This window comes from Staurois parvus, unplaced genomic scaffold (assembly GCF_062004578.1).
Source record: "Staurois parvus isolate SC_StPar_1 unplaced genomic scaffold, SC_StPar_1.0 ptg000299l, whole genome shotgun sequence".
Taxonomy (NCBI): domain Eukaryota; kingdom Metazoa; phylum Chordata; class Amphibia; order Anura; family Ranidae; genus Staurois; species Staurois parvus.
Genome location: NW_028318095.1, coordinates 11,575,548 through 11,719,726, shown reverse-complemented (window position 1 = coordinate 11,719,726; position 144,179 = coordinate 11,575,548). Strand labels below are relative to the sequence as shown.

The 144,179-nt window shown below is 42.5% G+C and overlaps 1 protein-coding gene across 4 annotated transcripts; it reads right to left on the bottom strand.

Annotated features, from left to right (window-relative positions):
* Positions 1-71,958: 71,958 nt before the first annotated feature.
* Positions 71,959-131,744, bottom strand: NSUN3 (NOP2/Sun RNA methyltransferase 3). 4 transcript variants are annotated; one of them, XM_089682935.1, is made up of 7 exons: positions 131,610-131,736; positions 121,673-121,872; positions 119,340-119,607; positions 113,177-113,520; positions 103,127-103,281; positions 100,415-100,536; positions 71,959-72,222 (listed from the first exon to the last, which is right to left on the bottom strand). In XM_089682935.1, the coding sequence occupies exons 3-7, from the start codon at positions 119,432-119,434 to the stop codon at positions 71,964-71,966; spliced, it is 975 nt and encodes a 324-aa protein (XP_089539061.1). In that variant the 5' UTR covers positions 119,435-119,607; positions 121,673-121,872; positions 131,610-131,736; the 3' UTR covers positions 71,959-71,963. The 4 variants fall into 4 exon arrangements, with proteins under 4 accessions (XP_089539061.1, XP_089539062.1, XP_089539060.1 ...); XM_089682936.1 differs by having other exon boundaries at positions 121,682-121,872; XM_089682934.1 differs by lacking the exon at positions 121,673-121,872 and having other exon boundaries at positions 131,610-131,744.
* Between the last annotated feature and the right edge of the window lie 12,435 nt (positions 131,745-144,179).

Genomic DNA, 144,179 nt, shown 5'->3' with positions numbered 1-144,179 from the left:
TGTCAGACAGGAAATCACTCCACCCTACAATGTCTCAAAAGGACTTTGAATTTAGCTAGACTCTGGGGAACCCAAAAGGGATGTTGACACATTCTCCGTGTCACTATACATGATGAAAATGCAATACCAGATTTCACCGCAATTTGAAATCACAACTCCCAGTTAACACAACTTCAGAAGCATAGAAAGAGAATATTTCTGTCTAAACCAGACTTATCATTAAAATTCAAATAAACAAATGCATGTATTTACTGTTAGCCACAATCTTAATATGTACACGGCATCTATACAGCATATTTCTATAAGAAAAACATCTTTACTATATCAAACCATTTAACACAGTTCATCAGGGTCCCTTTACAATATGTTATTGCTTTGTTGTTATGAATAAATGATCTCAGATAGGGTTCTGTTATAGATTTTTAAGGGGAAACCCACACAAACAAAATAAATAAATAAAATGGTGTGGCAAAATCCATGCCAAACCCTTAACAAAACATGCAGAGAGGGGCAATGAGCATGCCCCCCCAACCATACCTGGTGCTCTTAACATTAGGAAGGTGCTCTGCTGGGCACACTATTGCAAAGATATTTTAATTAAATAAGTCTCAAAATGTAACACCAGTTATGTAGTCCAGCGTCATTTGTCAATCTGTCGTTACATACAGAAATGTAATTTAGTGACAACAAGAAAGGCACCTTTACAAACCTTTAGTAATGGCAACGTATAGAGAATTGCAGGCTTCTTATTCTTTCCATACCATATTTTTCTTTTCCTCCCCATTCTTCATAGGGTGACCATTTTCACTAAGGGCAGATAATTCCATCCTGGAACCCTGCCTAGAACTCTGAGTCTGCTTCTTGAGGGGGAAGGTGCTGGTGGTGTAGCCTTCCCAGGATAGATCTGTGAGGCATTGGTTATATCACCAGTACCACAACCCTGCTGAACTGGCCAAGATTCGACCCATAAAGACTGATTGTAGACAAGTTGAATCAACAATCAATTGGGTACAACCAACCTGTCAGATTTTTCTTACATTCGATTACTGCTGGTGGCTATATCTGCTAGCAGTAATCATTATGTTCTGCCAGCCAGGAAGGCTACCTGCAAAACGTCTCCCCCCCTACCCTGCCTGCAGAACACAATAGGACTGAGGGCGGTATTTCCCCATCAACACTGGCTGTGTTGATGGGACAATTGAGTGATTTTTTTTTTCTTCCACCCATTGTGGAAGGAAAGAAAATTAAGTCATCCATGGGTTGCCTTCAGTGTTTAGCCAGTATAACTTAATACTGACATTTTCTTATATCAGTATGATGCATGGAGATGGGTGTTCTACATCAACAGCCAGCATTTTTCAGAAACACCAGATTAGTGACAAAAGTGAAATTAGTGGACTGGTGTACTATATCAATATCTGGATGACAAACTGAAGTAGAGACAAGTTATGCTCCCTGTGTGCATATCAAGGATTCAGTTTCAGTTTGAAGCTGAAGTGTACTTTTAAAGTGAATGTCCAGCCAAAACCTTTTACTTTTGGATAGATTGGGGAAACTCTCTGTCAGGTTTTATTCTAATTTCTTGTCTTCCTTGGACAGAGGGGTGGCGGTGGACGTGGTATAGTTGGATTTTGCAAAACATTTGACAGAGTTCCCCACATATGGCTAATGTTTAAGGTAAAGTCTATAGCTTGGAAAAATCAGTTTGTATATGGATAGAAAACTGGCTAAAAGACCAAATTCAGAGAGTAGTGGTTAATGATTCATACTCTGAATGGTTTAGGGTTGTTACTGGTGTACCCCAAGGTTCAGTGTTGGGACCCTTACTATTTAATATATTTATAAACGATATAGGGTCTGGGATTAAAAGTACCATTTCAGTCTTTGCAGATGTCACCAATCTATGCAGTGGAATATCATCCTTACAGGATCTGATTCTGCTCTGATTTACAAGCCGACCTCAAAGCACCGTTTAATTGGGCAACTATGTGGTAAACTAGTATTAATTTTGGTAAATATAAAGTTATGCACTTGAGGGCTAAAAACATGCATGCATCATATATACCGTACTAGGGAGAGTACAACCGGGAGAGTCAATGGTGGAGAAGGATCTGGTGTTCTGGTAGATCATACACTTAATAATAGCTTGCATTGCCAAGCTGTGGTTTCCAAACCATGCAAAATACTTGTTTGTATTAAGAGAGGTACAGTGGATATAAAAAGTCTACACAACCCTGTTAAAATGTCAGGTTTCTGTGATGTAAAAAAATGAGACAAATATAAATCATTTCAGAACTTTTTACACCTTTAATGTAATCTATAAACTGTACAACTCAGTTGAACAACAAACTGAAATCTTTTAAATGAATACTTTGTTGAAGAACATTTTGATTTTATTCCAGCACTCAGTCTTTTTGGGTATGAGTCTATCAGCATGGCACATCTCGACTTGACAATATTTGCCCACTCTTCCTTGCAAAAACACTCAAAATCTGTCAGATTGCAAGAGCATCTCCTGTGCACCACCCTCTTCAGATCCCCCAACAGATTTTCGATTGGATACAGGTCTGGGCGCTGGCTGGGCCATTCCAAAACTTTAATTTTCTTCTGCTGAAGCCATTCCTTAGTTGATTTGGATGTGTGCTTTAGGTCATTGCCATGCTGAAAGATGAAGTTCCTCTGCATGTTCATCTTTCTAGCAGAAGCCTGAAGGTTTTGTGCCAATATTAACTGGTATTTGGAACTGTTCATAATTCCCTCTACCTTGACTAAGGCCCCAGTTCCAGCTGAAGAAAAATAGCCCCAAAACATGATGCTGCCACCACCATGCTTCACTGTGGGTATGGTGTTCTTTTGGTGATGTGCAGTGTTGTTTTTGCTCCAAACATATCTTTTGGAACTATGGTCAAAAAGTTCAACCTTGGTTTCATCAGAACATAACACATTTTCCCACATGCTTTTGGGAGACTTCAGATGTGTTTTTGCTGGGCTTGGATGTTTTTTTTCTTCTCAGTAAAAAGCTTCCATCTTGCCACTCTACTCCATAGCCCAGACATATGAAGAATATGGGAGATTGTTGTCACATGTACCACACAGCCAGTGCTTGCCAGATATTCCTGCAGCTCCTTTAATGTAAAGCTCTTGGCAGCCTCCCAGACCAGTTTTGTTCTCGTTTTTTCATCAATTTTGGATGGACGTCCAGTTCTTGGTAATGTCACTGTTACACCATATTTTCTCCACTTGATGATGATGGTCTGGAAATTTTTTTGTGCCCTTCTCCTGGCTGATACCTTTTAACAATGAGATCCCTCTGATGCTTTGGAAGCTCTCTGCGGACCATGGATTTTGCTGTAGGATGTGACTAAGAAAATGTCAGGAAAGACTTGCTAGAACAGCTGAACTTTATTTGGGGTTAATCAGAGGCACTGGGCAGGTGTGTACTGACTCCTATTAACATGATTTTGAATGTGATTGCTTAATTCTGAACACAGCTACATCCCCAGTTATAAGACTTATTCAACAACATTATTTTAGTTTTTTTATGTTTACTCCCCCCCTAAAAGATTTCAGTTTGTATTGGAAAAAAGTTCTGAAATGATTTATCTTTGTCTCATTTTTTTACATCACAGAAACCTGACATTTTAACATTTGTACACTTTTTATATCCACTGTATAGACTCCAGAGAGAGATATCATTTTACCTCTGTACAAATCATTAGGAAGTCCTCATCTGGAATATTCAGTTTTGGGCACCAACTCACAAAAAGGATATCGGGGAACTGGAGAGAGTGCAGATTCAGAAAAGGGCAACCAAACTGAGGAATGGAGCAGCTCAGCTATGGAGGAATTTGACCTGAATGTATTTTCTCTTTAGAAGAGGAGATTAAGGGGGATATGATCAATACATATAAATACATAAGCAGTGAACTCGGTGTAGAGTTATTCACGTTAAGGTCATCACAGAGGACAAAGGGGCACCCTTTACATCTGGAGGAAAAGAGATTTAATCTCCAAATACGGAAAGGCTTCTTCACAGTAAGAGCTGTGAAAATGTGGAATAGACTCCCTCAAAAGCTGGTTTGGGCCAGCTCAGTAGATTGTTTTAAAAAAGGCCTGGATTCTTTCTTAGATACACAGAATATAAATGGATATTAATATTTATAGGTAAAGTTGATCCAGGGAATATCCAACTGCTTCTTGGGGAAACAGGAAGGAATTTTTCCCCCTGCTGGAGCAAATTGGATCATGCTTTATTGGGTTTTTTTACCTTCCTCTGGATCAACTGTGGGCACAGGATAGTGTATATGGAGGTTTTCTATTTGTGTGTGAGCATCTCTCTAATGCAGCCATTCTCAACCAGAGGTCCATGCAACCCTAAGGTTCCTGCAAAGGTTGCTAGGGGCTCCTTAGGCTGTGGTTGATTGACTTACCTTTTGATGGTGGCTACATAAACCAAGAGTCAATGCCACTTGGCAGAGTCAGCTGCATATCACCTATGTTTTTTTAGCTGTATGTAAAGGTGAAATTCTGACACTACCATAAGGGGGGAGGGGACATTTTTCTCACTGACCGATAATAAAAGGGTTTTATTATTTTTGAAAATTATTTCAAAGGTTCCTCTGGGGTTAAAAGATTGAGCTGCTCTAATGCAAGCTTTGTTCTGCTATCCTCAAACTTCAGGTAAAGTACATCAGTGGAGAATAGGTAGCATGAAGAGGAAATTAAAATGCCTGAAACAACAGTAATAGAAAAAAGAAAAAAAAACAGACACGGTATGCTTAATTGATATAAAACAATTGAGTTTAGTGTCACTTTAAAGTGGACCTTCATTCATGAAACCAACTTCCTCTCATCTGCTCGACACTTCATCCTTTCAAAAATTAGAAAGTTCATCTAATCTAACCAGCTTTACAAGACTGGAATTCTTTAACACAAGCTGGCCATATACTGATTGAAATGTGTCCAGGTCAGCAGGGACTGGCTGAATTTTGGTCAATGTGTGGCCAACCTAGCTGGACAGAAGTCATTCATTTGATCCACTTCTGTTGAAGGGACGTGCTGGAAATTTTTTCTGCCAATCAGCGTGTTCAGACAGTGGTGGGTCCCACTGTCAGAATACAGTGTCCCAGCGGGGGGGTCCTATATCCACCTAGTTTGTGTGGATGGAGGAATTTGTAATTAAGCTAACAGTGTATGGCTAGCTTTAAGCTGAACCTCAGAAACTTTTTTCTTTCAAAACGATAAAATATTTACAGGAGTCTTCTCTTTTGAGCTGATTCTGTGACCAGCATACACTCAATAGAAAAGTCTGTTATAAATTTCTTAGTCTACAGAAAATAAAATCAAATTTCTGGACAAGGTCATCTGTAAGAGTAGATTTGTATCATGCCTTCTATTTTGTGCTGAAGACTGAAATCATGAATAATATTAGGCTCACTTACATGTTATATTACTCTCATTGCACATTGTTTGCCTAATGTAATGAGATCTTGATGGCTCCAATAAAAATACACATTTTTGGGCAGCACACTGTGATCTGCCAAAGTACGTTTGAAAAAAGCAGATATGAAACACTTTAATTTAACTTGCACCATCTGTCAATACTGGCGCATGCCTGAGTTAATCTTCGCGGTTATAGTGATGAAACTAATAATGGCCTGAGTGCATTAATGGAAATGCCAACTGCACCCATTCATTTGGTACTCAGCTCCTTCATTACCTGCTCCTATTCAAGTCCAATCCTCCAACTGCAAGGTAATTTGATTAGCGGGAAATAGGATGTGGCAGGGCTTATTAACTCCCCATTTCGGCTCACCGGCACTGTAGTTTCTTCATCTCTTTTAGCAATTAGCTTTATCAGTGGGGTCAGGCTGCATGTCACTGCCTGGACTGGTCTGTAATTACGGAATTAAAATTAATACAATCAGCCACAAGTTTACACCTGATCTTGTCTGGCGGGTATCCCGCTAGTATAAAAATAATGAGCAAACCTAATCCCACACATCGGGATCTGACTTCCATTGATTACATTTGGTCACACCAGATCCATGTGAATGACATGGTGAGCCAATTGACAAGTAATCCATAACCAAACACTAGGAATTGCAGGAGTAATTTCACATATTAGTGGTTCAAACAATATATAATAGACTAGAAAGTACTGAATGCCAGAGAATTGGTCTAAGTACAAGATTCCCAGACAGTGGATAGCCACAAATATCACTGGCACTGCTAAACCTGATACACCATACTTTTTCTTTTTTTTCTTTTTTCTATTTATTTAACCACTTACCATCTCACTACAGTACATTTACTGTGGTGGGGTGGCATGTGTAGGCTCAGTCATGTATATATACATGATTGTGCCTGCTCAGGTTTAGGAGCGTGGAGAGTGCCCCTCCTGTGACACTGTACTACTGCGGGGGGGTGATCAGGGACTATGTTATTATGTGACTATGTTACCGGTAACTGGTTATCATGTGATCACTATGATGGGTCATAGCGATCACATAACAATGTAAGCAATCTGTCATGAATGGCTTTCCATTCATGAACAGCTTGTTTACTGCTGTGATCTGTAATTGGCACACAGAAATCATATGGTACCTGGCTACCTGTACCATGTGATTAGCTGTAGCTGATTATAGATCACAACCATAACCAACCTGTCATGAATGGGAAACCCATTCATAACAGCTAAAGTTATTGCTTATACTGTACAGTGATCATTACTGTATAACCGATAGCAGTGTAAAACAAAAATCCCTGATTATGCCCCAGAGAAGTACAGTGTCACTATGGTGATACTGAGCTACACTGATGACAGGATGTAAAAAAAAAAAATTTGCAAAAGAAAAAAGATATGCAAAGACAAAAATGTTTTTAAAAATTGAATACAAAATTATTTATTGGGGTTTTTTTTTTACCAAAAACATTTAGCAGAATAGATTTTGGGCTAAATTTATGAATACATTTTTGGATTATTATTGGATATATTTATAACAGGAAGTAAAAAATATTTTTTCATAAAAATTTTCAGTCTTTTTTCATTTATACAATAAAAAATAAAAAACCCAGTGGTGATAAAATACCACCAAAAGAAAGCTCTGTTTGTGTGAAAAAACTTATATAAATGTTGCATGACTGTGCAGTTGTCCGTTTAGGTAGCGCAGTGCCAAACAGCAAAAAATGGCTTGGTCATGAAGGAAGTAAAACCTTCCAGAGCTCAAGTGGTTAAAGTCTAAAAAAAGGTCATAGGTCAGCAGCGCTGGAGAGATGAAATTATCTATTGTAAATACGTATTTTTCCTAATGTAGCATTACCCTAGCGAGGGCTGCTGTGTTTCTAGGTACCCCTAAGCTCTGCACAGCCAGGCAACATGCATTTTCCACACTTGCATCCACAGTTAGTGAACAGTTCATGAGCTTGTTTTTTTTATTTTATTAGAGATGCCCAACTTGACTGAATCAATGAAGGGGGGACAACTTCCTTCCTATTTACAGAAACAGATGCTGGATTGTTCTTTTCCTTGAAAGCCTTCAGTCTTTCTGGATCAGTAGTAACAGCCCCTTACAGGTAAGGGACTCACAGCCCCCTCTGTGAAACTCAGCTTGACTTGTAAACTACATGCAGAGATGTCTCCTTTCCCCTTTTGAACTGCTCCCAGCTTCACAGCCTACAGACACTACCAGCCCTCCTGGCTGCTCTGACCCTAACCTAACCAGTCCCTAACCAGTTTAAGACCAACCTAGAAATAGGTGGTCCACGGCTAATGGTGAGTGCACATCCATGTGGGGCACTGATTGAGCACAGAGGAGCACCTGTCATTTTTTGCACGAAGTTCACTAATTAGTTTTCAACACTTTATTTTTCCGTATTGGGACTGAATGTTACAATTATTTACTTTGCATATGTGAAGCAATATTACTCATCTATTGTCAAATTGTATCCACTTAATTTATGCGCGGTTCACATGGTATTTTGTTTGTTTTTGTGTTATTGATTCACAAATTAGGACTGCAGCATATACTTATCAAAGTTGCATGAATATCTATTCCTAAATGCAACAGCACTAGATCTTATTTATTGTCCTCTAATACAATGGTAACATAGATATTATTGTTGTTTTTTGGGCAACTATCAGTTGGAATTAGAATTAGATGCCTTTTGACACATCTGACTTATGGCATATATACAATAGTGCCATCTAGAGGTTGAATTTGGGAAATGTTTCACCCATAGAAAACTAATGTAAATGAAGTAGTGAAAAAAGCATACACCCATGTGGGTTGCCTACCAAAACTTTCTAAGAAAAAAAAGGTCAGCAGCATAAGCTGGCAGGAGAACTCCATAATGAAATAAGAACAAGGAAGGTCTATGCCAAAAGAAACTTCCCCTGAGGATGACGTTATTACCCAATTTCTCGCAAACGCTCCTAGAGAGAGTCCTGGTTACCTGTGGAGATCGCAAAGCTGCGTTAACCTGAGCTAAGTGACTTTCAGCATATTCCTATTGTATAGATAGGTAGTGTGTGTGCATGTGTGTTGTATGTCTTGAATTGTTTTTTTCTACAATGGTATGTGCAGCATTTCTGCTTAGTTTGTACACAGACCATTATTCATGGTCATTCACCAGAAAGGATAGGTAGTGTGTGTGCATGTGTGTTGTATGAATTGAGTTATTTTTCCTAAAATCGTATGTGCAGCATATCTGTTTAATAAAGCATAATATTACACTTTACACTACAACGTTTATTACGCTATCTTGCTTTTACCACAATGAATCCTAACAGATGCAAAACAAGGAGGAGACTGGCTGTTAGGCACAAAATGCATGAAAACATGTACACATTTTTCAGTCTATATGGCTATAAATATACAATCCTGCCCCCCAAAGAAATGCATCTACTTTTTTGGTGGAATAAGCAACAGCACACTACTCAAATGTGAACAAGCCATGTTATTGTTGAGTGTTGTTGCCCTGTTACTGCAGGAATAATCCATTTATTTCGCAGGAAATGTTGACAGACTTTGACTTTAGGCCCCATGTACACGGGACACTTCTGAACAATGAAAACTGACTGCTGGAAAACGTAGGTTACAAACTGCCTGTTTAGCCGCGTTTGCATAACACATTTATGCGCATTTGTGCGTTTGCGTTTAGAAGCGTTTTTTAAAGATAATCACAGGAGAACCTCCCAAATGCCTAGAATGCACTGAAAAGTGGTAAATTATTAACTATTTCAGACTGTTTCAGAGAAATACAGACAGTAGAAGCAGAGACAGCAGTATGTGTTGGAATTAGCTTAGGTGTGAGTTGCTCATTAACATTTCTTTTGTTTCCAAGGGAGGGAAAGGTGTCTGGTGGAGTTAGTCATTAAGGCCTCCTGGCAGGGGGTCTTCATGAGGAATTTGAGGTGTGAATGGTCATTAACATATCTTTTGTTTCCAAGGGTGGGAGAGGTCTGAGGTGTGAATTGGTCATTACAATGTGTGACAAGCTTGGTAGGAACATCCTGTTTTCAGTGTTTTGTCCATCTGAGTACCTTGAAAACGCTTTGCATGCATGTTTCATGATGAAAAAAGGCTCTGGACAGCATCCGGAACTGGAAGATTTAAAAAAAAATTTCAGACACAAACACTTATAAACTCGATTTGCCGTGTTTACAAGCATTTTGCGTTTGAAACGCTGATAAAATCAACTGCTGAACGCAAGTTTTCTGCATTCGAAAAAATGACTGTAAACTCAAATGCCTGTAAATGACTGTAAATGAAGATGTGTACATGGATACATAGAAAAACATTAGGGGGAGTTCAGGGGCTGCTGAAAAAAACGCTGAACAGCTCCTAAATGTCAGTTTATCAGCTGTAGTGTACATGAGCCCTTGAAATGCCATACTTCCTTTACGTGCCTTTTCTGAGTTCTGAAGTGAACTTTTCTGATTACACACAGCTCAAATTAAAATGAATCAAGAGTTATACCAGTTAACTAGATATGTAGCCCACTCTAGCTAAAACTTATTGATATCTTTGTACCTCTTGGGGAATATCTCTCCCCAATTTCTGTTCCTCTATCACCCAACCAAAAAAGGACAAATCTCCTCCATGGAAACATCAACAACTATAAAAACATTTTTATTTAGAGGAATGGAAAAGGGTTACAAACTCCATCAAGTTTTTACCACTGTAAGTATATATGCTGGGGATCATGTTCCTTATTTTCAGTTTGGAACCTGGGAACATTTAGAGGTCAGTGCACCTCAGATTGGGGTTGGGGCCAAAGGGAAGAGCTAATCGGTGTGTGCAGTATCCAACAGTAAATGGTGCATTAATGTGTGTAGTAAAAAGATTGATAATGACAAATGTAGTGTTCAGTAGATAAACATGGATAAAATAATTCTTGTGATTTGATAGCAACAGGGTTCAGGGGATTTAAAGCAGGACTCCCCCCCCCCCGACATATTTGTGACATTCTTTTCTTTTTTGGAGGGGAGCGGGGAACCTGGTTTTGACAGGTACCTGCTCCCATTTCCTCTCAGATCGCCTAGGAGATCCAATCAGTATCCCCCCCCCCTTCCTGCCTGCAGTCCTCTGTGACACGTCACAGGTCCCAGAAGACTGTGCTACCATTCAAGAGGTGCAGCGCGGATTGCGCATACACAGTGGACAGCAAGCTGTGAAGCCATAAACAGGTGCTGCCGGCTGCTCAAAGTTAGGATGCCGTTGCTGAGGATCTGAAGACCAATGAAGAAACTGGCTAGGTGAGGACAGCACTGGATCCTTGGAAAGGTGAGCAAGTGTTTATTAAACGTCAGCAGCTACAGTTTTTGTAGCTGTTGACCTAAAATATAAAAAAAAAAAAGACTGAAGAACTGCTTTGAATTTAGTAATACAGTAAAACAATTATGTAGGTTAAGAAATGGCGATTCTGACAATACATGGGCAACAATCAACAAAGTGAATTGTTTCAATATGTGGGCTACAAACAGGCAATCGTTGCAGAATGTGAGCAACAAATGGGCAACTAGGATGATGCAATAACACAATAGTCCTTAGTGTCCAGAGAGGAACTGTAGGAGGAGTGAGTGCAGTCGACACCCCTTCCCAGATCCCTTTTCATCTACAGTGCCAGCTTAGCCGTTCTTGGCTGCTGGCTGGCACTACATCCGTCGTACAAGCAGCATAGCCATGGGGAACTCCCAGCAGCCTGGAGACCAGGTGGTCAGACTGATTAGCCATGGTCTCCAGGTGAAAGCCAGTAAATTCCTAGTTATTGTAATGCCTTGTGTGACAGGGTGTAATTAGGGCAAGAAGAAACCCAGTGACACCCTGTCACATAGGTAATTATTAGTTATAGTCTTTGGGTGAAAACTAGAGAGTTCCTAGCTATTATAATGTCTTGTGTCAAAGGGTGTCACTAGGGCAAGAAGAGGGGGGAAAACTCCAAAACTGGGACAAAAACAATTATAAAAAAAGTTTGAGCTGGAATTGGACTTTACCTCTTCTTGTCTTTACTGATCCTGTTAAAAATGGCATAAAATGCATTATGGCTGCTGTTTCCCTATCATATAATAACTACATAAATCCTGACAGCCACTCAAAAAAGTGAGCCTTTCTAACTCGACACAAACATCCCAGCCTGTTAACAGGTTTCCCAGCATTGTTTAATGAGAAGTGCAATCCTCAGTGTGATCAAGGCAGACAGGAAGATGGAATGTATCTCTCGATTTTACATTCGTTTATGATTCTCTTCACATTCACAGCAAGATGAATGGTGCTTTTAGCTGAGTTTAAACTCCTTATTATGCAAAGAGGAAAAAAAAGCCAGAAATGGATACAAATAAGCGTATGCCTGCCTTAGAATGTTGACTCGAAGTATTTAGGTAACATTTTTTCTTTTGTTGACATCTTTCATGGCTGCTAATTTGAATCTGCAAAAGAATCCCTATAGTTTTCTATAAATTTTCAGCACACTGTGACATCTGCTAGCACTGAGAGAATAGACCCATTTCCAGGCTCCTGACATCTACTGCAAGTCCTGACTTATTATTCAGTGTTATAGAGCCATGCATGTGTATAAGTAAAATCTTTTCTAAATGTATCATGGGAAATGCTAAACTTAGAACGGGATATGCTGGAACTTAATGGGAAATTAAGTTTTTAAAGTTCTCCTATATGTATAGGTAAATTCAACTAACTATGTGTGGCATACATGGACATACTGTACTTTGCCCAAAGAATGGTGATCCTTGTGTAAATCTCTACAATGTTGGATAGTGCCGCACTGGAAAGCATAGGGTTAGCTCCTGGGAAAATCCGAATACCATCTTTACGCTAATGATAGCCAAATCTCTCTACTCCTCCTCACCTCAGTCCTTCAGTCTATTCTTGCCTTACTAATTTACTAACTGACATATCAACATGGATGTTGCACCACTTCCTTAAACTAAATCTCTCTAAGACCGAGTTTATAATAATGCTAGTCCAGGGTACCAGGTGTCATCCTAGATTCTGACTTGTCCTTTCAGCCCCAAATCCAACTGCAGTCAAAAGCTTGTATACTTCACCTCTGTAACATCTCTAAAATGTGCCCTTTTTTACTAATTAAAGCACAAACCTTCTCATTCCATTCTCATAGGCCTACCTCTCAATAGGATATCCCCTCTTCAGTCAATCATGAATGCTGCCACACGTATCTGCCTTACCAACCACTCACTGTCTGCCATCCTTCTCTGACAATCCCTCTACTGGCTTCCAATTGATTAGTGAATTAAAATCAAAATACTAACAACAACATACAAAGCCATCCACAACTCATCCCCAAGCTATATCACCAATCACCAAATATCACCCAAACTGTCCTCTCCGCTCCTCCTAAGACCCCCTGCTCTCTAGATCCCTTGTCTCCTCCTCTCATACTTGTCTCCAGGACTACTCCAGAGCCTCTCCTATCCTCTGGAACTCTCTACCTCAACCTTTCCAGCTATCTCCTACTCTGGGCACCTTTAGGCAATCTCTGAAAACTCTTCTCTTTAGGGAAGCCTATCATGCCTCCAACTTATTAAAATTGTATCTGTTCCATCAGCTCATCCCCTGCAGTTATAATCTTTTGTTCTACTTCCCACACCCTATTAGATTGCAAGCTCTTATGAGCAGGGCTCTCTTAATCCTCTTGCATTTGATTGTATTGTAATGGTACTGTCTCCCTTTAGATTATAAAGTGCTGAGCAAACTGTTGACATTACATAAATCCTGTATAATAATAATAAAAGTATGTTGGAAAAACAAGTTTCTACAAGCTCCAAGCTGCATCTTACCCCTCTGAGAGCTTCAAGCAATGCTTAGAGCAGGGGTGGGCAAACTTTTTGACTTGAGGGCCGCAATGGGTTCATATATTGGACCCGGGGGCCGGACCAAGAGTAGATGAATGATGTGTATGTGTCATCCATAGTAAGTATAGTAATATTCCCCCATAGTAAGCATAGTAATTAATCCCCCATATAGTAATTCATCCCCCATAGTAATTCATCCCCCATAGTAATTCATCCCCCATAGTAATTCATCCCCCATATAGTAATTCATCCCCCATAGTAATTCATCCCCCATATAGTAATTCATCCCCCCTATAGTAATTCATCCCCCCTATAGTAATTCATCCCCCATATAGTAATTCATCCCCCCTATAGTAATTCATCCCCCCTATAGTAATTCATCCCCCATATTAATTCATCCTTCATATAGTATTTCATCCCCCACAGTACTATTCCCCCCCAAGTAGTAAGCCAAGTCCCCCCTGTGTCAATTCACTTACCTTTGCTCCGCGCGTTCCTCTCGCCGTGTTCCCGCGCCGTTCCGGTCTTCAGGGCGGACTGTGAGAGGAGCCTAGCTCCCCTCCCCTCACGTTCGTCACGCTGCCCCGCCTACACACATCCTGACAGCCACATCCGCGGGCCGGATTAAAAGGTCCGCCGGGCCGTATACGGCCCGCGGGCCGTAGTTTGCCCATTGCTGGCTTAGAGCATATTTAAAACCAAAAACACAATATACTGGAGCTTACCAGTCCTAAATGTGGTAGCTGCTAGCTTTCTTTTTGTCAAGCTATTATCCACTTTAATTTCATCTGGTGATTCTGCAAAATAAAACTTTTTATCCCTTTATGTCTACACTCATTTCTCCATTGTATCTATGGAGAGAACCATGGTTGTTATACAATCTAGACTAATTACATGGTGGAATAATAGAACTAGTACTTTACCCAGCAAAGAGAAGGATGCTTGTGCTTTCTTTGCAGCTCACAGAAAGTGACAAACACCACATTTCTGGCAAGATCAGCAGGTATTTTCTGTACTTGCAAACCTCCTTAGTCTAAAAAAATAAAACTAATGTAGCCAACACTTTTAAAGACTACAATACAGTATATCAATGCTTTGTTTTTAGGTTTAAATTAAAAACCAACATAATTTGTAATTATTAAGTCAACATGGGCTAGGTCACAATATGTTTTTCACATTAAAGCCCACCCTAGCCAAAAAATTTTTTTTTTGTTTAACATTTGCAAAGTAGATCTTAGACCAAGCCAAACTTTGTCACATTGCCAATGGTCCTAGATTTTGGAAGGGTCCTCAATAGCAGCAGAAGCACTTAGAAGTATCTTAGATTGATAGTTCACACCAATGTTAATTGTAATTCCCCCTCTCTTCCCAGTGGCCTCATATTTCGACAACCACGCACACATGTAATATTCTTGCTATAGTCACTAAGATTTAACGTCTGCCATTCTAATTACTGTATGTTGTGGTTTATTGTTTTGCTGTATTAGTCACTTAATGATGCAGAAATTTCTATTCATCCTTTATTGTGTTTAGAGAAAGACAGTAATTACTCTCTGTTTTCTAAAGGCACGCATATAAAAATTATAGGTCACACATCAATGTAGAGGTAACAGTTGTCTTCAGCCGAACTCTGCTGTACCTTTAGTTGCACTCTGAGCACAGACTGGCTTAATTTGCACTGATTTGAAGATTTTGGTAATACATGGTACAATTATTGGTAATAGCCGAAGACTGCGTGTGTGTAAACGATAATCCATACTATTTCTAAAGCTTAAGATTTTGTTCTTCTGCCTTCACACTCCAATTTGTCTGAATATTGTTGCTGTAGCAGTTTAACCCCTTCTGGAGTATTGCTGACTCTTCCTGACTACACCAGTGTCTCTTTTTTCTTTTTCCTAAAGCTTTTAATACATGCCTGCCAACCACTCCTGATTTCCAGACACAGTCGCAGCTCCTGAAGACTGTAACTAATAATACATACTACCTGGAAATTATTTTTAAGCATTGGCAACTATGTTGATATTTTATACAATATGAACATCACCATAAGGCCCCTTTCACACAAAGGGTCCAATCACTTTTCAGGCGGACCAGATTGGACCCTCCATTCACAGCTATGGACCGGCTGGTGTAAACCAACTTTTGTCTGTTTACACCCAACTATTTCCAATCCAATCTGGTCCACAAGAAAAAAACGGAAGGGGATCTGTCTCCCTCTGTCTAGATGTATCAGAGGATAGTCAGGTGTGAACGGACAGTGGAGTCCATTTACTCCGGCTGCCCATAGAGCAGAGCGGGCTGTGTCCATGTCAGAAACTGAGTGAACGGTCCTGTCATCTGCCCCCTCTGCTCTGATCAGCAGGGGATTAGCTGACAGATGCCCTGCTGACCAAATTGGAGTCCACCCAGTGTGAAAGGGACCTTAAAGTGTTACTAAAGGCAATTTTTTTTTGTTTACATTTTGGATAGAGTGGAGAGGGATTGGAACCCCTGTCAGGTTTTATTGCTGTCAATGCCCCTGTTATGCTGATTCGCAATCTCTATTTGTCCTGTTGAAATTAAAGTGAAATTAAAAAAAAAAAATCACAAAGTTTCGGTTGACATCAGAACAGTAATGGAGGGGAAATCTTTCCCCTTACTTCCGGTTTTGGCTATGGGGCAGGAAGTGAAGGAAAATCTACCCAAAGGCACACTGATGGCAAAACAAAACTGACAGGGGTTGTAACCCTCTCTTAGGTCTACAATACATGTATAAAAATTGGCAGATGCATCAGGGACTGGTCAGATGTCATCCATGTAAGGGCAGGCTGGCCGTACAGAAGTCGATCTACCAATTGACTTCTGTTCAACCAGCCTGTTGGAAAATTTCTAGACAATCAGCACTGCTGGGTATAGCCAGCAATGCTGATCAGTGTATTCTGCCAGTGGGGAAGTCTCCCTGTGGTCAGATTTCCCCTTCCACCTTGAATGTGTGGCAGGTAATTTGGTGGTCATACCAAATGGTTAGGGATTCACCTTGGGTATTGCACCTTCCTTTCAGTGCAGTCAGCTTGCATAGACCTGGTATTTGAGGTGGTGTGTTGCAGCTGGGGATCTTTGTTCTGGTTTTCTGGTGCCTTCAAGGACCTTCCTCCTCAATGCGATTTTATTGTTGAACTGTTCTGTAAGATGTGTTAGATGCTTTTATAAAAAGCTGCTTTAGCCATGCAATCCCACTCAAGTGTAGTCTGTTTTTTGTGGACAGTAAGGGAATACGCTAGAAGAGGTACAGATGACCAGACCATGGGGTAAACTGGCTCCATCTTAATTTCCCTATGTCATGTCTTTAGATGTTGAGGATGTTGAGGGTAACAATAACCACCTGTGATGAGTGGAATCATTATTGCAGCATTACCTAATTTGTAACATGGCTTACAGTATCCATGCTTGATCTTCTGTAATATATTATTATTTTGTTGAACCATACATTTTTTTATTCCATAATGTTAGAAATTTGTAGATCAGTCACTAGACAAAGTCTGTGCAGCCACTGCCTCTCTTCTTTACATTACTGAACTAAGGTATCAGCCACATACAGAGTACATTGGTTTCAAAGAGCTGGGCAATTTATAGTCTTGCATTGTGAGGCGGAACAGTAAAGAAGAATCAATGGGGTTTATTTCTAAAGGCAAACAGACTGTGCACTTTGCAAGTGCAGTTGCAGTCATTTGGTAAAGGTCCTCATTATAAAGAATAGCCAATCAGGTGCAAGGAAAATTAGAAAACAGCATTTTAGCTTGCACATGATTAGATGGTGGAAATCAGCAGAGCTTCACCACGTTCACTAAGCTCTGGGGAAAATTAGTGCAACTCAAAGTTACAGAGTGCTCAGTCTATTTGCATTGAATAAATCAACACTAGTGAGTAGCATTTCAAATCAGAAATCATAGCTGGAATATGCTGTCTAATGAGCAAATAATGCTGCCTCTTGTACATGATTACAAACTATGAATAGAAACAAGTTTTTTTTAAGTAACTCATATTGATAATATTATTTACATCAAGCTTTTTTTTTTACATAAAGTGCAAAAAGATAAGACAATGCAGTTATTTTAGCCAATAAAAATATACCACAAATGGAAGTACCTTCCTACGCCCTATCTCCCCACTTCTTACCTCTCCATCCACTTCCCCTTACCCACCCACATCTGCCTGTCCCCACACCCTGGTTTTTTTTCTCTCTTTCTTTCTCCTTTCTTTTCTCCCCCCTCTCCTTGCATCCACCTCTTCCTTCATTTGTTTTTCTATTCTTATTCTCCACCTTGATTTTGCCATAAGCTTACAGACATATACCTCTCTTGTATGGCCCCTTCAAATTGTTTGTAACAGGCCTTCTTTCTCAAACAAAGATATGGTTCTTGCCTTTTTACATCTTCAGCCACCTTTTTAAACCCCTGGGAATGAGGGTCCTGACACTCAGGCTGATTGAGATGTCTTTCTAAAGCTTTGGTACTCTTTTTTCTAATGTTGAATAGACCTCTACTTACACCATCTTTAATGCCCAATTCACAGAAGTAGATGAGACCAACCAGGAGACTTTTGCAGAGCTAGGTAGAGGACTTTTGCAGCAACAGCTGAATTGTTCCTAGCAGGTTGCATAATGATCTCAAATGAGTCGGGAAGATAAGTATTACACTCTGGTGGTTACTGCCATCTACAGTAAAAAGCGAATTGCTTTTTACTGTAGGTGGAAGTCTTATATTATTATTATTATTATTATTATTATTATTATTATTATTAGACTGTAGGTGGCAGTCTTATTATTATTATTATATAGGACTTATATAGTCCAACAGTTTGTGCAGCGCTTTACAATATAAAATGAGACAGTACAACTATAATACAATCAAAACAAGAGGCTCAAGAGAGCCCTACTCATAAGAGCTTACAATCTAATAGGGAGGGCAAGTGGTACAAAAGGCTGTAACTGTGGGGATAAGCTGATGGAAGTGATACATTTCTATTTGAAGACATGCTAGGCTTCCCTGAAGAGATGAGTTTTCAGGGATCACCTAAAATCAGCCAACATAGGTGATAACTGGACAGATTAAGGTAGAGAGCTCCAGAGGATGGGAGTGGCTCTGGCAAAGTCCTGGAGATGAGCATGGGAGGAGGAGACAAGGGAGCTTGAAAGCAGGAGATCATGAGAGGAGTGAAGAGGGTGGTTTGGGTGATACTTGGAGACAATATTGGTGATGTAGCTTGGGGCAGAGTTGTGGATGGATTTGTATGTTGTTGTTAGTATTTGAAATTTAATTTGCTGGGTACTCAGAAGCCAGTGGAGGGATTGGCAGAGAGGGGTGACAGACACTGAGAGGTTGGTAAGGTAGATGATACTGGCAGCAGCATTTATGATAGACTGAAGAGGGGATACCCTACAGAGGGGTAGGCCTATCAGATGGGAGTTGCAATAGTCAAGGCAAGAGATAACAAGGGGGTGAACGAGTAGCTTGGCAGTTTCATTGGTTAAAAAGGGGCGAATTTTAGAGATGTTACATAGGTTAAGTTTACAAGCTTTTGACAGCAATTGGATTTGGGGCCAAAAAGATAGGTCAGAGTCTAGGATTACACCTAGTACCCTGGCTTGAGGGAAGGGACTGATAGTTGTATTATTAATCTTGATGGAAAAGTCATGTAGGAGTGCACACAGGGGAGATATTATCAGCTCGGTTTTAGAGAGATTTAGATTAAGGAAGTACTGCGATATCTTGGCTGATATATCAGTTAGTAAGGAGCTAAGACGGTTGTAAACTAAGCATTCTAGAAGTTTAGAGGTGAATAGAGGGAGCAAGGAGATGGGTCTTAATTTGTTCAGGTTTGTGGGGTCCAGTGAGGTTTTTTTTTTAAGTATGGGAGTGATCTGTGCATGCTTTTGGGGGGAGGAGAAGGTGCTAGTAGAGAGGAAGAGATTGAAGATGTGAGTGAGAGAGCATAGGACAGAAGAAGCAGGTGACCGTAGTAGTTGTGAGGGAACATGATCCAGGGGACAATTGGTTAGGTAATCATCTGAGAAGAGTTTGCTAACCTTTTCAGTAGTAGCAAGGTCAAAAGAGGAAAGTGTTGACTGTGCTGTTGGACAAGGTATATTAAGTGGGAAAGATATCTGTATAGTGGATGTGTCTTCGCGTATTGCATCAATCTTGTCTTTGAAGATTGGTAATCTCTTGGGCAGTGAGCGAGTTAGTGGGTAAAGGAGGTGGGCAGTGAATGAGTTAGTGGGTAAAGGAGGTGGTGGACAAAGCAGAGAGTTAAAGGTAGCGAAGAGCCGACAAGAACTGGATGACAAGCTATTAATAAGACAGACAAAGCAAGTTTGTTTCGCAGCAAGGAGGGAGGAATGGTATTTCAGGAGGGCAGATTTATATAGGGTGAAGTCCTAGGATTTGGTTCTACGACGGTCGTTCAAAAGCATGACAAGGTCTCTTGAGATCTCTGGTGTTGTCAGTTTGCAAGTTTGTAACAGCTGGGGCCTGATTCTTTGTGTAGATAGAGAAGAAAATGTGTCCAGTGCGGGTGAGAGTGAACTGTTGTAGACAGAGGTGGCCAGATTAGGAGGAGATTTTGTCATAGAGGTGGTCTGTAGCAGAATAGAGAAGTGAAGGGTTAAAGTGGTGAAGGTTTCTACAAGTAATCATTTGCTGCTTGGAGAGATAGATGGTTGAAGACAAGGATACTGTGGAAGTGATGAGGTTGTTATTAGAGAGAGGAAAGGGGGTGTTGGTAAGGTTGCCAGGAGTGCAGAGATGGGAGAATACAAGGTCAAGGGTATTACCACTGGAGTGAGTGGACGTATGTGTCCATTGCATTAAGTCAAAAGATGAGGTTAAGTTGAAAAGTTGAGCAGTAGCCAGGCTGTTAACATTAACAGGGATGTTCAAGTCACCAAGAATAATAGTGGGTATTTCAGAGGAGACAAAGTAGAGTTGCCAGGCAGAGAAGTTGTCAAAAAAGCATGATACTGGTCTAGGAAGCCAATAAATCACTGCAATCCTCAGAGAAATTGGTGAAAACAGATGAATACAGTCCATCTCAAAAGAAAGGAGGGATAGAGAGGGAAGGGTAGGAAGTTGTTGGAAGGTGCTCTGTGGGGATAGAAGGAATACAACTTCACCTCCTTTCCATCCACTCAGTCTGGGTGAGCGAGTTCAGTGGAGGTCACCATGGGAGAGGGCAGTAGGAGAAGTCAGAATCCAGAAGTTAAGTTTCAGGTATAGCAAGTATGTTAAAGCAATGGGAGATAAAAAGGTCATGCACAGATGTGAGCTTGTGACAGACTGACCTGGCATTCCAGAGGGCAAATGAGATTGGGAGGCTGTTTTTTGGGAGCAGGGGGATAGAAATTAAATTGCGTAGATTGCGGCCAGAGGAGGAAGGGGGCTGGCAAACATTTGGCAATTGATGAAATTAGGATCTGATTACAGACACTTGAATAATATGATATTCTAATATTATTATAAAATTTACAGTGTTATATCATTATTTTAAAATTTACTTGGCAAAGTACATGGAAACGATAAAATGTATCCATTCTGTGTACTATGGCCAAGTAAAAGTTATCACAATAATATAAGACCAGACCAGAAGATCTATGGTAAAAACACTTAAAGGAGAAGTACAGACAAAGCTCATTTGGTTGTACTTCTCCTGTGGACCAGTGGACCTCCTGTTTCAGTTTGTTTTGCACTCTTGTGAACCATTTTCAGCCGACAGTGTGCTAAAGTCCACTGTTGGCTACCGTCACTCAGCCAGTCCAGACTGGTCAAAGATCCACCCAGATGTCTGGACCAGCACCTGGCTCAGCCTCTGAGTGATCTGCTGAGAGCCTGAGCCAGGCACTTCTGCCCCCTCCCCAGCCCAGTGAGCACTGGGGGGGCAGAGTAGACAGCAGTGACTGATAGTGACTGCTGTCTGCTCAGAGCAGCAGGAAGAACTGAGCTATCAGCAATGTCTGATTGCTCAGTTCTCACCCTTGGAGCAGATGGGGGACAGATGCAGCATAAGACAGCTTCTGCATTCACTTAGGTAAGTATGAATAAAAAACATCCCGCTTTAAGTCTTTTCCCCTGCTCCCCATTAGGATTGGCACCTTCGGGGAGCGGGGGGGGGAGGGGGTACCCGAATTTGACAGGTACCGGCTCCCACTTCTGCTGCGATCGCCTAGGCGATCGGAAGCGGAAGTTGTCCTCTCCCCCCTCTGTCCCCGTAGTCTTGTGGACATGTGACAGGTCCCAGAAAACTATGGGGCCATTCATAAAGCCCCAAGCTGTCACAGCCGGGTGCCCACACTGAAGATGCCGGCGCCAGGGAGAGAAGACGGACAGTGAAACCAGCGGTGATGAGGACACGAGGGACAGGTAAGTGTCTGTATTTTAAAAGTCAGCAGCTACAGCTTTTGTAGCTGCTGACTTTTTTTTTTTTTCAGGTGGAATGCCGCTTTAATCCCATCTCCAGCAAAACCATTTTATCTCATTTTGGAAAGAGTGGGGAAGGGTTGGATAATCTCGTTATTTATCTTGTCTGTCCTATTGGGAAGATTCCTTGTTACACCTTGTCAGAGCAGGGAGTGATGGGAAATCTCCCCAAAAGGTACAGAGACAAACAACAAGAACACTGTTTTATTAGCTTGAGGAAGCGTTGAAAGACTGTAGGGACAGAGGATACTCTGACAGAAAATTTAACTCTTTACTAGTCTACACAGTGGTGAAGAAAAGACTTTGGTAGTAGATTAGGGAGTGCAGTGTATGTCGGGCCATCGAGGGAGTGACATGTTGGAACAGAGTGGAATGGTTTTAAGAGGCACAAGAAGGAGACTTAACAGGGAAAACAGAGAAAGGAGATAGTGAGCACAGATACAAAAGGAGGATGGAAGAAGAGAGAACAGAAATAGGAGAGCCCAGTGACAGAAAGAGAGCAGCAAGACAAAAAAGGCAATTAAAAGGAATATCTTGGAAGGGCAACAAAATGAAGGTTAAATGAGACAGAGCCAGAGGCACAATGGTCTTCCAGCTTTTTTTGCATATGTTGTCCTAGCAATACATATGAAAATACTACGTGACAAAGTCATAACTATCATGGCAGCCTATCAACAAATGCATGGGCTGCTTTCCACATACTCTAGTTTGTGTTACCTTTGTGCGGCCATATAGAAAGAGGCTGCAGTCAGTATGGAACCAACACAATAAACATGGGCACAAGGTCAGGGACTGGTTTAAAGGAAAATTAAGACAAGGAAGAGGTTTGTTTTATTTTTAAAATGAAAAAGCCGTTTCTTTCAAAAATGCAAAGTGATACTCCATAATTCGAGCCTTTTTTTGGGGGGTTAAAAGTTGAGCAAGAGTTGTTTGCTCCTCACATTAATGTGGGATTGCCACCAGAATCTGGTCCTTCTGCGAAGCTACCATTAAAATTCCAATAAAAAGCTGAATTGAAACTGAACCTCATTCCCAGTGTACTGACCCATTCTGGTTTTATCTCTCTGTGCATTGGACAGTGTATCTATTTGCACCTGGTTAAGCAGAAGGATCTTGATGATCTTAGACGATGAGCAGACTGCATTTCTTTCTTTGCTGCATTATATTAAAACTGCCTCTTGTCAGCTGCATCCAATGAATTTCAAGGGAAGCTCAGGAGCAAGCACTGTGTGCAAAATCAACACAATTTTATTTCATTAGCATATTCCTCTACTGTAAAAAAGCATTTATAACATTTTCACTTTTATAGATTTGTTTAGGATCTAGCTGTAGACAATTTGGCAGGAATAAGAGAGATACAAAACCTTCATAGCTGGAGGTGCCATTCTGTCTCAGTTGGACATTAACAATCATTTTCTGGGACTCACGCCAATGTGTAGCTTTCAGAAATGATGTCTCTGCCCAGAACACAAAAAGGGAATCCCAGCAAGCAGTCAGAAGATTAGGATTTTGTGTGCAGAAAATCACAGCAAGGCTTTGAGATTGTGTATTTTAGCGGAGTGTCACGGGCCCGAAAGTCTGCACAACGGACATTATAGAGCAAAGAGATTTTTGCAAACCACTGAGATTCCTGAAATTACTGTGTCTAAAAATAAAGATGGACTTTTTTAACCTTTTTACTTCAGTGGCAGCAGAAATTTACTATATAAGTACTTTTACAGATATAGTATATGGCAAAAGGTTTGTATTTTAAAGATTTGTATTAACTTCGACCTATATAAATCATTTTCTTGGAGTCCATTGAGGGACATGGTAAGTCTTTCACCTTCAGGTTGTACCGTTGCCTACAGGATTGTATACTGGCTAACAAAGTATCTGTAAGGCCCATGGGAAGGTGTAGCATGGTGCATTGATTGTAATTACACAAAGTTACAAAGTTTTGTAATTAACATGAAAGTTCAATTTACAAACAACCCTGCAGGAAGGCACTCAAATGGGAAGACTCTCAGTATGTTTCGGCAACGTAGAGTAGAGCGGGTCTTGAATGTGCCAACAGCATCTGTCTCGGAGGGTGGAATGCAAGAGGGAGGATTCCAGAAAGGATGGAGTCTCTATCCTGTCCCTACTCATCTGACACCTTTCCCTACTGCTATTCTCTAACAAATAATTGACCTGTCACTACGCTGCCCACTAGCAGAATTTCAGGGTCTTAAATAGACTCTGCCTGACCCAAGATGGCTAGAGGCACATGGTGCGGCAAAATCTAACTGGATCGCTACCCCAGTGACCCAGGAAACCATAGAGGAGTAAGCCCCTCTTGACATCCTCTCCCTCTGTTGTGCTGCTGCAATTGATCGGCATCTGCAGTAGAGAAAATAGACTGCACCTGCCTACAGGCCAGTCTAGGATAACATTTCCCACAACCAGGATGCCTCAGTTTTATAGCAAAGCAGCACCGATAGCATGATCAAAAACACATTGGGGCAGGAACTGTGTTCCTGAATGGACTCCATGGAAAAGATTTTACAGTAAGTTCAAGAATCCTTTGTTTTTTTTTTTTTGCTCATTGAGGGACACAGGAAGCCTCTCAACTTTGGTTAGGCTAACAGCAGTCTACCTGACGGGTGGGCAACACAGCAAACAATTGCTAGCAGGCCCAATGTGAATAATAGGAAAAAAGTAAAAGTAAAAACTAGTGCTAGAAGAAATAGGTTAGTCTTTACAGAGCAGAGCTGAAAAAGCTGAAAACATTCATCGTCCGAAGCAAAAAACTGAAGCATGCTGATATTAGGAGTGGTTATATCCTGGGCTGGTCTACAGTTTTTTGCTTGTCAGCATCTATTCCTCCTTTAGGCAGCAGTATAACCCAAGGGTGGAAGATTTCCTGTGTTCCTTAATAGATGAGAAAAAATTTATTTTTAATCTTTAATAGAACGGAGGCCTTGTTGTTGTTTACTGTAAGTCCACATAGGTGGGGACATTTCTCCCACTTTCTTCCTAGTGATACAATAAGAAGTATTTTTCCAAGCGGAACACAGACAAGCGGAGAGCAATAAAAGTCTTGCAGACACTCTAAAGCTTTTTTGGGTTTGGGTTTCTGTAGATTTTCTCCTCTCTTCTTGTCCTAGACACAGAAGAAGAGGTAAGAGAAACTCTTCCTAGGAAGACTTACTGTATGTCATAGTACCCACGAGATCATTCACCTGCTTATAGAGTGTTGCTTCCTTTCTGGCTGAAATGCTTAAGATCTTGCTTGCCAACAGGAGGGTTGTGACAGTGTGACACTTGGTTTGAGCAGGAAGAAACCAACAATATGGGAGAAGTTAGCTATTTTCATTAGTCTCTTAGCATTCCTATTACAGGCAAGTTGCCATCAGCAACAGGATCACTAAGGTGATGCTGGCCTAACAAGGATACAAACAGCAATGAAAGTATGATAAAGTTATTAACCTTTCTGCAGTATATATAATACTAAAAATGCTTTGGCTGCAGTTCTGCAGGCTTATAAAACATGTCAAACTATGATTAAAATCTAATTATTCAACACTGTTGCTGCTACTGCATAAATTAGCTTTGGGCTAATTTTACAGGAAATAGGAGAAAACACAGGAGCAGAGACATTAGAAAAGAAGAAAAACACCGCATATTAGAGAAAAATCTTTATTTTCAAAATTTGTTTTACGTTTTGACTAGAGAAGGGGTGCACAATTCATTTTCCCAAGGAGCCATTTGAGAAACTGGGACTGAAGCAAAGTTTAGTGTGTAACAAAAAAAATGTGATTAAACCAGCAGCTTTAGGTAAACATCACTTGGACTGGGAAGGTCCATAAGTACGTAAATACACTGCTCAAAAAAACAAAAGGAATACTATTTAATCAGAGTATAGCATCAAGTCAATCAAACTCCTGGGATATTGATCTGGTCAGTTAAGTTGCAGGGGGGGGGGGATTGTTGATCAGTTTCAGCTGCTTTGGTGTTATGAAATTAACAACAGGTGCACTAGGTGGGCAACAATGAGACCACCCCCAAAACAGGTTTTACAGGTGGAGGCCACTGAAATATTTTTCCCTACTCATCTTTTTCTGACTGTTTTTCACTAGTTTTGCATTTGGCTAGGATCAGTGTCAATACTGGTAGCATGAGGTGAGAAGGTGAGAAGGTTTGCTGTGTCTCCTAGCACAGTCTCAAGAGCATGGAGGAGATTCCAGGAGACAGGCTGTTACTCTAAGAGAGCTGGACAGGGCCATAGAAGGTCCTTAACCCATCATCAGGACCGGTATCTGCTCCTTTGTGCAAGGAGGAACAGGATGTGCATTGCCAGAGCCCTACAAAATGACATCAAGCAGGCCACTGATGTGAATGTCTCTGACCAAACATTCAGAAACAGACTTTTTGAGGGTGGCCTGAGGGCCTGACATCCTCTATGAGCCCTGTGCCCACTGCCCAGCACCATAGAGCTCAACTGGCATTCGCCATTGAACACCAGAATTGGCATGTCTGCCACTGGCACCCTGTGCTTTTCAAAGATGATAGCATGTTCACTCTTAGCAGATGTGACAGATGTGAAAGGGTCTGAAGAAGCCATGGAGAATGTTATGCTGCCTTTAACATCGTTCAGCATGACCGTTTTGGTGGTGGGTCGATGATGGTCTGGGGAGGTATATCCATGGAGGGATGCGCAGACCTCTACAGGCTAGACAATTGCACCCTGACTGCCATTAGGTATCGGGATGAAATCCTTGGACCCGTTGTCAGACCCTACGCTGATGCAGTGGGTCCTCGGTTCCTCCTGGTACATGACAATGTCCAGCCTCATGTGGCGGGAGTATTCAGGCAGTTCCTGGAAGATAAAGGAATACTACTACTGGATACTACTGGATGGTCCACACGCTCACCTGACCTAAATCCAATAGAACACCTCTGGGATTTCATGTCCATCCGACAGGTTGCAACTCAGACTGTCCAGGAGCTTAGTGATGCCTTGTTTCAGATCTAGGAGGCAATACACCAGGACACCATCTGTTGTCTCGTCAGGAGCATGCCCCGATGTTGTCAGGCATAGATACAAGCACGTGGGGGCCAGACATACTGCTGAGTACCATTTTGAGTTGCTGCAATGAAATTTCAGCAAAATGGAATAGCCTGCTGCATCATTTTTTAACTTTGATTTTTGGGGTGTCTTTGAATTCAGTCCTCTGTAGGCTGATAATTTTCATTTCCATCAAACGATGGGGCATTCTTACGTTCCTAACACATTACCCAGTCCATCAGTATAGATATCCAGCATGATATTTTTCCCCATTGAAATCTGATGTGTTTTCAAAGTGTTCCTTTAAATTTTTTAAACAGTGTACTGTATATAGAAACCACCTCTCATAACCACTCATGATTATTAGAAGCAGTTGTAAAGTAGTAAAGTAAATGTCCTCTGCTGATCTGCTGGTCACAATGTTAGTGTAGGGCAGACTGATAAAAGCAGTGATGGAACTGCCAAGCACAGGGGTCGACTAACTGATCTGCCTTTTTGAATGTTAATGTGTAACTGAAAGGCTCAGAGAGATAACTGACAGAGTTGCAAGCACTGTAACTGTAAGGAGAGAGCCTGAAATTGGTACAATGAGGATTTCTGCAGATCCTGACCTGGAGTGAAGCTCAGGTGAATGGCTCCCTGGGTTTGTGGTGTGCAATTGCTAACACAAGAAGAACTTGGCTGCAAAGCAGAGTTACGGGAACGTATAGGAACATCTCCTCAGCAACACTCTTCAGCCAAAACCGAGCCTCCGAGCTGTACCAATCATTACCTCAGGCTCTCCCCTTCTAGTTCTTGCAGGTTCCCACGCAGACATTTGTCAGCATGCCTCTGTTGAGAGGCATATTAATAGTGCAAGCATCGAGGGCTGGACAGGAACAGCCAAAGGGCTGAATGTGGCCCTGGGGCTGCAGTTTACCTAGGTCTGCTCTAGTGATGAGGGGCTAGAATTCATGTCAGGTTTGTTTTCCTGTCTCTGTTCCCATTGGGAAGAATTTCCCTCACATAAGTAAACAAGAAAAAAGGGGATCGGGCGGTCACAGGGACAAGTCACCTTTCCATATTCTTCAAAGAAAAAAGGGGCTTTTGTTTCTATAGCAATGATTTCCTATTACTTCTACCTTGAACCCTCTGACACCAGGACAATAAAGCTAGCTATACACAGGTAGAAAATTTGCTCAAATGTTCTTCTGAAAAATCATTTGTCAGAGCAAGCAATATTATCATCAGTGACTCTGCAAATTTCGTTAGAAAGACCTGCAAATTGCCTTGCTTTTGCAATGCTAATGGTTTGAATTTTAACATTCAATTTCGGTAGGCATGTAATTGAAGGATTTAATGTTTACACCCGTGACCCTACCACATACCATATATAAAAAGAGCGAATGTTCATGACTAGTGATGAGTCAAACATACCTAGGATCTGCAAACAAACCCCACTAAAGTAATTGTAAGCCAAATGTTAGAAAAAACTAGCGGTGCACCGAAATTTCAGCAGCCAAAAAGTTTTGGGCAAAAATACCCCTATTGGCCTTTTGGCCAATATGAAAATAGGCACTGATACAGGTGCCGAAAATAGCCCCACCCTTACCTGAGAACCCATCCAATGATCCCAGAGCTGGGCATAGAGATCAGTGAAGAAAAGATGGCCTCCACTCATCTCTATGCCCCTGGAGGACCAGAGCAATGTCATTACATCATTTCCAGGTCTGGCGCCATGTAAACAAGGTCATTTTTATTTTAAGGCTTTAGATCAATGCTTTACATTGTAGAGGAGAAGTGTGGGGCCTTATTGACCCCAGATCTCTCTATAAAAAGGACCTGTCACTGCTTATTATCTATCTTAAGGGATGTTTGCATTCCTTGTGATAGGAATAAAAGTGATAAAAACATTTTTTTAGAGGGACAGTGTAAAATAATTTCATAAAAAAAATGTTTAAAGTGCCCCTGTCCCCTTGTGCTCACGCTTAGTGGTGAACGGCCATGCCCACATATGAAAATGGTGTTCAAACCAAACGTGAGGTATTTCCGCAAACGTCAGAGCAAGAGGAATAATTCTAGCCTAGATCTCCTCTGTAACTTTAAAATGGTAATCTGTAGAAATTTTTAAATCGTCGCCCATGGAGATTTTTAAGTACCGTAGTTTGGCGCCATTCCACGAGCATGCACAAATTTAAAGCATAACATACTGGGTATCTATTTATTCAGAGTAACATCATATTTCATATTTTACAAACGAATCGGGGTATATATTGTATTTTGTGTTTTTTTATTCTTTAAAGTGTATTTTTTTTCCAAAAAAATTGCATCTGAAAAATATATACATTTTTAAAACTGTCCATTTTGGTTTGCATCCTAAATTTTTGGTTTCAGTTTCAGCACCAACATTTTCACTTCAGTGCACCACTGAAAAAAACAGTAGTCGCTATTTTCTAAACTAAAAGGGATTGCCAAACAACGGTATGGGAGTAGGGGAAGTAGAGGTAGCTGGGCAGTGCCCTGGGAAACATGCCAAAGCAAAAACAAATGTTTTATTAAATCCGTTTGGTGGGGAGCAACAATTTTAGAAATGCAAACTTCCAATAAACATCATGTCTGGGGGATGCCCTTAACCTGCCTGTGAAATGGCACATTTGTGGGTTGTACGCAACCTACTACAGCAAAACTGACAATTACAAAGAAACAAAGAGGACATTTGATTTACCAAAGAATTCCATATCTTGGAGTACAGTAAAGGACACAGGCTGGATATTCAAAGACCCTGGGCTACAGGCTGGTATGCTCAGGTGATTGAGAACTATCAAGCTTTGTTGGACATACCTCTCTATAAAAAAAAACAAAAATAAAAAAAACACACACAAGAAACCAGGTGCACAGTCAACTCCCAAATGGATGTAACGTATTGATGAACAATTCAGTGTAAGCTTCTTCTGAAACTCATATGCCCATTATGAGAAATTAAAATAGATTCGACCTGATGGAGGAGTATGCCCTTGAAACATGTAGTTCTTGGTTTCAGCGAAGCAGCTGGTCTTATCCACATTCCTTCCATTCTTTGGTTCCTAGCAGCTTTTGCAGCAGTTTCACCATATCCAGTTGATGCCCATATCAGTGGAATCCTTCAAAGCGCTTCTGCCAGTCTCCCGAAATCACCTCCGGTTTCCCAGCAGCCACCAGATACCCTTGATTCTCTCTTTTTTCCCAGGAGGTTCCTGGCTTACACACCCATCACTTACAGCATCTGGGTTTTATGTCATCCATCTTTGTCCAGGACCATCCGCTACTTGTTCCATCTGTTTGGCTTTGTGATTCATATGCATCTGTACCATCTGCCACTACACTCTGTTGACCTGGAGTTTTTTTTATACAAGCTGTTGCCTTTATGCATATTTGTAATAAAACTGCGACTGGTTTTACGTTTCCTCTATCTTTGGGCTCTGGTACCTATTTATTACTCAGGATAAGCGCTCCTACTTTGCTCTTTTTAACCAAACCCCACTCTGTGAGAGGGGAGAGTGTCCTGTGTCCTGTACTGTACTCTACAATATGGGATTTACAGGTAAGTCAAAATTCCTCCTTTCTCAATAGAATAGTACAGGGCATATTCATAGACCCTGGGCTGCCCTTAAACAATGAATAAGAAGGTTGGACAACAAAAACACATAAACAGAACTGTGCCAGCAGAACCGACAATAACATGACCCAACTCAGAGCATTTTTGCAAGAACCTTGAGGCCAAAAGCTGCATCCACAGAAACTTGGATATCCACCTAGTAGATCTTGGAGAACTGAAGACCAGGTGATGACCTTGCAAATCTAGGCAACAGAGGATTAATGTTGGAATGCCCAGGAAACACCCACCGATCTAGTGAAGTGAGCACATATGAGTGCTAGAGGTGTGGTATTCTTCAGAGTTTAGGTTTTTGAGATAAGTTGTCTTATCGACCTGATGATAATAAGACATAGTGTTTTGGACTACGTCACCTACAGACCATTTATCGTGATCTACCAGTGAGCCAAATTAATATAGAATTACGTGCACGTGGAAGCAAGACACTGACACTGTTGCAGTTTGCCAACTTCCTAAAATTCTGTTTTATTGAGGAACTAACAGTATCATTTATAGGGCTTATGATGCAGGCAAAGCATATACATTGATTGGGTGAAAAGTCCACTGGGTTTCTGCGTATTCTTCCATCCGTGTTGATATCTTCCAATCATTGTCCCCAAAAAGACTCATTCCCTTTTATGGGGGTTGTTTACATTAAAAGATACTTTTCTCCTAATGAGTCACCTAGGGTGAGACTCCGGATGAAGGCGCCATCTTAATTATCATCATTGTTTTGTCAACCTATATGATTGTTTACTTAAGAGAGTAAGGAATTTAAAAAGCAAGAACCAGAAAGTAGCAAGACTATAAAACTGTCATTTTACTGATCATCTAATAGAACGTGGACTGTCTATCACAATCCACTACAATAGAGAGATTCTGTCTTTTTTTTATAGAAGCTGTGGCTTTTAGATAGACTCTGATAGCTCTGACAATGTCCACACAATTAAGAGTTATCTCTTTGGAGTTTTTAGGAGCTGAACACAATGAAGGAAGGACTACAGTTTGTTAATGTAAATGTTAGAGACCACCTAAGACAGGCCATAGACAATGCGATTTTTTTTCCTGCTCCCCCACGCAGAGCTATTGTGTTCTCCTGGCAAAGGTGTGGGGGGGGGGGGGTCATCCCTGCCAGGAGAACATAATGATTATTGCTAGCAGCTACAGCCAAATGGCAATAATCACATGCTGAAACACTTCGGATCAACTTGGGTATAATCAGCCTACCCATAGATGCTGAAGCGGCTGAGATTTGAATCACTCTATGGCCAGCTTTAGGCAGAAAGGCAGGCCTTAGCTACTAAACTACTTTGTCTTTGTGAAGAATCAAGAGTGGATCCTTACAACAGAGAGACCATAGTTCAGCAACATATCTGACAGACATAATAGCCACTAAAAAGACCAAGGAAGTACAGGGGGCCAGAAGGGGGTCTAATCTGAGAAATACCATGAATAAAGGTTTTTACTAGAGAAACTGAAGCCATGAGTTTTGGAAAAAAATTGGATAAGGCTGAAACCTGTCCCTTAAGAGTACTCAAAGTGTTACTAAACCCACAACAGTAAAATCAGTCTGTATATGCAGCAGAGCATGCTTGTAATACTCACTGTGGAACCTAACTCATTAATCCTCTGCATTGAGTAAAAACGCTCTTTGATCCTGACTTCTCTGATCCTCCCCTTCTTCCAGTGTCCCCCTCTTAACTCCTGAATAAGACATATCGTGTGGAGTCACTCTGCACATGCTCATTTTGGAAGTGGCTTTTTTGGCTTTGAGCAATATGGGAATGATAGAATCAGAGACCCTCCTCTGTCCCTCATAACCTGGGTTTCCACAGTCATACCATTAAAGCCAGTGACTGAGAAGCAGAATGGAACAGGGGGTGCTGAGACAGAAGGTCTGGCATGTTTAGAAGAGGCAAAGAATCATCTCCTAGAAGTTTGAGTATGTCTGTGTACCAGGCTATCCTGGGCCAATTTGGTGCAATGAGAATCCCCAGTTTTTCATTTTGCAGTTGATTCATAATTCACACTGGAAGATAGGCACATACAGGGCCCAGGGAATTATCAGAGCATCAAATGCCAGTGCTAGTCCTGGCTACAAACAGGGGTAACTGTTTTAAGAGCGGAGTAGGGTCTCGAATGAGGCTACCATCAGGCCCAAAAACTTCATACAAAATTTCACAGAGGGATGTCACTTTGATCTTAAGATCCAAGCTTGAGATCTTAGAGAGAGCTTTTTGTGTTCTGGAAGAAAGACTTTGGCCTGGTCTGTGCCCAGAATGAAATATTCTGGGCACCAGGGAGGTTGAAGAACAGATTTTTGAAAATTGATTACCCAACTGAAGGCCTGAAGCATCTGAATAATCCTTTGGACATTTGCAGATAGCTGAATGGTAGATGAGTCCTTCAGTAGAAAGGCGTCTAGGTATCTTGTTACCTGAATGCCCTAAGGTCTTAGGATGGCAAGGAGAGTTGCAAGTACCTTTGTGAACGCAGAGAGTGGATCCAGAGAATATGCTAACTGGCACTGAGACAACTTGGAAGTGCTTGTCTCCAGCTGTGAAGGGAGGAAAGCTCCTGTAAAGGTGGGTAAATGGGAATCTGTAGATAAACATCTTGGATGTCTAGTATGCTAAATATTCCTCGTCTCAGAGAAGCAATAATCAACCTTGCGGATTCCATGCAAAACTTGTAGAAATGTGAAGGTACTTGTTTAACCACTTGCCTACTGGGCACTTATATGCCCTTCGTGCCCAGGCCAATTTTCAGCTTTCAGCGCTGTCGCACTTTAAATGACAATTGCGTGGTCATGGAACACTGTACCCATATGAAATTGTTATCATTTTTTTTCAGACAAATAGAGCTTTTTCTTTGGTAGCATTTAATCGCCACTGGGTGTTTTATTTTTTGCGCTATTAAAAAAAAAAAGTTTTTCGTTGTTTCTATTATAAAATTTTGCAAACATAATTTTTCTCCTTCACTGATGTGCATTTATGAGGCTGCACTGATAGGCAGCATCGATAGGCAGCACTGATGAGCTGGCACTGAAGATGCTGCACTGACATGCAACAATGATGGGCCTCATTCTAGACCATACTCTGCTCTCAAAACAGTTACCCGTTTGTGCCCTGATGATCAGCGCCGAACTGTATTCTGACAGATGCCGGTTATCGGCAGTACTTTCCTGTCATTGGACACAGCTGATCACGTGGTAAAAAGGCCGCTGTGATTGGCATTTTACCACATCACGTAATCAGCTGTGTACATAGGACACAGCGATCATGGAGATCGCCGGGTGCATGCCGCTGGGAAGGCGCGTTCTAGGAGGATGTCATATGACGCCCTTCCAGTACTGAACAACCACGCTGTAGCCATCATTCGGCTATAGCGCGGTTGACAAGTGATTATATATTTTAGTTCCAGGATAAGACAAATACCTCCACTGAGTTTTTGTACTGTGAACAGGTTAGAATAAAATCCTTTGAATCTGTCCTCCAGAGAAACTGAAATGACCACTCCATGGCACAAGGTAGAGTTCAGAGTGGTCTGCAGATAGGACTTTCCCTGAGAAGATTTAGGGGTAGGGTTTTGAACTAGTTTTATAATAAAGCTTAAAAACACTAACAACGGGAACCACCTCTAATAAAAGGGAAAGTCCGACCGACTCACTTGATGGTGGTGGTGTCCTCGGGGTCTGGTAAGGGTATAATACAATGTGATTATGTGGGAAGGGTCCCACAAGGAAGCCAACTGCGGTTACAGAGAAGGTTAACACAATTTTATTAAATATACAAAAATAATGTAAAAATATGTATGGTATCACTCAATACAAAATGACACCTTCACCCTACACAGTAACATATTGACAAACAATAAAATCAAAGCCCGGGCTCAAAGTCATGCAAATCCTTCACTCCAGGAATATAAGCACAACAGCAGGATGGAATGAAATGCAATAAGCAGAATAAAATAATATGGAAAAGAACAGACAAGGGCGCACTCTCATCATACATTACCGTGGTAGAACACGTATTTATTGAATAAAAAGAGGATATATGCTCCCAAACCAACATGATTAAAAGCAGTATAAGTGGTCCACAAAGACAGTCACAATACATCTGTGTCTAATGATGTGAATAAGTTGACGCGTTTCGGGAGCTGAACCCCCTTCCTCAGAGCTCTGAGGGAGTTCAGCTCTCGAAATGCGTCAGAATATTCGCATCATTAGCCACAGTTGTACATCTTGGTACATGATTATTTTTCCTTGATTTGTATTACTCCACGTGGAGGATATTTTTCATGTTTGATACATGATTTGAAATAAATACTACACTATATAAAGCACTTTTTGGCCCATGTGGCTGAGCTGATTCCCCCCCAGGATCACAGGAGACCTGTCCCAATGAATGGATGGATGGAGCTACAGCATTAGATCCGGAGCTATCAATAGACCACTGCACCCCCAGATGTGTGATATAAACAAATGTGCAATAACATTTTCTGTCTGGTGAGTGTACATCCGTCCCAAGTGGTGGATTCCTTTCATGAATTTCTACACGTCTGCACGTCATGAATAACTGCACGTTTGCACTTTGGCACTTGTTATAATTACCCTTCCATAAAGGACATTATTAGGTTTTATTGCCTGCTGAATTAGTGTTACAGTCGTCACGGACGCATACTGATGCACATAGTTTCCCTTTTGATGCACTTCTCTGCACTTTGTTATATGGTATTTATGTTACATGCGTTTATATCGCTGCACTTATACCTTTGAAGTTGATTTTGGGAACGTTGTCGATATCCAAATTGCTAACAGCTATTCTCAGAGCATTAATTTGACAATTGTAATTTATATACTTCATAATTTATTTAGCGTTCACTTATACAATATTTCGATATATGTGATACACTGAGTACTTGATGTTTTAAACAGATTGCTATTAGAGATGAGCGAATCGAAGTAGGCGAAGTGGAATTCGTTTTGAATATTAGGAAAATTTCGATTCGCGTCGAATCCGAAAATAAGCAGACTTCGGATGCGCGAATCGAAATTTTTCCTAAAATGGCGGCGACATGTGCGGCGACGGAGCGGGGATGTCTGGGAAGGCGCGCAGACAAGGCGCGCTGACCCATAATGCATTCATTCATGACATGTGATCGCATTAGCCAATCAGCAGCCAGCCAGCCAGCACAGTGTAATGGTCGAGCTATAAATGGTGGCCATTTTAGAATTCTCCATTTGCCTCCAGTCATTCAACAGAGGCAGACCTGGCTGTATTCAGGGAGAGAGTTAGGGACAGAGAAACGTTAGTTAGGGCCACAGAATCGTTACTTAGGGCCACAGAAACGTTACTTAGGGCCACAGAAACGTTACTTAGGGCCACAGAAACTTTACTTAGGGCCACAGAATTGTTACTTAGGGACAGACACAGAACTGTTACTGAGGGACACAGAATTGTTACTGAGGGACACAGAACCGTTATTTAGGGCCACAGAAACGTTACTTAGGGACACAGAATTGTTACTCAGGGACAGACACAGAATTGTTACTGAGGGATACAGAATTGTTACTGAGGGACAGAGAACCGTTACTTAGGGCCACAGAAACGTTACTTAGGGCCACAGAAATGTTACTTAGGGCTACAGAAACGTTACTTAGGGCCACAGAACCGTTACTTAGGGCTACAGAAATGTTACTTAGGGCCACAGAATCGTTACTTAGGGCCACAGAATCGTTACTTAGGGCCACAGAATCGTTACTTAGGGACACAGAATTGTTACTCAGGGACAGACACAGAATTGTTACTGAGGGACACAGAATTGTTACTGAGGGACACAGAATTGTTACTCAGGGACAGACACAGAATTGTTACTCAGGGACAGACACAGAATTGTTACTCAGGGACAGACACAGAATTGTTACTGAGGGACACAGAACTGTTACTGAGGGCCACAGAACTGTTACTTAGGGCCACAGAAACGTTACTCAGGGACACAGAAACGTTACTTAGGGCTACAGAAACGTTACTTAGGGCCATAGAAATGTTACTTAGGGCCACAGAATCGTTACTTAGGGCCACAGAATCGTTACTTAGGGACACAGAAATGTTACTTAGGGCCACAGAAACTTTACTTAGGGCCACAGAATTGTTACTTAGGGACAGACACAGAATTGTTACTGAGGGACACAGAATTGTTACTGAGGGCCACAGAACCGTTATTTAGGGCCACAGAAACGTTACTTAGGGACACAGAATTGTTACTCAGGGACAGACACAGAATTGTTACTGAGGGATACAGAATTGTTACTGAGGGACACAGAACCGTTACTTAGGGCCACAGAAACGTTACTTAGGGCCACAGAAACGTTACTTAGGGCCACAGAAATGTTACTTAGGGCTACAGAAACGTTACTTAGGGCCACAGAAACGTTACTTAGGGCCACAGAATCGTTACTTAGGGACACAGAAACGTTACTTAGGGACACAGAATTGTTACTCAGGGACAGACACAGAATTGTTACTGAGGGACACAGAATTGTTACTGAGGGACACAGAATTGTTACTGAGGGCCACAGAAACGTTACTCAGGGACACAGAATTGTTACTCAGGGACAGACACAGAATTGTTACTCAGGGACAGACACAGAATTGTTACTGAGGGACACAGAATTGTTACTGAGGGACACAGAATTGTTACTCAGGGACACAGAATTGTTACTCAGGGACAGACACAGAATTGTTACTGAGGGACACAGAATTGTTACTGAGGGCCACAGAACTGTTACTTAGGGCCACAGAAACGTTACTCAGGGACACAGAATTGTTACTCAGGGACAGACACAGAATTGTTACTCAGGGACAGACACAGAATTGTTACTGAGGGACACAGAATTGTTACTGAGGGACACAGAATTGTTACTGAGGGACACAGAATTGTTACTGAGGGCCACAGAACTGTTACTTAGGGCCACAGAAACGTTACTCAGGGACACAGAATTGTTACTCAGGGACAGACACAGAATTGTTACTCAGGGACACAGAATCGTTTATTTAAAGAGTATGTCAGACAACATGCAGAGGAGTGGCAGAGGAGGCAATGTTTTAGGAGCGAGCAGACGTGGCAGCAGAGGAAGGGGTCGAGGCAGCACTATTCGCAGCCAGAGGCCAGTGCTCCCGGTGTCATCCAGTACAGTGAGGAAGAGCTAACAGGGGGCGGTCAGGAACGGGGGGAGACATCCGCCTCTTCAGCAGCCAGGCGAAGAAGTAGTGGCGAGGAGAGTGGCTCGGTAGCCGGTCTAGAGACAGGTCTGTCTCCTGACCCACACGCAGCCGAGGGGGCTAGTAGTGAGGCGGAGACCCTAATTGATGATGATGAGGCTGATCGCACTTGGCAGCCTCGTCGTCATCAGGCTATTGCTTCCGCATCATCAGGAGAAGAGGGTGGCAGCTTGGCAGCGAGCAAAACAGTCGGTGGGTTGTCTCCATCGCCACACTCTGCCATGTGCCACTTTCAGGTCTCCTCACACACTGCTGGTGTGTTCCATTTTTTGTCATAGGGTGCTGGCAGATTACGGGCCTCCCATAGCTGCTGTCAGGCCCCTAATCTGCCATGGGCCCCTGTACTGCCTCCTCATGCTGCTGCCAGGTCCACAGTGTCTCATGCCATGTGCCACTTTCAGGTCTCCTCACACTGCTGGTGTGTTCAATTTTTTGTCATAGGGTGCTGGCAGATTACGGGCCTCCCATAGCTGCTGCCAGGCCCCTAATCTGCCATGGGCCCCTGTACCGCCTCCTCATGCTGCTGCCAGGTCCAGAGTGTGTCATGGGTCCCTGTACGGCCTCCCATTGCTGCTGTCTCCATCGCCACACTCTGCCATGTGCCACTTTCAGGTCTCCTCACACTGCTGGTGTGTTCCATTTTTTGTCATAGGGTGCTGGCAGATTACGGGCCTCCCATAGCTGCTGCCAGGCCCCTAATCTGCCATGGGCCCCTGTACCGCCTCCTCATGCTGCTGCCAGGTCCACAGTGTCTCATGCCATGTGCCACTTTCAGGTCTCCTCACACTGCTGGTGTGTTCCATTTTTTGTCATAGGGTGCTGGCAGAATACGGGCCTCCCATAGCTGCTGCCAGGCCCCTAATCTGCCATGGGCCCCTGTACCGCCTCCTCATGCTGCTGCCAGGTCCACAGTGTCTCATGGGTCCCTGTACGGCCTCCCATTGCTGCTGTCTCCATCGCCACACTCTGCCATGTGCCACTTTCAGGTCTCCTCACACACTGCTGGTGTGTTCAATTTTTTGTCATAGGTGCTGGCAGATTACGGGCCTCCCATAGCTGCTGCCAGGCCCCTAATCTGCCATGGGCCCCTATACCGCCTCCTCATGCTGCTGCCAGGTCCAGAGTGTCTCATGGGTCCCTGTACGGCCTCCCATTGCTGCTGTCTCCATCGCCACACTCTGCCATGTGCCACTTTCAGGTCTCCTCACACACTGCTGGTGTGTTCCATTTTGTGTCATAGGGTGCTGGCAGATTACGGGCCTCCCATAGCTGCTGCCAGGCCCGTAATCTGCCATGGGCCCCTGTACCGACTCCTCATGCTGCTGCCAGGCCCGTAATCTGTCATGGGCCCCTGTTGTCGCTTGTTGGCATATTCCGCTCGTTCAGATGCTCCTTCTCCTGCTACTCCTCTTCACGGATTCCGTCAGCAGTCTTTCTTGGAATCCGTTTCCAAGAGACAACAGTTTGCGAGTACGCACCCGACGGTGCAGAAGCTGAACGTCCTCCTGTCCAAGTTGCTGCTGCCAGGCTCGTAATCTGCCATGCGCCCCTGTACCGCCTCCTCATGCTGCTGCCAGGTCCAGAGTGTGTCATAGGCCCCCGTACCGACTCCTCATGCTGCTGCCAGGCCCGTAATCTGTCATGGGCCCCTGTACCGCCTCCTCATGCTGCTGCCAGGTCCAGAGTGTGTCATGGGTCCCTGTACGGCCTCCCATTGCTGCTGCCAGGCCCGTAATCTGCCATGGGCCCCCGTACCAACTCCTCATGCTGCTGCCAGGCCCGTAATCTGTCATGGGCCCCTGTACCGCCTCCTCATGCTGCTGCCAGGTCCAGAGTGTGTCATGGGTCCCTGTACGGCCTCCCATTGCTGCTGTCTCCATCGCCACACTCTGCCATGTGCCACTTTCAGGTCTCCTCACACTGCTGGTGGTTTCCATTTTTGTCATAGGGTGCTGTATGGCCTCCCATTGCTGCTGCCTCCACCGCCACACTGTGGCTCCACACTCTGGTTTTGGCCCCGTGACTGCCCAAATGAGTGAAGTGTGCGGTGATTCTAAGATCGACGGCACTCATCTGCATGTCATACTGACTGTCAGTATTATTTCTCTTCCCCAGCAGACTCCAAGGGCATTTAAATTAAAGGTACAGTGTTCTGCACTAATATAAAGGCTCTCTGAAGCCTAGAAACACCCTTTTATAAGTTAAATTCGCAGCGAATATATTCGACTTGAATCGAAATTTTTCCACGAATTCGCCGAATCAGCCGAATCGAATTTTTGAATACTTTGCTCATCTCTAATTGCTATATATATATATATATATATATATATATATATATATATATCGCAGTGTTACATTTATAGAAATTTAAAATATGACAATTACAATATCATCATATGAGCTGCTAGTGACATAGCCGGTTTTATCTCTTAAAATCGATCTATTAGTTCTATGGGCTGTCCACGGCATACATAAGATTCTTCTTCAGCATCAAAGCTCAAATGAGTCAATCTTCTTTCTGTCCTACTTCTGTAGTGTCTAGCTTTCACAGCAGTGATTGATAACTGATAAGATGGGTGCATGGACGATCTGATCTTTGTTTTCAGTGTAATTTCTTTGCATTTGAAAACTTTTATTCTGCTGAATATTTCCTCACTGCTAGTTGATTCCCTGTTTATGAGAGAGCCCAGGAGATTAAAATTACAACTTTTATTCTGTCACTGTCATGTTTCACATGACCGTCATATTGACGGTCATATGCCTTTAAGTGTTTCTATATTTTGTTTCTGCTCCTCCCTTTCCTTTGGTTTAGTTAATGCTGTATAGATAGCCCTCCCCCTTTCCCAGAAATGCATTGCAGCTCTAGCCTCATGTCATGGAGCAGGAAACATTATGATCTTTTGACCTTTTGACCTATGGAATAAACTTCACAAGATCTACAAGATGTCTTATCGATTGAGTCACTGACTGTGGTATCCAACTGAGGTTGAAGTTATCGCTATCTCATCACAACTGTAAGTTACAGAGATCACACTATCAATGCTTAGACTGGAGAGACAGAACAGTCACCGTCAAGTTCAAAATGGTCATCATTTTCTGTGTTCATGATCTTCATCTTGTTTATATTCAGTTTCAAATCCCATGTTACGATTTTCAGCTTTAATTTTTCTCAGTAGATACAGCATATCTTCTTTGCTGCTGGCGATGAGCATTGCGTCATCTGTATAGCGCAGGTTGTTTATGTTTCGGCTGCCAACTTTGATACTAACAGACTCTTCTTCCAAATTCACTTTTCTGAAGATGGCTTTACCGTATAGGTTAAACAGGTAAGGCGACAAGATACATCCCTGTCTGATGCCACGTTTTATCGGAAACCAGTCAGTGTTGCCGTATTCAGTTCTCACTGCAGCTTTTTGATATTTGTAGAGGCTCTTAATTAACCTTGTTATGTTATTTAGGTATTCCCATTTTCAACAGAGTCTTCCATAATTTATCATGATCCACACAATCAAGTGCTTTGCTGTAGTCAATGAAGCAAAAGTATGCGGTCTTTTGGTATTCTTTGTTCTTCTCTAATGTCTATCTGACATTGGCAATAATATTTCTTGTTCCTCGGACTTCTCTGAACTCGCCTAAGCTTCAGGTAGTTCTTGCGCAATGCATGATTGTATTTGTCTTTGTATTATTTTTAGTAATACTTTGCTCGCATGTGGAATTAATGCAATTGTTTTGTAGTTGTTACAGTCTTTGGCATCTCCTTTCTTCAATATAGGAATAAACAGATCTGATGACATAGCTGAGTAAGGGCCATTGTAGCATCTTCAGAGCCTCTGATTAACTCAGTTGGAATACCATCAATACCTGATGACTTATTGTTTGATAAAGCTTTAGTTGCTGCTATGACTTCTGACTTTAGAATATCTGGTTTGTCTTCGCTGTCTGGTTCACTTTCTACAATGTTATCCACACTGCTTTTTTAATATAAATTTTTGGTATATTCTTTCCATCTATTTTAATATTCTCTGGATCATTCAGTATCAGTGTTTTAGAGTCTTTAAGCATCCCCAATCTAGGTTGGAATTTCTGCAGATACAGGTGAAACTCGAAAAATTAGAATATCGTGCAAAAGTTCATTTATTTCAGTAATGCTACTTAAAAGGTGAAACTAATATATGAGATAGACTCATTACAAATCAAGATAGTTCAAGCCGTGATTTGTCATACCGTATTTTTCGCCGTATAAGACGCACTTTTTCTTCCCCAAAACTGGGGGGGGAAATGTCAGTGCGTCTTATAAGGCGAATATGGAGTGGCCGGTCCGGTATTTCCACCGCGGCCGTGTCAGAATACCGGGCCGGCCGCTCAGCTCTGCAGCGGGACCTTACCTGTTCCTCTATCCTTCGGCGCACTGTCTTCCGGCTTCTGTAGTGTGGGCACTGGGCATGACAGCCGGGTGCCAAGTGCGCATGCGCAAGAAGCGGTGCTTTTTGTGAATGGTAAGGCGGTACCTGGGACACATGACAGATCACAAAGCGCAAGTGCTTCTCGCTCATGCGCACTGGGCACCCGGCTGTCATGCCGAGCGCCATTACAGAAGCCGGGAAGACAGCGCGCGGCTGGATCGAGGAACAGGTAAGATGAAACAAAAACTCTGCGGAAGTAAGAGCGGGTACCTGTCAAATTCAGGTACCCGCTCCCCACCTCCCCAAAGGTCAGCAGTCATCTGTACTGTCCGCAGTCTCTGGTCATCCCTGTGCTGTCCGCAGTCTCTGGTCATCCCTGTGCTGTCCGCAGTCTCTGGTCATCCCTGTGCTGTCCGCAGTCTCTGGTCATCCCTGTGCTGTCCACAGTCTCTGGTCATCTCCTGTACTGTGTCTGCAGTCCATTAGTTCAGAATTTTTTTTTCCTGTTTTCTGCCTCTAAAACCTAGGTGCGTCTTATGGTCAGGTGCGTCTTATACGGCGAAAAATACGGTAATTGTGATGATTATGGCTTACAGCTCATGAAAACCCAAAATCCACAATCTCAGAAAATTTGAATTTTGTGAAAAGGTGCAATATTCTAGGCTCAAAGTGTCCCACTCTAATCAGCTAATTAAGCCATAACACCTGCAAAGGGTTCCTGAGCCTTTAAATGGTCTCTCAGTCTGGTTCAGTAGGAATCACAATCATGGGAAAGACTGCTGACCTGAGAGTTGTGCAGAAAACTATCATTCACACCCTCCATAAGGAGGGAAAACCTCAAAAGGTAATTGCAAAAGAAGTTGGATGTTCCCAAAGTTCTGTATCAAAGCACATTAATACAAAGTTATGTGGAAGGGAAAAGCGTGGAAGAAAAAGGTGCACAAGCAGCAGGGATGACCGTAGCCTGGAGAGGATTGTCAGGAAAAGACCATTCAAATGTGTTGGGGACTTTCACAAGGAGTGGACTGAGGCTGGAGTCAGTGCATCAAGAGCCACCACACACAGATGGATCCTGGACATGGGCTTCAAATGTCGTATTCCTCTTGTCAAGCCGCTCCTGAACAGCAAACAACATCAGAAGCGTCTTACCTGGGCTAAAGAAAAACAGACCTGGTCTGTTGCTCAGTGGTCCAAAGTCCTCTTTTCTGATGAGAGCAACTTTTGCATCTCATTTGGAAACCAAGGAGCCATGGAGGAAGAATGGAGAGGCACACACTGCAAGATGCTTGAAGTCCACTGTGACGTTTCCACAGTCTGTGTTGATTTGGGGAGCCATGTCATCTGCTGGTGTTGGTCCACTGTGCTTCATTAAGTCCAGGGTCAACGCAGCCGTCTACCAGGAGATTTTGGAGCACTTCATGCTTTCTTCCGTAGACGAGCTTTATGGGGATGCTGACTTCATTTTCCAGCAAAACTTGGCACCTGCCACACTGCCAAAAGCACCAAAACCTGGTTCAATGACCGTGTGTCAGGGCTCCCGGGTATGACCAGAGGTATGTGAACTGACGCAGGGAAACGCAGGCTTCAGATATGTTATAAACAATATAATTTATTAACACTAACAATACATAAACGCAGTGCAATACTAAAACATAACACAGTGCAAACGAACCAAACCGAACCACCCACAGATAACAAAACATACAGTGCAAGCGTAGTCAGGCCGGCCGGGTCAATAACAATCGGGCAGGTAGGAACAGAAGGATCAGGCAGAGAGTAGTCAGGTCACGAGCCGGGTACAGCAACTAACGGGCAGGTAGGTACAGGGGGTCAGGCAGAGAATGGTCGGGGTCACAAGCCAGGGATCAAACAGGAGAAGTCAGCAGAGGTCCGGATCAGGCAGGGTCAGCAACGAATCAGTCAGACAGGAACAGGAACAGGAACAGGGGCCCATAGAAAAGCACACATCAAGGCCCAGACTGCAGGTCTGGCCATCCCTTAAATACACCTGCATAATCAGCTTCAGGTGTTTGGTTGGCTGCAGGGTTGAGTCTCTGATTGCTGAGAGCACCCGCTGGCCAGCCCTGGTACTGCAGCCCACAAGGCAGGTGAGTCTCACCATTACTGGCAAGTCCATTCCTGACAGTACCCCCCCCCTCAAGGAGCGGCCTCAGGAAGCTCCAAACAGTCCTAGCTGGGCAAAATGTTCCACCGCCCGGGTCTGGTAACTGGCGGGATATCACAGACTGGTACATCGGGCAGGACTCCGGGCAGCGGCACATCGGGCTGGACTCCGGGCAGCGGCACATCGGGCTGGACTCCGGGCAGCGGCACATCGGGCTGGACTCCGGGCAGCGGCACATCGGGCTGGACTCCGGGCAGCGGCACATCGGGCTGGACTCCGGGCAGAGGCACATCGGGCTGGACTCCGGGCAGAGGCACATCGGGCTGGACTCCGGGCAGCGGCACATCGGGCAGGACTCCGGGCAGCGGCACATCGGGCAGGACTCCGGGCAGCGGCACATCGGGCAGGACTCCGGGCAGCGGCACATCGGGCAGGACTCCGGGCAGCGGCACATCGGGCTGGACACCGGATCACCAGGCGGAGCAGCAGGCGGCGGGCCACCAGGCGGAGCAGCAGGCACCGGGCCACCAGGCGGAGCAGCAGGCACCGGGCCCCCAGGCGGAGCAGCAGGCACCGGGCCACCAGGCGGAGCAGCAGGCACCGGGCCACCAGGCGGAGCAGCGGGTGCCGGGCGCCGGGCTCCCCGGTGGAGCAGCAGGCACCGGGCCCCCAGGCAGGGCGCCGGACCCCCAGGTGGAGCGGCGGGCACCGGGCCCCCAGGAGGGGCGACAGGCATCGGGCCCCCAGGCGGGGCGACAGGCATCAGGCCCCCAGGCAGGGCGAAGGGCGCTGGGCCCCCAGGCGGAGCGGCGGGCGCCGAGCCCTCAGGCTGGACGGCAGACACCGGGCCCGCAGGCAGAGCGGCGGGCACCGGGTCATCAGGCACGACAACGGGCATCGGGTCACCAGGCATCAGGTCATTTGGCTCGCCAGTGGGCACGTCATCTGGCAAGGCAGTGGGCACCGAGTCACCAGGCACGACAGTGGGCTCCGAGTCAACTGGCATGACCGCGGGCACTGGGTCAGACATTGGATCGTCTGGCTGGACAGCGGGCATCGGGTCACCAGGCATCAGGTCATTTGGCTCGACAGTGGGCACCGCGTCATTTGGCAAGGCAGTGGGCACCGAGTCACCAGGCACGACAATGGGCTCTGAGTCAATTGGCACGACAGCGGGCACCGGGTCATCAGGTACCGGATCGTCTGGCTCGACAGCAGGCACCGGGTCATCTGGCGCTGGATCGTCTGGCTCGACAGTGGGCATCGGGTCACCAGGTATGACAGTGGGTTCCGAGTCACCAGGCATGACCGCGGGCACTGGGTCAGACATTGGATCCTCTGGCTCGACAGCGGGCATCGGGTCACCAGGCATCAGGTCATTCAGCTCGACAGCGGGCACCGCGTCATCTGGCAAGGCAGTGGGCACCAAGTCACCAGGCACAACAGTGGGCTCTGAGTCAATTGGCACGACAGCGGGCACCGGGTCATCTGGCTCGACAGCGGGCATCGGGTCACCAGGCATGACAGCAGGCACTGGGTCATCAGGTACCGGATCGTCTGGATCGACAGCGGGCACCGGGTCATCTGGCGCTGGATCGTCTGGCTCGACAGCGGGCATCGGGTCACCAGGCATGACAGCGGGCACTGGGTCATCAGGCATTGGATCGTCTGGCTCGAGCGCGGGCATCGGGTCACCAGGTATGACCGCGGGCACTGGGTCATCAGGCATTGGATCGTCCGGCTCGACAGCGGGCATCGGGTCACCAGGCATGACAGTGGGCACCGGGTCATCAAGTACCGGATCGTCTGGCTCGACAGCGGGCACTGGGTCATCAGGCATGATAGGATCATCAGGCTGGATCAGTTCATCAGGCTGGGTACAGACATCAGGCTGGGTATAGACATCAGGCTGAAGTGCGGGTGCCGAGGCACCAGGCTGAACCACGGAAGGCAGGTTCTCAGACGGCAGGCTCACCGGTTTGGATACTGGCAGGATGGTACTGGTTGGAAAGAATTTCCGCTTTTTTCTGGTTTTAACTACTGGGGCACTGCAAGTAAACGCAGGTCTGCAAACGAATGGAGCAGCTGAGGACAGAGAAGAGCTGGAAGATGGAACAGAGGAGGGAGCAGTTGCTACAGAGGACTTCTTTACAGGGTTAAAGAAAGGATAGGTCAGCGAGTGGGAGCAGAGGACTGGTATGTGGTAGTTAGAGTATACTGGGCAGTCACTGGGGGTGCTGTCGGGGATGCAGGAAGAGTGCCTTGAGTGGAGGAATGATGTTGTAAGCTGACTGAGGCTGGGTGCAACAAGTCTGACCATATCTGCAGTATGGGTTGAACAAAGCTCAGTTTACACAAAGCCTGTCTGGTCAATGACTGCACTGAGTTTATACAATCTCTTAGTACCTGTGGTGAACATGCAGAATAACGCTCCAGAAAGTAATCCACATCATCCTCTAATAACCATACCAGGGACTCTACCTGGTCGGCACTAAATGGCGGCAAAAATTCATCCCTGCATTCGGGGGTACCAGATGAAACCAACTCAGCACAAACCTGAATCAATGGCTGCACCTCAGAGAATTCTGTGCCCTGATCTACTAGAACATGAGCGATCCGTATACACTCTAGTAGTTGATCCCGGGTATACTCCCTCAGAGTCTGATAAGCATATTCTCTGTCATCAAACACTAGCAGAGATAAATACACAACCTCATCAAGATCCATCCTTCCCAGCAACAAGCCAAGATGGCTTCACTATGCAGCCACTTCTGGTCAGGATGGGCCTTGGTGTAATGTCAGGGCTCCCGGGTATGACCAGAGGTATGTGAACTGACGCAGGGAAACGCAGGCTTCAGATATGTTATAAACAATATAATTTATTAACACTAACAATACATAAACGCAGTGCAATACTAAAACATAACACAGTGCAAACGAACCAAACCAAACCACCCACAGATAACAAAACATACAGTGCAAGCGTAGTCAGGCCGGCCGGGTCAATAACAATGGGGCAGGTAGGAACAGAAGGATCAGGCAGAGAGTAGTCAGGTCACGAGCCGGGTACAGCAACTAACGGGCAGGTAGGTACAGGGGGTCAGGCAGAGAATGGTCGGGGTCACAAGCCAGGGATCAAACAGGAGAAGTCAGCAGAGGTCCGGATCAGGCAGGGTCAGCAACGAATCAGTCAGACAGGAACAGGAACAGGAACAGGAACAGGGGCCCATAGAAAAGCACACATCAAGGCCCAGACTGCAGGTCTGGCCATCCCTTAAATACACCTGCATAATCAGCTTCAGGTGTTTGGCTGGCTGCAGGGTTGAGTCTCTGATTGCTGAGAGCACCCGCTGGCCAGCCCTGGTACTGCAGCCCACAAGGCAGGTGAGTCCCACCATTACTGGCAAGTCCATTCCTGACACCGTGGGATTACTGTGCTTGATTGGCCAGCAAACTCGCCTGACCTGAACCCCATAGACAATCTATGGGGCATTGCCAAGAGACAGATGAGAGACATGAGACCGAACAATGCAGAAGAGCTGAAGGCCGCTATTGAAGCATCCCGGTCTTCCATAACACCTCAGCAGTGCCACAGGCTGATAGCTTCCATGCCACGCCGCATTGAGGCAGTAATTGCTGCAAATGGGGCCCAAACCAAGTACTGAGTACATATGCATGCTTATACTTTTCAGAGGTCCGATATTGTTCTATGTACAATCCTTGTTTTATTGATTGCATGTAATATTCTAATTTTCTGAGATTGTGGATTTGATTTTCATGAGCTGTAAGCCATAATCATCACAATTATGACAAATCACGGCTTGAACTATCTTGCTTTGCATGTAATGAGTCTATCTCATATACTAGTTTCACCTTTTAAGTTGCATTACTGAAATATATGAACTTTTGCACGATATTCTAATTTTTCGAGTTTCACCTGTATCTCCTAATGTCCTTAAAGGCTAGTCTGATTTTTGTTTTTATGTGCTCAGTCTCAATTTTCTGACAAATATCCTTGAGATATCTTTCTTTATCTTTCCGAACTTGGCAATGAAACATTCGAATAATTTGAGATACTTTTACTCCATCATCAGAAATTTTGGCTTGCCTTCTTTGTTCTGCTACTTTTCTACTTTCATCTGAAATCCAAGGCGAATCCTTGTTTTTTTTTCTTAATCTGCAATGTTTTTTTTTCAGTTCCTTTACTAATTGTGGTTTTGATGTCACTCCATAACTCCCAGGCTATCTCCTGTATCCAGAATTGCAAATCTGTTATTTAGTTTAATCCAGTCTTTTGGAATATTTTAATCATATCTAGAAAGGCCTCTAATGACCCTTTACTTGCAAAGCTTAATCTTGATCTTGCATGATAAAAGCTTTTGGTCGCTGCCACAATCAGCTCTTGGTTTAGTCCTTGCTGTCAAAACTGCAGACTTCCACCTCTGCCCAATGCAGATGTAGTTAATCTGATTACAATGCATGCCATTTGGAGAGGCTCATGTGTATAGCCAATGCTTGTGGTGCTGGAATATGTATTCATGATGGAAAGTTGATTAGTTTCGCAAAACTATACAAAGTTATCACCGGCTTCATTTCTTTCTCCTAAGCCATACTTTCCAAACACTGCATCTTCTTACATACTACTTTTGCAATCCAGTTCCCCATGATGATTAGTAGATCTTGATTCACTGCTTGATCTATTGCACTTTGACATTCTTCATAAAACAACTCTACCGCCTCATCTGTTGTTGCAGCATACACTTGGATCAAGGTACCATTGATCAGCCCTCCTTGTAGACAGATTGAGATGACTCTGTCACTGATAGTATTGTATTATTATTATTATACAGTATTTATATAGTGCCAACAGTTCGCTCAGCTCTGTATTTTAGTACCATCTTTGAGAGCTTATTGTTAAGGATATAAGCCATATAATTTTTCCTATAAGTTTCATTACCAGAGTAGCATATTCAATGTTCATTTGATTTAAAGTGTCCCTGTTCTGTCCATTTGAGTTCACTGACTCCTAATAAATCGATGTTGGCTTTATCCATTTGCTCTTCAATAACTTCTAATTTTCCTTGTTCCATACTTCATACTTGGTTCATTCATCTATACCAGACCATTATCCAAGATAATAGAGGACCCCCACACAAAAAAAAGCAGCATAGCCCCTCCCCCCCATAAAATCCATACCAGACCCAAAGGGTAACACTTATGAAATGAACTGGGGGGAATCTCATACAAAAACCTAGAATAAAGATGGTAAGGTTTCACCCCCCCCCCCCCCCCAAAAGAAAAAGCCATAAAGTTGTATCTGAGCACACAGCCTGGCAGTCCACAAAAATAGGAAGGGAAGATAGCATGCGACTCTACTCCTGGCCACATGCACTCAACATTGAGGGTACTTTGCCAGGGGATATCCACGTGGCAAATCACATCATCCTTATGCACAGTGGTTGTGGGGGTCAGCGGTATCTGGAAGTCCCATTAACATCAAAAGAACACACAGATACAGTACCCCTCCCATACAAATGAATAAGTGGTACATAGTATGCCAACTCATTAACTAAAAAAATGTAAATTGTAAGTAAACACACAAAGTTTTTGACAATAGTTGAGTAAAAAAAACAAAAATGTCCCATGATAAACATACATCATCAGTCACATTGTCTAGCGATGCAGGCTCACCTCAATCACGATGTCCGCTGACCTGCCGAAAAAAAAAAGGCAACACAATCTGTTCCCATCACTTCCCTTTACCAAATGAAAACTCCCGTTACACTGCTAAAATGTATACCAATGGGCGGAATCTCCCAGGTGAAATCATTGACCATATATGGGCATGACCATGTTTTGTTAATGACATCATGGGGATCCAGGCAACACAATCTGTTCCCATCTCTTCTCTCGACCAATTGAAAGCTATGGTCCAACTGCTAAAATGTATGCAAATTAGCTCAATCTCCCAGGTGGCATCATTGACCATGTATGGGCCTGACCATGTTTGGTTATTGACATCATGGGAATCCAAGTATGGAGCGCATTTGACTTTCACCTCCTCTTTCCATGTGACAGCACGGATGTTTGGTGATTGGCTATTTGAGCACCCAAAACTGTCATATGGGGGCAAGGAGAGAGCCCTCAATTTCTATGTAAGTTTAAAGTCATATCATACACATTACATCCTTCCTTCACTTTCAGTTGGTGAATGAAGCCATGGGGAAGCAAAAGGACTGTAAGTATGTAAAAACTTGGGGGAGGAGGAATTGGGCTTACTTTAAGGCCCCTGTCATAACTGCCTAGTGCATTATTGCATGCATACTCACATGTGCTGTGTTGTACATTACTGTGTACTGCATTAGGGCAGCCTATTCATTTTGAATGGGCTACCAATGTACCACAACACATTGAAAATCAGACAGGATTTAACTTTTATCAGTTGCACACATCCCAGTCCACAGATGGCCTCCATTTGTTGGATGGAGTGTCTTGTGGTGCATTAAAATAAATGGCCCCACAACATACCAATGATTGTGCATTGCAGTAGAATGTACCTTAATGCAGAGATGTGAAGACAGTAAGTGTAAATTGGACTCACACTTTTGCTTGACATTTAAGCTGACCTCAATTCAGAAGCTTATGAGGAATGTTATTGGGAACATTTTGAAATGCTAACCTAAGCAGTACCTTGAAAATGTTACCTTTTGCCTTGAATTCCTCCTAGAATACAGCAGTGCACTTCCGGGTAGGTGAGGGTGCCTAGGCTGTATATTTGCATAGTAAATCTTAGGCATTGCAGCCTTTGACTGCTAATCTCAGGAGGTTTTGTGATGTCTGTGCTGTGCTGTGCTGTGCTGTGCTGCACTCTGTTGTTCTTGCTGGAGGCTCTGACACAAGGAAACAAACCCTGCCTTTACCAAGATGGCTACCTCAACACACAGGTACAAAACAAGTCATGATAAGTCAGTAATGGGTTAATGAACAGTTGCAACAAGACCACAGGCAATGCAGGTAAATTGTCCTTTGCCCTCTGCCTGCCTTTTTTCTGGGCACAGATTCCAAAGTTCAGTTCCTCTTCAGGGCCCATTCACACTTGTACATGCCCCAACGAAAGGCAAAGCATCAGTGCTATTAGATTGTTAGCACAGGCCCTCTTAACCCTCTTGTATTTTAGTATATTGCAACTGTACTGTTTCCAGTTAGATTGTAAAGCACTGCGCAGACTGTTGGCACTAAAACCTATATAATTATAACAATTCATGGGTGTTGTACAGTAGAGCCCAATGCACAGCACCGCACTACAAAGCACATACTGTGTATTGTGCTGCAATTAAAAACGGGTCAGGTAAATTTTTTTCATCCATTTTGGTGCATTGGCAGCCCACTAATAATAAATGGGCTGCTTTAAAGCTGATTGGACTTGGAGGGGGAGATGGTGATGTTTTCACCCTGCCCCTCCACCTTGTCCAATCAGAGAGCGCATTACATTTACGGACAAATACAAGGCATTCTCTGAATGGTGCCCATGCTAAGCAAGGATAAACATGCCCAGCACAATGTCATGGTGGTTAGTATGTTTGCCTTACACAGTTCTTGATATTAAAACTGAACTGATAATATTTATTTTCTCCTGCAATTGTTCTTGCTGTTTTATGCACTGCTCAAACCAAAGTATAGTGTGTAACAAAAAAAATGTGATCAAACCAGCAGCCTTAGGTGAGCAACACTTGGACTAGGAAGGTCCGTAAGTACCGTATGTAAATACACTGCTCAAAAAAATTGAAGGAACACTTTTTAATCAGAGTGTAGCATCAAGTCAATTAAACTCCTGGGATATTGATCTGGTCAGTTAAGTAGCAGAGGGGGTTGTTAATCAGTTTCAGCTGCTTTGGTGTTAATGAAATTAACAACAGGTGCACTAGATGGGAAACAATGGGATGACCCCCAAAACAGGAATGGATTTACAGGTGGAGGCCACTAGTGAAAGCAGTTCCTGGATGATGAAGGAATTGATACCATTGAATGGCCCCATGCTCACCTGATCTAAATCCAAGAGAACGCCTCTGGAATATCATGTTTTCGGTCCATCGACGCCACCAGGTTGCACCTCAGACTGTCCAGGAGCTCAGTAATGCTCTGGCTCAGATCTGGGAGGAAATACCCCAGGACACCATCTCTCGTCTCATTAGGAGCATGCACTGATGTTGTCAGACATACATACAAGCAAGTGGGGCCATACAAACTACTGAGTACCATTTTGAGTTGCTGCAATGAAATTTTAGCAAAATGGACTAGCCTGCTGCATAATTTTTTCACTTTGATTTTCAGGGTGTCTTTGAATTCAGTCCTCTGTAGGTTTTCATTTCCATCAAACGATGGGGCATCCTTACATTCCTAACACATTACCCAATCCATATCAGTATAGATATCCAGCATATTTTTCCCCATTGAGATCTGATGTGTTTTCAGAGTGTTCCTTTAATTTTTTTGAGCAGTGTATATGAGAACTATTAAGCCAAAGCTGTAGAGAGCCAAGTCTGGCCGCTTGTTGAGTACTGTGTGACTGACTCATCCCCTAGTCTGGGAATTAGTAAACAGCTTTTCTAATAGCTAAGATATTATGCTTGATGATGATCTACAGGCTGCATCATAGAATGGACAAAGTGATTTAACAGGGACATAACCTGCTGTTTTATGGTAAAAGCTCAATCTTATTCCAGAGACAACCTGCCTAATGAAAAACCAGCAGTAAATGATTAGCAGGTTGGTGAGAAAAACATAATAAAGATATTAATATACGAAACTGTTCAGACTGAAAAATCTATCACAGACACAAAACATTTTATCTCCCTGCCTTCACTTGTCGCACATTACCAAATACACCTGGAGTGTGTACCATACATTGTCTGTATTATGCGGCCTGTCACCTTACTATCTTACTCTCTACTTGTGTTCCTCTATATCCAGCTATAGGACCAGTAGATATAGGACCAAATACACCTGGAGTGTGTACCATACATTGTCCATATTATGCAGCCTGTCACCTTACTATCTTACTCTCTACTTGTGTTCCTCTATATCCAGCTATAGGACCAGTAGATATAGGACCAAATACACCTGGAGTGTGTACCATACATTGTCCGTATTATGCAGCCGCTCACCTTACTATCTTACTCTCTACTGGTGTTCCTCTATATCCAGCCATAGGACCAGTAGATACTGCAGCTTAAAGAGACCCTGTTACCACCCTGTATTCAGCAAACTAAAGGCAGGCAGGGAATCTGTATGTGAAGTATTTACAGAATCCCTGTGTGCCGCAGCAATGTGAATCTGCAGATACAGTATATCTGTGGCAATTCTCCAAATAATCAACACTTCCGGGAGTGTCAGAGAGTCTACCAGCCTACAATGCCTGCCCCACCTGACCTGCATCATCAGTGTGTTTCAACAGCAAAAGAAAACTCTCATTTTATAACAATTTATTGGCAATTTTAGAAGAGTTTCCTTGATACCTCCAACAGCGCTATTGTGTTTTGCCAACAGGGGGGCGCAGAAAGCCTTCCTGGCCGGCAGAACACAATGATTACTGCATGCAAAATGAACTTACTATATGCAAAATGACCTTATTAAAACCCTGAGGTCGACAGGCTGAGTATTGACTCTTTCTTCTAATAGTTGCTTTATGATGTCGCAGTTAGCCTGGAACTCCAGACAACAATTGAAAAGGGAACAAAAGGGTTTGGTACTGGATGGATTTTTTTTTTGCTGTCTCTGTGGTAATTTCATCCTCTCTATTAGTCTTAAAGGAGAAGTATTTTTATTTTTTTTTAGAAATCATACTTACCTAGGTGTATGCAGCATCGGTCCAATGCTGTCCACCGCTGACTCCAACACTGAGAATTAAGCAATCAAAGATCACTGATCACTCAGTTCTCAGTGCTCCATGAGTGGAGAGCTGGTGACTGTTAGTCACCGCTGACTGCTCTGCCCCCCCCCCCCCATGCTCACTGGAGCACTGGGCTCTGAAGGGGGCCGGAGTAGCTGGGCCAGGCTCTCGGTAGATTCTGAGAGGCTGAGCCAGGTGTCAGTCCAGGCTCCTGGGTGGATTCCAACCATATGGTCAGGATCTTTCCCCAGCCTGGACTGGACTGGTTCTGTTATGTCAGCGGACAGTGGGCTTCAGTCCGCTGTCATCTGAAATAGGTCACAGGGGTGCAGAATGAACAAGCTTTCGCTGTACTTTTCCTGTAAAGACCATTGTCAACAACACAGAAACCAAATAAAAAGGCAAAATTGTAGGTTGTCACTAGAACAAGAAGTGGGGGATAACATTTCAAAAATGACCCCTATGTTCCAGTGACAGCTGTCTTACTTTCTGTTCTGTCTTTAGGACAGGAAGTGAAGGGAAATCTCTTTTAACTGGATGAATATAGCAAAAAATAGACAGTGGTTTCAAGCTTTCTCTATTACTTTCAATGCCTGCAGTAAACAACAAGGTCAGTCTATTGTATCTGGGCCCATTTACCCATAAACAACAAGGAAGTAAAAAAAAAAAAAAAAAAACAGTATGTAGAAAAGTTAGTAAATATATTAACCTTACCCCCGACTTCCATACTACACAGTAAGAATTGGTGAGATCTCAAGTTAGTTTCTGAGCATCTCAAATCTAGCACAGTACAGGAGAGCATTCTCAGAAGATTCAGGATATATGGCATTCTCAGGGATCTTGTCCAGAGAATGGAAGTTCACTGTACAGTGCAGCTCATCTAGGCACATTTGCAGAAGCCAGTGTTAATGTACCATATTTTTCACTCCATAAGACGCACCTGACCATAAGACATACCTGGATTTTAGAGGAGGAAAACAAGAGTTGTCCCCCCCTCCCTCGTCGTAGTCTTGTGGGACACGCGACAGGTCCCACAAGACTACGGGGCCATTCAAAAAGTGCAGCACTTCTCACGCATGAGCAGTGGGCACCTGACTGTGAAGCCGCAAGCTGTCACAGCTGGGTGCCCACATGTCGGCGCCAGGGAGAGAAGATGGCCGATGGAAGCAGGACACCGCTGGACTGAGGAACAGGTAAGTTGGAGGAGTAGGTTCTTCTGCATTGTAGAGCCGAGCGGAAGAAAACAGCATCAAAATAGGGGATTCCCCTGACATGTTTCGTGCGAAACGCACGTTATCAAAGGGGAAACATGTCAGGGGAATCCCCTATTTTGACACGGTTTTCTTCCAGATGCTAAACTCCTTTGAAGTTATGACTGAAAGCCTTTCTACTGTTATACATGTGAGTGTCCTGCAATTTTAAACATTTTGTGGATTCAATAAACAAGATTACACTATTAGCACCATTTTGCCTCCCGGGCTCGTTATATCTCGAGCCAACTAGGGTGGAGTGGATCCAGGAGTCTGAACAGCGTTGGACCCTCTGGTGTGCCTATGATGACCCCCAAGTGTGAGTGACACCAGTCCTGGGAGTCTGCTGCAGCCCTAGATGACGCCATTCCGGTGACCAGACCCTGAAGTCTCCACGGATTATTTACATACAACGCTCAGTTTGTATGTACTTCTGGTAAGTGCATTATTGTACTATCATCTCACGGAGTAGCCAGGAGTATATTACATCACTTTGACCTCTGCAATATTGGAATACTTTTCATTAACAGGACTTCTAAGTATTTGCTTTATGAAAGAACAATCCATATGAACATTCTGTTTGCACTTGATGGTCATTACCACAATATAATTTCAGCTTTTAATATATACATATGCACAAGCTATCTATCCATCCTAACAAATGAGCATGGACAATGTATGCAATAAGAATAGGTATACAATAACCAGTTATATAACTTGGGTTGTATATTTAGTGTCATCTCAAAGTAAAGTTCCCATGTTCAGTCCCTCTTTATGATTATGAGTCCTAAGCTTTTTGCTTCTCTGAGTCCTCCAAAACTAGTTGTTTCTTTCCACATGGCTGAGTTCAAGTCACCCCTCCACTTACTGCCAACAACATTTCCTGAACCAGTCAAAATAGTTAATTAGCACATGAATATTGGAAGCCTAGCTTCTAAAAACAGTACATGATAACCAAAATGCATCATTTCATATATTTTTGCTATAAAAATATTACAAAAATAGCAGCACAAAGTTGTAATTTCTTCCTGGCATGGCTACAGAGCTGTCTACGTAGTTCTCATCTCTCCCTATTTTGTAACACAATCCCTGTGCCCCATGTTCTCAATTACTCCTTTTTTTAATCTGCTCATTATTTACAATATATGAACATTTGATAAAACCGTGCTAAAATCAGTACAGTACATCACCAAAAGGTTGTGTTAACTCTTCGAGAGGTATGCACTTGTTTAGCTGAAAACATAACAAAGTTTCTCAACCAGGGTTCTGTGGAACCCTAGGGTTCCTCCTGATGTAGCTACTGGTTCCTTGAGCAATGGGCAATTTCTGCCTGTCTGATAAGTTCCCTCTGACACCACTGATCTTCTTAGCTATCTGTAAGAAGGAAATTCTTCCCAATGTCCACAAGTACATGGAGCATTCTCTCCACTGACCACACTAATGTCTCATGAGTTGTAGATATAATTTTTAGCAGAGGTTAATTTAAACCAGAACATTATTTAAAGGGTTCCTCAGTGTAGAAAAGGTTGAGAAAGGCTGCTTTGGGGTTTAACCCGTCAGATACTGTATATTTTAACAGTTATTTCAAAATGTAGCAGCTGAATTAGCACACCTGGCAAAAATCGACTCTGGTTTATATTCCCCAAACTTTAATACAGTAATTGGAAATGTAGTAACATTCAGATAATTTTGATGAAACAGTACAAAAGGCAATGTGCATGTGAAAAAGACAGTGATCCATATCAACCAATCAAATCTCAGATCAACAAAGGTTTCTGGGTGGTTGCTATGGGCTATCACACTTTGAATTTCATCACAGCTCTCTGGACAGCTTTATTACCTAAGCCTCAATATGCTACAAATCAATGAAGCTGAAAGTCAAAAGAAGGAATAGGAAGCAGGGCCAAATCTAGCCTGTTTAAACTGGGGGTGCAGTAAAAAAAAAAAGGCAGGGGGGCATAATGTCATCAGATTATCTGTTTATCCTCTCCTCTCTTTGTTTCCTACATCTCTGTGTCTGCAATGAAAAGCAAATGTGCTAGGCCATTGTTTCAACCTTTTTTTGTAGTCATGGCACCCTTAAAAAGTATGCAAAATCCTGAGTCCTGAACTGTATTTATTGGCCTGAGGGATACTGTCATCTTTACTGGATGATGATGTCACCCACTCCTTGGGGGATTTCCCTCTTCACATCCCCATTGAAATTAGATTCTACCCAAAACTTCTGAGTCACCCCCTTTACATCACAGTCCTCTAATTACATTCGATCCTTCAAACCACAGTCACTTCTATCCCATCAGAATCCCACCTTGCCATTGGAGTCCTCCCCATCATACTAGTCTACCCAGTAGAGTGTTTTCCCATCACAAGAGAGCCCCTCTATCACAACAGAGTGCCCCCCCCCTCCTCTTCATAACATAGTCTCCCCTTCACAAATAGCAATGAATAATGCCATGCATACTTGTTCTTCTACTTCCGCTTCATGGAACTAATGGTGTGGTAGATAGGGACAGGATACTGTGTTGCCATGCCAATTTAGCACCACCGAGGCTGCTCGCCGCCCCTCAACTCCTCTACTTCCTGATACCAATGCCACTGGTCCTGGTGGGAGGGGGGGGAGACCACTTAAATCTGGGGGGGGGGGGGCAAATCCTGCACCCCTGAGATCTGGCCCAGATAGGTGGGTTTGTGTCATACTGTCTACACACAAACTAAGGACAATTTAAACAGAAACCAAATGTCAGCATCATTGACAAGGGGATAAGGGGTGACATAAGTGCCTTGCTTTTAATTAATTTAGTAAATGCAAAGCAATATCTGAGTGGTGCCTGTGCTGAGCACCCAGCCTCCTCTGTTCACAATTCAGCAGAGCAGGACTCAGCATAGGACAAGGAAGCAGGTGAAGATCACTAGAGTAAATATGTCTACTACAGTGATTTCCATCTTCTGGAGGAATCCCAAAGGTATGACATATGAATGCACACCACATCCACTGGCAACCACATCCACTGGCAAGTTAATATAGGTTTCAGCTACAATCCCTACATCTTGGCCACAGCCCTCTGATGCATTTCACCCTGATTGGGCTTAGTTATAGAGTTACTCAATCAGGATGAAACAGGTCAGAGGAATGTGGCCAATATGCAGAGACTGTAGCTGAAGCCTCTGTTAATCTATGGTTAATCTATGTAGCGTGCACCCCCTATTTTTGCTATTGTGATTGTTCCATGGAGTGAGACATGCTCCTAGAGGGGTTCAAACCCAGTGGGAGGGAACCAGTGAAGGACAAATGAGAGGTGCTATTTTTTCACATGTGGTCACTATAGTTTATGCATAGTTACAGTGGACCAAGCTGGACGAATGTAACTATGAATAAATATCCATACTTAAAATGATTCTTTAATGGCCAAAATGGATTTTAAAAGCACCAACCTGAATGGGCATTGGCTCTCCAAAAAGGTAACAATATCACAGTTTGGAGAGTGTCTTTTATGTTGATCTTTACAAAATAGACCTTCAGTCAAAAGACTGTTCAGGCATTGTTACTTTTGTATCTACTCTGTTTTATTCATCTGCAGATCATATCTTCTGTGTCATTCACCTGCAGATTATATCTACTCTGTGTCATTCACCTGCAGATCAAAATTGATGAGCTTCAATTTGCATTAAATGTCAGTCAAAGCAACCTGATCAGTAAAAAAAAAATTATAATTTTCTTCCCCTATTTAACCCCTTTTTGGCTTTATGTTTACACCAATCAGCTCTAATTAACTTTATTACAATAAATATTTTGCGCTAGTAAATATATCCGTAAGACAAAAATATATATATGTGAAATAATAATAAAAAAAGAAAAAAAGAAAAAAGTTCAAATAATAAGTCCACAATTTAAAATATAAATGACACAAAAAATGTGCAAAAAAATGTCTAAATGTGACAAACCACCACCAAAAAACTAAATAAACTCACCAGAGCTAAAAACAAATATTGCTCTGGGAATGAGGATATGATGGCAAGTCATCCATAGGTATATCTTCAGGAAATGAAATTCTGCAGAACCCCGATCCACATAGACCAATATCAAAAATAGAAAAAAACTTTTCAAATTATCAAGGAAATCTACTTCTCCAGAAAAGCCACCTTTAATCGTATCCAAGGAAGAAGATGCCAGGCACTCGAAAGAAACAAGAGAACTTCATGGTGCAGTATTATTAAAAAACAAATTCCTTTATTAGGTACTCATTGCACTTAACTCAGGAGGTGTCCCAGCCGACACCAGCGTCAACAGCATAACAGCAATCACAAAAACCGAACCCAGCTACTCAGCACATGCGCAGTAGCTCGTAGACAAACGTAATGACGTCACATCGATCAAGCTCCGCCCCGGAGGGGCCATCATATCATCATTCCCAGAGCAATATTTGTTTTTAGCTCTGGTGAGTTTATTTAGTTTTTTGGTGGTGGTTTGTCACATTTTTTTATTATTATTTCACATATATATATTTTTGTCTTACGGATATATTTACTAGCGCAAAATATTTATTGTAATAATTGTTACACTTTATTTACTTATGGTGATTTTTTGCAGCTGGTACATCACAAGTGATTTATATATAATTTTCAATTCTCCATAGGCGCTATTATATATATTTTCTCTAATTAACTTTATAATTTTTTTTCTTTTTCTTTTTAAGCGATACATTGAAACAATTGCAAAATGTAAAAAGAGCCTTTATTTAATTTTTTAATAGTTCAATTTACAGCAAATTTGAAAAGTACAGTAACTACAACTAATCAAAGAAACTAAAGTGCATTTTTATACTGTAGTTTTTTTTGTGGATTGCATAGACAATATCACCAAAAGAAAGCCCTGTTTATCTTATAAAAATGACTTACAGTATATATTACTTTGTTATCGTAAGTAATGGAATTGCCAAATAAATAAGCCCGTAGTAGGAATGTATACATTGTTTTGGCCCATAGGGGATATACAGGTGTGAGAGCTGAACTGCTTAATAGTCTTCTAAGGGACATTTATGATACGTCCAGTGTAATTATTTCTACTTCTGCATAGACCAGTGCCAGCAGAATCCTAGTCTTAGATTTAAACCATTCATCATTTTTAGTATTCAAGTACAATGTACATAAAAAAGGGTTATTTGCTATATAGAAAAGTTCTATGCATGATAATTACAAAGTAAAATGATAGTTACTATCAAACTGTTTCCCACGCTTGGAAGGTTTTATATGCAAAACACAAAGAGCACAAAACAATTATTGTTACTAATCATCTTCGGTAATTCAATTTACATGCCGGTGCGAATGGACTACTTAAGGCGAGAGGATGGAACTTCAAGCTGTTTTTTCGACATACTTTAACCTTTCAATTTCTATTTAGTTAATCTGGGAGAGATGAAAGGCAATGTCAATAGAATCTCTGACCTTTGCAGTAAACGCAAGTCTCTTGTTACCAGTAAACAACTTAGCAAATAAGGCTTTTTAGGCTTTCCGATGACAGACTCTGAATATAAATCATCACTTTAAAATACAGATCTTTATGCATTTAAAATGAAAGCATGCTTTATGTTTATGCATGAGTTATACTAAAGTTTCCATACTTAATGTTAATCGATAAATAATGCTTATTTGGAAAAAAAGAAAGACAAAAGTAGCAGCAAAGGGGATACAGGGTAGAAGTATAACAGTAGAGATGACTGGCTAGTTTAATAAATTGACTGTGGAATGCATTTACATTTTTTAAATGCAATATAAATGGTAACGTACAATCCCTGCCTCATAGGCAGTATTGGCGAGATTCCCCAACACAATGCACTGAATAGTAGTGCTTGTTGAAAAAACTTAGAACTGTTCAAAAAGTCTGATGTTTTGGCTCTAGGTTGTCAAATCACCAGACATGTAGCTTTGATTTTCATATTGTTTAGTTTAGATTTTTGCAATCAATTTTCAACTACAGACTTTCCTAATTCAGCAACTGAATAATAAACATTTAGGTGGAAATCAAAAATTCCTTTTAAACTCCAAATGAGGCTGTAACATTCACCCTACAAGCTAAAAAAACCCATTGTGGTTAAAAATCTCACTGAAAACTACCAAATTGATTGGGATAGAGTTTGCATTGTTAGAGCTCATTCACACAAGCAATTTACAGTTGTACCTGTATTTGAAACTAAGGAAACAAATATGGCAGGAATCCTGTGTTAAAAAATGATGTCATGGCAAATCAATGTACTTACCCTTTTTACCAATGATCTTTGGTCTAATGGCATCACAGGTCCTCTTCACCCCTTTCGTCCTATGGTGGTGGGTAAATCCTAAACGTTACATGAGCGATGCATTTTCCTGTTCAGGCTTGTGGGGAAGCCTTGATAGTCTGGGTTTACAGGTAGTGGGTTGATGCTGGGAGTCATTCAACCTGAAAGGTGAGCAGCTCACCATTGCTCAATCTCTGAGTTGGGGGGGGGGGGGGGCAGTACAGAGCATAGCAGTGGGAGCTGCTTTTTTATTTTCAAGAGCTGCGGAGAGGATCCACTTTATGTTTAAATGCTGAAGCTGAAATTGGACTTTAACATGCTAAATGTACTGCTGCACCAAACAGCAAATAAGAAATGACATTACAGAGGCATTCCATCCAAACAGTTAAATAGTTTAAATGCTTACACATTAACCATGTTTATCTTTCAAATTACTAAAAGTAATTGGAAAGCTTTATTTTTTTTTTATTAAAATAATAAACTTGTCATACTTACCTGCTCTGTGCAAGGGTTTTACACAGAGCAGAAGCAATCCTCCTCTTCTCGGGTACTCTTCTAGCACTCCTGGCCCCTCTTCTTCAACTAGTGATCCTATAGGAAGCAGCTTCCTGTGGGGGGCACTCATGCAGGCTCGCTCCTAAACCCTGCTGTCTGAGTTAATGGATGTAGACAGAGGGGCTTGGCACCCCGCCCCTCGCTCCCTTATCAAAAAGTTTGACTGAAAGCAGCAGGAGCCAATGGCTCTGACTGCTAACGATCTGTCATCTGAGGAGGGAAAGAGCGGAGAGAGAGGCTGATCCCAAGGACAGCGCTAGATCGCAATGGGACTGAGGTAAGTATAAATAACTATATTTGTTATTTTGAAAAGCCAATATAAAGGAAAAACTGAAGTATAAAAGCACTTGTGTCGTTTGACCAATCAATGTCTGCATATTAAACCTTTGTGGTGCATGTTACCAGGGCCTTGGCAGGGACATGTAGTCAAAGGATGTGTCCTTTGACTACATACAGTGTACTAAATGGTGTCACTCTGTCAATGTATGTAACAATACTGGAATAATACTGTGATAATACTGGAATGGCTGGAAGTGGAGATACAACACAAAAAGCTGCAGAGGAAATCATGGTGTCACCTACTTGTCTATGCAGTATTAGCAGGGGTGTATAAATCACAAGACTCAACAAACCATATCCAGTGACCAGACAACTGATTATATTCAGTACCCAATCCTCCAAAGATTGTAAGGGCTGAGACTCTGCTGAGGTCTGTCATCGTTAGCATCCATTGTGTGAGGACGCTATATGTACATTGCTGATACTTGATACCCTTAGGACTTAAAGCAGAGTTCCACCTGAAAAAAAAAGTCAGCAGCTACAAAAACTGTAGGTGCTGACTTTTAAAATACAGACACTTACCTTTCCCTCAGTCTAGTGGTGTCCTCACCAATGCTGGTTTCACCAGCCATCTTCTCTCCCTGGCGCCGGCATCTTCAGTGTGGGGACCTGGCTGTGACAGCTTGCGGCTTCACAGCCGGGTGCCCACTGCGCATGCGCGAGAAGTTCTGCGCTTTGTGAATGGCCCCGTAGTCTTCTGGGACCTGTCACATGTCCCAGAAGACTACGGGGAGGGGGGGGGGGAATTTCGGCTTCTGATCGCCTAGGCAATCGCAGTGTAAGTGTGAGCGGGTACCTGTCAAATTTAGGTACCCGCTCCCCAAAGGTGCCAATCCTTCAATCCTTAATGGAGAGCGGGGCACAGAGGCTTAATGCGGAACTTCCCCTTTTGGGTGGAGCTCCGCTTTAAGCACCAGAATCAGAAGCACCAGATTATTAGACTTTAACAGAAGGTCATTCCCAATGATAATCACTCGACTAAAGGTGACTGAAGTAGTCAAGGTCATTGCCAGGGGTAATAGTAGCCAAGTATCTGAGCAGGGTCATAAATATTAACAAAGCCAAGGTCTGAGCTGAAGGCTTTCAAGCTAGATCATTCAAGCAAGCTGTCAAATCCAGGAAGACAGAGAACTGACAGGAACCAGAAATGAAAAACAAACTGGAAGATGAGTACAGGTACTGGAACTAGGCTATAATTGGAAAACTAGAAACACTCTGGGAACAGTATGACAAAGGCAAGGACTGAGACGAGGATACAATATATAAGGAATGCACACTGTAGCCTAAATGCTATATTGGGCAACTGGAGCACGGATGGTTGTGTCCGTTTAAAGGAGTCTAGAGAAATCAGGAGAGCTTTGCAACACTCATACATGTGCACAACAACAACACAAACAAATAAATAGGTAGGGTGCACTTGCACCAGAATACAGGAAACAAGTTGTATTTTATCGCTTGCCCACAGTTTTTGTAGGGTGCTGTAGAGAATAGGTGGAATGCGCCACCAAGCAATCACAGAAAAATATTGATCTTCACCAGCAAGCCTTAGTATAGTGATAATCCTGTCCTGCATTCACATAAAGCAACAGGTATCATGGGCATGTTGCTTTATAAAAACAAAGAACAAGATTTACACTATACCAAGTTGGGCTGGTAAAGATTCTTATTATTCTAGGAACACAGGAAAGAGACTTTGACTGCAGTAAGCCAGACATGGCTGTAGGAAAGAAAATAAACACAAAAGCAGAATTAAAAAAAAGGCAGTAGGAGCAAGGAAGGGCAGAAAAACAGCAGCAAATGCAACAGATGGACACAGGCAGGAGAGCACAGGTAAGTTCATTGACATTGTGTTCTCTGTTATTTTTAAAAGCACTGAAATGCAAAACTATTTTTTCATGTGATATTGTTTTTGTTTGTAAAAAGATATAGAAAACTAAAAATGTTAACTGAAATATGCATTCCGTGCCATCACTGTTTTGTAGTGTCAGCTTATGTTCCAATAAATGCTTTAGTCACTTGCTGCCCTGCCACAGTACACTAAGGCTAGGTTCACACTAGCTCACACACTGTGGGCTGGTTGCGGGTGCGAGAATCAATGCGATTCCCACACCCACATTGTGTGTGTGGGGGGGTGCCATTCATTCAATTTACATCTCCTCCCTGGGTCAGCTGATAGCTTCCCATGGCTTCCAATACCATTTCTACACTGATGGAACCCAAATTTATCTCTGTATTCCCCAGCTCACTCCGTCAGTCTCCTCACTATATACTAACAGACATATCAGCCTGGATGTCACACCACTTCCTCACATTCATTATATTCTCAAAAAATATCTTGATTTCTCTGTTCTAAGATTTCTAAGATTGATGGCACAACTATCAACCCGTCCTCGCATGCCAAGGTTCTAGGTGTAATCCAGGACTCTGAACCATCCTTTAGGCCCCACATCCAATCCCTGTCCATAGCTTGCCACTTCAACCTATGTAACATCTCCAAAATATGCTCCTTCCTAGCCAATAACACCACAAAGCTTATAATTCACTCCCTGGTAATCTCTTGCCTCAACTACTGCAACTCCTTTCTCACTGGCTTATCTTTTCGTAGGCTCCCCTTCAGGCCATCATAAATGCTAGAGCCAGGTTCATCCACCTTGCCAACCATTTAGTGTCTGCTACTCCTCTCTGTAAATCCCTCCACTGGCTTCTGCTCCCCAATAAATTAAATTCAAAATATTACCAACAACTTACAAAGCCATCCACAAATCGGCCCCCAGCTACATCTATAACCTAATCTAAAAAAAAACAGCCTAATTATTTTTATTCCTCCCAAAACCTCCTGCTCTCTAGCTCCCTTGTCACCCCCTCCCATGCTTGCCTCCAGGACTTTTCCCGAGCCTCTCCCATCCTATGGAACTCCCTACCCAATATGTCCTATTCTAACCCACCTAACAGCTGTACATTATTTTGCCCATCAGCTCAGTTCCCCCCACAGCTATTACCATATGCATCACTTGACCCTTCCTCTTCGATTGTAAGTGCTAACGAGCAGGACCCTCTGATTCCTCCTGTATTGAATTGTATTGTAATTGTACTGTCTGCCCTCATGTTGTAAAGCACTGTGCAAACGGTTGGCACTATAAAAATCCGGTATAATAATAATAATATTAATCAGTCAGTATCCCTGATCACCACCATACCAGTCATATGGTGACTGTACTGCCCTGTTGACAGTATGTAAAAAAAAATGTGAAAAATAAAACCATTTTATTTAATTTCTTGTGACAATTTAATTTTCCACAAAAATTGGACAAAAAAATTACAACTTCAAAAAACTTTCCATGCCTTTTACTAAATACCTTAGACTGTCTGCTTTTAAAAAAAGGGGTCATTTGTACTTCCCTGGCATTTTAGGGCCTCAAGAAATGAGACAGGCCATCAGTACTGATCAATTTTCGAAAATATAGATTCTATAACTTTCACACAAACCAATTAATATACACTTATTTGGGATTTTCCTTACCAAAAGACACATAGCAGAATACATTTTGGCCTAAATTTATGAAGAAATTAGATTTTCTGTTCTATTTTTTTTTATTTGGTATGTTGTATAACAGAAAGTAGAAAATATTGTTGGGTTTTTTTTCTGCCTTTTTTCATTTACATAATAAAAAAAGATCAAAATTGAATTTGTGTACAGTGTTGCATGACTGCACAATTGCCAGATAAATTAGTGCAGTGCAGAATACCAAAAAATGGCCTGGTCATGAGGGGGGTAAAACCCTCCGGCGCTTAAGTGGTTTTGGCGAAATTGCATCAGCGCACTGTTCAGGAGTGATTTTCACAGATTCTCCCAGATTTCCTCCCGGCTGTTCATGGTAGGTAAATGACATTTGCTTACCATTCCGACTCCCATATTTCAGATTTTCACCAACACTGAAAGAATAAGGACGAGACTATCGTTACAAATGACTGCAAGTTCAATTGATGTCACTGCTGCAAGGAAGTTCAGAGCAGAAAATTCCAGATGAAGTTGGGCTTTCACTTGCCAAGTTGGCTCGTGCTCTGCATATAGATTCCGCTCTATAAGGGTTTGTGTCAAAGGGCTTTAGGCTTTTGTCGATGGGTAAATGCAGTTTTATTTTTAAATCAATTTAAGGTGTTTCATTCAGAATTTACTGACAGGTTCATTTGACCTGCAGCTATCCTCCTTTTGACTTGCTTCAACATATTTTAAAATTCCATTGCCTTGTATGGGAGTAGTTATGATGTGTACAAAAGCCTGTTGACACAGGCTCTAATGGAGCAGCACTAAGGACTTGTTCACACTGACTAAATTCTAACGCTTCCAGAACATCCCTATAGCGTTAGACAGGCATTAATGAGCTGTAAAGTATGGGTGTTCTGCAAGCATTAAAAATGCTCCCCAAACACCGCTCCCCAAACACCCTATGCGCGGTTTTGATTTGTTTTACAATCGTTAAAACCGCACTACAAACACCTGTAATAAACCTAATGGTATTAATGTCCCACAAACGCCTGCCAGGCGTTTGAGGAGCATCACCGTAGACTTGAATTGGAGTCTTTCAAAGGCTTCAACTCCTCCTGACTCAACATGAGGCTTCAGTTTTGACGCAAAGCTAACACTTCATGTTTTGCTAATGTTAACAGCACTGTGTGCTGCCCATAGTATCATTACCAAACGCCTGCTTACAAAGCTAGTGTGAACTGAGCCTAAGTCAGGCGCAAATAAAGGGAACAGCTTTGTGAGATTTGATATTTTACCATTTAATGCCCTGTGTTACGGTCAAGGACACATTTAAAGCGGAGCTCTAGGCTCCCTCCAAAAAATTAAAAGTTATCAGCTACAAATACTGCAGCTGCTGACTTTTAATATAAGGACACTTACCTGTCTAGGGGTCCAGCGATATCCTCACCCAAGCTGATTCTTAAATCGGCTTCGAGTGCAGGTGCCGGCATCTTCAGTAAGGGAAACCAGAAGTGAAGCCTTCCCGGTCTCCTACTGTGCATGCGGGAAGCATGCTGCACTTTGTGACTGGTCCCACAGTCTTCTGGGACCCGTGAAGTGTCCCAGAAGACTGTAGGGGAAGGGGGGGGTGGGCGAACTTCTGACTTAAATCGCCATGGCACATCTGATCGGAAGTGGGTACCTGTCAAAACCAGGTACTCGCTCTCCCCCCCTCCTCCCCAAAAAGTTCCAAATGTGGCAGTGGAAGGGGGGGGGGAGGCAAACAAGCGGAACTTCCCCTTTTGGGTGAAGTTCCATTTTGATATTAAGTACAGGTGTGGTAGTAGGGTATGGTAGTAGTGTTACTAAAGGTGCCAAGTATGTGTGCTTTCAAGCTCTACCAATGAAAATTTGCCCCTGGTGTGAATTACAACACAACATACTAGGAATTCAAAACAGCCCTAACAAGTTTTTTGGAGGTAGCTTCCTTAAGAACCTGTGCCAGGCAAACATTTGCACTAATGTTGGTAAGATTACTGATATGTGTGGCAAATTTAGGCAGTTCTTACCGCCGCCACTTTAAGGATCTATCACGGTGGCAGCAACAAATTCTTAAAAAATTCAGCTCTGTTTAGGAAATTGGCAGTAATTCTGATCTGGCGTACAGAGGTGACAGTTTCCCACACAATGCTGTCTGAATCCCCTTACCTCATTTAGTTGTGGGCCGGGTGATTCCCCTGCCAAAAGCTAAATGTATACAAAAGGGCCAGGGATGCAGCTGATGTCATTACCCAAATATGGACATAGACCATATTTGGGAAATTACTTTTCCGTGGGTAGGCAGATCTGAAAGCCGCTATTGGATAGTTTAGTTCTCCATCAGGTCTGCTTCAATTTTGAAAGACTTTTCAGAACAGTGGGCAGATTTGAAAGCCGCTATTGGACTGAACAGCGGTTATGGATCCGCCCACTGCCGTGTTAATCAAAAGTGTAGTGGACCTGATGGGGAACTTGTCTTCTGGTTGCCATCAGGTTCCATCCAACCCCAGTAAAAAAAAAAAAAAACTCTTCGGCCAAGCATCTGCCAGTGTGACGGTGCATTGGTTGGGGAGGGAGGGCAGGAGTGACTGCACTGAGGAAGGAGTGTCAAGTGTGGACAAATGCTGACAAATCCATGTGACAGGTACATGAATTGGGGGCAAGCACCTGTTTACAACACCCTTTATGAATTCCCGTTTTTTTCTGCACGCACTGTTAAATACTGCACTATAGGCAGTATAATATATATATATATATATATATATATATATATATATATATATATATATATATATATATGGTATTATTATAAATTCCAATGTGAAAAATGTGAACCACAATTTTCAAATTTCCCTATGGATTTTCAATTGAAATGAGGACTTTGATGGGACAATACAGGACATTTAACATACTGAGACAAACCAATGCTACTTTGGCTTTGTTCTTTTGAAAGATAATTACCCAAGCTTTTTTCTTATATATAGCAGTCAAGCAGGTTGTCTTGCAGCATTTCTCTTGTATGTTGCATTATCCATCCTTCATTTTAGTTTTACGCTGATGAAAAGCAGCCCCACAACAAAATGCTTCCACACTTTACTCTAAGTATGTTGTTTTTCTGAGCTGTAGGTAGTGTTAGATTTGCTTTAAACTCATCAGAATTGATTTACTAAGGATAAATAGGTTGTTCACTTTGCAAGGGAAGTTTCACTTTGAAGGGAAGTTTGCCTCAAAGCCTAGATAATGTGGTGAAGCTTTGCTGACTTCCATCATCCAATAATGTGCAAGCAAAGCTGTTTTTTTTTTTATTTTAATTTTCCTTGCATGTGATTGGATTATTTTTTGCAAAGTGAAATTTCACTGCATTCACTAAACTCTGGGGCAAATTCCCTTGCAAAGTGAACAGCCTAATTGCCTTTAGTAAGTCAACTCCATTAATTTGAACATCTTTTATTTTGTGCTACCCTTCCATAGAGGTCAACCATAGCTCTGGAATATAATTTACTGAAGTATCAAGCTACTTCACAAATAAAAAGCCTTTTGTAGACACTGTATGGGTTGTTTGATAGAGCAAAGCGATAACTAAACTGATTCGCAAACCATTTTTATGTTTTTTTTTTTTTGCTTAATATATTCATACCCAATATAATCTGTGGACATATCGCTGTCTGAATTCCTCAATTGTGTGGTACCTTGCAGATTAAGCATCTGCGTGGAAATATTCAGGTGAATTCAGGGCCCATTCACACCATAACATGCTAAAGGAAAGTAATGCTCTGGGCACGTTTCCTTCACTGCACATACACGTGCTGCCCTTGCGACATGCATGTGGATGCCAATTAATTGTAAATGTTACCCCAAATCTTGGAAATGCAGCTTGTTTGCAGCCACAAAACCACATGGTATTGAACCATGTAGTTTGGTGCAATGTGATCTGAAAAGGTAGTGCTTGCACTACTTTTTCCGTGTTCTGGTACATTTGGCAGCCCATTGAAATGAATTGGCTGTCCAAATAGGAAGGCACGTAAGTGCACAGGGCTACAAGGGAATACGTGCGTTCCAGTGTGAACTGGTCTTCAAAGAGAAAACAAACAATTAAAAAATACAGTTATGATTTGTGAACAGATTTCTGCACCAGGCAGCACCAGAGATGACGGTTCAAATCCCAACCATGGCACTACCTGCCTGGAGTTTGCATGATATCCATTTGCCTATGTTGGTTTCCTCTGGGTATTCCAGTTTCCTCCCACACTCCAAAGACATACTGGTAGGTTAATTGGCTCCTGTCTCAATTGGCCCTAGCATGCATATGTATGAATGTGAGTTAGGGACCTTAGATTGTAAGCTCCTTGAGGGCAGGGACTGATGTGAAGTATAATATAAATGTAAAGTTCTGCACAAATTGTTGGTGCTAAACAAATACCTGGGAAAAAAATGAATAAAATAGTATAAACAGATTTAGGATAATCTGCAAAAATATTCTTAAGCTTATTTATAGTAGTAATAATAATAAAAATGCTCAGAAGGGCATCCAGAATTTGGATATTTTTGTATACTTTCCAAACTTAATGCTGAACTCTAACCAGGTATATAAAGATACAAATGAATGTAGTTCTGTATTTATCAATGCATACACAAATTATTATTAATGTAAGTACCTGAATTTGACTTGATATCAGCCTCTAGCAGTTCCTGTTCAGCAGAACTCTAACTGGGAGAGGGAAAAGCAGCACAAGCAGCCAATCAGTTCATGTGCTAACAAGGAACATGCTGATGCTAATAAAAACAGAGAGCAGAGCTCATTGTTTTTTTGCTTCTCTTTCACTGTACAGTCCAAGAATGGAGGGGGGGGGGGGGTCAAGGCCTGTGAGAATTCCTTAACTGCAGTAGAGAAGAAAAATTAGGTCTCCTGCTCTAGCAGACAGAGCTTTACTGTGTGGCAAAGCGGTTTAAATATCACAACTGGATGGACATAAGTACACATTTTTGTCAGATAAAACAGCTCCCATATACGTATTTCATCTGTGCATTTAGTTGTATGCCTGGAGTTCAGCTTAGATTTATATTACTTTATATATAATTTTTTTACCACGAGCTGTAATCTTCATTTTCACTAATGACACTTTATGTTTTCAACCTGAATAATGAGGATTATTTTTAGGAAAATGTCTGTTATATTAGGGATTTAAAGTGTGTTTTCACTTTTGTGGTCAAATTTGAGAAAACCCCGCTATATGTGTGTTATACACTCCAATTCACGCAGCATACCTAAAAATAATTTTTAAAAATAATATTTCTTACCTTTTGAATGTTTGGAGCAGGCTTCTGGGCAGACTGCAAACTACTCTGAACAATTTCAAAGTGTGTGTCTTTCCAGAAAAGACTGGGAACACACTGAGCTTTTCCTTATTACTATACAATACAAGGAGCTCAGCTTCTAGAGATTTAACCTTTTGTTATGACAGACAATGTTCAAATCTTGTTTACAACTGATAATAACATCCTCCAGCACAGTGCACACAGGCTTGATTATAAAGTAAATATGCACCGCCCTGCCCCCTCATAATCATTACACAGAAAGGAAAGCTAAGCAGGATTTTTCAGTTCTGGAGTTTTTGGAAAAGAGCATTTATAAATGTAAACAGCAAACTATTTTTTAAAGTGATTGCTAGTTGTTATCCTGATTTGGCTGCAAAAGTGGAAATATACTTTAAGAAGATCCACCGCAAACATTTGTCCTTAGGAAATTATTTCACACCCACACACTTATTAACACTGCCTATGGAATCCTATATTGAATACGTGGTTCCTGATTTCCAACACAGGCCTCTGTAAAATATATCAACTAATCGACCAAACAAAATAAGAACCATTCCTTGAGAAATAGTGATCTGTAAGTAACATAACACATAAACAATGGCTAGAACTATATTTTTATCAATTTAGATACAAACATGGGGCCCCAGGATTTTCCTTTATCGGGTATAACTAGCAGTCCATGGGGGACCTGTTCAGCAAACGTGAATTCATGAGATAATGTTTTGATCATGTGATTCAGGTCCACAGGGGTAACATCACTGCAGGAGTTCAAGACATTAGAAATAACATCGCTGTTTTCTGCTTTAGAGAGAGTGCATGTAGAATACACCAGAGTTCCTCCGGGTCTGAGGGCATTGATTGCAGACCTGTGCACAATTAGAAACAAGAGCAAAGAAAAAACAAAGGTTTATTTGAAGCAAAGATCGACCTGTTTGCAAAGTCAGCAACTTCATTTAGTTGGGATACTCTTCTTGTTTAACTTCTTACATCCTAAAACATATTGGATTGGCTTTCCCTTTAGCAGCTAATGACCCTGCATTAATACATATAATATATCAAAAAGGTGCAGCCCTAGAAGCAAATAGTGACTTAATGATATATTCAAAGAGGTAAATCTGAGCATAAACCTATTGAATAAATGATTTCAGATAAACAAGACAATAGTCATACAAAAGTGCATATATGAGTGACTGGTTAGTGTCAGAAAAAAGTGCCAAAGTCTATATATTAAATATACGATAGAGTGATCCTTCGTGTGTCTTCTGGTGATCAAATATTCGGATTATACACTAACCAGATGCATAATTCCAATATGCATGTAGAAGACTATTAACATCTCAAGGTCTCAAATGGAATCCTCTTTTGGACTTGTCTAACATCTCTGGGCTTCCCTTTGGGCACCTCTGTCCATCTGGGGTTCCCTTTGGATCTCCCGATAAGATAAAGCACCTCTCAACTACCTTCCCTGGTGGCTCTGTGGGTGGTGCGCTCAGCACGAGTCCCAAGAAAGGATGCCAGAATGGTGTAATACCGTTTAAAGGATAATTTATTGATCCAAAAACATAGACATAGTAAACAAAACAACTGACCATGAAAAGTGTTAAAGATGGCCGCCAGCCCACATGGGACTTGGCGGTGTGACGTCTGGACTCCACAGCTCTTAATCTTACGCGTTTCGTGCTAAATGCACGTAATCGTAGGGAGTGTGCATGCACACTCCCTATGATTACGTGCAGTTAGCACGAAACGCATACGAGTAAGAGCTGCGGAGTCCAGACGTCACGCCGCCGAGTCCCATGTGGGCCGGCGGCCATCTTTAACACTTCTCATGGTCAGTTGTTTGCTGGAATGTTGGCCCATTCCTCCATGCAAATCTCCTCTAGAGCAGTGATGTTTTGGGGCTGTCGCTGGGCAACACAGACTTTCAACTCCCTCCAAAGGTTTTCTATGGGGTTGAGATCTGGAGACTGGCTAGGCCACTCCAGAACCTTGAAATGCTTCTTACGAAGCCACTCCTTCATTGCCCGGGCAGTATGTTTGGGATCATTGTCATGTTGGAAGACCCAGCCACGTTTCATCTTCAATGCCCTTGCTGATGGAAGGAGGTTTGCACTCAAAATCTCACATTACATGGCCCCATTCATTCTGTCCTGTACATGGATCAGTCGTCCTGGTCCCTTTGCGGAGAAACAGCCCCAAAGCATGATGTTGCCACCCCCATGCTTCACAGTAGGTATGGTGTTCTTTGGATGCAACTCAGCATTCTCTCCTCCAAACACGATGAGTTGTGTTTCTACCAAACAGTTCTATTTTGGTTTCATCTGACCATATGACATTCTCCCAATCCTCTTCTGGATCATCCAAATGCTCTCTAGCAAACTTCAGACGGGCTCGGATATGTACTGGCTTAAGCAGGGGGACACATCTGGCACTGCAGGATCTGAGTCCCTGGCAACGTAGTGTGTTACTGATGGTAGCCTTTGTTACGTTGGTCCCAGCTCTCTGCAGGTCATTCACTAGGTCCCCCCCGTGTGGTCCTGGGATTTTTGCTCACCGTTCTTGTGATCATTTTGACCCCATGGGGTGAGATCTTGCGTGGAGCCCCAGATCGAGGGAGATTATCAGTGGTCTTGTATGTCTTCCATTTTCTAATTATTGCTCCCACAGTTGATTTGTTCACACCAAGCTGCTTGCCTATTGCAGATTCAGTCTTCCCAGCCTGGTGCAGGTCTACAATTTTGTTTCTGGTGTCCTTCGACAGCTCTTTGGTCTTCACCATAGTGGAGTTTGGAGTGTGACTGTTTGAGGTTGTGGACAGGTGTCTTTTATACTGATAACAAGTTCAAACAGGTGCCATTGATACAGGTAATGAGTGCAGGACAGAGGAGCCTCTTAAAGAAGGTACAGGTCTGTGAAAGCCAGAAATCTTGCTTGTTTGTAGGTGACCAAATACTTATTTTCCACCATCATTTGCAAATAAATTCTTTCCAAATCAGCCAATGTGATTGTCTGGATTTTTTTTCTCATTTTGTCTATCATAGTTGAGGTCTACCTATGATGTCAATTACAGGCCTCTCTCATCTTTTTAAGTGGGAGAACTTGCACAATTGGTGGCTGACTAAATACTTTTTTGCCCCACTGTATACTCACCTAGGTGCACCCTCCAGGTTGCTGCCGGCAATGGTTCTGGAGGACTGCAAATCCAGCGGTGTGAATGGAGCCTAGGATCGCTGGTCCCCTACCTTCCCACTGTGTAGACGTTCTCCTCCACTGGACATCTAACAGAATGTGTCCATGTCATGCATGCAATGACGTGGACATCCAAAGAAGGATCCAAGCAGGAAGTAAACAAAAGAGGAGGAGACTTGGGGCTGCATCATTACATGTCCTTGGATCAAGGTAAGTAAAAACAGACATTTAGATTGTGACATTTTTTTTTCATTCCAGCGATCAGATAGAGGGAGGGGGGATGGGGTTGACATTTTTCTCAGAGTGGGCATCAATAATAGAATTTTATTTATATGTGGCTATGTAAAAGGCCTGTATCCTTTTGAGCACCTTAAAAACTATTTTGAAATATCTGTTTCTAGTCTTGGTACATTGTTAAACGCAAACCCATTTGGCAACTAAATATTGTAATGTTAGTGAACAAACTACATTAATTAGCCATCATTAACCTTAAAGAATATGTTTGTTTTGTTAGGTCAAATTGCGCAATTATTACATCACATCTTAATACTATCATTAAGCTGAAGCTGTTAGGAACACAAAGAGAAACTGCAGCCAATTAAATGTAATGCTTGTTTTGCACATTATCTGGTGGGTTATAAAATCAATGTAGGAGTACAAGAATCAGGAAGTTCAATCTAATAGCAGATACTTCTAAAAAGAACTTGTCATGAGTGAAATATGCGCAATGCAAGTGATGAAAATGCTTTCTCCCTGACTGTCATGAACCTTTCTCATTAGCAAGTCACTGTCATCTATGCAATTCAGTAGATGTGCAAATGATTTAAAAGATCTGCCCCCTCCCTCTATGGATCATGATACTGCTAGTGTGGAAAGTTGCGCCGCTCACCCGCCCACTACCACCTTTTACAAAACTTGTATTACTTCTCCCACAACTCATCATGTTCTGTGAATGGAGGAGGAACAGCTGAATGACAGGCATTCCACTGCTCTTTCCAAGAATGCAATGTATTGTGGGAGAACAGTAAAAACAAACTCTGAATGGCTTAACCTCCCTGGCGGTATTCCTGAGTGTAGCTCGGGGTAAAGTTTCAGTACCACAAGCGGTAACCCCGAGCTACACTCGGGAATACCATGCGGCGCTGCTCCGCTATCCCTCGATCACTTACCTTGTCCTGCGCTCCCGCGATGTCCCTCCTGCAGTGTCCCCGGCAATGTAATCCAGCGGATGCCGGCACCTGTCTTCTGGGTTCTGTCCCCTGCGAGCGTCGGGACGTACGGGGGACGGAACTGGCGGGAAATTTGAAAATGACAAAAAGTGACATTCACTAAAATCACATAGTAAAAACATTACTGTATCAAACCATTTCACATACATTTTGTCCCGAGTGCTTTGTCCTGTGCCTGCACTTTTACCGTTCTTATTGCCTGGAAACTGAGAAACGTCCATGGCGTCAAAAAAGCGTCCCTTTAGGTCAAAAGTGGTTTTAGACCGGCTAGAGAACAGCGATAGTAAATCAGAACCACTTGCAGAATTGAGTGTTAATGATTCGTGGGGAAAGTCGTCATCAGACACTGAAAACAATTTTGCAACTTTGCTCAGTGATGTGCGAACTTGGCACTATATTTCAAATTTCAGTGTTTTTGGTTTGATTATATTATTAATTACATTTATTATTATATTATTATTTATTAAATTATAATTTATGATTTATGTTTCAAGTTTTATCCTACCTGGGATATTTACTAGACTCTTGTTCGGACAGATTTCAGTGAGTTATTCCTAAGAATTACAGGCCTACAATATAAAACGCCAAATTTCCATGCAAAATAATGGTACCGCTTTCAGCACCAAAAATCTGAAATAATCATACCGCCAGGGAGGTTAAAGGGTAGAAGGGGGCAGGCGGGCACCACAAATTTTTAGGCTAGCAGTGGCGGTGGTGAGGGGAAGAATTTAACAAGAAGCAGCCTGCAGGTAATAGGATACACACTATCACAAGTAATTCATATGCTTTCTCATATATCTTTCTGGCCGTAAAAATGATGGAACTGAATTTTCAAAAAGAGGGTTGCTAAAGGAGTCTAATGTTAAAGTGATATTTCGGGGATAAAATTTAAAAAAAGTACCTATTCTCTGTAACGTTATTGCACAGAGCGGTCCCCTACCAGCACTGTCTGCTCCTCCTCTCCTCCAGGTGCCCCATCCATAGAGAGATACGCACACGCACACACACAGCACTGATAAGCCCCACCTCTCTTGCTCCTCATAGGAGTTTGACAGACAGCAGCAGGAGCCTATGGCTGTGAGATCGGAAGAGGGGAGAGCAGTGCTGCAGCCAGGACAGCACTGGATTGTAAGAGGAGGCAGGCAAGTGGGGGGGTAGAGAGAACAAGTAGTGGAGAAAATCCATTAAAGTTAAAAAAACACTTAGGCTCCATGCTCACTAGCATTTTTTAAGCTCAAAAAACAATAGAAAAAACGCTGGATAAAAAACATTGGTAATAGCGTTTTCTAGTAGTGTTCAGAAGCATTTAGGAGCGTTTGCGTGTTATTAGCGTTTTTACAGTACATATAGAGGGGAAAAAAAAGCTAGAAAAAAAGCTGTTAAGAGCGTTTAGCGTTTTTTTTCTGCTAGAAAAACGCTCCAAAAAACCTACAAAAACTATTTTTTTTTGCTTCTAGATGCTGAAGCTCAAAAAATGCTAATAACCTAAAGTAGTGTGCATGGACACATAGGATAACACTAGCTTCTAGAAACAGGAAAAAAATATGCTGATAATAGCTTCTAGGAGCTTATAAAAATGCTAGTGTGCATGAAGCCTTAGACTTTAGAACCACTTTAAAGCATGCCCCCACAACTCTACACATCCACCCCTCCCAAAAGGCTGCTTAAAGTAAAGCTTCAGTTATTTTTCTAATAAAATTATTATTATTATTATTATTATACAGTATTTATAAAGCGCCAATAGTTCGCTCAGCGCTGTACATTACAAAGGGAGACAGAACATGTGACAGAACAATACCAATACAATGCAAAACATGAGGGGATCAAGGGCCCTGCTCTTTCGAGCTTACAATCTAGGAGGGAGGGGGTGGTGGCACAGGAGGAGATAGCTGTGGGGGATGGAGTGGTAGGAAGAGTGGAGGAGGGAGGCAAGTTAGCAGGGGGTGGGGTAGGCTTCCCTGAAGAGATGGGTTTTCAGGGTGCGCCTAAAGGAGAGGAGAGTAGGTGATAATCTGATGGGTTGGGGCAGGGAGTTCCAGAGGATGGGTGACACCCTGGAGAAGTCCTGGAGGCGGGCATGGGAGGAGGAGACCAGGGAACTAGAGAGAAGGAGGTCTTGTGAGGAGCGGAGTGTGCGTGCTGGGCGGTACTTGGATATTAGGTCAGTGATGTAGTTCGGGGCAGTATGGTGGACAGCTTTGTACGTCAGCGTTAGGATTTTGAATTTGATCCGTTGCGCAATCGGAAGCCAGTGGAGGGATTGGCAGAGGGGGGTGGCGGAGACAGAGCGGTTGGAAAGGTGAATGAGTCTGGCAGCCGTGTTCAGGATGGACTGAAGAGGGGATAGCCAGCGGCGAGGCAGGCCAGTGAGGAGGGAGTTGCAGTAGTCGAGTCGTGATATGATGAGGGAGTGGATGAGCTGTTTAGTGGTTTCTGGGGTTAGGAACGTGCGGATTTTGGCGATGTTGCGGAGGTGGAGTCTGCACGAGTTTGTTAAAGATTGGACTTGGGGCTGGAAGGATAGGTTGGAGTCCAGAATGACACCCAGTACTCTGGCCTGCAGGGCGGGTTTGATGGTAGCGTTGTTGGATGTGACAGAGAAATCAATGGGGGGTGGTGTCCGGGCTGGGGGGAAGACAAGAAACTCGGTTTTGGAGAGGTTCAATTTAAGGAAGTGGAGCGACATCCAGTCTGATATGTCGCTCAGTAGGTGTGTGATTCGGGCTGAGACCAAGGGGGTGAGGTGGGGGGTTGAGAGATAGATTTGTGTGTCGTCGGCATAGAGGTGGTAGTTGAAGCCGTGAGAGTGTATGAGTTGGCCAAGGGAGGAGGTATAGATGGAGAAGAGAAGGGGCCCGAGGACAGAGCCTTGAGGGACCCCAACAGAGAGGGGGAGTGAGGGGGAGGTGGTAGCATTATAGGTAACGCTGAAAGAGCGTTGTGACAGGTAGGATGAGATCCAGGAGAGAGCAGAATCTCTGAGGCCGAGGGAGTGTAGTTTTTTGAGGAGGAGGGGGTGGTCGACTGTGTCGAAGGCCGCAGAGAGGTCAAGGAGTAGGAGCACTGAATAGTGTCCATTAGCTTTGGCGGTTAGCAGGTCATTGGAGAGTTTGAGTAAGGCAGTTTCGGTGGAGTGTAGGGGACGGAAGCCGGACTGTAGGGGATCGAGGAGGTTGTTGTCGTTGAGGTGAGCATAGGCGGGTGTAGACTAGGCGCTCGAGGAGTTTAGATGTAAATGGGAGCAGGGAGATGGGTCTGAGGTTGTTCGGGTCATTGGGGTCCAGGGAGGGCATTTTAAGTATGGGGGTGATGTGTGCATGTTTCAGAGGGGAGGGGAAAGTGCCTGAGGAGAGGGAGAGATTGAAGATGTGGGTGAGGGAGCGTAGGATGGAGGAGGAGGAAGGTCGTAGGAGTTGTGAGGGGATAGGGTCGAGGGGGCAGGTGGTGAGGCGGGCATCAGAGAGGGTCTTGGAGACTTCCTCGATGGTAGTAAGGTCAAAGGTGTGGAGTGTTGGGGGAGCTTCAGTATGAGGAATGTAGGGTGGGGTGGAAGAGGAGGTCAGAGCAGTGGTGGGGCCGTGGGAGAGGGGTGATGAGGGGGTAGCTGAGTGAGGGTGAAGGGGGTTGGAGAAAGTTTGAGCAGCGACGAAGTCCCTGCGGGTTATGTCGAGGGGGAGGGGGGATAAGGGGGTAGCTGTGTGAGAGGGGACAGGTTGAGAGGGCGTGTGAGTTGCGGAAATGTCCTTGCGAATTGTGTCAATTTTGTTTTTGAAGTGATTGGCAATCTCAAGGGCAGTGAGTGAGGTGCTGGGTGGAGGTGGGAGTGGAGAGAGTAGAGAGTTGAAGGCAGAGAAGAGTCGGCGAGGATTGGAGGAGAGGGCCTTGATGAGGGTCAAGAAGTAGGCCTGTTTGGCAGCATGGAGGGAGGAGGTGTAGGTGCGGAAGGCAGATTTGTAGCGGGTGAAGGCTTGTTTGGATTTGGTTTTGCGCCATAGTCGCTCTAGGGCACGACTTGGTCGTTTGAGGGTTTTGGTGTGATCAGTCTGCCAGGGCTGGAGCGGTCGGGGTCTGGTGTTGCGTGTGGTTAAAGGCGCTAGTGAGTCAAGGGCTGTTGAGAGCGCATTGTTGTAGGCGGTCAAAGCCAAGTCGGGACAGGACAGGGGGAGGATGCGGTCGTGGAGTTGATCAGCTGCAGAGTGGAGGGAGGCAGGGTTAAGGTTGCGGAGGTTACGGCTGGTAGTAGTGTGACATTTGGAGGGGTAGGCGTTGGAGGACGAGGAGATAGAGAAGGTGATCAGGTTGTGGTCAGAGAGAGGGAAGGGGGTGTTAGTGAGGTGGTGGGGAGCGCATCGGTTGGAGAAGACAAGATCAAGGATATTTCCGTCGGAGTGGGTGGTGGATTGTATGCACTGTGCAAGTGCAAAGGAGGAGGTTAGGTGGAGGAGACGGGCTGTGTCCGGGTTGTCGAGGTTGACAGGGATGTTAAAATCCCCAAGAATTATGGTGGGTAGCTCAGAGGAGAGGAAGAAGGGTAGCCAGGAGGAGAAGTCATCCAGGAAGCGGGGTATGGATCCAGGAGGCCGGTATATCACAGCAATCTTCAGGGGGGTTGGGGAGAATAGTCGGACGCAGTGGGCCTCGAAGGAGGAGAAGGATAGGGAGGGGGGGTTTGGGAGGACTCGGAAGGTGCTCTGCGGTGACAGGAGCAGACCAACCCCACCACCTTTACGACCGTTAGGCCTGGGTGAGTGGGTCCAGGTGAGACCTCCATAGGAGAGTGCAGCAGGGGAGGTAGAGTCAGTGGGCTGGATCCAGGTTTCCGTGATCGCCAGGAGGTTGAGGGAGCGGGAAACAAAGAGGTCGTGGATGGCGGTAAGCTTGTTGCACACCGAACGGGCGTTCAGGAGTGCACATGAAAACGGGGGGGAGATTTTAGGGAGCAGGGAGACAGATACTAAGTTGCGGGGGTTGCAGTAGGACGTGGAAGTGGGAGGGTGTTGAGCGGGTGAGGGAGGTGGAGGGCCAGGATTTGGGGAGATGTCCCCCGCGGCTAGGAGGAGGAGAAGGGTGAGAAAGGTGGCATGGGAGCGGGATGTGCAGGAGCGTGAGAAACTCCTAGTGGAGGTGTTGGGGTCAGTGGGAGAGCGGAGTAATAGGAGGAGGTGGTGGGTGCCATAGAGGGGTGAGGGAAGCAGTGAGGACACGATATACAAATGTTTGGGAGGGGCAGAGGGATATAGTGAATGGAATTTGGGAACGGAGGAGAGGAAAATGAGAAGGAGGAGTGGAAGAGACATTTTGGGGAGGTGAAGAGAGCAGTAGTAGGGAGATGATAGCAGTGAGGGGGAGATGTACAGGTTGTGGGGTGGAGCAGAGGGGTAGAGAAATGAGATTTGGGAACAGAGGGTAGTAATATGATGAGAAGAGGGGCGTATTATATAAAGGTACACAGAGTGGGTCTCAGGCATGTAAGAGGTTTCCCAGGGTGTTTGCTTGCAGTCTTCCAGCATGCAGTAGAGCTTCTTACTGTTGTTGTGTCTTCCTGCTGCTTGGGTTCTCCTGCTTTAGTTCAACTGCTGCGTTTAACTGCTTCTTCTATGCACTCGTTCGAAGCCGCACTCAATCTGAAGCAGCACCCCATCAGAGACTGTGCCCCCCATCAGAGATCTCCCCCATGAGCTGATCTAAATTTATAGGGAGATGCTCAAATGAAATAAAATAACAAACGTCATACTTACCTGCTCTGTGTAATGGTTTTGCACAAAGCAATCCCGGTCCTCCTCTTCTCGGGCCCCCCGCCAGCGCTCCCAGCTCTTCATTTTCATCCAGTGCCCCCATAGGTTGCTGCCAGCATCCATAGAGACAGACAGCGGGGGACAGCTCCACCCCCCACTTCCCCGTCACAGAGTTTGATTGACAGCAGTGGGATCCAATGACTCCCGCTGCTATGGGTAAGCCCTGTGAGGACGGACAGAACAGAGGGAGCTGGGATCCTAATGAGGGTCAGGTGAGTATAAGGATGGGGGAGGGTCTGTGGGGGAATCCCAAGCACAGAAGGTTTTTAACTTAATGCATTCTATGCAAAAAAACATTCTCCTTTTGCTTTTTCTCCCCCCCCCCCCCCCCCGGATCCCTGAACTCTCCTTCCCCATTACATGTCCCTGCGCACGTATGTAGCCCACATAAGTGGTGTGCTAGGAGCCGGGGAGCTGCCTCCTGCTGCAGACTTCCACACCTCTCCTTGGCCTGGAGCAGAGGAGTCTGCCTCCCCATTGTGCCTGCATGTGGATTCCCCACATGCAGGCCACCTGTACATCGCCACGCGCCCCTTTTCTTTGTCTCGGCGGGCACAGCGTGGCCCTGACGTGCCAACCCCTGCGCTGAGGATCGAAACCCGGACTTGCCCCTTGCCCGCCAGAGTTCTGCCTCCCTGCTGTGTTCCAACCCCTGCGCTGAGGATCGGATCTAACCCGGACTTACCCCTTGCCCGCCAGAGTTCTGCCTCCCTGCTGTGTTCCAACCCCTGTGCTGAGGATTTAACTGGACTTAACCCTTGCCCGCCAGAGTCCTGCCTTCCTGTTGTGGACCCAGACTGTGCTACAGACTAACCTCCTTGTTGCCTATCAGAACTTGGTGATCCTTGTTGTGTGCCCCACCCTGTGTTACGGACTTAACCTTTTTTCTGGCAGAACTCTGCTATACTCATTGTGTGCCCTCACTATCACTCAATAAAAGCCTTGTGTGTCCCACAGCTCTCCATGTGTGGTCTATCCCACCTACCCCTTCATCACACCCTTAAAACAGATTTATTTTTTTTTAAATCATAGGTGGATGCAGCATTGGTCTGATGCTGCATCTGTCCCCCGTCAGCTCTAAGATTGAGTATTAAGTGATCAAAGAGTTCTCAGTACGCCATAAGCAAAGAGCTGGTGACTGTCAGTCACCACTCTCTGCTCTGCCCCCCTCTGCGCTCACTGCAGAGCTGGGCTGTGGAGGGGGCAGGAGTGGCTGGGTCAGGCTCTCAGTGGATCACCAAGAAGTTGAACCAGGTGCTGTTCCAGGCACCTGGGTAGATCCCGACCATAAGGCTGGGATCTCTCTCCAGCCGGGACCAGCTCTGTGACATCAGCCTTCAGCCCACTGGTGGCTGAAATGGGTCACAGGAGTGCAGAACGAACTGCATGTCTGGGATCCACAGAAGAAGTACATCCAAACGAGCTTTAGAACCACTTTAAGCCTATCAACAGCTTCCTAAAGATACAAAACCCATGTCCAACACTTTCACACTAGATCCAACAGTATTTTAAAGGAAACTGCTAGAAGTCTGCTGAACTACACCTTTAAGAACATCAAGTTCCACATTTATAAATCTCCTATTTCTTCTCGGATACATTTTGCCCTATGGATTTTATTGTCCATTATATTCTTTCTGTGCTTTCTACAAAGCAGCATGTGAACTGTATATACCAGGATGGCTACTGTTATTACAGTGGAACTGGAATAATTGGAAGGAGACTTAAAAACAATAAGAAACTTGACATAGCTGGGATTTAGCTGAACCTCAGTGTTCAAGGTTATACAGAAACACTATATGAAAGAGCTCTGCTTATTTGAGTTTTCTCCAGAACTACAAGAGGCATTTATTAAGCCTTCTAGCAATCAACAAGGTGCCAGGAAAAGCTTAGTTTTTAGCTATACCTGAAAACAATATTATATTTAAAGGGCTCCTCTCCCAAGGAGTAATACTTCAAATAAGTCTACTCTGTAGTACAACAATAAAAACCAAAGTGAAGCACAATTCAAAAGTAATTCAATGTACATGATCTACTTCACCACTACCTACCTCACACTTGAGAGACAGGAAAAAATATATCACGCAGTGAGACTCAGAGCTCCTACGACCTGTGTCAATAAGTAATGTACAAGGAGCAATAAAATGGTGGAGGGTATCAACCTAAACACTAGCCAGTTCAGCAAATAAAAAATAGGGCACACATGGGCACTTCCACTCCCATCCCTGTAGGGGGATCTATGGACTGATTCCCTAGTGAGTCGGATCAGAATGGAAAAGATATGTGTGACATCTGTGTCTGTTCCAATCTAAAAGCCTCAATAAAGGAAAAAAGTTCTGCAGTAATGGCATAGCAATAGGTGGTATATCAGCTGCTAATATTAAAGTTTATTTCCACTTTTGCTACCAAATTGGGATAACACCTACTTTATATGTTTGTTACATGGCCCCATTCACATAGTATAGCTTAAAAGGATAAGTACGGTACATCTTTTGCACAAAAATAATAAATGCACATTTTTTGCAGGTAAAAAAATGTGCATCTCTTATTTTTGGCTGGAGGAGCCTGCAAAGCATTGCACCAGTGATCAACAGATCTCTGGTGCCATGCAGGTCTCCTGAAGACCTGTCACTATATACTGACAGAAAGAATCAATGAACTACCACAGTGCTTCACAGCGCCATGGTAGTTCATTGAGAACTATAAACTGACAGCCGCTAAGGCTGTTGGGACTTGTAGTCCATTCATTCACAGAACTCTGTGAATGTATGACACAGCCTTGTGGGCGGAGCCCCAGACGGCCCTACTGTTTTCAAATACTGACAGTTAGTATGGGAGACTTCTCCCCGCTCTTCTGTCACTGGAAGGGAGGGGCAGTGGGCGGCAGCTGCAGCATTGGGAACATATTACATGTTCCACCCTTTAAACAGGTGGTAAATTCAAAAAAGGTGAACTTATCCTTTGAAAGTAAATATTTAAAAACTGCAGCTTACCTGTTTAGATACTTTTTTCTGGACCTTCCAACAAGAAAAAAAATCCTAGGTAGTTTTCTTTGTTTATAATGAGACTTTTGCCACAGTTAACCCTGTTTGTACTGTTCAAGCAGCTCTTAATTATCAATTGTAACTAGATTTAGACACTGTCTGCTCATGCTTATTACAAAAAAAAACAAAAAAAACTTGCAGTCAGCCATGACACCTTCTTCAGAGAAACATTTAAAAGGTAAGTAATATTTTTTATTTATATTTTTTAGGCATGCTTTGTGAATAGGGACACACAGAAAGTTGTTAGAGACCAAGACATGTAACAGGAGATGGTCAGAGACTACAAACATGTTATAGACATCTTATTACACCTAAGAGGACGAAATGTGTAGGGCGGGGCTAGTGGGCATGATGTCATCACACATGCGCCTACGGGAAGTGGCTGAAACAGAGGCACACTGATTGGATGCATACATTTTAATTTCTACTGGATTTCAATTTTAACTCATGTGAGTGCGCACTTCTTAAATAAATGGTTTGCTGGTTTTAACAATATTACCCTATGTGAGCTGCTTTTATTTTTAGGTGGTGCTCATACGGGGGATTTTAGATGCCTTCTCCTATGATGTGTAGAAGCTGTCATTTCCTGATTGGAGCCATTTGAGTCTCAAAGCTTTGTTTGACCATCTGTTGCACATTGGTCAAATCCATCAGGTAAGGATTCTGTGTTGGCACTGTGCGGAATAAGGTTTATTGGGCGTTTCCTCCTATTCACTCACTATCACAAGATTGGACTTTTATTTTTTGGCATTTTCACATTGGGATACTTTGATGCTCTTCCTACACTATATTCTTTACTATAGACGCTCTTTGTTGATTATGATTTTTGTTTTAGTGTAAAGTGCAGCACCTTAAAATATCTAAACAATGAATAACAAAGAGTATTCATAAATCATGTGAATAAATGTATAAACTAGTCCACTAAAATCGTGAAAATAAATAAATAAATAAATATAGACCTTTTTGAAATTCCAACTGTCAGTTGGTACTTCTACCATCCAGAAAATCACCACTACTTGTGACTGAGAGTAATACCACACTCACCAACTCCAAAACTGCCAATACAGCAAGTAGCGCATTCAAAATACCCAATCACAGCATCCCTCTATGGTCATCCAGCTCTATCCATCCACTTAGGATCTTCTGGCTGCAGCTACAATTCTACACCACTAAGGGGAGTTGGATTACCCACAATGCCACTGTATGGAGAAAGGAGCCAAACACCAAAAGGGGCCAGATGCAGTTTATTAACCATCTCCCCGCTGCCCTATAGAAGAAATACTGGTACAGGGCAGCAGGGCTGCGCAAAATCACGTATATATCTGTGATTTGCATTTCCGGGTAGGGGTGCATGCGCCATCCTACCTGCGCCGCCATTGGGGCTACAGATGTTGATCACCAGGTCCCGGCTGGAGATTCCCCGTCGGGACCCGGCGATCGCTGAGAAACAGTGACAGGGGAGAGACCTGTGTGTAAACAACACAGGTCTCTCTCTTGCCAGCAGTAACATGCTGCTGTGTATTTCTCAGCAGCATATTCCCTAGTAAAACACACACATCACAGAGTTAACCCTTTGATTGCCCCAGATGTTAAAGCCTTCCTGCCCACTGTCATTAGTACAGTGTCAGTGCTTTTTAGAGGCACTGATCACTGTGTTAGTGTCATTGGGATGTCAGTGGCAGTTAGTCAGTTCCCCCCAGTGTCAGAATGCCCTCCGCAGTCCCGCTATAAGTTGATGATTGTCGCCATTACTAGTATAAAAATAAAAAATTCCAGTATATATACCACCATTTGTAGACGCTATAACTTTCACGTAAACCAATTAATTTACATGTATTAGGATTTTTTTTTTTTTTTTTTTTTTTTTTTAGGAAAAGCATGTAGCAGAATACATTTTGGCCTAAATTTGACAAAATTAGATTTAAATTTTTTTTACTGGACATGTTTTATAGCAAAAAGTAAAAAAATATAGGTTTTTTTCAAAATTGTCAGTCTTTTTGTTTATATCGCAAAAAATTAAAAACGCACAGAAAGCTCTATTTGTGGGAAAAAGGACATAAATTTCATTTATGTACATCATTGCATGACCGCACAATTTTCAGTAAAAGTAACGCAGCGCCGTATCACAAAAAATGGCCTGGTCAGGAAGGGGGGTAAATCCTCTAGAGGGCAAGTGGTTAAAACAACTTCAAAAGTACACAGAATACATATAAACTCACCCAGATGGCAGTAAATAAAATCAAACAGCAGTGCACTTACTCAGATAGCCACAAGATCCGAAAACCAGAAGTGGTGGCATGACGTCAGCGTATAGCTCCACCTCGGTGCGTTTCATGCAAACGCATGTCTTCAGGGGACGCTAGTGAGCCGATGTCAACAATAAGACCTCTTAAATAGCCTGTGAAATTAAGGAACTGGATGTCCATAGAGGGATACTGCGGCTGGATGTTCTCAATGCGCTATACTTGCTGCATTGGTAGATTTGGAGCTGGTGAGTGTGGTATTACTCTCAGTCACAAGTGGTGGTGATTTTTCTGGATGGTGGAAGTCACACACGGACAGTTGGAATTTCAAAAGAACTCTTTATTTTCATGATTTCAGTGGACTAGTTTATGCATTTATTCACATGATTTAGGATTACTGTTTGGTATTCATTATTTTGATATGTTAAGGTGCTGCACTTTACTATACACTATAGTACTTTGGGATTTTTTATACTTCCCCAATGCTAGCTGCCTTGCACAAATATTGTTTTAGCGCTGTCACATACACATTATTTATGAGTTTTAATTTTGGGTTTCATGTGTGATTTGTATGTGCATTTTCAGACAATGATATATAATTTATTTACTTTTTTAGCACTGCACATACTTGTTAATGTTAGAGCACTTTGGGAACATCCAACTTCTTTTGCAATTACCTTTTGAGGCTTTCCCTCCTTATGGAGGGTGTCAATGATGGTTTTCTGCACAACTGTCAGGTCAGCAGTCTTTCCCATGATTGTGATTCCTACTGAACCAGACTGAGAGACCATTTAAAGGCTCAGGAACCCTTGGCAGGTGTTATGGCTTAATTAGCTGATTAGAGTGGGACACTTTGAGCCTAGAATAGTGCACCTTTTCACAATATTCTAATTTTCTGAGATTGAGGATTTGGGGTTTTCATGAGCTGTAAGCCATAATCATCACAATGATGACAAATCACGGCTTGAACTATCTTGCTTTGCATGTAATGAGTCTATCTCATATATTAGATTCACCTTTTAAGTTGCATTACTGAAATAAATGAACTTTTGCACGATATTCTAATTTTTCGAGCTTCAACTGTGTATATATATAAATATATATCTATATCTATATATATATATATATATATATATATATATATATATATATATCACTGCTAATACAGTCCCTTTAGTGCTCCCTTTGGCTCCCTCAACATGCTTGTGCAACATTTGATATATTTTTTTTTATAATTGTTTTCAAAAAGAGATATAAATAAATTACAGGTAAACAAAAGGATGGGCAGAATATATATATAGAATAGTTTGAAATAAATAAACATTATTAACTACTAGAATCCAATCCAAAGAACATTTGTAGTTTACTGGCTTGAGCAAGCTTCAAAACAGATCATTGTCTGAAGGAGCCTGGAGGGCCACACAGTAAGTGCCAAAGGCCCGTATGTTGCCCTTGAACCACATGTTGGGAAAAGGGCCTTAAAGTGTGTGTCAGAGAATAAAAAAGAAAAAAAAAATATGCAGTATACTGTAACTCTTCAATAACATATATTTCTCTATGTTTCAGCCCTCTAAAGACCCTGCAATTACAGAAAAAATACCTGTTCAGCAACTGAATACATATAAACAATGATGTTAATTAAGACATATACTGCAATGGTACTCGCTATCAACTGCTCAGTACGCGAGAACACAAGTAAACTGAACTGTTTTCAATGCGTCTTATGTGACAAGATTTCTAAGAGAAAAATATTGTCATTTTCTAAAACCTGATTTTTCCGTCCATAACATTTTAGAGCCTTAAATATACAGTGTACGCTAACGAGTGAACAGATATGCTGTATGCCAAGAAAAGGGTCAGATTTAATGATACCATAATTTAACCATATTCCATGTTAAAAGCAAGCTGAAAGAAGTCACTTCAGCGGAATCTTCACTTGCATTAGGCAGAACATCTGCATGTGTCAACAGTGCCACCTCGTGTTCTATTCTGTGCATCTGATCCCATTACAGGCTAGCACAGACTCCATAGTATCTGTTAGATACACCTCATAAACCTGTACAAAATACTGCACATTACACATAAGTTGATATTTGTAGCAATTTACTTCTTACTTTCAATTATTTGGTTAATACACACTTTAGCAGGTTTATTCTGTTTGCTTACCAGGAAGGTGCATTCTCTTCAATTACCTTGCTTTTCTATACCGACTCAATACATTTCAAGCTGTTCTTGAGCTATACAGAATATGTTCATAAAGTATAAAGTAACTGCAAATAGAAAGCATAACTTCTGGGTATTGTTGTCAGAGGGACAGTAAAATCAAAAGGAGTGAAGGATTCACTCACAGTCATTACACCTGATAGGATGGTAGACATGCTCATATCCTGCTAATGAGAGAACATTACAAGGAATGCTACATAAAGTTCCAGCTGGTGGAAAAATAAATATAACATATTTATGTCAATGCATAAAAAAGGTAACAACCCTGCAACATGAAGCCATGAACAAGGAGTTTAAAAAAAACTATATACATCTGAAAGCAATGGTAAAACTGCTGATGAACTTCTGTCAACTAATTAGAAATAGGTGGTGCAACCTCTGGAAACATGGTGGTCGCACAGGGCAAACCCTGGAAGCATGTCACACAGGGCAATCTCCAAGTCATGGAGGCATCTACGTTGATGTGGACCCTTAGCTACACTGTATGGGACCACCAGTAGGAGGCGGCAGGCATACCTGAAAAATGTATGCAGATAGCTGGATCATGGGAATACAAAGCACGCTTAAACAGAAGGGGCTGGCAGCTGGAACTGTGGAACACGACTCGCTCTGCATGTGCACTAGTCAAGGTGCCTGACGGTGGTACCATGTGATGCCAGGAAACATGATATCCCCCAGGGCACAAAGTCTAAGGACCAGCTGGTTTTCACCAGGGATCCTCTCACGGAGGTCTGGACTCGGTCTAATCCCTGGGTTCACCCTGCTCTAGCCATGACAGACGCAGAGAATATGTGTAATCAACCTGAGGTCAGAGCAGGCAGCAAACACAAATAACCAGGATACAAACCAGAGGTCAAGGCAGGCAGCAGACAATGAAAACCAGAATACACACCAGAGGTCAGGACAGGCAGCAGACACAGATAACCAGAACGCAAGCTAGGATCAGTACACAAAAGTCAGAGTACAGACAAGGTTAGCTTTCAGAAGAACGATCTCAGAGGTGTTACGGTTATCTTTCACAAGCGTTGTTAGCTTGGAGCTGTGTCAAGCTCAAACAGGTGAGTCAGGAGGGGAACATTGTGCTGACTGACCACATCTGGTAGACCAGCATTGCACTGATTGGCCTCGGCTGGAAACTGCACTGACTGGCCATAACCAAGACACTTTGGGTAAAACCCTGAAGTGTGTGTGGCCATGAGTCACAGAAGCAGCTTCGACACTGGAACTCTGGAAGAAAGTAGTGCTTCTCTGAAAGCATGGTTGTCACACAAAGCAAACTTGGGAAATGAGGTACTCACACAGCTCGCAATCTCTGGAGCAAAGCAGTCACACAAAGCAATCTCTAGAAGCATAGTAGCCACACAAGCCAATCTCTGGAATCATGTTAGTCACAAAGCAATCTCTGGAAGCATAGTAGCCACACAAGGTATTCTCTGGAATCAGAATAGTCACACAAGACAATCTCTAGAAGCACAGTTTTCCTTAAAACTGTATTAAACCCCAAATCTATTATTTGTCAATAGTTTTCCATCATGTCTCACTATTTTTGCAACTTTTTCCCCTGGAGATCCTGCTAGTAACAACAGTACTTGCTGCTGCAGGCTGACAATACTAAGTTACTGCCTCAAAATGAGCAGCAGTGTTGACAATTTGCCATGTAAAGTATTTTATTTGGCCATTGGTCTGGCCTTCTAATAGACCTAATAGGCAACCCAACAGCGAACAGATGGAGCACACATGGCAGGCTGACAACACTGATGCCATTTGCATAGCAGTGGTGTAGCACTGTAAGCCTGTAAAAGGAAGAGCTGTTACTGGCAGGATCTCCAGGTAAGAAATTTTGCAACAAATTCACAAAAAATTATTTGCTTATATCATGGGGTATGGTACAAAAAAACAGGAGAACTTTGATCTTGAATTTACATACAGTAAAAACGGACTAAGGGAACGAATTGTGCAGCAGCTGTTAGTAACTACACAATACAATCACCCTCCCTGGTAGAAGAAGATATTTACAGAGGGTGAATGTATGGGGGATGATTAACACTGGAAGTAGAGTGACTTACACTTTAAGATTTTTGGACAAACTAGTTTACTGGAGATACGATCTGTAGCATATTCACAATAACTGCACAGACTTGTCTTATTCTCCAGTCATGGCAAAAATTTCACAATGACAGCAGCACGGTACATTCAGGGTAACAATGATATATGCCTCGGCTTTACTCCAGCTTCACAGATTTTATTTTTCATGACAACTCTAGAGTGAGAAAATTATAAAGGAGGGCTGAGGCTTTTGATGGATTCCTCCTTAAGATATAAATGACATGATGCATTAGCCCAATAAGACACGCAAGTATTTCTGTGATCAATCAGAATGGTTTTTGAACTCAGCATTTTTCATTTTACCATGGAAAAACATAACCATTGCTCAAGATCCTCAGTGGCTTTATGGTATTATACTCAGAGATCTATATATTCAGAAATATTTTCAGTGTCTAAATCGCTTGGCAGCAGATATTCTGAGCATTGCTGTAAAACAAAGGCTCGGAATCGGAGCAGGAAGTGACAGCTTTAATAAATTCAACAAAAATCCCATAATGTGGAAAAGGCTTGTGATCTGTTCACTGCTGTGCAAAATTAGACTGGCTGTGGCATACTTTACATGGGAAAATCAGTAAATCAAAATTAAAAATAACATACCAAATAAAACATTAATCTGAAGAACGAATTCCTGATGTAGATATGTAAGGGTACCTGAAAACCAAATCAATACATTTTTGCCAGGACTAGTATTTTTTGACACGGGGGGTTTACAGAAGTCAGTAAGTGTGAAGATTAGGATTTAGGAAAGGGTTTATGCGAAGGTCAGACAGTGGGTCAGTGTGAGGGTTAGGCTTACAAAGAAGATCAGTATGAGGCCTAGGGTTACCAAAAGGCCCCTGCGAGAGTTAGAGAGATTGGTATGAAGATTGCAGAGCGAGTCTATGTGAAGGTTATATGCTGTTGTGACAAACGCAGTGCCTGACCCCTGCCCTTCTCACCAAGTGACAAAGGACCAGCCATGCTGTCACTTGTGTAACAATGTTACTCTCGGTTGCACCCTGCACAAAGATTTTCCAGCTTGCGGGACCAAAGTCTATGTGCCAGTAGCCTGAGAGCGATTGTCACTGGGTTAATTAATTAAGCAACTAACTCTTTTAACTGCCACCACCCCCTTTTTACTGAGCAGGGTGCACACACGCCGCAGACAGGTATACCCAGGGATTTGTTATACACAGTAGCACTCTTCAAGAGACCAGGATTCTTTAGTTTGCATTAAAAGCCTTCGATATAGTTTTAACACTTCAAAACAGGGTTTATTACTGAAAAGGTCAAATGGTGCAATAAAATTAAAATATTTACAGAAAAGATATTACAACGAAATAAAGAAACAATAAAGCAGCAGAGAAATAAAAGGAAGGAGTTGAGAAGGAGGAATACTTGCAAAGTCCTTGGTTTTAGGAGAGTCTGATTGTCCTTATATTTGCTCATGATTAATTAATTAACAACCAACCACCCGCACCCTTAATAGTATAAATCTAGAGCACCTTTATGGGGAAGCACTTTTCTGGGGGGGAATGTTGCTGGGGTTCTTTCCTTTAGTGATTCTTTCTACAACTGATTTCCACTTCCGACTCTACACTTCAGTGATTGCACAAAGCGAGCTTACATAGCAAGCTGCATTGAAAAGCACCAACCAGGCTGCAGGTGAACCTCTCTCTGTTCTGCTCTCCTTCTACTCTGTTGCATGCGCTGTCTAACACTCCGACAGTTGTGTCTTCTCTCCTTAAAGTCTCTTTCCTTCATCCCTCTTCTCCACCCCACAGCTTATATACATTACCATCCCTTCTGTCTTTTTCCTATCACTGCACTCACCAACTCCTATTAATTCTAAATCCACATGCTCATAAAACCTCCAGGACGCTGAGGCATGTCCCCTCATATAAATCGCACTCCCATATTACCTCCCCCACTCTTCTGCTTCTCCTAGCTTCGGGAGATACAGTTAGGTCCACATATATTTGGACACAGGCACAATGTTCATACTTTTGGCTTTGTATGCCACCAGAATAAAATGAAAAAGAAACAATTCAAATGAATATGAAGTGCAGACTTTCAGCTTTAATTCAAGGGGCTGAACATAAATATCAAGTACAAATTTTAGGAACTGCCACCATTTTTATACACGGTCCCTCCATTTTCAGGGGCTCAAATGGAATTGGACAAATGAATAGAATCATAAATAAAATGTTCATTTTTAATATTTTGTTGAGAATCCTTTACTAGCAATGAGTGCCTGAAGTCTGGAACCCATGGACATTACCAAAGTCTGGGTTTCCTCCTTTCTGATGCTTTGCCAGGCTCTAACTGCAGCTGTCTTCAGTTGTTCATTGTTTGTGGGTCTTTCTGCCTTTAGTTTTGCCTTCAGCAAGTGAAATGCATGCTCAATTGGGTTGAGATCAGGTGATTGACTCGGCGATTGCAGAATATTCCACTTTTTTCCTTCAGAAGCTCCTGGGTTGCTTTTGCAGTGTTTTAGATCATTGCCCATCTGTACTGTGAAGCGCTGTCCAATCAACTTTGCTGCATTTGGCTGACAGTATGTCTTTAAACACTGCAGAATTCATCCAGCGGTTTGTCTTCTTTCACATCATCAATAAACACCAATGACCCAGTGTCACTGAAAGCCATGCATGCCCATGCCATCACACTGCCTCCACTTCAGTAGCGGTAGATGTTTGGGGACGGCATAGGGAGGGTGAAGGTCAAGCGGTAACTTCACTTCTCTCTTCCAAACTAAACAGCAATTAACAGGACATTATCTGAAAAAATCCTGATGGAGTGTCGTACTTATCCGTAAGGGGATATCTGAACTGTTGGGCAAGACATAGAAAAAGACATTCAGTCTTAGGTGACTTCAGCTACAATTTGCATGACGTCATCAGGTGACAGAAGATAACTGGGGTGCAGGAGACCTTTGAGGAATCAGCAGGCATGTCTTGTTTTGGATCTTGCTGGTGTCCACATCTTGTTAGGAGTATTGGATGCTCTTGGTTTGGGTAGAGGTAGTGCTAAGGCTTCATCCGGGAGAGGAGGTAGGCCTAGATTATGCAGAAACGCCTCTCCTTCTTGAAGATCCCCGATTGTATGTTGAGTACCATCCTTGGTTACTGTTAAACTGAACGGAAAGCCCCATCTATACAGTTGTGGCCAAAATTATTCAACCCCCAATGCTGTAAAGGGGTTTAGGGACTATAGTGTACATTTGGAATTGTATTCAGAATCAAATCCTACAAGGACGTTGTAACTACCCAAATGCAACTAAAATGACATCAATTGTTTATGTAATACAGTAGTAAATGGTTCTTATGTGGTTTCTTCATTGCCACAATTATTCAACCCCTTAAAGACTACCACTCTGAAGAACAGAGGTTCATACAGGTGCTTTCCATCAGGTATTGAAAACACCTGTGGATGTCACCGAGCAGCAATCAAGCATAATAAGCACCAATTAGGCAGCTTTAAAATGACTGTGATACTCAGCTCCTTCTAGACATTTACTGGTGTGGTTACAAACATGGTGAAGGCAAGAGAATGGTCCAGGAAGACAAGAGAAGAGGTGATTTCTCTTCACAGGAAGGGCAATGGCTATAAGAAGATTGCAAAGATGTTAAACATACCAAGAGACACCTTAGGAAGCATCATTCGCAAATTCAAGGCAAAGGGCACTGTTGAAACGCTACCTGGTCGTGGCAGAAAGAAGATGCTGACTTCGACTGCTGTGCGCTACCTGAAGCGTAGAGTGGAGAGAAGTCCCCGTGTGACTGCTGAGGAACTGAGAAAAGATTTGTCAGATGTGGGTACAGAAGTTTCAGCCCAGACAATAAGACGCACACTGCGTAATGAAGGCCTCCGTGCCAGAACTCCCAGGCGTACCCCCTTGCTGTCTCCAAAGAATAAGAAGAGTCGACTGCAGTATGCCAAAAGCCATGTGGACAAACCACAAAAGTTGTGGGATAGTGTTCTGTGGACTGATGAAACAAAATTAGAACTGTTTGGGCCCATGGATCAACGCTATGTTTGGAGGAGGAAGAACAAGGCCTATGATGAAAAGAACACCTTGCCTACTGTGAAGCATGGTGGAGGGTCAATCATGCTTTGGGGCTGTTTTGCTTCTGCAGGTACAGGGAAGCTTCAGCGTGTGCAAGGTACCATGAATTCTCTTCAGTACCAGGAGATATTGGATGGAAACGTGATGCAGTCCGTCACACACCTGAGGCTTGGGAGACGTTGGACCTTTCAACAGGACAATGATCCCAAGCATACCTCCAAGTCCACTAGAGCATGGTTGCAGAGGAAAGGCTGGAACATTTTGGAGTGGCCATCGCAGTCACCAGACTTAAATCCGATTGAGAACCTCTGGTGGGACTTAAAGAAAGCAGTTGCAGTGCGCAAGCCTAAGAATGTGACTGAACTGGAGGCCTTTGCCCATGAAGAATGGGCGAAGATACCCGTAGATCGCTGCAAGACACTTGTGTCAAGCTATGCTTCACGTTTAAAAGCTGTTATAACTGTAAAAGGATGCTGTACTAAGTACTAAGATTGAATGTCACTTGGGGGTTGAATAAAACTGATAATGCTGTGAGCACAGAAAAGACATTTGTGGTTATTTCATTATAACTGTTATGTTATATTTGTCTGACCTACAAGTGCCTCTTTAATGTAAATGTAAGCAAGATGACTGAATGATCAAAAGCAATGTCAAACTGGCCAAAACACTCAATTTCAGTGGGGGTTGAATAATTTTGGCCACAACTGTATATAATACTGTAGGTGGAGAGTGAGTGGACGAAGTGGACGTATTTTAGACAATGTGATAGGGTACAGATCACTATAGATTTGAATTTTTTCCCCTCTAAAGTCAACTGAGGCAGTGTTATGTGGGGAATTCAGCAAAGACTCCTTGCTATCGTAGTCATGAAACCGGACAATGATGTCTCTTGGTCTCGTGACCAATGGTGGCTTTGGGGCAAGAGAGCGATGGGCCCTGTCCATTCGCCAATCTATGTCCAGAACCACCAGGGCCAATGCAGTAAACAGACCTCGCAGATAATCTTGTAGGTCGGCATCCCCTACAGACTCTGGGACACCGCGTATTCGGAGATTCTGTCTTCGCTCCCTATTCTCCAAATCTTCCTGTGGGGATTGCAACTGGGACATTTGGTGTTTTAAAATATGGTTATCTTCCTCTAGTACATGTACATACTGCACTAGATTATCAAATTTGGTTTCTAGGTGGTCTGTACATCCTTCCACCAATGCTATCTCCCCTCTAAGCTCTTTGTAAAAGACTGTATAACATATCATCTAGAATGTCTGCTGTGAGATATGGGGCAGGTGAAGGGAGAGACACAGCAGAGTGGTTTGTTACCTCCTGCTTGGCGGGTGATGGAGGGTTCTTCTGACGCTCGATTTTGCCCATTAGGATCTGCAGGGATCACTGAGTCTGGTACTGATGCTCCTTTGCGAGTGTAGGCTTTTGTGAGCTCCGGAGGAGTCGGAAGAGACAGCGGTGAAGCGGAGTGGAGCTAGAACACGCCCGCCATCTTCAGCCTCCATGCATGTGCCCGCCTTATTTTTTTAATATATCAAAAGGTTAAAGAGGAGTCTAGATACATTTACAGAAACAGGATAAAACCCCAATCACAAATGACAAAACAACTGGTCTGCCTACTTAAGCCATGCAGTCCACGTATAGGACTTGGCAACTTTCTTTTAGAAATCATACAATGATGTTTTAATGTACTTGGACACCCAAGAACCCTGCCTTGTGTATGCAGAAAAAAGAGAGTTGACAAGAAAATCATGTGATCATGGATTTAGTTAAGTAAAATGGGCATTTAGGTAGCTTTTTTTTTTGCTGTCGTTTTTTTATTATCTGTGCCAGCGATTAATTAGTGGGGGTGTCGATGATTGCCTAGAGAGCAGCTTTAAATCTTTAATTCTTCATCTAGCATTAAAAATCCATGGGTAATCGGCAAATATTTCACTCCAGACTGCCTACAGAGATATCTTAGTCTGCTCCTCTATTTAGATTTGCTGGCAGAATAAGAAAAATAGAGAAGCTGATGGGATGGTAATTTCAGGAGCATTATTGGATTTAGCACAGTTCAGTAGGAAAGCATATATCAAAGAAGACAAATGCTGGAACAAGAGGTCATACTCCCAAGCTGGTAGCTGCCAAACTGGCAAATGTACGGTCACACAGGGGCAGGAGGCCAGAAGTAACAAAATACAGAACTACTGAGGTTTAAAAATAAATACCATATATTTAAGAATGATGGGCTGAATGCAACTCAATTATTATTTAAAGGGAAAGCAATTTTTACTCATTGCAGAGCTACAGCCACCTCTGGAATCCTCAGCACCCATTAATCGTGGATGCATTCAATTCCTGCACCTCCCTGCTTGCAGTTCTACCCTTCAGCAGGTACTAGCCAGAAGGGGGACAATCTAGCCTTGGCTGAACTTCTGCAAAAGAATGAAAAATCCAGTGTCCCCGGCTTTGCCAATTTAAAGTTTACCTGAGAGGTGGAAAATATGGGAAGTGCCATTGCTGGCTTGCTTTCAAAGTTCAAGGTTCTTGTCTTGAAGTTGCTTCTCTGCTTGGTGGGTCACTAATGTGAAACCGGAATGCATCCAGTGAAGTCTATTATTTTTTATTATACAGAAATTATATAGCACCAACAGTTTGTGCAGCTCTTAAAAAATGACTAGGCCTAAAGCATACCTATAGTCGAAATGTAAAATCATATATTCATAGCTTCTAAAACTGGGTAATATATTTTACACTTTCTTCTTAAAATAACAGATGCCTGTAAGACACTGAAGCTGGTCATATAATGGATCAAAATATGTCCAGTTCAGCAGGGACCAGATGTATTTCGATCCATGTGTGGGCATCCTTGTTCAACAGAAATTGATCATTAACTTCTATCGACAGGGAGTGTACTAAAATTTTTGGCAATCAGTGACCAGTGTATTCTGATAGCGTAGAGGCCCCTTATCAGAATACAATGTCCTAGTGACGAAGATTCCTTCATCTATCTCAATTGCGTAATGGAGGAATCAGCTTTTTTTTCCAGCTGGCTGAACGGAATGTCAAAAAGAAATGCCCCATCTGTGGCCAGATTTTTCCCTCTGACAGCTTAACATTCTAGCACTGCCTTATAGAACTCCAACTGTAACTACAGCCAACTTTTTTTTTTTTTATGTGCAATGACAATATGATGTGATTAACAAAAGTTTAGAGCAAACATAAGATACTTTAACTATTTAGCCCTAAACCTATATTATGGCCCCAAATGTATTCTGAAATAAGTATAGTAAATACCTTAATTTGTATAGTGCTGTGCTATCCTATAATGCTTTTTCCATAAATAAAATATAACAGTCAAAAAAGCACATAAACGCATAAACTGAGTCCTTGTGATTGGATTCAAAATTTGTGCTAAAAAAATCAGTGAAGAAATGCCAACAACAAATGTTAAAAAAGCAAACTCCAAGCTCTAGTGCAAAAGATGAATTCCAATCCTAAACCTTGAAGTGCGTGGAGACCACCACCAAAAACCTTATAGACTATGCGCTCACCCTATGAATCGGCCCTTGTAACAGGGGCTAGTGAAGGTTTAACTACACCATTGGATGTCTAATGGCCACTGTAGACAGAAATCACATAGACATACAAGCACTCATCAATAGGTGATCGGTGTTTCCAACCTCAAAACATTGTCTCCAACCAACAGCCCAATTCAAAAAGCAATTAGCAGTTGATCCAGGAGAGAGTTTGTTACATAGCTGGCTGTCAACAGTGCGGCTTGGCTACACACTTATGCTGAGATGTGAGGGAAGGTGAGGGCTTAGTACTTTCATTCATTTATTTTCCCGCTGCTATTGTTTTTAATGCTAGTTCATACAGGTTTTTTTTTTTTTTTTAATAATCAAGCGTTTTTAAAAACAGTAAACATTATGAAGTTCTCTTTTTGAGCTGGGCTTTTGGCTGGAGACCAGGTTTTGAGGTTGAAAACACTGATCACTCATTGAAAAGTGTTTGTATGCCTATGGGATTTCTGCCTACAGCGGGCATTAGTGATGCATTGGTGTAGTTAAAGCTTCACTAGTCCCTGTAATAAGGGTCTATTCAGAAACTGAGTGAATACCTTCTAGGGCTTTTGGTGGTGGTCTCCAAGCATTTCACGGCTTGAGATTGGAAATCATCACTTGCACTGAAGTTTGGACTTTGTTTTTTAGACACTGAAAGTTTACATTTCGTCACTGATTTTTGAGCACATATTTTGAATTCAATCATCTCAAGGACGTGCGGTTTATGTGCTTTATTGGCTGGTAATGGTCACATTTTATTTCCACTGGTGTGCCAGCAGCTTACAGATATATATTTTTGTTGGGCAAACTCATCTTTATTTAATTACAGTAAATACCTAATCAACGTAGATTCCTAGGTTTTCCTTGGTGAGTCTATACTTTCTAATGTGTAATTGGATGTAATGCATGGGAGGTGCATTGTGTGGGTGTGTCTGATTCTTGTCTTTAGATTTTTTTTTTATTTTACATTTTACCCCTGTCCGGGCTGGATATTCCAGCCTTCATGACAGTAAACGTATATGGACCCCCATTAGAAAGCTTTTAGGGACCCAGCTAATGATCAGCTAACCTCCCCTGATTAATGTACCCCACCACGGTTTTCACATGTGACTCTACATCCCCCCTTCTCTCATGGGGGGGCTTTCAAACTGCACTAATATTAGTTTAACCCCCCTCAATGTACATATAATTCATGTGTTCACCTGGGTCCAGAACACTTAGGCACAAAGCAATTCCAGATCCATGCTAGAGGAGTGGTCTTGGTAATGCAGAGGTAAGTAACCCTTTCCGAACTCACTTTGTACTAATCACTGGTGCTCTAACCACCTCCACACAACCTGCAGAGGTCTGGCAAGTCAGTCTGAACACCAGCTTTCAGTCACTGAAACAACTTTGAGCTTGATATTGAAGAAGACATTAGAGAAGATAGAGACACTAAAAAAGTTATATACTGTAAATATATCTTATTAAGTGGAAAAAGAAAACTAAAATGTGAAAACCATGATATCTATTTTTCCCTACTGTCTCTAACAAAGGAACAAAGAGATAAGAAATGGACACATTTCATTTGAACTTGTATTCTTCTTTCCATACAAGAATCAATGTTTATACAACTTTATGTCTTGCTGTATACCTGAGTAACTCTGACTGGATTACAGGAAGAATCTTCCTCTCTGAAATTCGGGATTTGGCTCTTTCAGCATCAGAAGAGAATAGCCAACTCTTGTCATTAGAACATGGGGCATCAACCAACACCTACAGCATGAGACGTAACAGGAAAAAAAAAAAAAAGTGAAATGCCTTCACAGCCCAAAAATTAAGGAAAGATACAATAGTAATCCCAGACTTGTGTCATTTTAATTCTTTTATTTTTTTCTGCATTTATTTTTTTTTCCTGATTCTTCTGTAATTTAATGTAAGACTTAACCACTAGCTGCCCAGGACAATTTTTGAAAATTTTCACACACATGGTAAAATCAGCATCTTTTTTCTCGAAAATTACTTAGAACCCCCAAACATTACATATTTCCTGAAAGCAGAGGCCCTAGAGAATATAATTGTGGCGGTTTTAATTTTTTAGATCTCACAATATTTGCAAAGATTTTTGTTACACACAAATTTAAAAGAACAAAAACACTTAATTTTAGTGCACACAAAAACAATATAATACTCAATAGTAACAAACTACTATACCTAATATCCATAGGTGACCCTTTAACCCCTTTGTGTCATCACCTCCCGGCCCTTTAAAGGGTTTCTGATGCCGGGAGGAGGGACGGGGTTTAAGGTCATGTGACCACCGTGATTGGCTGTTACGGCAGTCACATGATTGGGAAAGGTCCCATTCGCAAGGAGAGATCGGGACCTTTCCGTGAGACACCGACACAAGTGCTGGGAGCGCGAGCCCTTCGCGCTCCCAGCACTTGTGTCGGTGTCCCACGGAAAGGGTTCCCAGGGAAATTTTATAAAATTTGGGGACCATGGCTAGATACACAGGACACAGCAGACTCTCTACTTTTTTTAGTAGCAGATTCTACGCCATAGTTCTCTTACTTGCTGTATTGTTATGATGGCCGTATTTAATACTTGGCCAATACACAGTTTAATCACGTGCCCTCCAAAGGATTAATCCACCTTCCTGACCAGGCCATTTTATGCGATATGGTGCTGTGTTACTTTAATTGACAATTGCGTGGTCATGCAACGCTGTGGATAAATGAAATATATGTCCTTTTTTTTTTTTTGTAAACACACAGGTCTCTCCCCTGTCAGTTTCTTGGCAATCGCCAGGTGTCGACGGGGAATTTCCGCCAGGGGGTTCAATGATCGACATATGCCATATGCCAATGGCGGCACAGGTAGGGTGGCACGCGCGCCCCCTACCCGGAGATGCATATCACGTATATACACGTGATTCTGCGCAGCCCTGCCGTCCTGTAGCAGTATTTTTGCAATAGGGAGGCGGGGAAGCGGTTAATAAGCACGTGCGGGACTTGATGGTTAATGGGTGTTTTCAGGCACAGGCCCTCAAGCTCATTTTGCATAGAACATGGAAGAGCACAACAGTAACCCTTTTTTTTGGTTATATGTTAACTGGCATTATGCCATCTGTTGCTTGTCAAATTTCTGAAATATTCAGAATTAGTGGTGCACAGAAGTGCCAAAAATTAAAATGAAAATGCCCTTGGCCGAAAAACGAAACGCGCAGTTTTTAAAAATGAATATATATTTTTGGAAAAAAATACACTTATTAAAAAAACCAAAAAAAAATAAAAAACATATTATACCTCAATTGTTTTGTAAAATATGAAAGAGGATGTTATAGTGAGTAAATAAATATCCAACATGTCACGCTTTAAAATTGCACAGGCTCGTGGAATGGCGTGAAACTGCGGTACTTAAAAATCTCCATGGGTTATGCTTTAAAAATTTCTACAGGTTAGTAGTGTAAAGTTACAGAGGAGGTCTAGTGCGAGAATTATTGCTCTTGTTCTGATGTCTGTGGTGATACCTCACATGTGTGGTTTGTACATCGTTAACATATGTGGGCATTGCCTACGTATGCGTTCTCCACTACGTGCGAGGACGAGGGGTATGGGGGCACTTTAAAAAAAAATAAATTATTATTTATTTAATGGTTTTGTTTTTTTTCACTGTCCCTTTAAAAAACTTTTATTCGTATCACAAGGAATGCATGCAGAAATAATTAGTGACAGGTCCTCTTTAAGACCCCATATCTCTCCTCTGCAATGTAATGCATTAGATTAAAAAAAAAAGAATTTATCTAGTGCTTTAAATTAAATAAATAAAAATAAAATGTCCAGAACGGGAAGTGACATCGCTCCGGTCCTCCAAGGGCATAGAGATGAGTGGCGGCCATCTTTCCTTCACTCATCTCTATGCCCAGCGCCGGGATCCATGGTTTCTCAGGTAAAGCTGAGAACTACTGAGTGGTTTCCGATGCGACGGCGGCAAGGTGCAGGATTTTTTTTGCCACCTGTATCGGTGCCAACGGCCGAAAGGGGTGTTTTCGGCCGAAACGTTTCAGCCACCGAAATTTCGGTACATCCCTATTCAAAATACTTCTCTGTGAATGTCCCTTTATTTGCATATACTCAATAAAAACAAGTTTTTTTAAAAAAAGAACCACCCATCGTATATGCCTTAGGCCACTAGAAACAGGTTAAGCACAAAAAAACCCTCAAAAAACTCACACCAGAAGCCACATGCTGAATAGACAGGCTAAATTTGACATTATAAATGCAGTATTTTAGTGGCTCTTCTAGAGCAATATAATTTGTATTTTAGGTTCACTGTTCCTTAAATGACATAAAACAATACCCACCTTGTCATAAGAGCTGGTGTATAATTTCCCAATTAACCTTCCGTCTAATTGAGTAGTTGAGAGGACATTCATGTGGGACAGCGGCACAAAGGATTCCAGTGTCTTCCTCAGCCACAATGATCTGTGCATATCCGGCTCATTACAATGAAGAAGTCCTGAGAAAAGCCATTTCAGAGGTGCATCAAACACTAGAAACTGACATCGCTGGCAGCAATCTTGTTTTGCACTTTTACTGTTATTTCCTTACTATACTAAAAAAATCCTCTGCTAGGAATAATTAGTCTAAAAGGGGTGCTCCACAAAGCAAACTTTCAGATAAAATGAACACAGCACAGCGCGAGGGTATAAAAAATATATATATATATATAAAAATATATAAAATTGGGTATTTTTTTTTATTCTGCACTTAAAGTGGACCTTCGACTTGTTCACCCACTTTGCATAATCTAATACTTCCTCCTTTCAGACAATCACAGATTTTTTGTAAATTATTTTCTTTTTAAACGCCTGCACTTCCAGTATTCTTGCCTAGATGAGAATGATGTTCCCTAGCTGTCCAAAGATACATGCATCAGCATTGATGGAAAACAACTATGAGGCACTGACAGAGTGTTGTCACCCATTAACAGGAACTGCCTGAACAAGGACCTTCATGGCAGGATCACCAGGTATTCTATTGATTGGGTATACATAACCCACTTTAGCTCCCTGCACTCCCACCACCTCCATAATATGAATCTTTGTTTTTAATTTTTTGCTTGTTTTCTTGTATATACACAAGGGGTTTTCAAGTCAAACAGGACTTTTATTTTACAGGTATAAAAAGGGATGCTAACCTGGCGGTACTACACGCAGTAGTAAGTGGCAAATGTGTCCGATTACAGATAGGAAGCGCACATGTCGTGGGCCAGTCTAATCAAGATGGTAGTCAGCAGTGTTAGTGTGTGCATGGAACAACGTGTGGTGGTGAAGTTTCTTATGAACAACGGCATAAACCCCAATATGCTTAAATATGATGATGTGGTCCAAATACTCACTTGCCTAATAAGTATACACACAGCGTATTTAAGGAGATAATGGGAGCATTGGAGTTCCTGCTACCTGTCTTTCCTTGGTATGCCTCTATGCTTGCCTTCTGGGATTTGTGTGCGGATTGAAAACTGGCACTATCACCTATTGTATAAGCATTCTATTCTTCCTCTATCACCCTAAAAGGCGTAGTCTTTATACTGTAGCTGTGAAATGAATAGAGTCTTCATATCACCACCCACTGTGCATAATATTTTTTTTCCCCCCAAATAAAGATTATAAAAGTCAGACAAAAAGAAAGAAAAAAAAACAAAAACAAAAAACAAACATGGCATGGAAGTTGAACACAGAAGAATGAGGGGGCAGACCCCAAACAACAACTTAGAAAACTAAGAGGAGGATATGAATCTAGAAGGACAAAAAATAAAGAGGTTTTGAGTAAGTATGGTCATAAGAACCTATTGTCAATATCGTGTGTACATTCATGATAGACCAGAACATGGAATCATTGATATTAGAGAAAATTTTTGAGAACGGTGGATGTGGAGAAATTACACTGAGGTACATTAATTGATAATGTGATTCTAGGTCAGGTATGAAAATTGCGTTTAGCATGCCGGAAGCACCGTCCCAGCAAAAGAAAGGGAAAAGACAGAGAAAGAAAAAAAAAAAGGGGGTGGGGAGAGAGAGAGAGGAGGGAGGGGTAGGGAAGGAGGGAAGAGTAGGGAAGGGGGGAAGAGTAGGGAAGGGGGGGATAGATGAGTGCTAAGCAACATAACTTAAGTTATCGAGGTAGGATGACAGAGGGGGGGTCATAATACTTTGAAAGACTTTGGTTTTGGACCTTTACATATACGCAGTGAAGGGAGTGGCCTCAGGTGATACACAGAGGTGAAACATAACTTGTACCTGTTTATCTGCATATCTCTTCTCTACAGCCTTCTAAACAGATCAAAGGCTAATTCTCAGCTTCCTCAGGCATCGGCTGCATCTGACATCACACATTGCACAGCATAGGGCATGAAGCTGAGTGTAATCTGAGACTTAAGTGGAGGGAATGGACACATTCTCCTCTACACGGTCTCATACGAAACTTGGAACTTGGATTGTGGCAAGTCCACACTATAGAGGGATATGCTCTGTTTATTTTTTATTTCAGAGCTTTAAAAACACCTTGAGTAAATGGATAATTTATGCTGCTTTGGATTTCATGATAATCTTTAACTTCATAAATATTTTTTTTATTTTAATGATTGTATTATATGGGGAGTACCTTAAAAGTCACCTTTTCCAAATATTTTTTTTGTAGTATACAAATGTAGCAAGTGCAATGCGATCATCTCAAGGTGGCCATGAACTCCCACAACTCCTGAGTGAGAGGAGGATCAGGAACAGCTGGGAGATTTTAGTACTGGATTGCTCTGGAGATATAACAAGTCATGGAGTAATTCAGCCCAGAAACTCCGCCTGTAACTGAATTGTCACTTAGCGTGGACTTATCCTTTAAATCTCCTCTTTTATTGCAATAATAAAAGTGATGACTGTGTGGTTTAGGAATTATGATACACTAAGGAGCCAAAAAATATAAAACAATTAAGACAAGGTAAAATTCCTGTTAGGTTTCTCCATTACACGGAGGAAAACAGAGTGTGCTGACGCAGATGGTGGAAGTGGTCATGTCTCCTTCAGCTCATTTCCCCCATAACATCCTACAAAGCAGTTCTGGCCTGACATTATGTAACATCAATCACGGCTGGAAAGATGCACTTCGGATGCAGTTATCAGAAGTCTGGGTGAGCAGAGAGCAATGATTCTGACAAGTGACTTGATTCTGGCAGCTAGATAAGCACTATTGTCTCCCATGCGCCTGACTGACTCCACTATCGCTCTCTCAAAAATGTCATTTCTAAGATCTTGATATGTCTATATAACCTACAGAGAGACAGCGGATAAAGTGTGGCCGTTATCACAACCGTACAAAGTAAATAGGATTGACTGAGGAAATACACATTTATACAGCACAGATCTGACAACAAGCTGCATGTAATTAGCTGCAATGAATTAAAAAAAAAAAAAAAAAAAAAAAAGGATCCTAATTAAAATGACACTACTGCCCAAACAATTACATATTACCAGGATTTCAGTGTATACATAATGCAAATGTTGCTTTACTATTTCTGGTTGTCCTGGAATAACCCATTTTCAACAGCTACTTAAAATGGAATTCAAGCCTAGCACTATTGTTAAAAATATGCCCTTCCCCATCTTCCTACTTATCCTGCCTGCCCTATGTAAAAAAAAAAAAAAAAAAAAAAATGATGTGTGTACTTACCTTTTTTCAGTCAAGTGATCCCGCAGCTCTAGCTCCCATATCATGGAGCACTCAACAACGACTGGAAATTCTGGGAGTCATGACATCACCCTTAGGTTCCCATGGCCCAGCCATTGTCGGTGCTCCATCCTCTCCCCAGTGTTCAGTAGCTTCATTGAAAAATACAATGTGACATTATTGTTACATCAGATTTACTCCATAGAGTCCATAGAGGTGACTTCCCATCTGCATATCAGTTAAAGCACCTTACCTTGTGTACCTTAACTAAATAGTTGGGAGCAGGGGGGGGGGTCCACATACAATACTTCTGGCCATTTACTATATCATGGTATTGTTCAGCAATTGCATGTTATTAAAATGTGAAACAAATGAGCCATATGGCCAGGTGACATGCAAAGAAGCAAACTGGTAACACCGGGATGGATGTGTTTCCATGCCCTGACGTGCTCAGACTGAAATAGGAGAGCAGGGGGACTGGCGGGACCACCAAGTATTTTGCACAAAGGAAGCAATACAAAGAGAACAGGATACCTTTTCATACAAGTACGTGGTAACAGACAGATTTAAGAAATGTAAAATGTTGGAGTAACACACACTTTAACCACTTGAGCTCCAGAAGGTTTTACCCCTTCGTGACAACCAGGCCATTTTTTTGCTATTTAGCACTGCACTTCTTTAACTGGAAATTGTGTGGTTATGCAACGCTGTACCCAAATGAAAGTTATATAATTTTTTTCACACAAATAGAGCTTTCTTTTGGTGGTATTTTATAACCACTGGATTTTTTTATTATATAAACAGAAAAAACAAAAATTTTGAATTTTTTTACTTTCTGCTATAAAGCATATTTACTAAAAACATCTCATTTCTTCATAATTTTAGACCAAAATGTATTCTGCTACGTCTTTGGTAAAAAAAATCCCAATAAGTGTTTATTATATATATACTGATTTGTTTTTAATATTGTGGCGGGCAATCTGACACTGACTGAAGCTGACTGGGAGGTACACTGAGTAAGTGACACTGACATCACTAGTAACACTAATATAGTGATCAGTGATAATACTATATACTGTCACTGTACTAATGACACTGGTTGGGAACAAGTTAACATCTAGAGGCGATCAAAGGGTTAACTGTAACATGCACTCCCTACTTCTTCTCACAGTTGCATCCCATCTCCTCAAACTTTCTTTCCTTCACCCCTCCTCTACGCCCCACAGCTTATATATATCACCCTCACTCCTGTCTTCACCTTATTACTGCACTCATCAACTACTGCTAATTCTGAACCTACATACTAATAAAACCTCCAGGACATTGGGACATGCCCTCTACAAGTCACACTCCCATATTACCGCTCTCACCCTTCAGCTTCTCTTAACATCTGGAGTCATCTCCACAAATTATGGGTCACCATAATATTCCTTTGGCCAACACACCCAGCACCCCCTATTCTCTTATAGTGGCCATAATCCATATAATCTGGTTCCTATTCCTCCTTTCCATCTCCTGCTGCCCTCTCCATGGTGGCCTCCTCTGAACGCACTCTCCAAGGTCTAGTGGATGGAAGGGAGGTGGAGTTGGAACCCTCCTATTCCTTCAAATAACTTTTCAGGTCCTTTATTCACCTCCCTCTCTGTCCCTTTCCTCATTTGAAGCTCACTGTATTTGTCTATTCTCTCCAGTATCGTTGAGATTCGCTGTGATCTATCGGCTTCCTGGACTGGTATCAAGCTTCCTTGATGACTTTGCTGCCTGGCTAACCTACTTTCTCTCTTCTGAAATTCCCACAAAAATTCTTGGTGACTTCAACATCCCTGGTAATCTTAACACTCCTGCTACTTCTAAACTTCTGGGCCAACCTCCTCTTTTGACCTAAAACAATGGATACACGCTTCTACTAATTCTAATGGCAACTGCCTTGACCTTGTATTCTGCTAGCTATGCACTCCTTGCAACCTCAGCAACATTCCTTTTCCTCTTTCTGATCACTCCCTTATTAGCTTCACTCTCCCCTTGGCTTCCACCTCCTTGCCTTCCAACTAAGTTACTTCTTTTTTCTGCATCAGATTGTCTCCATGCCACTTCTGTCTGCAACAGTTCACAGTCTTCCACCCTGGACACATTGCCCCCCCTTACTACACACAGAATCAGGCCTGACTACTACAACCCTGGCAAACAAACAATACCAGATGCCTCACAAATCGTAGCCGTGCTCTTGAGGGTCTGTAGCATAAGACTAAATCCAAGCAAGACTGCGACCAATATAAATCTGCCCTCCAAAAATACAATTCCTGCCTCCACACTGCAAACAGACCTATATTATCGTAAATAATAAAAGCGAGCGCTAACTTCTAAGAGCGGCTATTGCTATTTTATACAAGGGTAAAAACCACAAATTCCCTTGGATATAAACTATATAAAGAAAGTCCAGTGCTAAAATTATTAAGACAAATATGCATATAAATATATTTGTAAACCTTAAAATGTCCACTTATGGGAATAAAAATAAATGATAAAATGAATAAAATGTTCATAAATTCTTCAGCAAAAACGCACTGTGGTTATACCTGCATTTATGTCATAAAATATTGAAAAAAAATATCAATGAATAGGCACAGTTCATCCACTACACTATGGAAATCCCCTTTCACTCTGCTCCACACCGAGCATTTTAACTCCCCCAGCTATCCTCCGATGACCATCCCAGAGGCCTAGAGGGGAGTCCTGGCTGACCTGATTTATCCTGTAACCAAAAAGGAGGGCCGATTACCCCCAGGCTGCATCCAGACCTACCCTAAGAAGGGAAACCTGATAGACCACCTATATATGATACAACGCGCTTATTACATGCGCTTCTGGTGAGTGCGCGTTTTATCCATTTCTTGCACAACCACCTGAACATATCTAGTGTACTGGGAATAATAGCATCATCAGGAGATCCTATTTTGGATGACCTGTGCCTATTCACGGATATATTTTATGACCTAAACGCAGGTATAACCACAGTGCGTTTTTGCTGAAGAATTTATGAACATTTCTTAAATTTTATAATTTATTTTTATTCCCATAAGTGGACATTTTAAGGTTTACAAATATATCTATACGCATATTTGTCTTCATAATTTTAGCGCTGTACTTTCTTTATATATTTTAGACCTATATTAATCACTCTCATTAAACACCCTCTCACGCAGTCCCTGTCAACTCTTTTCTACCTTCTACACTCTAGTTCATCCTTCATAACCTCCACCCACTAACTCACTGATTGCCCAGGAGATCGCTAATCACTTAAAAAATAAGAATACAATTTGTGACGAGATCACCACTGTACATATCTCCCTCACCCTACACTCCTTGTCCACCTGCACAATCTATACTTCCGTTGTTTAACCCAGCTACTATGGAGGAAGTAACTAGACTTTTTTCTAACACCCACCTAACCACCTATCCCCTGGACCCTGTTCCCTCGCAAATACTACAGTCACCCTCCGGCTCTATCCTACACTCTTCAACTCATATTTTTCCTCCAAACTCCTTAACCCCTTCACGCCTAAGGGTAAAACAAATCTTAATGCCTAAGCACAATTTTGCAACGATGACATGTGTTAGTAAAACTGTACCTATCATCACAACTACTTTGTACATCCAGGTGAATTATACCGCGTTTTTTTCAGGACAAATTGGGTTTTCATTTGGTGATAAATGGTAATGGATAGCTCCTGATTTTAATTTTATTATCAAAGGAAAACTGGCCCAAAATAGTTAAAAAAAATATAATTTTTTTATTTACAGTTGCAAGAAAAAGTATGTGAACCCCTTGGGATTACGTGGAGTTTTGCATGAATTGGGCATAAAATGTGCTCTGAACATCATCTAAGTCACAATAGAAGAACACAGTCTGCTGAACATAATACTACATAAACATTAGATGTTGCCATGGTTTAATTGCACATTACATGTAAACATTCACAGTGCAGGGAGGAAAAAGTATGTGAACCTTTGGACTTAATAACTGGTTGACCCTCCTGTGGCAGCAATAACCTCAACCAAACATTTCCTGTAGTTGCAGATCAGACCTGCACAACAATCTGGAGTAATTTTGGACCACTCCTCTTCACAAAACTGTTTTCAGTGTAGCAATATTCTTGGGATGTCTGGTGTGAATCGCTCTCTTAAGGTCATGCCACAGCATTTCAATCGGGTTGAGGTCAGGACTCTGACTGGGCCACTCCAGAAGGCGTATTCTGTGCTGTTACAGCCATTGTTTTGTTGAATTACTTGTATGCTTTGAGTCATTGTCCTGTTGCATCACCCATCCTCTGCGGAGCTTCAGTTGGCGGACAGATGGTCGTACGTTTTCCTGAAAAATGTCTTGATAAACTCTGGAATTCATTTTCCCATCAATGACAGCAATCCGTCCAGGCCCTAAAGGCAGCAAAGCAGCCCCAAACCATGATGCTCCCTCCACCATGTTTTACAGTGGGGATGAGGTTTTGATGTTGGTGTGCTGTGCCTTTTTTTCTCCACACATAGTGTTGTGTGTTCTTCCCAAACAACTCAATCTTGGTTTCATCTGTCCACAGTATATTTTGCCAGTAGTGCCGTGAAACATCCAGGTGCTCTTTTGCAAACTTCAAACGTGCTGCAATATTCTTTTTGGACAGCAATGGCTTCCTCCGTGGTGTCCTCCCATGTACTCCATTCTTGTTTAATGTTTTCCTTATTGTAGATGTGTCAACAAAAATGTTAGCATGTGCCAAAGATTTCTGTAGGTCTTTAGCTGACACTCTGGGATTCTTCTTTACCTCATGCAGCATTCTGCGCTTTGCTCTTGCAGTCATTTTTACAGGACGACCACGCCTAGGGAGAGTAGCAACAGTGCTAAACTTTCTCCATTTGTAGACTGTCTGTCTTACCGTGGACACATGAACATCAAGGCTTTTGGAGATACTTTTGTAACCCTTTCCAGTTTCATGCAAGTCAACAATTCTTGATCGTAGGTCTTCTGAGAGCTCTTTTCTGCGAGGCATGGTTCACATCAGACAGTGCTTCTTGAAACCAGTAAACCCAAAACAGGTGTGTGTTTTTTAAGGGTAGGACAGCTGTCAGCAACACATCCAATATCATCACACTGATTGGAGTCAAGGTTGGCTCACTCCTGGCTCCAATTAGCTCTGGGAGAAGTCATTAAGCTAGGGCCTCACATACTTTTTCCTCCCTGCACTGTGAATGTTTACATGTTATGTGCAATTAAACCATGGCAACATCTAATGTTTGTGTAGTATTATGTTCAGCAGACTGTGTTCTTCTATTGTTGTGACTTAGATGACGTTCAGAGCACATTTTATGCTCAATTCATGCAAAACTCCACATAATCCCAAGGGGTTCACATACTTTTTCTTGCAACAGTAGCTGTGTGTTTCTTGTTACTACTATAACCTACCACCAAAGAACAACCCAAAATAAATTCTCCAGCTCTTGACGATCGCAGCGATACCATATATATGTATGTTGTTTGTACCTGTAGTACAGCCCAGAACTAACAGTGCACATTTTGTTTTTGTCTTTTTCTAAAACACACTGACACCAATTTTATTTTTAAATCCTGACCTTTGACCCTGACTTTTGACCTTGACCATGATCCAAACAATAACCCTGGCACTGAACTAGATCAAACCTTGATCTAGGTATATTTTCTTTATTTTTTAATATTTATTTATTTTTTACAAACATTTTTTTTCTCTCTATGCCAGGAGTTAGAGAGATACAATTTCTCTCTCTCCTCCATTCATAGAGAGAAAAAAAAAAACAAGGGGGCTGGGCTGCACAGTGACTGATCACTCTGATAGCCAATCAGAGGCTGTCACAGCGATCATTTGACTGGGAATCGGGAGGCTCTCAGTGACACCACGGTCTTTGTGCTGGGAGCGCGCAGTGCGGCGCGCTCCCAGCACAAAGACAGGGCGCAAATATGTGGCCCTATGAAAAATAGCCCAGCTCCGTGAGGCCGCATATTTGTGTGACGTCGGCGTCAAGGGGTTAAATGTCTAGTTTACAACTGGCTGAGCTGCCACCTAAATGAGAATGACTGTCTTGATCCCATTCAGCCAGTATTTCACCCGGAACACTCCACAGAAACTGCTCTCCTAAAACTCACAAACAATTTACCAACAGCTAAAACCAACGGTCACTATTCCATACTCTTAGACCTCTCCGCTGCCTATGACACAGTTGACAACCTCCTCCTCAAAAAAAAACCTCTGGGGGTATGTGATTGTGCCTGTACGAGCCACCCGCCTATACTAAAAATACTGTGGGCAGTCAGCAAGTCGTTAATTATAAGAACATATGGACATCTGTCAACAAGTGACACAGAGCCTGAGCCTGCCACTCTCACCCCCTCCACAGTTCTTTGCCCCAGTGATCACTGAAGGGGCAGATCAGAGAGTAAACGCTCATTGAGGACCGAGAATTGAGTGATCAGTGGGCATGTGATCACTCAGTTTTCAGTCTTACAGCCAGCAGAGGACAGCTTCATTCACAAAGTTGAGTATGTATGTCTTTTTTTTTATAATCCTGCACTTCTCTTTAAAATGCATTGTAGGTGTTAATTAATGTGGTCAGGTGACTTGTGTACATATGATGATGTGCAAATGTGTACAGTAGAAATAAATGGCATTTACCTGGTGCTGCACACTGCAAAACTGCTACAGATTTCCCACCAGGAGCTGCACATATATCCAAGACCACCTCACCATCCTTGACATCTAGAGCCAGAACTGGGAGAAGTGACGAGGCATTGAGTATATAGTAGTCTTTGATATTTCCACTCTGATGTCGCTGAGACGGAAACTTTCCAGGTTTCCTGCTGATATAGCATTTTATCGATCTTTGGTTGTTAGAAAAGTTGTCACTGGACAGTATATGGTATCCCAGCATAAGCAAATGATCCTCTGTTGTCACAGTGTTCTGGAAATTATTTAGTAAAACAGCATACTGCCAGAGTCCAGGATCTGTGAGCACTTCCCTGAAGACAAGAAAAAAGGCCATTTAGTGTGGAATTCCTATATTTTTGTTTTATATACCCTATGAAGGTTTTTAACAATATCAGGATTTTCCTATTGTCTGTACCCATGGTGAGTATATCCTGAGAGGCAGGACCTCAGGCAACTGTATACTGCTGTCTATGTTGCCATTTGGAGATTCTTTTAATTTCCTATGTGGCAGTGGGGACAGAAAGTAAGTGCAAATTTCTCCAACAGGGGTGCAGCCAGTATTAAAATCTGACAAGCCTTCCCTATTCTATCCAAACCTAATGAGAGCTGTATTGGCTAGAATCCCACTTTTAGGATCTTGAGATAAAAATAACCATCTGCAATTACATTTATTGAGAAATGATTTATACAAATACAGTAAAAGTCAAGGCACCGTGTGTGCACATCGATGGATGAGGGTTTCAAAGCATAATAATGAATTTATGTAATTCCTATTGTGTGTGTATGACTATAGTGTGGAACTTAGCCTGCTTCATCTTAAAGGGCAGTGGCTGAGATAACTATTTCTACACTCACCAGCCACTTTATTAGGCACACCTGTTCAATTGCTTGATAACACAAATTGCTAAATCAGCCAATCACATGGCAGCAACTCAATGCATTTAGGCATGTAGACGTGGAGAAGATGACTTGCTGAAGTTCAAACCGAGCATTAGAAAGGGGAAGAAAGGGGATTTAAATGGCATTGTTTTTGGTGCCAGACGGGCTGGCCTAAGTATTCCAAAAACTGCTGATCTACTGGGATTTTCACGCACAACCATCTCTAGGGTTTACAGAGAATGGTCTGAAAAAGAGAAAATATCCAGTGAGAGGTAGTTGTGTGGACGATAATGCCTTGTTGATGTCAGAGAAGAATAGGAAGACTGGTTGCTGCAACACTCAGATGTAAGCGTCAGAATTTGGCGTAAACAACATGAAAGCATGGATCCATCCTGCATTGTACCAACAGTTCAGTCTGGTGGGGGTGGTATAATGGTGTGGGGGATAATTTCTTGGCACTAGCAAGGTGTATCTAATAAAGGGGCCAGTGAGTGTATATCCTCTTCATAGCACTGCAGAAATTACTGGGGTTATATACCTTAACACAATGAATATACACTGGGTGGACAGCCACAGAGTAGTGAAGTGCCCTTACAGCACTGTTGTGCAACTAGATTCAGCACCCACGAGGGCTCCATCTGCATAGAGTTGGAAGAATGTAATTTTCTGCTGCTTGCTTTGTGCATGTAAGATCCATCAACCTAATACTGTTGCTATGAAAAAGTGTTCCAAAAACAAGGACATTTGCATTGGATCTCCCAGACTATCAATAACAATAGGAATTCTGTGATACCACACTCTTACAGGGCTCCTGTGACCTGTAGGATTTAGGTCACGTGCATGTGATAGGTCCACTTTAAAACGAAGCTGCTGTTAAGGCCCCTGTTGCTCATGTGATCTGGGACCAAGATGCTGTACAGCAGTGGTTTCCAAAACAGTAAGTATCGCACTACACCAAATGGTGGATGTGACCAAAATGCCCGGGGGGTTGGCCTAAAGGTGCCTGGTAAATAAAACCTAAACATACTCTGGTCTGCGCCACGATGGTGTAGTACAAAGCACAGGGGTCAGGAGTAAGTCATGCACAGGGTGAAAGGGTCAGGAGTTAGTAAGGCTCAAATTGCAGATGTCAGGTCAAGCCTCCAAAGCAAATACAGTCAGGTCCATAAATATTGGGACATCGACACAATTCTAACATTTTTGGCTCTATACACCACCACAATGGATTTGAAATGAAACAAACAAGATGCGCTTTAACTGCAGACTGTCAGATTTAATTTGAGGGTATTTACATCCAAATCAGGTGAACGGTGTAGGAATTACAACAGTTTGCATATGTGCCTCCCACTTGTTAAGGGACAAAAAGTAATGGGACAATTGGCTTCTCAGCTGTTCCATGGCCAGGTGTGTGTTATTCCCTCATTATCCCAATTACAATGAGCAGATAAAAGGTCCAGAGTTCATTTCAAGTGTGCTATTTGCATTTGGAATCTGTTGCTGTCAACTCTCAAGATGAGATCCAAAGAGCTGTCACTATCAGTGAAGCAAGCCATCATTAGGCTGAAAAAACAAAACAAACCCATCAGAGAGAGAGCAAAAACATTAGGCGTGGCCAAAACAACTGTTTGGAACATTCTTAAAAAGAAGGAACGCAACGGTGAGCTCAGCAACACCAAAAGACCCGGAAGACCACGGAAAACAACTGTGGTGGATGACCAAAGAATTCTTTCCCTGGTGAAGAAAACACCCTTCACAACAGTTGGCCAGATCAAGAACACTCTCCAGGAGGTAGGTGTATGTGTGTCAAAGTCAACAATCAAGAGAAGACTTCACCAGAGTGAATACAGAGGGTTCACCACAAGATGTAAACCATTGGTGAGCCTCAAAAACAGGAAGGCCAGATTAGAGTTTGCCAAACGACATCTAAAAAAGCCTTCACAGTTCTGGAACAACATCCTATGGACAGATGAGACCAAGATCAACTTGTACCAGAGTGATGGGAAGAGAAGAGTATGGAGAAGGAAAGGAACTGCTCATGATCCTAAGCATACCACCTCATCAGTGAAGCATGGTGGTGGTAGTGTCAAGGCGTGGGCATGTATGGCTGGCAATGGAACTGGTTCTCTTGTATTTATTGATGATGTGACTGCTGACAAAAGCAGCAGGATGAATTCTGAAGTGTTTCGGGCAATATTATCTGCTCATATTCAGCCAAATGCTTCAGAACTCATTGGATGCCGCTTCACAGTGCAGATGGACAATGACCCAAAGCATACTGCAAAAGCAACCAAAGAGTTTAAGGGAAAGAAGTGGAATGTTATGCAATGGCCAAGTCAATCACCTGACCTGAATCCGATTGAGCATGCATTTCACTTGCTGAAGACAAAACTGAAGGGAAAATGCCCCAAGAACAAGCAGGAACTGAAGACAGTTGCAGTAGAGGCCTGGCAGAGCATCACCAGGGATGAAACCCAGCGTCTGGTGATGTCTATGCATTCCAGACTTCAAGCTGTAATTGACTGCAAAGGATTTGCAACCAAGTATTAAAAAGTTAAAGTTTGATTTATGATTATTATTCTGTCCCATTACTTTTGGTCCCTTAACAAGTGGGAGGCACATAGGCAAACTGTTGTAATTCCTACACTGTTCACCTGATTTGGATGTAAATATCCTCAAATTAAAGCTGACAGTTTGCAGTTAAAGCACATCTTGTTCATTTCATTTCAAATCCATTGTGGTGGTGTATAGAGCCAAAAATGTTAGAATTGTGTCGATGTCCCAATATTTATGGACCTGACTGTATACCCCCACCCAATACAAGCACCATGACCAAATCACCTCCAGCACAAATTCTCTGTTTTCTCCCTAAATTTAAAGTGAAATGCATGTATGAAAAAAAAGAAAGTATAAATGTGAATGTATGCTGTCCGCATGCTATGGGCTGTTACCTGGCAGACATCTGTAACCTCTGCTGCTTTGCTCTGCTGTTCCCATTACCAGCTTGCAAGCCGTACTACTCTGCTCCCTCATCTTCAACCCCTGACATGTCAATACGGATGACACTGAACCCCATGATGTACATTGACCTCCTGGGTCCTGTGTGTGCTTAGCTAGCACAGACAGTGACTGAGGAGGTCAGGACCTCCCCGTTGACCTGACAAAGCCCTGGGTGCTAGGACAGGAGGAGGAAAGAGTACAGCCCACACCATCTCCCTGCTCTTTCCTCCTCCACAGTGTCAGCTCTGTACTCTATTGACACTGCAGGCGCTGACAGCATGAGTCATGTAAGTGACATCACTGTCTACAGACTTTGCAGACACCAGAAATTTCACTGAGAAATGGACATTCAGTAGCTCAGTCAAAAAGATGATATTGCCAGGCAATTCCTGGTAAGTTCACAGGTATGCTGTCCCCCAAATCCTGCTCTGCAGCCCCCTAGTATTGCACTGCCTTTTTCCCCCTTAATTCAATTTTTACAGGAACCTATAATCATCCCACATTGAGAACTACTGCTGTAGTGCCTTCTTTTCCTAGCTGTTAGGTAAGTTCTTCAATCTTTCAGACCCACACCCGGCTTCCCTAATACATAATTGCATGATTAACGTAGAACTAAACTCTCTTATGCAGGCCATAGACAGGTCGAAAACCGGCCGTTTTGTAAAAAAAATGAAAAATCGGTTGTTCAATAGGCCGACGTTACCACCAATGGTATAAAAAAATAAATTGGACGCTGTTCGTCCCGTCTACGGCCGGCATTTAATTACTTCTGTCCCTTGCAGAGAGCTCTGCTATTATATTTGACATGAAAAAGTATTGCGGTTGCAACAATGTATCCATTTGTATCCATTTTGGATACAGATGTTTTTATTCGGATACAAATAGATACATTGTTGCAACCTCAAGACTTTTCATATATAATATAATCGTGGACTGGAATTCTTCTTCTTCTTGCAGGTCACGGCTCATGCACAGATTTTTTATCAGTAAAACGATTGGCTGATTTGCCCATCATTTCCGGGAAAATCGGCCGATTTTTTTCCAACTTTACCGATAAAAAAAATGTGTCAAAACCCCGAAAAACGGCCGACCAATTAACCCACTAACGGTGCAAAAATCGACCGATTTTTTTTTCGGCCGAAAAATCGGCCGATTTTTGACCCATCTATGGCCTGCATTAATCAACATAGATAGGAAAATATATTTTATTTACTTGTTTTACCCTTTTTCTCATTTTTTTCAGTTGCTTCCTGGTCTCTGGCCACATCCAAAATGATGTCACACTTCCCAGGAGTCTCCATTGAAATTTTTTTTTCCTCTCATCTAGAGGAGGGGATTTCTCAGTTAAAAGAGAACTATATGCAATTTTCATTTTGGATAGAGAAATCAGATTTTTTTTATTCCAACTGTGTCCTATTGCGGAGATTTCCCTTCAATTCCTAGCCAAACAGGAAGTGAGAGGAAATCCCTGCAAATTAAAGTAATTCCCTGGGGACTCCCTGGTCACCAGAACTAGTGTCCCATTGGAAGATTTCCCATCTATTACTTTTCTGGGGACAACCCAAAATTGGGAATTTTCTTTTACTTTCAATGATAATGGTAAACAGGACAAATAGAGAGGGTAAATCCCCCTATCTGGGGCACAGACAGCATTAAAATTGACAAGCATTTTAATCCCTCTCCACTCTATCCAAAGAAAAGAAAAAATGTTTTGCCTTTAGTTATACTTTAAGTACACCCTCCTACCTGTATGTCCACTTTAAAGTGGAAATAATGTTATAATTCAAAGCGGAACTTCACTGTCTCATTCAATATTGATTATTTTTAATCCTTATGCTGTTAGCATTAGTAAATAGATAGGAAACTATATTACATTTATTTGTTTTCAGTTTATTTTTTTTACATTTCTTCAGTTACTTCCTGGTTTCCAGGTCTAGCCAAATGATGTCATGCATCCCAGGAATTTTCAGGAGCAGAAGAGGGGTTTTCTCAGTTAAGCACACCATCCTTCCTGCATGCCTTAGCTAAGGTCACATGGATTCCAGGATGTAAATTCTACATGAATCATCTGCCCTTACTCAAGATGGATGTGTCTAGAAATGATATGGGTGTTTACCAAAATGATTTTTCAGCCAAATAAAGCATGAAGACTCAGATAGATGGGATTGCTTTGAAAAAAAAAATAATGAAATAGTGTTTTTGGTTTGTGCTGCTCAGATATAGTTTAGCTCTGCTTTAAGCACACTTTATTTACCTGACAGTATGCCAGTGGTCTCCAAGTTCTTTTGTATACATCTGATCAAAGTAATCTAGCACAAATCTGCAGATTTGTTTCCTAAATTGTCCCATCTCATTGCAGAGAAAAAACACAAAATCCAAACAGACATATGATGGTCACAGAGACATCCTGGCCACAAACCGCTTTTCACTGATGATCCCAAGGCCCAGAGCCTTGGCAGATATAACTCCCAAATCTAACTTCGCTGTCATGTTCAGCATGGCTGTGTAAATCTCAGAACTGCCTGGAAAAAAAAATGAAGATTATTAGTCAGAAGGTCAAAAGGAAATTATTCAATTTACCAATAAAAATAGAATGTGTGGCTCACACATCAAGGCCAAACCAATAAAACGTAGCTTTTATTTATAACGTAAAAAATAAGTTTGGCAGATATGTAATATATCTACTTCAGCTCAGTTTATTATCCTTCTGTCATTTGCACTAACAGAAAGAAAGAGAATGAGAATAGGGTACTATTACCCTTCCAATAGTGTTCTCTTAACATTATGTATTAGATTAACCCCTAAATAGCTCATATATTTCCTGTCTGTCTCCTGCTCCCATTTCTTATGTCTGAGCATAATGATGAACTTGGATTCGCTTATATTTTTCCTTTCCCGGTTCCATTCGCCCCTCTAAAAATGCTAATAAGTTTTAAGTAAAATATTTTTACATTGCATCCCTTATTTTATACCCAGTAATGTCTTCACTGAGTCTCTGTGCATCTCTATGCAATGTAGGCAGCTCATGGCTGGTGGGAGCGGCTAGTAAATTGCTGTACATAGCTTACTGAAAACATAACATCAATCTACCTTAGTACTTCCCTTAAAGTGTCACTAAAAGCATTTTTAAATTTGGATAGAGCGGAGAGAAATTAGAATGCTTCTTAGGTTTTTAATGCTGTCTGTGTCCTGGTTAGGGAGATTCACTCTCTCTATTTGTCCTGTTTACCATTATCATCAAAAGTGAAAGTAAATCCCAAATTTTGGGTTGACATCAGAATAGGAATAGCAGGGAAATCTTCCAGTGGGGACATTCATTCTGGTGAGCTTGGTGACACCACTGGATTCCTTCACTTTGGAGGGGTTTCCTCTCACTTCCTTTTTTGGCTATGGGACAGGAAATGAAGAGGTATCTCCACAATGGGACACAGGTGGCAAAAAAAAAAAAAGAAAGAAAAGAAAAAACTGATGGGGGTTATAACCATCCTTTACTCTATCCAAAATGAAAAAAAAAAAGGTTTTGCCTTTAGTGACACTTTAAGAGCCGTTAACCCTGATGCAAGTAGTAGGATGACTCCTGTGAGGAATTATGTAATTATCACAATGCCTTCATGGGGGGATGTCAGTCTGAAAGAGGGGGCACACCTAGACAGGCTGCCCTAGGTAACACTTATGTGATTCTTAGCCTTTAAGTATAACTAAAAGCAAAACTTTTTTTTTAGTTTTGGATGGAGTGGAGGTGGATTAGAACCCCTGCCAGTTTTTTTATTGCTGTGTCCCTGTTAGGAAGATTCATCCTCTCTATTTGCCCTGTTAACAATTATCATTGACAGTGAAAAAAAAAAATCCCAAATTTAGGGGTGTACCCAGAAAAGTAATAGTGGACACTAGTTCTGGTGACCTGGGGTCCCCAAGGGATTCCCTTAATTTCCGCTCACTTCCTATTTGGCTATGGGACAGGAAATGAAGGGAAATCCCTGCAATGGGACACAGATGTTACTAAAAAATCTGACAGGGGATATAACCCTCCCTTACTCTGCCTATAGAATGTAAGGTGCGGGCCAAGGACAGTTAGGCTAAGGAGGAAAGAGACAGAAGATGCTGGATGTCCTCCTGCCAGGAAATGAGGTGGGCTCTGTCTGAGCTGCTGCAGCAATATTTAGTACAGGAAAGGAGCCAGTACAAATGCACGTGACTGTAAAAATGGAGATCAGCTTATGTGAAGCCTCATAAAACAAACAAAAAACTTCCTTAACCTTCTTGGCACCAAATCCTCCTTCAATTGTGTCTCACACACTCCCTTTCACAGGCACTGCAGCTCACAGTGGGAGGATTTCAGCAACAGAGGCAGTGCTGTCAGTGCACAAAGCAGTGGGCAGGACTAAGTGTGGCCAGGTACTGATTGACAGATGTGTGAATCAGATATGACAGTGCTGATAGCCATGCAATAAAAACTGGCAGGGGTTCTAATCCATTTCCACTTTATACAAAACTAAAAAAAGAGAAAAAAAAAAGTTTTGCCGTTAGTTATACTTTAAGCTTTATTGGTATGGGTTTTGAAAACGGAGCCGCACATCCTGAACAAACCTATAAAACCTTTGCAAGTAAGAGTTCTTTATGTGTATTAGATCAGGTTTGGATACACAGAAATCAGAAAGTGTCTGTGTCTACACGCAGTGTTCAACACTTCCAACGCAGAGTGGAGCAGGAAAGGCATATCTGCTTTGCTATAGTTTACAGCACGGATGCTGGGATGTTGAGGTTTTGAAAACACAGCTCTTTCATGTCTGTAAAACATAACATAATGACAGTATTTAGATTGCAGATGCCTGCCATAATTTCCTGACATTTTCCCCATCCTAGGGAGCTGCATGCACAGCCTGCCATACAAACGAACGGCTGCACGTTGCCATGCTCTTGCAAATGCTGATGCTTCTTTGCATTGGTGGAAATAGGAGAGTTTAAATAGAAAGTCTATACTGGACGAGGGTGCATTTCCCTACTCACCATCTGGCCAATTGATGAATCTAAAATATATAACCTTTATTCAAATATATAAAAAAATGTATGCTCAGCTGTAATTAATTGCATTAACCTCCTTGGCGGTATTCCCGAGTGTAGCTCTGGGTAAAATTTCAGTACCACAAGCGGTAACCCCGAGCTACACTCGGGCTTACCCTGCGGCGTTGCTCAGGGAGTCCCTGCAGCACTTACCTTGTCCTTTGCTCCCGCGATGTGTCCCCTGCAGCGTCCCCGGCCATCTCCTCCGGCATCCGGCTTCCGTGTTCCGGTCCCTGTGACGTCGGGACGTAAGTCCACATGCACACGGGATGTTTTGATAACGCTGGCAACGTTAGCTGTGTAAAGTCATGTTAAAAATGTGAGTTTTTCAGCTTTTTTTTAGCATTTTTGCATTAGCGTTTAGCCGTGATTAGTGGCATTTTCTCGCGTTTGCTTTTTAGCATTTTTTTTACAAACAAAATTGTTCTTTTTGGTCAAAAAAACATCCAGAAATGCCGGTTTGCGTGCCAGCCAAAAAACATTGATTACAGTCTATGTGTGCATGGACACATAAGATAACATTCTGGGGAGTTTACTGGCTGTAGAAAAAAAACGTCAAAAGCCAAAAACAGCCGCTGTAAAAACGTCCAGTGCGCATGAGGACTAAAGGTTATTTATTTTAGATTCATCACTTGGCCAGATGGTGCGTAGGGAACCGCACCCTCCTCAAGAATAGATTTGTTATTTGCCAAAGATGATGATTTACAATTAGGGCTTAGTTCAAGAGTTTACATAGAAACATAGAAAAGTGATGGCAGAAAAAGACAGAGTGGACCATCAAGTCTGCCCATTTTTTGGTTTGTTTGTTTTTGTGTTTTGTTTTGTTTTTTGTGGTGGGGGTGTTTGTTTTTTTTACAACTTATTTCTTTTTTTTTCTTATTATATACAGCATGTTACTTTAATTTTTTTTTCCACTTTATTGCTATCACATAGGTGTCTGACGGCACCCTATGTAGTAGAGTACCATATAAGACAGGTCCCCTTTGAGACATTAGGGGTCTCTAATGTCACCTTTACACCCCACTGAAGCTGATCAAGTACACAATGTATAACAAGATAAAAACTGGTAGCCCAATAAGAGATAAAACGTTAAAAAAAAAAAAAAGTGTTTGTTGCAATATTTACTTTCATGCTTGGGATTTCCCCTGCTGCACATATTTTCTGCCACTAGGTGTCCTCTGTATTCACTATTCACTTTCATGCTTGGGATTTCCCCTGCTGCACATATTTTCTGCCACTAGGTGTGCTCTGTAGAATGGCTAGTATCATCCAACTCCCTTCTTCTGAGCCGTCATCCCGGACATGCCCCAGCTTGTGACTGAACGGTGAAGAAGCCCTACAATACTGAGCTCATCTCTAGGTCACTCTGCTTTCTCTTCCTATCAGCATGCTTCTTGTCAGTACATGAACTGATTGGCTCCTTGTACTGCTTCTTCCTCTCATGCTCCAGCTGTACAGGGACTGTTAGAGGCTAATACCAGGTCAAATTCCAGTGCTGACTCTGCTTGCATGTAAATGATAAGTGCACTGTAAGACAATGAGCGCTCATTCTTTTTGCCCACCCTTCCCATCCACAGATGTATACTTACCTCGATCTAATTGCCATGACTTCAGATCTTTGTTTACATCCAGCACTTACTTCCTGGCTGCACCCGCACATTGCAGCCCCCATAGACTTCTATTAGCCTGTGACCAAGGCTGGAGATGAAAGGAGAGAGCTCTATTGAAGTCTATGGGGCTGAAACATGCAGGTGAGGCCAGGATGAAAATAAACACCAGGGGGCGTAGCCTTCAGCTCCAGGTAAGTATACATTTGTGGAGCAGGAAAGGGGTGGGTGGGTAGGTTAGGTCACGGCACACAGGATCAGTGCACTCTGTTCTAAAATAAAGTTACCAGCTTTTGAAAATGAAATCCAAGGCATCCTACTGACCATGACTACTTTTATAACCACACCCATAAAACCACACAGGTCCTTTATAGCCACTCCCACAAAACCACGCCCTCATTTTTAACATTGCCTGAATCAGTTGGTCAAGGACCTGTGTAGCAAGAGGCAGGACATTCAAGGGAGAAAAACAAAATGCCTTGAACATGCAGGATAAATGTGGTGTTTACAGCAAATTGTGGGTGTTGCCAAATCCTGGTAATATGGGGAGGGGCTTAAATGGTATGGTTAAATTAAGCCTGAATCTATGCTGCTAAAAGTCAAGAGTGTGTAATGTACAGAGTGCAAGGGTTATGCATAACTTATGCACAGAGCGCAAAGGTCAGGAGAAAGCAAAATAGAGCGCGCAGTGGCCAGGAGTAAGTTTTGTAGAGAGTGAAGGGGTCAGGAGTAAGTAACGTACAGAGTACGGATGTCAGGAGCAAGTAACTAAAAGACTGCAAGAGTAAGTATTGCACAGAGTTCAGGGGTAAGGAGTAATTTATAGACAGATTGTCTGGATCAGGAGAAAGTAGAGCACAGAGTGTAGGGGTCAGGAGTAAGTAGAGCACAGAGTGTAGGGGTCAGGAGTAAGTAGAGCACAGAGTGTAGGGGTCAGGAGTAAGTACAGTGCAGAGTGTAGGGGTCAGGAGTAAGTAAAGTGCAGAGTGTAGGGGTCGGGAGAAAGTAAAGTATACAGTGCAGAGGTCAGGAGAATGTAAAGCATAGAGTGTAGGGTTCAGGAGAAAGTAAAACAGAGTGTAGGGGTCAGGAGAAAGTAAAGCATAGAGTGTAGGGGTCAAGAGTAAGTACAGCACAGAGTGTAGGGGTCAGGAGTAAGTAAAGCACAGAGTGTAGGGGTCAGGAGTAAGTAAAGCACAGAGTGTAGGGGTCAGGCGTAAGTAACACACATATTTCAGGGGTCAGGACTAAGTATCGTACAGGGTCACAGGGTGCATAAGTCAGCATTAAGTATTGCACGGATTGCAGCAATCAGACATAAGTAATGCATGGCCAGCAAGGTCAGAAGTAAAATAACACAGAGACAGCAGAGGTCAGGTCAGGATTAAGTAACACAGAGAGAGAAGTCAGGTCAGGAGTAAGTAACGCAGAGACAGAAGAGGTCAGGTCAGGAGTAAGTAACGCAGAGACAGAAGAGGTCAGGTCAGGAGTAAGTAACGCAGAGACAGAAGAGGTCAGGTCAGGAGTAACGCAGAGACAGAAGAGGACAGGTCAGGAGTAAGTAACGCAGAGACAGCAGAGGTCAGGAGTAATGCAGAGAGAGCAGAGGGGCAGTTCAGGAGTAAGTAATGCAGAGAGAGCAGAGGGGCAGGTGAGGAGTAAGTAATGAATGAGCACTCCTGCTCTCCCTCCCCACCTGCACATGCATAGTCCTCTCTTCTTTACTCTCTCAAAATCACTGAGCCGTAAGAGAGCGGACTGGGGAAGGAGGCTGGGAGTGCGTGTTCATGGATTTCTGGAACTACACATCCAGCACTGGGTGTGTGATATCGTGTACAGACTAGATTGGTGAAAATGGTGTCAGCAGATGAGGAGGTAGGAATTTGTTTAGGGAATGGAACACAACATTTAACATGTTGGGGACACTATATCAAAACCTTTTCTTTCACTCTTCACCCCCAACCCTAATACCCTTCCTTTACTTCAAAATCTTCCAAATAAAATTCAAAATATCATTCAAAATATTCACCAAATGTCCCAAATAAAGTTCAAAATTAAAGTCCAAACGTAATCTGCCCAATGTCCACACTATTCAATCTTCCAAACGTGATAAGATGTCCAATTTGTTATTCCAAATCCAAGATACCTCAAAAAATATAAACTGAATATAGTGCATTACCTCTCAAACAATATTCTGTGATACCATGCAAACACTCGTGAAGAGAAGAAAAAAAAATGTATTTCATGCGGCACTAAATATGTGACGTACCTACTAGAATGTCCTTGTAAATTCCAATATGTAGGTAGAACTAAAAGGTCTCCTAATGAAATATTAAAAGAACATGTAAGGAATATTATTAAAGGGAAAAAGAATCAAGTGTCTAAACACTTTAAAGAATTTCATCAATCAGACCCTAGTGGCCTGAAGTTCTGTGGGATAGATACGGTAGAGGCTCATTGGAGAGGAGGGAATAGAGTACAGATGTTATCCTGTAACGAAACATTTTGGATTTATCAGTTACGTACTTTGAAACCTAGAGGTCTTAATATTGATTTAGACCTTAATTGCTTCATTTCTGATTTGTAAAGGGGTTTTTGGATAGTAATTTTTTATCTCTACTTTTTATCTCTGATTTTAAAGGGAAGTATTATATAGGAATAATATTCTTATTTTTATTTATTTAATTTATTTTGAATTGTATTTGGAAGATTTTGAAGTAAAGGAAGGGTATTAGGGTTGGGGGTGAAGAGTGAAAGAAAAGGTTTTGATAATGTGCACTTTCAAGGGTGAAAGTTTTACTTTTCTTGGGAGATATACAGAGATTTTAGTTGAAATATTGGGGACACTGCAGTGAATAGGGACCATTTTGGCAAGTTTGCATAAAGGTAAACTTACCCTTTAAGTCTCCTCCCAAATCTCAGTGAACTCATCGTTTTACAATGAGGAGTCCCCCGATGTAATGCTGCTAAGACACAGGGAAACAACAGAGATTAAGAGAAAGCCATCACACCTGTGGGAGTCTTCCGTCACCCTCCGCTGTGTACTGAGTGCCATGACAGCGCTGGCTCAGGAAGCAAAACCGCCATGTCTCCCGAGATTGTGCATGAGCAAAAGTGTGCCATCCACACATGACAGATGTAGAGAGCATAGAGCGATGTCTGTGGAGGTTGTACATGTATGGCTGTGTGCAGACGTTCTTTTATGTGAGGATCCCTCCATGGAGGATACATTTCTGTAACACTTATGTATGGCCAAAACCTTTTTTTTTTTTGTGATGGGAAACCTAAAACTTTACAGATGTTGCCAGTGGGGAGGGTAAATCATCCAATCACAACATGTGTTCAGGGGCGGACTGACCATTTGGAAACTCGGGCACTGCCGAGGGCCCGGGGTCAGTAGGGGGCCCCATGAGATGCTCCTGGTACCTTTTTTATAGGCTTTTTTGGAGTTTGGGCAAGACAACAGGGGCCCCATGATGCCCTATTGCCCGGGGGCTCCATGAGTTGTCAGTCCGCCCCTGCATGTGTTCCAGGTACAGCTCTCTAAGGCTGACCATACATGGATAATTTTCTTTGTGTTTGATCAGCCAGCGGGCTGATGGAAAAAACTGAACGGATTCCCTATTCACACAAGAGATGAGGAACCCTCCCAGCTGTGCGATAGTATTCTGACAGCTTGGACTCCTCCACTGTCAGAATACACTGATCAGCACTGCAACCTATTGGCTGTACCGCTGATCAAAGCAAATGTTTCCAACAAACTGGTTCCTGAAACAGGAATGGCCAAAGATGGATTAGAAATGTGTCTGGTCCTTGCTGAACTGGCTGAATTTCCATCCATCTTTGGCCAACCTAAGGGTTCGTTCACATGGGTGGCCAGTTGAGCTGCAGTTTTACTGCCCCTCCCACAACTTCACTGCATCTGAGCACCACAAACCAAGTGTCATTTCATTCATTGCTAATATTCAAAGCAAACTCCCCCATCCATCCATGCTTTATTTTGCTGAGAATTTATTTTGAAAACCACCCCCTGGCATTTCAGGTCATGGTCATCTTGAATATGGACGGATGATTCATGTAGCATTTACTTCCTGGAATCCGTCTACCCTTAGCTCAGGCATTGGCTGAGCTGTGAACCCTCCTGAAGACTCCTGGGATGTATGACATCATTTGCCTAGGCATGGAAACTAGGAAGTAACTAAAAATATGATCTACTTTCTAATCTATTTACTAATGTTAGCAGCAAAAGGAAGTACCTTCGCCAAATGCAACCTATTTACCACTCCACCTCCAGAAGATTTTACCCCCTTCATGACCAGGTCATTTTTTGCTATACAGCACTGCGCTACTTTATCTGGTAACTGTGCGGTCATGCAACACTGTACCCAAATTAAATGTACACAATTTTTTTTCACACAAATAGAACTTTCTTTTGGTGGCATTTGATCACCACTAGTTTTTTTTTTTTTGTTTTTTAATAAATAAAAAAAAAGACTGAAAATTTTGAAAAAAATATTGAAAAAAATTGAATTTCTTCATAAAGTTAGACCAAATGTATTCAGCAACATGTCTTTGGAAAAAATTCCAATCCGTGTACATTTAGTGGTTTGCATGAAAGTTATAAACTATGACATATATATATATATATATATATATATATATATATATATATATTATATATACACACACACATTAGATTTTTTTCTTTAAATACTAGTAACGGCGGTGATCAGCGCCTTTTAATGGGACTGCGATAGTGCGGCAGGCGATCTGACACTAACTGACGTTGGGGGGAACTAACATCACCAGTGACACTAACACGGCGATCAGAGGTGATAATACTATACACTTTCACTGTACTAATGACACTGACTGCGAACGGGTTAACATCCAGGGCAATCAAAGGGTTAAATATGTGTCTAACAATGTGTCATGCATGTAAAGTGTGCTGCTTTTACTATTCGATCTTTTTGTTTCTCATCCCTGCAAAGTTTTCTGTACAGAGCACTGTGTTGTTTGTCAACACAGAGCTCTTTGCTGTGATTGTAGACAGCTGATCAGCAGGTCCTGGCCAAGAATCATTGGCTGGGACTTGCTGACGGGCTCCTGCTGTGTACGATCACATGGGGAGTAGGCGGGCGGGGCACATGTATGTCCGAAACCTGGAAACAAGCAGCGACATTTGGGTACGTTGCTTTGCCTGTGTGGGCCACCTGTCTGCAGTAAAATGCAGGTGGGTGGTCTGCAAATGGTTAAAAACTAGAGCAGTGCCGGCTCAGGCGGGGGGGGGGTGGTTTTAGGGATAAAACAGGACCAGAGGAGGAGACATGTTGCTCCTAGATTGTAAGCTCCAAGGATCAGGGCCCTCCTAACCCTCTTGTATTGAACTGTATTGTTGCTGTATTGTCTCCCTTTATATTGTAAAGCGCTGAACAAACTGTTGGTGCTATATAAATCCTGTATAATAATAACACCTTCTCATTGTCTGCCAAATGCCCTCTGAAAAATGATCCACCACTGGTCACTTTTCAGAGGGGCAGCAAGGGCTGCTGCTTGTCAGAATGAGCCTTAAGCTCTCATTTACATGAAGGCCTGGTTCACACCAATGCAGTTTGCGTTTTGTCCCTTTCTGCAGTGCTCTCTGTGGTGTGTTTTTGCACATTTTTGATGCGTTTCTCATGTGTTCTTTTGATGCGTTTTCCTTTCATTTTTTGGCCAATTGTTGTTGGGCAGATTAAGAAGCAAAACACAAAACACATCAAAAACGCACTACATGCATTTTCTGCAGCGTCTCCATTGAAGTCTATTGAACCACAAACACACCATTTTGCGTTTAAAAAAGTGCCTGACCCTCTCCAAAACCGCACAGATGTGAACGTGTCCCATAGGAAACCATGTTAAATGGCTGTCGTGTGTTTCTGCAAAAAGCACTAAAAAACTGCATCGGTGTGAGCTAGAGCTCACAGCAGGCGCCGGGGGGGGGGCCTTCAAATCACGGAGCGGATATTGATTCTTACAAAACATGGTGGCCAGAGGGGCTGGTACACAAGCCACAACAATGGCACAGCAGGACACAGTTGCGGCACGGTGCTGCGCCTTATCAAGAGGTACACAGGCATACAAGAGGCAACATATCACCTCTAAGCTGCCTGCCAAATGCCTCTGAAAAGTCATCCACCGTGGATCGCTTATCAGAGGTGCAACAATAACATCCACATGTGTAAGAGAGTATATTCCTTAGTCGTCATGCACACTGGACGTTTTTACAGCATTTGTTTCTACAGCCAGTAAACCCCCCAGCATGTTGTCCTGTGTGTCTATGTACACATGGGCTTTAACCTCCCTGGCAGTATTCCCGAGTGTAGCTCGGGGTAAAGTTTCAGTACCACAAGCGATAACCCCGAGCTACACTTGGGCTTACCATGCGGCATTGCTCCGCGATCCCTCGATCACTTACCTTGTCCTGCGCTCCCGCGATGTCCCTCCTGCAGTGTCCCCTGTAATGTCCTCCGGCGGATGCCGGCATCTGTCATCTGGGTTCCGTCCCCTGCGAGCGTCAGGACGTACGGGGGACGGAATGGCGGGAAATTTGAAAATGACAAAAAGTGACATTCACTAAAATCACATAGTAACATATTACTGTATCAAACCATTTCACATACATTTTGTCTCAAGTGTTTGTCCTGTGTCCTGACTGTATTTTTACTGTTCTTTCTGCCTGGAAACTTAGAAAAGTCCATGGCGTCCAAAAAGCGTCTCTTTAGGTCAAAAGCAGTTTTAGACCAGCTAGAGAACAGCGATGGTAAATCAGAACCACTTGCAGAATTGAGTGATAATGATTCGTGAGGAAATTCGTCATCAGACACTGAAAACGATTTTGCGACTTTGCTCAGTGATGTGCGAATTTGCCTCTGTATTTTAAATTTCAGTGTTTTTGGTTTGATTATATTATTGAATTAAATTTATTATTATTATTTTTTATGATTATTTATTAAATTATAATTTATGATTTCATGTTTCAAGTTTTATCCTACCTGGGATGTTTACTAGACTCTTGTTCAGACAGATTTCAGTGAGTTATTCATAAAAATTACAGCCTACAATAAAAAAAAAATACATATTTCCATGCAAAAAAATGTACTGCTTTGAGCACAGAAATATGAATATAATCAGACCGCTAGGGAGGTTAATCAGCGTTTTTTGGCTGAAAAAAAAAAAAAGCAGAACTAGTGGGAGTTTTTTTAGCTGGAAAAACACTCTAACGCTGAAAAATGTGGTAAACTGGCATTTTTGGGCATTTTTTTAAGCAGAATTTTTCTGTGTCAAAAATGCAAAAAAAAATGCAACCGCTGAAAAACGCAGCTAAACGCTAATATAAAAACCACTGAAAAAACAAGTTTTTATGTGACTTTACACAACTAATGCTACCGGCGGTATTTAAACACCCAGTGTGCATGGAGCCTTATTGTGAAGAGATTTCCTCTTACTGCCTGCTGTGTCACTAAGACAGGAAATGGAGGGAAATCTCCTCAATGGGTTCTGTGGTTGTTTCCCACATTGCTGTGTCTGATGTCAGTGTACACAGCTCTGATTTCATGCAGCTTGTTATAAAAGTGTCCTCTGTGTGACATCACTGATTTTCCACAGCTGATCACTCGGCAATGGCAGCATGTACAGTAAGAAAGCCAGGTCTGCATGGTGTCAGTGGGCTCCACACAGCACCATGAGGACTACACACAGCAGATACCTTGTATACAGAACACACAGCAGTGGAAGGGTCATTAACCCCTACATTCCCCATCCAGCCCTCCATGACACTCCCATCTCATCCTCTCCTACATAGAAGTCCTCCTCACCGTCTACTGTCACAAATCACGTGAGTCCTCACTGGTCACCATGGCTATCCGGATGGTAAAGAGTCAACACCATGTGACCCGCAGCACCATGATATCTCCAGACTGGCCGACCTGTTCTTCCTGCAGCGAGGCATTCTGGGAAGTGTAGTCTGATTCCGCCCTGACTACCAGGAACGTCTTTGGTCAGTGCAGTGTAATGATCAGGCCTGTGATGCTCGAGCCGCCATCTTTATTGAGGGACTCTTGAGTCGAGTTATCAGTATAACCTCCAGTTTATGTAAATGAATAGACCTGAGTGCACAATTCAACGTCCTGCCTTTTCTGAATTAAATTAGCTCCAGAACCTGTGTAATTAATATGTGTTCGGATTTAAAGGGATGAAGTGGCAACCCTAGTGTACGGAGGTTGTGTGGTGTGTAAGGACAGCTGGGAAAGGTGTATACATGTTCAGGGGCACACTCCTCTTTGCAATGAGTGCCTAAAACTAAAGGCAAATAGTTTTTTTAATTTTGGATAGAGTAATGCAGGCCATAGACAGGCCGTTTATAGGCCGAATTGTCGGACAATAAACGTAAAATCGGTCGGTGCCGATGCTGCCCCCAATGATTACAAAAGACAGGAAACCAGTATGACAGAGATGGGAGCACACCATACAATGTGACAGCAATACAAATACATTATGTTTTTATTTGGATACAAAGGGATACATTTGTTTCAACTGTAAGACTTTTTCATATAAAATATAATAGCGGACTTCTTCTTTTTAATTTAATTTTGGACTTTCAGAAACTATATCTATATATATACACATGTGTGCATTTACAGTAAAAAGAATGCTGGCAACCTTGCAGGTCACGGCTCATGCACAAATGTTTTTATCTGTAAAACAATCGGCTGATTTGCCCATCATTGCCGGGAAAATCGTCCGATTGTCCAAATCTGCCACAAATTTTCCAACATGACCGATAAAAAAACTGTGCAAAAAAAACGAAAAACAGCCAACCAATTTACCCACTAACAGTGCGAAAATCGGCCGATTTTTTTTTTCGGCTGAAAAATCAGCCGATTTTCGACCCGTCTATGGCCGGCATAAGGGCTCGTTCACACTTGGCTGTTTTACCAACGCTTGCCAAACGCCCCTATAGCGTTTGGCAAGCGTTGGTCCAGCGTTTGCGGAGCGTTTTTAATGCTCGGCAAACGCTCCGCAAACGCCGCATGTGCGGTTTAGCGAAAGTTGCTAGGCGTTTGCAGAGCATTAAAAGCGCTCCACAAACGCCTATAATGCAGTTTGAATGGTGTTACCACTCCGCAAACGCCCCGCAACCGCTTGTCGCAACCGCACCGCAAACGCCCGGCCGGGCGTTTGCGGAGCGGCACCATAGACTAGAATAGGAGGCTTCAACGCCTCCTGATTCGACCAGAGGTGTCCGTTTTGCCACGACGCGATGCAAACGCTACCTTTAGAATAGCACCATGTGCTGTAATGTGCAGAATTGGCAGAGGCGTTTGGGAAGCGGTAAAAATGCTTCCCAAACGCCTCTCTGCCGCCTGCACACAACGCTAGTGTGAACTTAGCCTAAGGGAGGGTTATAACCCCTGTCAGATATTCTTTGCCAGCTGTGTCCCATTGCGGAGAGTTCCCTTCACTTCCTGTCACATAGCCAAAACAGGAAGTGAGAGGAAATCCCTGCAAAGTGAGGGAATCCTTGAGGCTTCCTGCACAGGAGATTTAGTTTTTGAAGAGTGATCAATGTTTGGATCACTCTTTGTTTGAGCATTAGACAGGTGGTGAGGAAGTGTATGCTTTAACCCCATTCATGACTAGGGTCAAAACAAACCTTAATGACCAGATCCAATTTTGTAACTTTTAGTAAAACATTGTAACTATTTTGTGTATCCAGGCAGATTATACCACGACAAACTGAACATTCATTTGGGGGTAAATGGTAATGGATATCTCCTGATTTTTTTTTTTAATAATATTATCAAAGGAAAACTGGCCCAAAATAGTAAAAAAAAAGAAACTTTTTTTGCTGACATTTAGCTGTACATTTCTTGCTATTACTATAACCTACAACCAAAGAACAACACAAAATAAATTCTGCAGCTTCTGACAATCGCAGGGATATCACATGTGTGTATGTTAGTTGTTGTTTGTCCCTGTAGTAGGGTCCAGAAAAAACGGTGCACGTGTTGCTTCTTTTATCTTGCCTAAGCCCTGGTTCACATATATGTGGCCGTGCAGGACGCATTTTGTGCGGGCACGAGAGCCTATTCATTTGAATGGACTCCTGTGCCCCGTGACACGCAGGGAAGAAGTCTCTGCACTTCTTTGCTACACTTGATCTTAGCCAAAAGGCCGAGAAGCGATTCTGCACTTCTTTGCAAAATGCAGACCGCACGGGAACCTCGGTTCGCATTTTCCAGTGCGTGCGGCGTACCATTAGAAGTAATGGCACCTGTCCGCGGGTCCACAATCCCCTGTGAGGCTGCACAAATTTTTGTGTGGATCCGCAGCAGCACCACTCGCACAGATGTGAACCTACCCTTAGTCTAGGTTCACACCCAAGCGTTTTCCGCTGCATTTTGCGTTTTGCAGAAATGCACAGCAGTCCATTTAACATGATTTCCTATGGGATATGTTCACATCTCCGTGTTTTCACCCTGTACGTTTTTTGGAAAGGGTCAGGGACTTTTTTAAACGCAAAATGTTGTGTTTTTGGTTCTATAGACTTCAATGGAGATGCTGCAGAAAAGCATGTAGTGCATTTTTGATGCATTTTGCGGTTTAATCTGCCCAGCAACAAGTTGGAAAAAAAACCTTGCAAACCGCGTCAAAAACACGTGCAAAAACACACCGCAAAAAGCACTGCAGAAACGGATCAAAATGCCATCTGCATAGGTATGAACCTTGCCGAAAACACCCTGACACTGACACTAGTTTTAGAAAAGTTTTTTTTTTTTAAATCCTACCTAAATTACACTGACTGACCTTTGACCCTAAGCCCTGGTTCACACCAAATGAGAAGTTGAAATCGCACTACTTCAGTGCGATTTCAAAGTCACCGATCAGTGCGGAGATGTCAATGTCAGTTGCACATGAAATTGCAAAAAATAGTGCAGGGACCTTTTCAAAGTCAGAGCGTCTGAGAGTCACACAGATTGGAACAGTTCCATAGCCGCAAATAGGGTGTGACTTGTCATGCAACTTTGATCTGTCAAGTCACATGATAAGTCACACAGGCATGAACTGGGGCTAAGACCCCTTTCGCGCAAGTGACCCGATCAGGTCCACCTGTCAGTTTTTCTGGCCGACCTGATTGGATGGTGTATGTATTCCAATGGACCAGGGGATGTAAATGGACTTGCTTACTTTTAATCCCATCCACTAAAAGAAAACGGAAGGGGATCTGGGCTCCCTTCTGTCTAGGGTAGGCGGATCGAATTGGAGGGCAGTCTAGTGTAAACGAACAGAGGAGTCAGTTTACACACCGCCACCTAGCGGGACACAGACCTGTCATCCGCCTGCTCTGCTCTGATCAGCAGGGAATCGACGGACTATAGGGTTGCCACTTCATCCCTTTTAAACTGTACACATATTAATTACACAGGTTCTGTGGCTGATTAAGGTGATAATTAAACCCACTTAGCTGTGTAATTAACCGCTTCCCCGACACCCTATATCACAAATACTGTTACAGGGCGGCAGGGCTGCTCAAAATAATAATATATATATATATATATATATATATACTGTGTGTGTGTATATATATATGTATATATATATCTTTATATATATGTATTTTCCGGGTAGGGGGGACGTGCACGCACCATGTACCAGTCATGCAACGCTGCACCCAAATGAAATGTATGTCCTTTTTTTTCCCACGAATTGAGCTTTCTTTCGGAGGTATTTGATCGCCTGTGCGGTTTTTATTTTTTGCACTATAAGCAAAAAAAAGACCGGCAATTTTGAAAAAAACTATATTTTGGACTTTTTGCAATTAAACATGTCCAGTAAAAAAATTTTAAAAATCTAATTTCGTCATAAATTTAGGCCAAAATGTATGCTCCGACATGTCTTTGCTAAAAAAAAAATCCCAATACGTGTAAATGAATTGGTTTACGTGAAAGTTATAGAGTTTACAAATGGCGGTATAGATAGTGGGATTGGCAGCGATCAGAGACTTTTAGCGTGACTGCAGCGGACATTCTGACACGGTGGGGGAACTAACTTGGTGTCACTGACATCTCTAGTGACACCAATACTAAAAAAAAATCACTGACACTGTACTAATGGCACGGGGCAGGAAGGGGTTAATGTGAGGGGCGATCAAAGGATTAACTGTGTGCTGGTAGTGTTTTACTAGGGGGCTGGGGGGGGGGGTGTTCTTCACTGTAAGCACACTAATTGGGATGGCTGTACTGTGCACAGCCATCCAGAGCAGTGTGCTCAAGCTGACAGGGAGGAAGATTGTTTGTAAACAAAACAATCTTCCTCCCCGTCGGAGATGCTCGGTATTCATCGGGTGTTGGAGGGTAATTACCATCCGGGACCCGGTGATTGACATCCGCGGCCGCGAATGGTACTTCTAGTTCTGTTTGTCTATAGAAAGTAGATACACTGTATGATTCCACCAGTGAGCCCCCTCCACACTGTACATGTCATGTGTCAGGTATACAGTGACTGAATGAGATCACTGGGCCCGCTGCAGCAATACATAGAAAACATCACGTTTAGGCCTCATGCACACAAGGAGTTTGCATTAGAATGCAGTGTGGGAAACCCACCTTCCATACTGGTTTCCCGAATCGCATTCAAATTGCACTGCAGGTGTCAGGGTAAAATTTGACGACACCCCAAAGGAAGATCACAAAGCTGGAGCATGTAAATCAGACTCACTTCTGCATAGAAACCAATCAGCTTCTAACCTCAGCTTGTTCGATTAAGTTTTGACAATAAAACCTGGAAGCTAATTGGATTCTATGCAGAAGTGATCCTGATTTTGCACTCTCCAACTTTAGTAAATAAACCCCTGTGTGTGTGTCCGCACCAGGTCGCATGGTACAAAAGTAGCATGCAATCTGGTTGCAGTGCGTTTCCAAATGTAGTGCATGCAATACTTTTGCCGCTGTGTGATACAATTTCAGCCCATTCAAAATGAGAATAGGTGCTTAAAAAACGCACCTAATGCCATGTACTGCATGCATGGTTAGGTACGTCAAGCATTGATCATTAGAGATGTGCACAATGGAAAAATTTGTTTAGTCTCAGATCAGTTTGTTAAGTTAATAATTTTGTTTTGTCATATTCATTATGTTACAATGATTAATTTTTGGAATTAATTTTGTGTATTCGTTATTTTCTAGTCAATTCAAAATTATTAGTTTGGAAGAAGGCTATATTATTTCTATTGTATTCTATTTCTTTTTTTTCTATTCTGTTTTTTATTCTATTTTTTTTATTCTAATCTATTCTATTCCTTTATGTTCTATTCTATTGTATTCTTTTCCATGCTATTGTATTCTTATCTGTTCTTTTTTTATTCTATTCTGTTTTATTCTATTTATTTTCTGTTCTATTATGTTTTATTCTATTCTATTCCTTAATTTTCTACCCTATTATTCTGTTCTATTAGATTCCTTTATTTTATATTCTCTTATTCTATTATTTTATTTTCTATTCTATTCTATAAATCAGCCTAAGTAGGAATCATCATCTTATATCATTGTTATACCTTACTGTATTTATTGCAATAAGTTTCCTTTTCAAATTCAATTTCCTTTTCAAATTAATTTTTTAATTCAGATAATTTGTTTTGTCATAATTTATTTTGGATTTGTTGAAATTCATTACGATTGGGATTTGGAAAATTTGGATATGTCCGAAACTCAGAATAACAAAAATTTGGTCTGAATTTCAATTTGTAACAAAACGAATTGCACATGTCTAATGACCATTGGTATGCATTAACGCTCAAGCGCTAGACGGAGCATTTTTTTCTCCTCTTCAGCTCGTCTTCTGAACTGCCTGTGATTTTCTTTTTTCTGCCTCACCTATGGACACATAGACTAACATAGAGGAGCTTTGTCGGTTGAAAAAAAGGCCAAACGCCTGTAAAAGAGACATTGTTTTAAGCCTGAGACCTTAAAGCAGTATTAACCCCAAAGCAAACGTATTATATTTACCAATGCTTAGATGTGATGGCTGCATCGTTTTTCTTTTTTAGGCTTTCTTTCTTCTAGTTTCATCTAGTGATCCAGCCAGCAAGTCTGTTGTGTTTCAAAATAAGAAGGTCTCTTGCAAATATATCAGTTCCAGGGATGAGACAGACCATTTAACACTGACATTTTTCATGACCAGCTTTTATTTATTTATGTAAAACCTTTATCCCAAAAGGAAACAAAACTGTTACTGTAACTGCTTATAAAGTGTGAGATGGAGATTGGCTTCAATTTGTTAGTGCATTTAAATCTACTAGTACATTTAGCACTTTCCATCCCCTCAGATTAAGAATACTGCTGTCCAGAGGTACCCTTGCTCCTTCTTCCAGAGTGGGGGCACTCTAATACAGGAGGTGTGTTACTGGCCAGATCCCCAGATGAAAACAGAGGGAATAAACCTAAGAAAAGAAAATTAATGCAGCCACTTCATCTAAAGATTGTTAAACTGCATTATATTACAATTTAATTTATCACTGAAAATCTATTAAACACAAATGATGCCTGTCTGTGCATCCTTTTCCTCTTTTTCTGTTTTTTCCCTCAGATCTGTTATAATGGATCTTGCTGAGAGCAATATTTAGGGGCACAAGTTATTTTTCAGGGGCAGGGCGCTACAGTTACTGAATGTTCTGCCCAATTTGTATTTACATTTTATGTGTTATATTGACCTGCATGGTTATAATTATTCTGTGGAATGCTGTCATCTAGTGGATGTTTTGGGCCATGACAGCTTGTTTACATATGAGATTTTGGTTTCTCCCTCTGTTCTTTCCTCCTTTTTAGAGCTAACTGCTTTAGTCCTAGCTAGACCATCCCTGTTTCCGTGTTACCTCAGTTGGTGTTAGTACTTTACAGAAACAGAGCTTGGGAAAATCATTGTATTCCTACACGTCAAAAGACTGAATATTATCCTCTGTACTGCAATTAGCTGAAGTAAAATTGTATTGGGTTCAACTTCTGTGTCCTGTTGAAGAGTTAAACTGCCTGTGGATGGTTCCAAGTCAGCAGGTGACCACACCCTCACCATAAGGAGGTATGTCAATGCATTAAGGGAAATTTGAAATAGAACACTGAATATTGTGCGTGGCCCTTTGGTAATGTCAAGGGCCCCTCTTGGAGCCATCTATATGAAATAAGTTGACCACCGCTGTCATGTATCTCTAGGAAATAAATGTTTTGGGGTTTTTTGGTTAAGGAGATAAGGGCTAAATGCTGTGAAAGGTTTTTCTGTTGCAACCATTTTTATTGTTTAGTTGAAAGCATGAACCATTGCAATGCAGTACAGTTCTAATAATAATACTACGGACCATAAATACTATTCAGCATGGAAATGCGTTAGAAACAAATAAAATACAAAGGTGGAATAGTAAATTTGTCAGGTTGGAAGATTTGTGCAGAGGGATGCAATATTCTAGGATTTAACATGCCCCGTGGACTGGCATGCAATTGCGGGGATTTACTGAAACTGGAGAGTGCAAAATCTGGTCTGCATAGAAACCAATCAACTTCCAGGTTTTATTGCCAAATCATATTTGAACAAACTGAAGTTCAAAGCTTATTGGCTACCTTGCATAGCTGCACCAGATTCTGAGTGCTCCAGGTTTAGTAAATCAACCCAAAATTCATCAAGTTTAGATTTTTCTTTTTAACGGGAATTCCACTTTAAGGCTCCCCTCACCAGATCTACTATAAGTGGACATTATGGGGTTAATAGACAGAAGTTCCGGTGACTATAAGAAAAGTTAAACCGTACCATGCACAGCTGCACCAGATTCTCAGTGCTCCAGTTTTAATAAATCCCCCCATGTCTTTCTATTTGCAGAAAGATGACATGTGACCATTTTAGATCAGTGATGTCATGAGCATCCCCGCCTCTTTGTGTACGTACCACTGCAGGGCGGGGAATTCTCTGGGCAGAGTTGATTGGGCAGCAATGGGTGGGAGTAACAGGTTGCTTTCAGGTTAGGTTCGGACCAAACCCAAGCTCACCCTTAGGCCCCTTTCACACAAGTGGACTGACCGGGTCCACCTGTCCATTTTTCAGGCAGAACCAATCGGACACTCAATTGCTCTCTGTGGAGCGGCAGATGTGACATGTGTCCATTTACACCCGCCGCCACCGTTCCTCTCCACTAAAAACAGACAGATGAGGATCCGTTCTCCGTCCATCTGCCGGATTGGATCAGATGACAGTCAGATGGAAATGGACAGGCAGTCTGTTTCCATCCGACAGCCATAGAAAACAGCAAGCTATGTCCGTGTCCACTCTACATAAACGGAGTGGACCTGTTATCTGCTTGCAGTTCCCCCGATGAGCAAGCAGATCCGTTGACGAGTCCGCCCTGTGTGAAAGGGGCCTTAGTCTAGTAGTAGCAACCTGGGATACAGTAAAGGGCAATCAGCAGAATAATGGCGCGGCAATATAGTACAGCTAGTAGGCTACTAGTGCTAGCAGCCAGGGCTCCAGACAGAGACATTTAGTGAAATCACAGTGGCAATCAGTACTCTGCAACAAGAGTGAAATAAGTCACCCTCCAGGATTTGGCAGCCCTGACCAGCAGGTAAAGTTTCTGCTATCCACATAGGATAGCCAGCAGAGCAGAAGAGTACATTGGGCATGATGGCAGGAGATTGCTGGGTACAGCAAGGGGGCAGACAATCTGTAGAATCCAACCAGAGCTTTGGGTCACACTGGTGACAAGGCAAGGCATACTGCTGCTGGGACCCGCTCAGGTAGTTAAAGGGTTAGTTTACCTAATCAAAAACTGTAGAGAGTGCCTGTGCAACAAGGGGCACTACAAGGCAGATAGGATGATGTCATCCCTGGGAGTTTTTCAGTCAGGCTTTAGGAGATACATAAATGGCCTACAGTACACCTATATCAAGGACATTATTTAACTTTGGTCAAAGTTGCACAGTTTTTTTTTTTAGCTACAGACAGCCCTTACCTGCATAGGTAGTTTTTTGTGAAAGGTGTATAATGCCCTCTGGTGTAGCTTGAGAGAGTTTGTTGTTTTATTTTTTTTTCTAGGCAGAGGGTGAGTAGCAGCCTGGGATGAGTCAGCCTGGGAGTGAGGCAGAGAGGATACCTCAGGACAGGCAAAGGAGGTTCTGAAGGTCAGGACTTCTGGAGCCCTCCCACCTCTCCAGAAACCTGAGAGCTTTCTGGAGGAGAGATGGGGGAGAGGAAGGAGCTCAGATTTGCATACTTGAGGTACCTTGGACAATCCCCTGGCAGGAGCCTGGGTATGGTGACCAAGGCAACCCTTACGTATTGCAGAGCCTGGGTAGAAGGGAGCAGTGTTGAGTGGAAGATGGAGTGAGAGGCTGAAGTGTGGAGCCTAGGAGGGGGCCCAGGGAAGGAGCCTACCTATGGGCAGGTGCTGGAGAAGAGGACCTCCACTGTACCACCATCTCCAAGGGAGGACATCCTGAGCGGCAGGGAAGGAGCCAGCCCAGTAAAAGGCCTGAAGGCAGCCACCAACCCACTGACCTATCAGAAAAGGACAGTGTCTTACACCCTTGGGCTGTATAAGGGGAGAGGGCAGTCAGGTGGAAAACCCAACTAGCTTCTCATCTGGGGCTGCTGTGCTTAATTAGCAGTTCTTGGTCCCCTTGCCCAGGGAATACCCTCAGTGCAGTTGGGTGAAGAAGTGGATTGATCTGGGGTCTGAGGAGGTACACCAGAGAGCTGGAATGATCTTAAAGGAGAGACTATTTTTGTCCACATCTGTACATAGTTGCTGAGAAGTTTTTCCTCAAGTTTGCAGTTTCCTTGGGCACCCCATACACCTCTCAACTCCTTCCAAGTTATTAACCCCTTGATAAAATCACAAAACCAAGCTCAAGGACTGTTTACTGACTCTGAGTGCAAAGTGTGGAAGAAAATGTGTGTTGCCTGGCTATGCAGAGCTTTAGGGGGACTCAAAACTCAGCGACTCCTAAGGGGGTAGTACTACAGGTGAAATAACCCTTTAAACTCTGAGCTGGGTGCAATCCCATGACCAGGCAGCCCGATGCTTCACTTAGATGTAAAGTGGTGGGATCTACATGTGGGCGACAGGGAACAGAATGGCAGCTGCCTGGACACCTTTTGTCCTCGCAGTAAGTGGAGTGGAGCGGTGGGTTTTGTGCAGGAAAAAGGAGGAAAATGTGATTGGGTCATGAGGACCAGAGGACATGTAGCCTACAGAGATCACACAGCTGCAAACCAATGCTATAAGAAATTATTAATATATTATGTTTTATGGTCAGAAGATTGGCACTGGTAGTTTTCTTCACATAATTCCATACGCTCCTCTACCTTGCCTGTGAGACTGGCCCATCATAATCCAAAATTAGAGACTGTCATTTTAAGAAACCAAAAGCTGCACCTATGAAGTCCAGACATCAGTTCTACATTCACACTTCCGGGTCTGTCATGCGTTGCAGTCGCAGTGTGATGCACCTTAGATGCATTTGGCACATTAACACTCATTCCTCTGGACGGTATGTTTTGCTGGAAATTGAACCAAAGGTGCAGCAAGCAGAAGTGTTAGGGTTAGTTTAGGTGGGAAGCAAGGGTACTGTAAAAACAGACATTTGAACCATGGTTTTACCACCTCCAACCACCCAGGTAAAAGATAACATACAGTCAAAGGGGGCTGTACATACTACCGTCACAATGCTTTGTGGCTGTTTCAGATTTAATGTGGTTTGCGGAGTTTGACTGCTGTTACTTTCTGTCCAACTTGCCTACTGAGGTCAGTTGTACCACACCTCTTCACATGCCATATGCCCGAGTCATGGCTGATCCCATTAAAAATGTCTGTTCCCCCGAACTATAGCCAAAAAAAAACATGCATTCAGGAGGCAGCAGGATCTCCTCCTGAACATCCACAAGCCAATCTGAAAAGTGATTCAGAGTGGTAGAAACTGCTACACCACCTAAGTGCAGCCTTTGCCTGAACGGAATCTATGGTCCCAGTTTGCCACTTCACCGTTTTTTCGAGCTACAGCAAAAGAGGCATTTGAAGCAGTTCAGTTTATGGAAATACTATAGCATGGAGGTGAGAGCTGAAAGGTGGCCAGGAAGGTGTGTAATGTTTGTTCCTGCCCTGCTGTCCTTTATCTCAGTTGCAGGCCTCATATATTTAGTTCCCTTTCTATTCCAGGTAACTGACTAACCAGGTGTTCACACTAATCATTATCCTGCACCGGGTCATAAATCCTGCTGTAAATGTTCAATTCGTGATTTTCAGCTGGTCTATAAAATTTGTTCAACAAAAGTGTTAATGAAAATCTGAACATTAAAGAATATGTAAACCCAGCATTTCATATTTCTGCTATGTGCCTGTTGTACCATGTACTTGTATGAAAAGGTATTCTGTTCTCTTTGTATTGCTTCCTTTGTGTGAAATCTCTGGTGTACCTGCCAGTTCCTCTGCTTTCCTATTAAAAAGTGACCACACTAGGCATGAAAGCACAGCATGGTCAGTGTTCTGGCTGTGCTGGGAACTTAGCCTCCCCTCCTCCAATAATCTGACTTGTGCTGACACTCCTCCTCCCCCCCTGCATAGTCATTCACTGGGAAGATTAGTGTACTGCTGTTTCCCCTCCCCTAGCTGTTATGCCGCTGAGAAGAGAGGGTATGCGATCACTTATAAAAAAGAGGAAAAAAGGTGTATATATAGTTATTTATATCTATACACTAATATTTTACCTTTCCTTTCTGTTTTAAACTGAATGGGTTGTTTTATAAGGTGAGGGTTTACAATCACTTTAACTGCTTGCTGACCCACCCCAGTGCATATTCTGAGTCAGTACAGCTCTTATAGGCACCGTAACATAACTGTACGTCACAGCTTTCTTCCGGGACCCGGAAGCTGGAGTTGCCATTCACGGCAGCACAGGCCAATCAGAGGATCTCGGCCAATGATTTATGGCTGAGATCAGCTGAGCGAATGACAGAAGACAGCTCTGTGTTGCTAAACAACACAGAACTCTCTACAGATGTGCTAAGCAGGGAGTAAAAACTGGCACATTGATTAGAAAAATCAGCACACATTACACTTAGTAAACATTACTAGGCAAACAGTTAACCCCTAGATTGCCCCTAAATGTTAAGCCCTTCCCAGCTAGTGTCATTAGTACAGTGACAATGTATATCATTAGCATTGATCACTGTAATAGTGTCACTGAAGATGTTATTGTCAGATAGTCAGTTCCCCCCCAGCGTCAGTTAGTGTCAGATTGTCCAACGCACTATCACAGTCCCAATATAAGGCGCTGATCACCTCCGTTGTTACTAATATAAAAATAAATAAATAAAAATTCCAGTATCTATACCATAGTCTGTAGACTGTA

Excerpts from the sequence above, each read along its gene's own strand:
- NSUN3 (XM_089682934.1), bottom strand. The coding sequence starts at position 119,434 with ATGGGACAATTTAGGAAACAAATCTGCAGATTTGTGCTAGATTACTTT. Across the intron at positions 113,521-119,339 it reads GACCACTGGCATACTGTCAG|GGAAGTGCTCACAGATCCTG; the intron begins GTAAATAAAGTG and ends TCTTGTCTTCAG. Across the intron at positions 103,282-113,176 it reads TTTGCAGTGTGCAGCACCAG|GACTTCTTCATTGTAATGAG; the intron begins GTAAATGCCATT and ends GGCTTTTCTCAG.